At 44.1% G+C, this 144,179-nt stretch overlaps 5 long non-coding RNA genes and 1 pseudogene across 7 annotated transcripts; 4 read left to right on the top strand and 2 right to left on the bottom strand.

Moving 5' to 3' along the window:
* Positions 1 to 23,729: 23,729 nt before the first annotated feature.
* Positions 23,730 to 44,490, top strand: LOC110597519 (uncharacterized). The gene is made up of 5 exons (XR_002483268.3): positions 23,730 to 23,995; positions 24,734 to 24,899; positions 29,391 to 29,567; positions 33,914 to 34,004; positions 41,803 to 44,490. It is a non-coding gene; the product is annotated as an uncharacterized LOC110597519 (long non-coding RNA).
* A 425-nt stretch (positions 44,491 to 44,915) lies between these two features.
* LOC144366618 (uncharacterized) lies at positions 44,916 to 78,098 on the top strand. 2 transcript variants are annotated; one of them, XR_013425702.1, is made up of 2 exons: positions 44,916 to 45,663; positions 77,948 to 78,098. It is a non-coding gene; the product is annotated as an uncharacterized LOC144366618 (long non-coding RNA). The 2 variants fall into 2 exon arrangements; XR_013425703.1 differs by lacking the exon at positions 44,916 to 45,663 and adding an exon at positions 45,674 to 45,898.
* Positions 62,412 to 64,908, top strand: LOC144366617 (uncharacterized). Its single transcript, XR_013425701.1, has 2 exons — positions 62,412 to 63,356; positions 64,673 to 64,908. It is a non-coding gene; the product is annotated as an uncharacterized LOC144366617 (long non-coding RNA).
* LOC101960737 (presenilin-associated rhomboid-like protein, mitochondrial pseudogene) lies at positions 73,779 to 74,785 on the bottom strand (annotated as a pseudogene).
* Positions 78,099 to 112,104: 34,006 nt separating the features above from the next.
* On the bottom strand, positions 112,105 to 113,907 carry LOC144366616 (uncharacterized). Its single transcript, XR_013425698.1, has 2 exons — positions 113,717 to 113,907; positions 112,105 to 113,416 (listed from the first exon to the last, which is right to left on the bottom strand). It is a non-coding gene; the product is annotated as an uncharacterized LOC144366616 (long non-coding RNA).
* A 71-nt stretch (positions 113,908 to 113,978) lies between these two features.
* On the top strand, positions 113,979 to 136,127 carry LOC110597520 (uncharacterized). 2 transcript variants are annotated; one of them, XR_013425700.1, is made up of 4 exons: positions 113,979 to 114,647; positions 130,873 to 130,967; positions 133,643 to 133,974; positions 135,741 to 136,127. It is a non-coding gene; the product is annotated as an uncharacterized LOC110597520 (long non-coding RNA). The 2 variants fall into 2 exon arrangements; XR_002483269.3 differs by having other exon boundaries at positions 133,643 to 136,127.
* Positions 136,128 to 144,179: the final 8,052 nt, after the last annotated feature.

Below are 144,179 nucleotides of genomic sequence, written 5' to 3'. Positions count from 1 at the left end.
TTAAAAGCCCATTGAAATGCCCAACAGGTGGGCTGGTCTTACTAAGGGCTGGACTTGAGTATTGAGTCAACAGCTGTTGCTTTGCAGAGATGCGCCCAGTCCAGTAGCTCTGTGTTCTGTACTGGGCTCCTTAGTCTCCTACCGAGTTCCAGAATCTCTGGTCTCTTTCCTGGGCACATTAGATTGGCTGACAGCTTCTGGGAGTTTGTGAACAAAGGGCTCTTCCTTCTAGCATTTTGGTTCTTCCTTTGTCCCTCAGATGTGCCTGGTGTCCCTGAATCTAGTCTTTTGGTTCAATGGTTCCAATGATGAAGCTGTAGCCTCTGTGGCCCTGGGCATGAGAGGGAAGAGGAAGGGTAGTTATGCCACTGGGGAATAGGAGGGGTCCTAGGGGTCCAATTGCTTTTTACACATATTTCTAATCTGTCCTTCTAGTCTTTATTTTGCTGGACCTCCCACTCCAGAGGTATCTAGCATTTCTGATTTCAGGTTTCTATTCCATTAGGGCTAGACTAGAAAATGGGGCTAGGGTTTGATTCAAGATTAAATGACAGGATTTACTTCATCTCCTCTCTCTCTCCATCTGTACTGATTCCACCCTGCCTAGTGATATGACACATTGCCTTCCTCTTACTTGCAGGCCTAGGTAGGGGTTCCTCACTCTCTCCATAGAATTTCAGGAATCCTTTCCCACATTCAAACAGTGGGAATGTTGTGGATCCAGTGTCTGAGTCAACCCGTGGCCTGGCTCCACTCCCGGTTGTGAGCTGGTGCCTGTGCCCTATAAGGCCTCTCGGGCTGGAGCCTGTCAAATCCCTAGCTCAGGTAGAGCAGAGCAGCAGGGAATTCCCCCTTTTGTGAGTGGGAACGGGCTCTGAGCAGGGAATCTAGTCCTCACTCCTCATCTCAGATGAATAAAGTTTTAGGATAGTCACACAGTAGGACCTGAGGCCTCCAGTCCCCTGCTGCAGTCCCACCCCAGTGCCCAGGAGACTCCTGCTGCAGTCCTGTCACTCATTCATCTCTGCCTCATTCCACCTTTCCCTGCTTTATTGCTGGCTATGGGTGCACACATGCACAAATAAGCACCAACACAAACATATATCTCTAAGCATTTATATCCATTTCTAGATGTTTCTATTGATTCCTTTGTTTGGGATCAGAAGAACAAAGTGTGAACCCCACATACCATCTTCACAGAAAATCTAAATATCATTAAAAGTTAAGTTTATTTTAAGTTCATTAAGAATGAACACAAAAGCAACAAGAAGACACAGAAGCCAGTAACCTATGGGAACCTCTTCCTTTCACTTGGAGAAAACTGGGTAGGATTTGGTTGGGTGTGATATGGATGGATTAATCAGCACATTGCGTATGACCACATCTGTGTCATCTAACACTCATCATAAATCTTAGTTATTTACTGTGGGTCCACATCCCCTCATCAGGAAATCCCAAGACCTTCCTCACATAAGCACCATTTTTATTTATATCCTAAACATAAAAGATGAATGTCTAAAGACCTGGGGTTTCACTCTGCCTCAGATATCTTCTCCAAACTTCCAAGGCAAACAGAATAGCATTTTCCTGTCTCTAGAGTCTTTGAGCAATGTTTGGCCTAGAGGCACACGAGAAGAGGGTTATAAGGTCATTCTCAACAGGCTGGGTGAGACAGAATGGCCTCTTTACTGCACACGGCTCTCCAGCCCTGGATCATTGCCAAAAACACAGAAGTTTCCCAGAAAGACAAACAGTGAGAAGTTCACCAAACACTTGGACTTTAATTTGCTTCTTGAAATGCCAGGCTATTTTCTTTTTCTGGCAGCAATTGTTGCTCCTCCTCTAACCTCACAGACTCTAAATTGTAGTCTTACTATTGGCAACAATTTCCCCTGAACTTCATCAATTCAGTTCCACAAATATTTATTGAAGTATGCCAGGCCATGTCAGGTACAGGGAGGATAATGGTGAACACAGCACCCTTGTGGTCCTTAATGACCTCACTGTCTCATGCCAGCAGTGACAAATAGGGCTTTGCACCCAGGGAGTCAGCACAGGTAGCAAACCTTCATGCTTTGAGCTCTGACATTTGTAGGACAGTCTGCTCATTGTGACACCTGGAACAAGTTGTTTAGCCTTCTTATGCCTCAGTTTCCTTGTCCATATAAAGAGCATGATAATTATATACATGTGTATATGTGTATGTATGTATGAACTATGCATTGCAGAACGATTGCATCTATGCCTATGTGTATATATACATATGGCCTATGTATATGTACATGTATATATATATTCTATATGCATAGAGATTGATAGATTCCTATATATGCATATACATAATTTATCTGTATTGTGCATGCATTCAGATATATGTATATAAATGTATTATTATTCATGCTTGTGCTTGCATGTGGGTACTATAATATGTTAAATATTACAATACAATAAAAAAGTGTATCATTGAAACAGGGAAATAGGAAACACTCCATTAAGTTAATTTCTGTTTTTATGTACATTTTAGCTATGCAACATGAAGGAAAAGCTGAACTGGTCATGCTTGGAACATGGGCTTCTGAGTCAGATAGCCCTACATTCAAAACCTTGCTCAACAACTTATAAACTTGGATAACCTTTTATGCACAGCCCTCTGTCCATTTCATAACCAATGTTCATTAAGTTCTGCTTGTGCTATTATTATTCTTTCTCAATATCTTTGAAACAAAATTTCTCCATCTCAAAAATAAGGATTATAGTATTTATAATGCAAAATTTTTCTTTGTTTTGGGAATTATATCTGTGACTATGTTGTCTGTATCTACTTAAAAATTCTAGCACAGAAAGATCCATCATAGGTAATGAATAATCATTTTAAATATTGTCTTCTCCAACTATTTTTGATGAAAGTGTTCCCTACATGCCAGACTGTGACAGAAGGGGTTAAGTTTTCACACAAAATTTCTACTTTTCTTTTCATAGAAATGAACTAATCTAGGAAAAGATGTTCCCAGCCAGAGAAAACATTTACATGTCCTATTGTAGCAGAGAGGGACCTGACTAGTTCTCACAGTGGAATATAAGAAATATATGTCCAGGTGATTGTAATTTAGATGTGGATGTCAGATTTATACTCTGTTGTTCCTTCTACTGGCTGGAACTGGAGGACTCTGAGATCTTTGGAAGTGGCAGGACCAAAAGATGAAGAGAGCCTGGTTTCCTGAATGACTATATGGAGGGGAGTTGTCTAACAAGCAGGGAGACCCACATCACATCCTTTATTCTATGTTAAGTCAGTAAAATTGGGGGGATTATTTGTTATAGCAGCTAGCATTACCAAACAAATTGAATATACTAAATGCTGAAACTCCCAGGAATGAACCATAGACAGGTTAAATTTAGAACATATCAGAAGCCATTTTAAAGGTCAAGTTATTTGAATATTTAAGATAGAGGGAGAAGAGAACAGAGGAGATGCCATCAAAGAGAAGAGTTTGATCCAGGCCTTGAAAGATATGGACAGGAATCAAAGTTCAGAGAGATACTAAAGGCAGAAAAAGCCAGAGCAAAATGGGGATGGTGTTGAGTAGAGAGTGAATAACTCCTTTAATCTTGCACTTCAGTCTATAAAGGAGAATAGTGAGAATTAAAGTTAGAAGGTAGATAGAATCCAATTTGAGAAGGAACTGAAATGAGAAATACGTGTCTGATTTTATTTTCCCAGCAATGGAGAGCTGATGGTTTTCAAGTAGAGGAGTGATAGACCAGATTCTCAACCAGAGAAGACTCACTTGGAAGTCTTGTGAAAGACGGACTTGAGAAGAGAGGGACACGAATGAGAAGACGAGTCTTCTAATTCTTGAAGAGATGCCCACAGGATTTAGGCTAGAAAGTCTAGCTGGCTAGAAATGAAGCGGAAGAGATGAGTATAAAATGTGTGATGGAGATAGATAACGGATATGTCAATGGACAGGATTTGTGGGCCAAAGAGAAAAAAGCAGAAAATACCATCTCATATTTGTCAAGTTGGGTCATCTGGAGGATAATGGTGACATTAATAAAAGTGAGAAAGGGAGGATGAGCCCAAAGCAGGAAATGGGGGGTGGTCGACTTTCTTTTGGACCTTAGTGTTAGGATATTTGTGTGGGAGAGATGTGGATGTTGATGTTGATCAACAGGTGGTTGTTGGTTTGGGGTTAGTGCTGAGAACAGAACATCAGTCAAACCAGCTACGTTCTTGTGACAGGTGGATTTACAAGGGCCACCTGAACAGGGAGTCCAGAGATTGAGCTAATGGGACTGAAGATACAAAAAACCACCACGGACTTGGGGGTTTAGACAACGGAAATTTATTTTCTTCAGTTCTGGAGGGTCCATGATCCAGGTGCCAGCTTTTATTCCATCGTGAGGGCCACCTTGCTGGCTTGCAGATAGCTGCCTTCTCACCGTGTCCTCCCATGGCGAAGCGGGAGGGAGAGGAAGCCCAGCCCTCTGGGAACCCTTCCCAGAACACCAATCCCATCCCCAGGGGCCAGCCCCCCAAAAGTTGTCTAGCCTCATTCACCTCCTCAGGACCTCATCTCCAAATACCACCATGCCAAGGATTTGGGCTTCAACATGTGACTCCCAGGGGGACAAACGGTCAATCCATAGCACACAAGTACCAAGTCAAGAGAAAATGAAGGAAGATGGAATAGTGAAGATTCTTTCAGATGATAGTCATATTAGAAGAGATGAAAGTGATTGAAGTTGGACATTTTCAGGGTCCCATAATGTGCAGAGAAAGAAACAGGTAGCTGTTTCACACCTCACTGGTCAGTAGGGAGAAGGTTGCATGTGGAAATGCTACTGCTCTTGTCTTTGGAGATGGGAAGTGTTTGTCAAAACAGGAATTGAGTGCTGGTCACGCCTGGTTTAATGTCAACTTTCCATACATTAGAAAAAACAATTTTGAGACTTTCAACACCAGTCATATCCAGTTTACAGAGTTTCTGGCTAGATAATAAAAATAAAACGGTGACTTTTATTTTCTGTTCACCTTTTTTTTCTGTATATTTAGATTTTGTAGTTGGTCTGTGAACTGTTTGAGACTTAGAAGGGTCCCTAGAGATGATCCTAGATTCCTATTTTTCAAACTGTGTTCTTAGGATCCACCAAAGATGGAGAAAGGGGTGCCTCAGAGTTTACCCTGCATAGGAGAGAGATCAGGGTCTGGGAAAAAGTCAACACCCTGGCATCACCCCTACCCCACTCACCCCACTACTCTTTAGCTCGACCACATCCATACTTATCCTGTATTATATGTAGACTTCTGGATAACCATTCATATATGTCTGACTATGTCCAACTCCCCATCTATGTCATGTGAAAAATAATAATCTAGACTAGGGATCTACAAACTTCTGTAAAGGGCCAGATAACATTGAAAACTTTGTAGGTGGTAGGTCTTTGTCAGAATTATTCAAATAGGCCATTGCAGCAAGAAGGTGTAATAAGATAGCATCTGAACAAGCATGGTAGATGTGCTCAAATAAAACTTTATGTATAAAACCATGGGGTGCATTTGCTTGTACACCCCTGATCCCGGGCAGGCCTGTGTAAGTTTGAAAACCATACCACAGGCAGTGACGTCGTTAGAGGTCATCCATTCATTTCCATTTCCCCCTACTCTACCTCATCCATATTTCATCTTTCTCCTAATCTCGTAAGGATTTGTTTTGGTGCTTTGTACCTGCTGTAATATTAATTGCTTGTTTATCTACTTGTGTTATGTGTTCTCTTCTCAAACCAAAAGCTTTGTATTCATTATCTGCTTTAATATTCATGACAATCCTACAATGTGAAAATTATCATTCTTTGTAAAATTATCATCTTACAAAAAAGGAAGTGGAAGTTTACAATCTTGCTGAAGACCATACATTATTAAATAAGGCTCTTTGTAGTTCTTGTCGGTTTAGCCTGCTGACCTTTGAACCATCAAGGACTCCTCTCTTTCTCTTGGACCCTGCAGTCAATCCATTGGAATTCAGGTCAGCCTTCAAAATACTTCCAGGATCCAGTTGTTTCTCATCATCTCACTCACACTGTCTTGGCTGGAACCACTGTCTTCTGTCCTCAGGATGGCTACCATGATCATCAAGCAGGTCTTCCTGCCTCAAGCTGTTGGGCACTTTTCCCACCACTGAGCTGGGGCAAGTCTTTCAAAATGTGAGAGAGATCATGACACTTTGTTGCTAAAACCCATTTGCCAGGCCCTTTTGCAACCCCACCGTCACCTGTGCCAGGGCCATGTGGTCCTACACAATTGGCCCCTCACCACAGTTTTCCTGCTCCTCTCCTTCTCACTCTGCACCTACCGCCCGGGCTTCTGCAATGTTCCTGGACAGGGCAGGCATGGCCCCTCTGGGGACTTGTCTCCAGTCTAGCCATTCCCCTCTCTGCTTGGCTCCTGTCTTCTCCACAGAGCCACAGGGCTCACACGCTTTTGCTTCTGGTCTCTGTTCACATGTGCCTGTCTCAGTAAGCTCCTGCATTCAAAATTCCCCTGCCCTCTACTCCCCTCTCCCACCCCTTACCACCACCCTACCCTACCCTCACTGTTTGCTTGCTTTCTCCCAGGACACTTGACACTCTAACCTACTATATGATTTCTTTGTTATGTTTGTTATGCCCCCTTCCCCCACCCCAGCCAACCACAGTCCTTCAGGCTAGGAGTATTTACTTTGCCTACCTCTGTTTTCCTAGTACCCTGAACTGGGCTGAGCACTTAGTAGACACTGAATATATATGTATTGAATAAGTTCATGAACCTGACTCCCTTATTTTAAGGCTATGTTGAGTTTTTTTATTCTTTTTAATTCTACTTGACAGTAGATTTCATTTAATAGAATCATACAAGGATGGAATATGTCTTATTTTATTTAGGAGCCTGTTCTTGTGGATGTACACCATGGTGAAATTCCTTGTGGTGTGTTCATACATGTACATAGGAAAGTTAGGTCAGATTCACTTTAACTACTAAGTATTATGGCCCAAGAAATGAGAGATTAAAAATGAATAAGTGAAACAAGAGACTCCTCTAATAGTCTGAGAGCTCGCTGGGGGCTGGGTGGGCTCCTCAGCATGTGAGCTGGCCTGGAATAGAGCAGGTGCCTAGTAAGTGCTTGCAGAGTTAAACGGCATCCTGCGGGCACCCATGCTGACATTTGCTAGCCCCGTTACCCCATAAAATGCTTCCCTCCGGTTTTGGCCCATCGTGACCACAATTACTTCTCTTAGCCAAAAAAAGCCCTTTGTCCCTTGGCTGAGGTTCAGACCCTGCTGCTTTCAGCAAGACTGGGCAACAAAAAGGAGCTTCAGAGGGAAGGACAACAGTCACTTTCTTTCTACAGGATTCTTCCCAGGCTGCTTGAGCCTCCCTCCATGTCTCCCATTTTTAAAACCTCTTTACTTTCTTTGCTCTGCAGGATTCTAGCTGGCAGCCCAAAGAGGAGACTCTGGCTGGAAATTATAAGGACAGTGGGGTTTCCTAGGGAAAAGGGGCTCTTTTTTTCCTACATTTTACAAAAGATATTCTAGAGCTCAGATGTTAGGGCAAAATCAGGGAAAATAGCAATTTGATACAGTTCTGTAGCAGCAAACTGGTCTATGGGAAATTAAGTCTGAAGACAAAGCCCTGATGAGCCTAATGCTACCTCACCCACCTCCTATCCTTCAGGTGGAATGTGCACACAGCACAGAATGAGAGTCAGAAGCCTCAGCCATCAGCCCTGCCACTTAGGGGCTGTGTCCCCTTAGGTCAGTTGCTAAGCTTTTCTGAGCGTCACGATATTACCTGTAAGAGGTCAATATGAAATTCTGGCCTTCAGAATGTTGTTAAGAAATAAACAAGATGCTTTGTCACCTTTGTGAAGTCCTTTCTGATTTCTCTTTAACAGTTAATCTTTAGACATGTAATAAAAATTTCAGTACTACACACACATACACACACACACATGCACAGTCTGTATTGAAACTAAGTGTTCTCCAGAGAGACAGAAGTAATGGGGTAGATAAACAGGCAGATAGATAGATAGGAATACAGGTAGATGAGAAGGGAGGTATTAACCGGCTTGGCCCATGCAATCACGGAGGTGGGAAGCCCCCTGATAGGCCATGTGGAAGCTGGACACCTATACATGCTATTTGCATGGGTGAGTGCCATGTCTAACGGTGTCAGAACCAGGGAAGCTGACAGGGTAACTCTCAGATGGAGGCCCAAGGCCCAAGAACCAGGACCACTGGTGCAAGTCCTGGAGTACAAAGGCTAGAGAGGCTGGAGTTCTGATGTGCAAGTGTGGAAGGGGGAGAGTATCCAGCTCCAGCAGAGAGGGGCGGGTGTGCAGGGGGATTTGCTTTTCCTCTGCTTTTTTGTTCTATCTGGGCCTCTAGCCAACTGGATGGTGCCTGTCTACACGGAGGACAGATCTTTCCATTCACTCCACCAACTCACATGCCAATCTATTCCAGAAACACTCTCACTACACCCCAGAAATGCTCTTTACCTGCTATCTAGGTGTCCCTTTGCCCAGACAAGTTGTCACCTGGCATTACCACCTCCCTGACCAGTCAGCTTCTCAGTCTGCTCTTGCACCATGGTTGCAAAGATGTTCCCACCAGAGGAAGCTATGTGGAGGGTGTAGGGGTCTCTGCTTTATTGGCAACTTCTTATCAGTCTAAAGTGACTTAAAAATAAAAAAATTTTAAAAGTTAATAGCTGTTGATTCTTTTCCTTCCATAATACCTTCCAAATGCTGATTCACTAGGCTCAGCACAGCGTTGGCATTCACAAGGGTTTTTTTTTTCTTTTTCTTTTTAGATATACATGATGGTAGAGTATATTTTGACATACCATACATACATGGAGTAAGACTTATTCTAATTAGGATGCCTGAATTTATATATGAACACAGGAAAGTTATGTCCAATCATTCTACTCTTTTTCCTATTCCCATCTTTCCTCCTCTTCTTTAATTCCCCTTTCACAAAGGTTTGTTGATTCTTTCTTCCCAGGCTATTCAAATATGCAACCTCTCTTCTTGGAGATTCTCATTCCATCTCTGAAAATGTTTACAGAAAATTAATTTCTTTGAAAGTCCATTTTATGCCCAGCATTTTAAATAATGTTCTTTTAGTTAATCTCACCAGACATCCCATCAGGCATAAACTATGAGCTCCTATCTGATGGATGAGCAAACTGAGCCTGAAAAAGCTTGATCAATGTGCCTGAGGAGAGCAGAATGGAGGTAGCAGAGAGCAGGGATTTAAAACGGGACTTTGACCATTTCATTCATTCATTCAAAAAAAGTTGGTGGAACAGCCACTATTTGCCAGAAAGTATTCTCAGATTTTGAGAGATGGTTGTGAATAAAACACGTGGCCCCTGCCATTGTGAGGTTTATCCTCTAGTGATAAAACATAGATGATAAAGAGTAACCAGAATTTTTTTTTAAATCAATGAAAGGACAAAAAAGAAGCAAGAGAGGGACATTGAGAGACGGTGAGGACAGGGGCAATCTGCAGAAGGACATAAGAATTCCACGGTTTGAGCAGGGTTGAGGGGGCAGTGGGGGAAGCAGATGTTTGGAGAAAGAACTTTCCAGGTGGAGGAGCAGCCAGGGCAAAGGCCCTCAGACACCAGGCACGTGCCTGGCATGTGTGTGAACAGCCCAGGTGACTGGTTTGGCTGCAGCAGAGCAAACACACAGGGGAGGCAGATCATAGAGGCCCCAGAGGGCAATGCAGGGACTTTGTGAGGACTTTGGTCCCTCTCTGAGTAAGAATGAGGCCACGGCAGGGCTTTGAGCAGAGTGGTGGCAGGAGCTGACTCAGGCCATTACAGGTTCTCTCTGGCTGTTCAGTGGAGACTAGGCTGAAGGGGTCAAGGGTGAAAGCAGGGAGCAGTATTCCAAGAAAGAGACAAAGGTGGCTTGGACATTATGGGCACAGCAGGGGAGATCTTTCCCCTAACTGCATCTCTGTCTACCTGCCTCTCACCCAACCACACCAAATCTCCCGTGAGAGTGTGCAAACCTTCACACGTTTGGATGTTCACGTGCATGGTGACGTTTATCAACATCCCCACCCCAGCCCACTTGACTGAGAGCCCACACCTTCTTACCACAGCTGCCTGCACACCCACCGCAAGCCCAACATAAACATTCAATCTCCCCCCTCCCCCCACCCCCGTTTCTTCTGTTAATGCCTTGGGGCTCAGGCTTACCCTTGGCAGCCCACCAGATTGCCTGCCTCTCCAGGTGGGTTGTCCTGAAGCTCCCAGACACATCTCTCTCCTGATTTGTTTGTGAAGCCAAAGGACTGAACATGCTAGCTGATGCATGAACGGGGGAACAAAGCCCAGCCTCCTCCTACCTATCAAAACCAAGAGGTTGGCAGACTGACCCCCAGTGTCCACATCCGCCAGCTGGGGACAGTCAGCACTTGTCTCAAGGGGTGTCATACTGTCCAAGGAAAGAACACACAAGAAGTTACATGGCAACCAGAGGATTAGGTGGGCCCCAGGGAAGGAAAGGAAGGAGGGAGGGAATAGGCTTGGTGCACACTTCCTGTCAAGTCCTTGTCTCCAGAATCTTAGGAATCCTTACCAGGACTCCATGGGAGGTACTAGTACTCCCTCTTCACAGACTGCCCTGTCTGCCTGCCGCCCCAGCCTCCAAAGCTGAAAGATGCTCCATGTCTGGAGAAGACAATAGATTCCTTGTTTTTTTAAAAAATAAATATAAAACAACAAAAGGAAAACTTGAGTTCTCGGGCCTGGGCGTGACTGAGTCAGTGAGTCTAATCAGTAAAATCCCCAGAGCCTTGGCCAGTGCCTGGTTGTGATGTAGCCAGCCAAGCCAGCATTTCTCACAGGCTTGTTCTGGGCGCTTCCCCTTGGCCCACATAGGGAAGGGATGGGTGAGTGCTTTCCCATGACACCAAAATTCAGCTGAGCAGAAAGGGCACGTGACTTGGGGCTGGAAAGACATCTACAACAACCTGGTGGTGGAATCCATTCGGCTCCTCCAGCCCAGTGTGGCAGGTTGGGGCAAGAGCCCTGCCTAATGATAAAAGAGCTCCTTTTCATTGTGCTTGGTTCAGTATTCTCACACCTCAGCAAGATGCAGGGAGCAGGGGCAGGTGGGTGGAGCCTTGGGTGCAGGAACACACTGGAAGGTGAAGGCAGGATGCCCTGCCCAGCATGTGTGACTCACCTCATTAGAAGGTGATCCGTGGCTGGTATGCATGCTCTCAGCATTTGACATGTTGGGGATTCTCTCATCCAGCATATGTCTTCCCTTGCCAGACTCTGGAAAGGAGGCTGAGGAAACTGGCATCTTAAAAGCCCAAGCCTCCCCAACCCTGCCATGGCATTCAACTGTAGGAACTTTCTGGGAGCTGGTTAGAGGACTGATCTTATATACCAACGTGGCTAGACTATAGTGAAGATTGATACTTAAAGTCAGTTTATTTTAATTACATTCTTCTTAATGTCTGTAGACTGTAAAGTAGAAATTCCGAGGTTCCATCTCTTACACTCTAGTCTGCAACATCACTTCCACCTGAATCTCCAGCCTGTCTGCTCATCCCAGGGAGCTTGTACTTGCTGTTTCCCAGTTGGTGTGAGCCAATGCCTTGAATTACTCTTTCTCTGTCCTTTATACATGCGTTTGTGTCTACGTACAAGTGTGTGTGCATGTGTGTATGTCTGAACTACTGAGATAATTTGGGAACTCCTGAATTCTTTCAAGTTTTTAAATTTCCACCATATTACTCATTTACACATAAGTATGCTAGAATCCTACCTTCAGTAGTCCCCCAATGCCCTTATTTGATCAAGAAGCAGGATGTGGCTACAAAATAGAATCTCATCCAGTGAAGTTAACCTTTGCACTTTCCCAGCAGCCTCTCTCTGAAGCTTTGGCTCCAGGAAACTACTCAAACTACATCTCTGCTTTGCTTCTTGTTCTTCTCCCAGATTCCTGGCTGAGGTGATAGACGGCCTGAGTGATAAATATTTTAGTTACAATTATCTCTGAGAAATCTTATACTAATAATTTGCTCTCTCATCCATCCAACCATCTAACCATCCATCCATCCATCCAACCATCCAACCATCCATCCATCCATCCACTCAACCATCCATCCAACCATCCAACCATCCATCCATCCATCCAACCATCCAACCATCCATCCATCCATCCATCCACCATCCATGCATCCATCCATCCATCCATCCATCCATCCATCCATCCACCATCCATGCATCCATCCATCCATCCATCCACCATTCATCCACCATCCATCCATCCATCCATCCATCCCTATCCATCAATCCAAAATATATCCATCTCCCTCCCTGTACTAGCTTTGGTTCTGGGTGCTACTAGGGAAGGGCGCACAAGAGCACAGAAAACCTTTTGGGGAGTCTGTGGTCAAGAGAGATCTTGCCCTTGAGGATTCTAATCTTCCCTCAGAGTAATCATCATTGTAGATCATAGGTCCATGCTCTGGCCTTTCAGCCTGCAATGATATGATCTGCAGCTTTGTGTCTGACCAGGATTGCCAACTTTGGCTACATGCTCCCTATTTCATCCTAAGAGTTCAGGTTTTTAGAGTTCCCCAGAGAGCTCCCCCTGATGATTTTAGCCACCTCTTCCTCCCACTTCTCCTCCCAGTTGTGTCAGACAGTGGAGGCTGATGTGACCCATCTTCTACTCTAAAACTCAGGCTGTCGAAGTAAGGGCCATATTTTCCTGAGTGGTAGAAGATTTCTTTTTTTCAGGTGTGACCCATTCAAGGACTGACCTCAGCAGTCCTTTAGGCTTTTAAAACCCCTGGGAAGGGACATCTGGATAGCCTCTGGAGCCCCAGCTCCACCCTGGGATCTCACTACTGCTGCTTGGCTCTGGGCCTTGGCTCTTGGTGCGCATAGACCACTAAGGTTCACTTGTCCCTGTGTGTAGTGGTGCAAAACAGCTTTGTTTCATTCACCTTTTTCATTACTTCGACCATAAGATCCAACAAGAACAATTAGAAGAGGAAAAGTTTATTTGGGGCTCCCGGTTTCAGAGGTCTCAGTCCCTAGATGGGTGACTCCATTCTTTGGGGTCCAAGGTGAAAAGGCAGCACCTCATGGCAGAAAAATGTGTCAGAGAAAAGTGGCTCAAGACATGACTTTAAGAAGGAGAGAGAGGAGAGGAGAGGAGAGGAGAGGAGAGGAGAGGAGAGGAGAGGAGAGGAGAGGAGAGGAGGAAGGAGAGAGTGCTCTGCTTAACAAGGACAAAATATAACCCCCAGAGGCATACCTCAGGCACTCACGTGCTCCAGCCACACCCTACCTGCCTGGTTATCACCCAGTCAATCATATCAGGGGATTAATTCACTGGTTAAGTTAGGACTCTCATAACCTAACCATTTCACTTCTAAATTGTATTGCTTTGTCTCTTTACAAATGAGACTGTGGGGGAAACCGAATCCAAACAATCACAGGCTTCCTTGTCCTTATCTTTCCTTCAGGATGTGATTTCATGCCTCCCCCTTGGGAAAGAGATTACATGGAAACCAGAATTAAAACAGTGGGGTAAGTGCCCTGGACCGGCAGCTCCAGGGCTCTGCGCAGCCTCCTGAGGGGAGGGCTGAGGGCTGGGTCAGCTTCAGCAAAGGCTTCCTGGTAGAGGGGCTGTAACCTGAGATCTGAGTGATCCAAAGGGGAGAGACAGGTACTGGAGGGTGGGGAAACACGTTTTGGGGGAGTGAACACCAGGTGTGGCAGCCGGTCATGATACTCAGATAAGGCCCCAAACCTGGAATCAGTTCAGGAGCACTGGGCAGGAGGGAGAAAGGTGAGAGGGAAGGCCAGAAAGGTCAGCTGGGGCTGCTGCTGCAACATTTCCACTACTAGGAAGAGAGGCACCTCAGCCCACTAAGATTTCTTCTCTACTGATAGTGTTTCCTGGTCCCCGGAAGGTGGTTGGTTGGGTAGGTTGGACACATTTCAAATCATCTTCCCTTTTGGAACCCTTACCTAATGAGCCAGTTCTCAAAAATTTGCATTGCAAAATCCTATGGGTAATCAGATTTCACCCCTGAAAAATCTGTACCTGGGAGGAACACAAGGGTGACAAACACACACAAAAGGTGCCCATTGCCTTAGAGTGAGCTGTTGAATGGTGGCTGATTGAGTTTGTGGCTCTATGTTCTATGTTTACTTTTGCTATGTTTTACTACTTTAAAATTCTATTTTAAAATACGTGAATTTAAATTATGTTTCAAAAGCTCTTCCTGACAGAGATCCTGGATCTGATTTCCAGGTTACGGAATGAGAAGCGTCTCCAGGTGGAAATGGTCTTGGGCTGTCCCATTGGTAGAGCCTGTATTAGGGAATGATAAAGCCATGCACCAAGGTCTCAGGAATATAGGTGATTTCTCTGCCAAATGGTGAGGACTATTGTCCTGTATCAGTCTAAAAAAAAAATCAGTTCTTTGTGCATTTATGGCATTTGTTGAGGTGTCTCCTTTGCATTTCAGGAAATGGAAGGAAATTCAGCAACACTTTTGTGATGTGGCTGCAGAATTTCCTGCTGGCTGAGGGTCCCAGAGAGCTGTGTGTCCAGCATAAAATGCCCTTTGTTTTTAAGCATCTGCATCCTCCCTTCAAGCAGGCTGTCAGTGTGGCCATCATGTCCCCCACTCTCACAGTCCATGAATTGAAACACAATTTGGCCTCTTTGTCATTTTCAAACATCAAATCTGCCTAGGGACCAAGTTCCAGCAGCAGCTGTTTTTGCTTTATGTTTCATTTAAATACATTTAATTTTGAGATTCGTATGTGTCCAATGATTTTTTCCCCCTCTGGTAGAGGAGGCTGCAGACACGTATGAAGTACCCTCAATTTCTACAGAGCAGTTCTTTCATTGCCATGGATGATTTTTTTTTTTTTTTTAGGATAAAGTTATATAAGTTAAGATGATCAAGGTCATTCATTATCTTAGTACTGCTACTGAAAACAATAACAATTGGATACCAGATACTGGACATCAAATTCTTACTTTCTGGTAAGCTTTATGTCAAGTGGTTTACATACATTTTTTTTCATCAAGTTTGACCAGATTCTTATGTAGACAGGGAAACTAATGTCCATTCTATGGACGGAGCCCCAGGAGGGTTAAGTGATATGCCCACATTGTCAGGCCTAATGAATAGAGAAGCTGAGAGTTTAATACCACATAATATACATTAAATGTCATGTGTGAGACATTACATTTGTAGATGTAATATTACATATACAGATGTGATAATATAAATACAGATGTAATATTACACATATAACCATCAACCTATAGTGGTTGGTCATGGAGAGTTTGTCATGTCATGTCATGGGGATGAGGATTCTGACCAACTGAATTCATTTTTGTCAAAGTGAAGATGAACAGGCATGGCTTATTTAAACCCCTGCTTCGCCATTGTCGATATTACATATGCAGATGGACTTCAATTTACAAGAGCTCAATTTTATGATGATGCAAAAGCAGAGAACATTCAGTTGAAAGGATACTTGGAGTTTGAATTTGAGATACTCAATACTAGATTAAAAAATTGGTTTTGTGTTAGATGACTTTGCCCCGCTACAGTCTAATGTAAGTGTTGTGAGCACTTTTAAGGTAAGCTAGGCTAAGTTCTGGTATTTAGAAGGTTAATTATATTAAGTACAGGATATTTTCAACTTACAATGGGTGAATCAGGACAACACTCCTTTGTAACCTGAGGCGCACCCACATCTGGTGTATACCTATATACTCCATGACTTTCAAACTTTCGTCTAATTTTCTCCTTACCTCCCTCTTTCTCTGTTCTCCTCCACTTATTCTAACTCTCAGTGTGTTTGTTCCTCCTGATGGTTAAACCTCCCTCACTTTTCTTTCTGATTGCATGCTTTGCTCTGGGAAAATCTCACTGATTATCAGAGTCTTGCAGATTTTCTAAGCCCCAGCTTCCCCATCTCATGTTCCAGAACAGTTGGAGACCTCGTGCCCACAGGTTATTGTGAGGGTTAAAATTAGATATGAAGATGAATGTAGAACATGGGGGAAAAGGAATTCTCATGCCCTGTTGGTGGGAATATAAATTAGTACAACTACTAGGGAATGGGCATGGTGGTTTCCCCAAAAACTAAAAATAGAACTCTCACAGGATCCAGGCATAGACCAAAAGAAATTAAAGTCAGAATATGAAAGATGTCCCTTCATACCCATGTTTATCTTGGCACTATTCACAGTAGCCATGTTATGGAATCAGACTCGATGCCCATCCACAGATGAATGGCTATAGAAACTGCAGTCTAAATCTACACAATGAAATATTATTCAGCCATAAAGAAGAACAGAATCATGTTATTGGCAGGAAAATGGGTGAAACTGAAGATTATCATGCTAAGCAAGATAAATCCAGTTCAGAAAGACAAGTATCTTATGTTTTCTCATATATGTAGACTCTAGAAAGAAAGTAGGGAGCTGGGGAGAGGACATGAAAGTAGAAAAACTACTAGGGTAGGGAAGGAGAAGACAAGGTAGTGTGGAGGTGGGTAAAGGTTATATGTGTGTGGAAGTGTCATAATTAAACTATTAATTCATACAATTATTATGCCTATTAGTTAAATTTTTAAAAGAAGATGTATAAAAAGCACTCTGTTATATCATGCTTATAAAGCACTCTATCATGTTCTGTAGGCTGCAGATTCTCTGGATGAGGACTTATCTTTCAGGACAGCCAGCAAAGTAAGGAAAACAGGAATCCCTCAGAGCCAACTTCAGGGATGTGCAGGAGTGAGAGGAGATCATCCGGGACCAACCAAACCCCAGGAACCTGGGGGAGGAATCTGTTTCCTCCTGCACCCAAATGTCTGCTGTAGCACCTAGGCCTCTGCTTCTGTTTAACCTGCTGTTACTGATGCACCTTTCCCTCCCTGTCTCCAGCCTTGGTACTTGGCTGCTTCATAACTTCTGCAATCTCAGTCTCACGGTCTTCTCTGACTTAGTTAATTCTGATTTTATTTGCACCACTGACTCTCTTTGTAGGTCTCACATTCAAAATGCCCAGGGAGAAGGCTCTGTTTGTGGTAGTGGTGGTGTGCTGGGAAATGTTTAATACTGGCTCTCGGTGGGAAGCTGGGTGAGGTTGGAGGAAGCCCTAATGCTTAGAATGTGCCAATTTCCATGGTACGGAGACTTTCCCTAGGGACGATTTCAGGCATCTGGTATGATGTCACCTGGCTCCCCAAACCCTCAAAATGGAGTAATTGTGTTCACCAAGAAGTGGGAACAAGCTCCAGCAAACCACCATCATTCCTGTCAGCTGCCTCAGCTTTTGGTCTGTCCAGGGGTTAGTAACCTTGAACTTGGTTCCCATTCTGCTCCATTTAGCTGTGGCCAAAATATCGGGGTCATATCTAACTTCTTTCATAGTATCCTGTGGATCTGGGCTGTCTCTAGCATCTAGAATTTGAACAAATTTTGAGAATCTCCCTGATTGCTCTCCTTAATAATATATTAAGGGAGAAAGATAAAGTGAGGATAAATAAATGTAAATTAGGGAGTGAATAATTCCACAGGAGAGGTTCAAAAATGTGAAGTGGGGGTTGAGAGACAGGAACTGTTCCTTCTGGTAGGCCGAACGAGAAGACAGTGGTGCATACACGATTTGGACCCGGGCTACCGGGAAGGCAGGATGTGAAGACAGAAGTAGGAAAGGTGTTCAAAATACGAAGAATAAAAATGTGAAGAAAACATGGGCGGAAGAAGCATGGAAGACACATGGAGTTAGTGGGCATTTCCTTTTACTGAGTGGAAGTTATGTGAAAGGGAGGACAGGATGATCATACAGCAGAGACAGTTGTAGAGGGCTTTGGGTGTCAAGATGAGCTGTCAAATATGCCACACTGCTTTTGTTGTTACCAAATAAAAATATAAATTATAAGAATATTATCTGTGTCTTATTAAATGAGATTTTCCTGAATCTCCTACGTGGTTTCTTGACATTCTCCATTCTTTCAAATAAACTGTGTTATTGTCAGTATTGATTCTTGCATTGAGTGGTTCCCCAAGATGAAGCAGATCATTGATGAGCATAGACTGGGATGAATCTGGATGAATAATCCCTGCCTTCTTGCCAACTCACCAAGTGACCTGGGGCAAGTCATTTCTCTGCCAACCTTGGTCTATCTTCACATTTGTGACCTCATAGAGTGCTTATTTGATAGTTGTTTTCATAACCCTTCCAAGTTTATAATTACATACACTTGACCTCTTCAACCTCACTTCAAATGATATCTTTCATTATTTGAGTACTGGCAAAGATCAAAACACTCCATGCCTTTGGTATTGATAATCTTGCTTTGGGAAAGGGCTCCAAATGGAAGCACTGATAAGATTTATGTGTTGTGGGGGGAAAGAATTTGAATTCTGTTTAACTAATTATCTTATTAAAGAGTGAAGTTCAAGTAGCATGATCTATTTAAACCTTTGTTGTTATCAACATGTGTAACATGTGCTCATTAATGGTTCTGATGAAAGAAATGGGGTTTCTTGCATAGGAAAATAAGAATTAAGGACTATATATGTGCAAACCTCTGTAACAGTCAGTATGCAATGTCATGATAATAATAATGGCTCACGTTCAATGCACATTTATTCTCTGCCAGGTATGGTTCTGAGAGTTTTAAAAGTCATTATCCTACTTAATATTTGTAATAAACATAAAAGCTAAATGCACCATTATATCTTGTAGTGGGTTGAATGATGACTCCTCACAAGAGATGTTCATGTCCTAATCCTTGGAACCTGTGAATATGACCTTATTGGGAAAGTTGTTGCATAAGTAACTAAGGATCTTTGGATGAAGAGATAGCCTGATTCTTGCACTAGGCCTGAAATCTGATGAAAAACATCCCTGTAAAAGACACAGAGGAGAGTAGGAAGTGATATGATGATAGAAGTAGAGACTGAAATGATGCAGCCACAAGTATGGAGGCCCATAGCCACTAGAAAATGGATGAGTGAGGACTAGATTGTCTGCTGCCAACAGTCAGGGCAGCGTGGCCCTTCTGATACCTGGTTATCAGACTTGGACCTATCAGCATTGTGAGAGCATAAATTTCTGATGTTTTAAGCCAACAAGTTTTTGGTCATTGGCTCCTACAGCTATGAGAAACTAAAACATAACTTTTTACTCTTTTACAAGTTTGAGAATGAGGCATGGAAGGGTCATTTAACTTATCTAAGATCTTTCAGTTGGCAAATGAGGATTGCAATAGGCAAATCCAGAGATCCTTAGGATTTTCCTTTAACCCTGAAAGAAAATTGCACCTTTTAACTTCCTCCTTAGAGATATATAGACTACCAGTCACTGGGTATGGTAGGAGCACGTGAGGGGGCATGTCGGGCATGTCACCCAGCTTATCGGTGAGCATCAGGGAAGTAGCAGTAAGAGGAGATGTTAATATTGGACCAAACATTAATGATGAAGTTTTTTTCTAAAGAATAAAGTGAGTAAATCTTTCCCAAACAGAGAGAGCAACCATGGGAGTGAGAGAGAGCAAGACACCTGTAGAGAACTGTAATAGGTAGGCATGGACCAGGAAGATTTTGGAAGAGAATGGAAGATGAGGCTGAAGGTAAAGGTGGAGATGAAGTGGTGGTGGGTCTTAGGTGTCAGGACAGTGATTGTGGATCTCCAGAGGCAGTTGGAGAGACTGGATAACTCGACACCGTCTGATCCCACAATAAGACATGTCTTTTATAGACTCACAGTGCACAGCATCCAGGAGGGTAGACTGAGTGGGTTGAGACCAGATACAGACTGCCCTAGCATGATGATTGGGTTGCAACACTGGTAATGTTGATGGATGGGAGAAAACAGGTTTAGGAGGCATTGTAAGAAGGCACCATGGGAAGGTTCAATGACTAATGGGATATCAAGGTCAAAGAGGAGGAGGTGCATGGGCTGCCTTGCAGGTTTCAACCTGGAGGAACTGGGTTGATGGTAGAGTCATGTTTTGAAATAGGAAATAAGCAAGCAGAGGTGGTGTTGGTGTTGTTAACCGAAAATAAATATTTCACCGATTGCTGAGAATCTTGTATGCTTTTTTTGTCGGAATATGAAAACATCTATATATTAATTACAACTTTGGGATGATAATTCTAGAACACATTGAACCTGTATACAATATACTCTGACACAGATTCCGCTCTAGGCTGGGTGTATACCCACATTTCCTACATGAGGCAGCCAGTGTTAAAGTGATTAAGTAACTGGTCCAGCATCACAGGGTCAAGGTCTCTGACTGGATTCCAGCCTCCTTCTTGCTTCCTCCTGGATATAAATGCAGGATGCTCTTTGAGTCACACCTTCCCATTTGTTAGCTGTCTGACCTTTGGAAATTTGCTTAACCACTCTACACCTTAATTCCAGCAACTGTCAAAAAATGGATAAAATTAATAGTACCTGCTCTCCCTAACTCAAGTAAGAGCCTGTAAGAGAAATCTTTGCAAATGGAAAAGACTTAGAAAAATACGAGTAATTATTTATATGCTGAGTCTGGACTTTCCCTTGGATTACAGTTTTGAGCTGGTCCTTGAGTTTAGCAAGTTTTCTTGTGATTTGCTGATATCCCTTATCCATCTAATGGCATGAATCATCTAGGAGACAGAATTTCAAACATTTGGGATTACTTAAATATTCCTATCCAAATCACTCCCATGTGTTTCCATATGTGCTTCCTCATAGTCCTGAAAAGCCCACTCCACTGATAATGGAATTTTGTTGACCTCATGAACACCAGACCTACATAAATTTGCCTTGTGGAGGTATCCAAAGACATACTTCACGTTCAACACATGAAACTCACACTGGAAGAAAACTTGCAGAACCTCAGCTGAGCAAGACAGATTTGGTTCATCTCAGAATGTCAGTACCTAGGTGAGGATCATGTCTCATCATCCCGCAAACTCTGGGATGTAACACAGCTATGTGCCTTCAATGCAGAAAAAGTGGTATTTGCTTGATAGTTTTTCAGTTTTACAACCATCGGGTGTTATTGGCTCATCCCTAACCTCTGATTCTAAAACTAATATTTTACCTTGAAAAATCTCAGCACAGGAAAAGAAAAGGAACTAGGAAAACAGCCACAGATAAAAGCCACTGACACTTTCAAAGGCACGGGTGTATGGGTGTGCAATATCAAGTAACAGCATCTTGTACTCTGGGTTTAGAAAGTTGTGTGAAGTGGGAGCAGGGCAGAAATGGTGAGAGGACAGTTGTGTAATTAGCAGAAGAAATCTCTTCTCTCAGAGGGAACATACTGTCTCTGTTGCACAACTCTGCAGAAGTCTCTGCAGGGTGATGAAGTCAGTAGGGTATAGGGGGAGGAAAAGTAGCCTGGGAATCAGGTTAAAAATTTTTTTTGTTCTTAATCTCTTAAGCTAGTTGACATTGAATTTTTATTACAAACTTTATTACATAAAGATCCCTGTGATACTACAGTATGTAGGAGATGGATAAAGGAAAGAAAAAATAAAACAACCATAATGCCTCAGAACAGATCATCTCAAGCTTCTGAATACTTCTATGAGGATTTTTAAAGATCAGTTGGCCAGACTTGAGCCAATGACTAGGCCCAGATGCTAGAATCCTCCTCGAATTAGCTTAATTGGTTATTGGTTCAATCATTTTGACAGCCAGGGTCAGGGAGTGGCCAGAATTTCTGATTCACAATAATTTGGTTCCCAGGGAAAAGTCTGGTTCTGTTTTAAAAGGGGGCTCGGCACACAAGGACCACACATGCCCTCCCTATCTTGCTTACCTTGTCACTCCTGGAGATTTCAGGACCTAAGTTGCTTCTGTGGTTCCCACCAGGTGCTCCCTAATCACCATCTCCACCTGGAACCCCACCCGCTGCTCACTGTTTGCATGAAGGGCTCAGCTCCTGTTTCCTCAGCTCATGACCTCCTTGGTGGCTCTTTTCTGTAAAGGCCACTTTCTTTGGGGGCAGCATGGTGCTTTGTAGATCTCCAGTCCAACAGAGCCCCTGGCTTCTGAATGCCACCCTGTCACTTTTGCAGGCCATTCGCCTCCCTTCCTCTGTTTCCATTTCCTTCTCCTTCTCTCTCCCCATCGTCGCCTTAGTTCAGACCTTCATTTCTTCACAGATGGATGATTAAATATTATCTTAAGCTTCTACCTCTGGCCTAATTCACCATTATCTCTCATTTCCTTCAGGCAATCTTCTCAAAAGGTACAAAACTCTGGCCATTTCAACACCCCATTTCACCCAGTAGGGCAGAGTGGAAAGGCAGAGCTGGGTGAGATCAAAACTTGCTATGTGCTGGAGGTTCCTTTTAAAAAGATGACCCCACACTTCAGACCCTTCCAAAAGGTCTGAGGTGGAATATTTTGACAAAGACAAAATGATCTGACAGGTGGGAAGTTGCTGGAACTGAACTCAAGAGGGGAATTGAAGTGGGATAAAAATCTACCAAAATGAATGAAGCAAAGGGAGCCCCAAACCTGGGATGAATTAAAGGAAGGAAACACAAGGATTCATACTAATGGCTATTCCTCTACTGTCTTGAATTGTTTTTGAAGAAAGAGGCGTGACCCTGCCTGTTGGTGTTGTGATGGGCCTGTATTGTGTTGAGGCATCTAAAGAGGCCTACTTATTTATTCACTGTGCAAATATGTACTGAATACCTACTGAAGGCCATGTACTGTGTAGCAGAACAGACTGCCCAGGAGCCTCAGAGGTGATGATTGTTGACATGAGTGGATATGGATGAAAGGAAAGAGATGGATTTTTGAGATTCATATTTCCCCATACTTTCAGCCATGTGCTTTTCTGACTGATAAGTACTCACAATAGGTTTACTGAGTTGAAAACCAGTGCTTGCTGTTGACGTGCGCTCCATGTCTGCACAGGGGCTGGGGAAGGAGTGATTAACGCCTTTATTGAATAAATGATACATCAGGGCCACAGCTACGATCTGTCTTTGTTCTACTTACTGCTGTGTTTTGCCTACCAACTAGAAGCCAACTCTTTTATGTGTTTTTTTCTCTTTTCCCTTCTTAGTTTTTCCTCATTTTTCTTTCTTCAGAGTTCTCATTAACACATTCTAATGAGTATAAATGAGGAATCTATGTCTCAAGAAACTGAACAGGCAAGTGACATCGAGAGAGAGAGAGAGAGAGAGAGAGAGAGAGAGAGAGAGAGAGAGAGAGAGAAGAGAGAAGAGAGAGGGAGAGATAAGAACTATTACTGTGAGTTTTTACATTTCAGGACCATCCCTGAATCTCCTGATGCTTGCCAAACCACAAAAGATAACCCCCTTTGCATGGAAAATATGGTAGGAATGGGAGATAAAAAAGTGTGTGTGTGTGTGTTTAGAGAGAGAGAGAAAAAAAAGGGAATAGATATAGATGAGAATATCAAAATTGATACAAATATAATCTCCCAGGTGCATTTTAAAGACTGTGCCTTTATTTGATTTCTCATTGTTCTTCTCTAGTATGTTTTATACATATGTATATATGTATTATATGTATTTCATTATATATAATATATGTTTATATATAACATATAAAACATATGTTATAAATTATATATGTATATGAAAAAATTTTTTAAAATTTGAGAAACTAAAAGATTGCTGAGAGTCATTCTCAGTCATCCATAGTGAGATCCTGAGCAGGAAGATTACTCTGTGTTAGAATATCTCCCAGTGTCCCAAGAACTCTAACCAGGGGGCATATCTGCCCATCAAGCCCTTGATCATGCCTGGGTGAGTGATCTGGCACAGTGTTCTACCCAGTTCTGTCTCACATACTGCTCTCGTTCCACAGCCATACTCTGAGGTTCCCATGACCTTGATCTCCATCAAGAGTACAGATGGGTCTGTGCCATTCTGCTGTGGTAGGTAGCCAAGTTCCATTTTCTTTTAATCCTCACGTAGCTCTGTGGGATAGCATGGATGTTAATAGGGTGGGTCTGCAGTTTACAGAATCTGTGGCCTCATTTTTAGTATTGACATCAACACACTAAACATACTTTTAGTATCTGTTCAGTGAAAAAGTCATAATGAACAAAATTTCTACCTTAAGTTCACTAACTAATATTGATGTATTAGTCATAGCAAAACAGGGCTGGGGTTGTAGCTCAGTGGTAGAGCACTTGTCTCACATGTGTGAGGCACTGGGTTCCAGCCTCAGCACCACATAAAAATAAATAAAGCCACTGTGTCCATTTGTAAAACATTAGAAAAATGTCTAACATTTATTTGGCACTTACAATACACTGGATATGGAGCCAAACAATTTATATTGATTTTCTTATTTGATGCTTGTGGCAACTTATGGGGTTTTCCCTTTGATTGACTCCATTATACAGGTAGAGAAACTGAGCCCCTCAGGTGGATAAGGGATCAGTGTAGGCCTCTTGGTGTCCTTGGTGACCAGAAATTTCAGTGCTGTGGTCTAGAAAGGACAAAGGAAAAACAATTTCAGAGTACAGGTGAGGCAATCTCCCATAGCCCTCAGGGACAAGTAGGTGAAGTTTCTATCTGATCCTTTTCCTCCCAGGTTGGTGGGCGTGTCCCGGATAAGTGCTTTATTTATGGTCACTCCTGACAGTTGTGTGAACTTCCTCTTCCAGCTATTTGGTGGATAAGACAATCTGGAATATTCTCCCAATGTGGGTATCTACACGTTACAAAACCTCACACCCCACACTGGTATGTGCATTGCTGAGCCCATAAAGACAGGAGGAATGTCGTAAAGACCACAACTTCAAACAAACAAACTGAACTGAAATCAGAGAGGTGAGTAATCATGATGGCAAAGTTATCTTGAGTAAAAGGACAGGGCTAGGTACCTAAAGCTCTGAGGATTATGGTCACATATGATTTGAGAAAATGGACCACTGAAGCAGGAGAGGCTGGATTCAAGATACCCTCAAAAAACAAAAACAAAAACAAAAAAACAAAACAGCAAAAAAGACTCCCAAAGGGCCTGCATGGTCAGTAAAAGCTAGACCAAAGAAAAGAAAATAGCATGCATTTTTCTATTGTGAGTCTGGATTTAATGTAATAATGATAATACTCATCGCCACTGGAATTCGTTACCACCAGTCCCAGTGTTCTCATGTGGATCTAAAGCTACTTCTGCACCATACATGGAGTCAGGGAAAATAAAGTCAAGAAATTAAAGCAATCCTGACTGAGCTCCGTCTGCAGAGCCCAGAAGTAGCATGCATAGATTCTCCCGGGACACCAGCGTCATTGCCTCAAAGCCTGCAGAATGTCCGCAGGTTAATTTCAGCCACAAAAAAACTCCTAAGGAAAACTGCTGACATTCGTGGAAGCTGGCTACAGTTAGTGGCAGACAGCAGAAACAGGCACAGACAGAAACTGACCCTTGAGCTTCTCAGATACTGGGACTCTCTGATACAGAAGATATACTACCAAACAATATCAGGTTTAAAGAAAAAAAAGATAAAACACAAATAGCAGAGAAAAACAGAACACTGATCATGACCAAGCAGATTCAGAAAAAAATAATGTAGAACTTTTAGAGGTCAAAAATACAATTAATTGAAATTAAAACTGGATGGATGGGTTAAAGAAAAAATTCATCACAATGACTTGGCAGCAGTTGATAATAAACAGTTCATAGGCATACATGACTTCCTATGTACACTGTATATAGTACACCAAGCATTGTTCTGAATTTTTTGCTAATACATCATAAGAAAGAGGGAGTGAATTAGAAACTGATACGGAAAAATTACCTTTAGGGAAGCGAAGAGAGAAATATGAATGCAAGCGCTGTGTCTCGTGTTTATTAGTGCAGTATCCTACACACAAGCTTTACAGCCCAGCTGAGCCTCAGTTTCCTCACTAGGAGCACAGAAGAAGTGACTTGGGAAAGCTTATTGCAGGGATATTTCTGGAGTTTAGGTTTCCCAGCATTAAAAGAGTAAAATAATAATTGTGGGAGGGAAAGTGAGAGAGGGGAGAGATTGATTTAATTCGGTCTTAAAATTTTCCACATGCATTCTTTTGAAACATTTTCTTGGCTTTTTAAAAATTCCATTATTATGTAGATTTAGAAATTGTGCATTTTGCACAGTTATGATTCAATACTTCAAAACAGTATTTTATCTGTACCAAATCATAGAAATGACTTGAGAAGACCTTGCCACAAAGATATCACACAACAGGTACTTCCTGTCTGTTGGGTCACAGGCTTTTCATACACAGTGTGCCACAGCAAATTTAGGCATGATTAGAGGCTGATCTAATAACAGTTATTATAAATTCCTTTTCTTTAGGACAACTCTACTGTCTAGTTTTTGCTTGAGTTTAGAATCTCAGAAAAACAATTTCATGCTGGAATACTGTCCACTTAATGATATTGTTCTGATCATTGGAGAGAAAATGAAAATGCAGTTAGTTACACACAGTAGTTGCTTATCATCATTGGTGCTGGTGGATTGCAAACACCAAAAACCAACTCTGGCTTATTTAAGCAGATAATTAACTAAAGGGAAGGTAAAGTGGAAGGACTCACAAAATTGATAGGAAGTCTAAGAAACAGCCTTGAAAAATGGGCAGGGACAAAGGTGGGAAGGCCCAGTCCCATCCCTCAAGAGACCCCCCTTGATTAGTATGACCAGTCTGGTATTTCTGGACACGTATTACCACACCAGTAGATTATCGAATCAGCCTCTTTAACCTTGCTTTTGTGACCCAAAGTCACTCCTTCAAGCTTCAAAGTTCCATGTGATATGCGATTGCCTACCTGGTCATGTGTAGGCCACATGCTGATACCCTTGATACCCAGAGGTAGAGAGATTATCTGACCTCCTTTGGCTTCTCGCAAAACAGAATGTTGACATTCATGTTGACCTCACCAAAGTGGTCACTTTAGTTAAAATAACAGTATATTGTATTCTTGAAAAAAAATGTTAAGAGAATAGATTTTAAGATTTTAATAGATTTCACTATTATCCAAAAGTGACAACGATGTGTGGGATAATGCATATGTTGAAGAGCTTGATTTAGCCATTTCCCAATGCATATATATATTTTAAAACATCATGTTTTTATATGATCAATATGTACAATTTTATCTTCCAATTAAAACAATAAAATTTTAAGCTTGTTAAAAATGTATACAAAGTTCTTTTCATTAAAGAACTTCAAATCCAATTTACCTGAGCCATGATTGCTCACATTTTGATGTACAGGCAGCATAAAAGCAAATACATTTTTATGTGACTTCCTGTAGAAAAATTCATGAGAATTATATCTATTTCAACAAATATTTTTACAACACACTCTTTTCACCTAATAGGATAGATATACAAATTGCTTTTCTAGCACAGAGACTTCATTCTTCTGTGTGTCTGTGGCTTCTTGACCTTCCCAGACCTCTTCCTCCCCCTTCAGGCTGTGAGCTCCTTGACAACAGGCTGATCCGGCACTTAGCTACGGCTTCATACATGGTAGATCCCCAAACTGTGTGTAGGACCTCAGGAGGCCCATATTGTCTGCAGAGGAAATAATAGTTCAATGGATTATGTTGTAATGAATAATAATACCTCGCTGAGGACAAGATCTAGATGCCTGTGAACCAGAGTTTTTCAACTTGGCCTTGGGGGCAGTGTATTGGCAATCTCACTGCCCTCTCTACTGCTGCCATCTGCCCAGTTCTCAGCAGGTCTGCCTGACTCATTCCTGCACTGGTCTTCAGGAGCAGACTCCTTCCCTTCCCTCTGGCTCAGTAAATGGCACAGGTTCATCCTTCTTGTGTTGAGTTGCATTGCTGCTGGCCCTTAAAATTTAATTTCAGAAAGCAAGAGCCCAACGCCAAAGGTGTATTTTATTTTGATACAATTCTGCACACATTTGCTAAAACCTTCTACTGAGTTGCAGTAGGCTCTGATGACGCAGAAGTGATTCAGCCCCTGGTAGCAAATTAGTAAGCCTTTTCTGAGAATCTGCAGCATGCAATAAAAAAAGACAAAACATTCAGGCCATTCCAAAGCAAGTACGATATGGTTCTTGCCCTCTTATAAATTAAATTTTTCTAGAGATAATATGAATAGATTACTGAAAACATCAAAGTAATTTAAAAATTTTTTTTTATTATGCTAAAGTGTAAACACCATGTTAAGAAATCTTGAAGCAGTAACATTTTTTTTTTAATCAGCTTATGCACACACAACTAACTCAAAGCATTTTGGAATAATTGATATATATATATATATGCTAAGAAGAGCTATCTATCAATCAATCAATTTATCCTTCTTTCCTTGCTTTCCTCTATTCGTCTTCACATATGTCATCCATTTATCTGCCTCTCAGCTTACTCACAGATTTGTCTGTGAATCTATGTATCTATATTCCGTCCATTCGTCTCTCTATCTATGTATGTCATTATAAGAGTTTAATTTTCTTTTGGTTTTTCTGGAAACTAGAAGTCAATAAGAGAAGTGGGTGACTTTGGGTGAAGCTGGTATTTGCAAAGAGCTGTGATTGATTACCAAAGTTCACTAGAGATTCCCGGGATGATGAGAGAACAGAATGTGGGAAAGCGGAGAGGGGTGCCATGCCGGTGGCTCCGGGGGAAGTCAAGAGGCCTGATAGGATTAGAGCATGGGTATGAGCACTGAAACAATTCTCCCTTGTAGAAGAATGGAGGGAAGTTAATCATACTTCCATTCTACCCTTTTCCTTTTGGTTGTGGTGCTGGGGATCAAAGACAGAGCCTAATGCATGCTAGGCAAATACTCTACCATGGAGCCACACTCCTATCTCCTCTCATTCCATTTCTGTTGATGTTTCCTAATCCAAATAGGAAATGCCTGCATAGTGTTCAGCTTGTGCCTACACTGTCCTAAGTGCTTCCCATAGATTAAATAAGCTCATCCTCACAATACCCTATGATGTAATATCATGATATACCCAATTATTCCCATTTTACTAAATATGCATAGACTGAGGCACAAACAGGTAAAGTGCTTTAGTCCTAAAACTGGTAAATAGAGATTTCAATTCAAAGCAGCCCAGACATGACGTCCCCCTCACACTATGCTATACTGCTATGCAAAGGAATATGCCACATGCTAGAGATAAGGTGGCCATGAGCATAGTCTCTGTCCTCAAGAGCTTCATCCTTGGGGGCAATATTAAGCAAAAATAACCAGGAAATTAGCATCATTTCCAATTATAAGGAGTAACTAGGAATTGGGAGAGAAATGAAGAATCAGGACAGTTGTACCTGAGCGGGTGACACTTATTCTATAGGCTATGGAATGAGTAGAAGTTATCCAGGAGAAGAGGATGGAGGCCCTAAGGAGAATCCCGTTTCCAGCCTAGGAATCATCCAATGTGTAGTCCTGAGGCAAGAGGGAACCGGCCTCCTTCAATGGACAAGCAGAAAGAAGACTGGTGCCATTCAAAGATGTCAAAGGCATCAAGGAGGTAGGAACCCAATTCTGCAGGGTTTCACATTATCCTAAGAGCAATGGGTGATCTTAAGCACTGACTCGGTATGGCTTGTGTTTAAGAAAACTCACTCCCTCTTGGGAGGCCAGTGTTCTAACAATGGTGCTGAGACAGGGGATGGCTAAGGAGATGGAGAGAGGCAAAATAATTCAAGAGGTGTTTCGGAGGCAGAATCCACATGGGGAGTGAGGAGCTGAGTTTGTGAGAGACTCCCAAATTTCACAACTCTGCAGCAAGCGTGCTAAACTTTTTCAGGAAAATTTCTGAGTAAACGTAGAGTAAATATTCTAGGCTTTGTAGACAATATGGTCTCTTGCAAATGCTCAGCTCTGCTCAGTGAGAAAGGGAAAGCAGACATTGACATTAGTACATCAATGGGCATGGCTGTGTTCCCTTGAATCACCTTTAAACTCAGGAAGCTGGCCAGATTTGGCCTTTGGGCCCTCATGGGCCAACTGTTGGTTTGGAGAGTATAAAGGTCACTAAGATTTGGCACCCTGGAGGAGAATGGGCCATGCAAGTGATTGGTCACATTATTCCACTTCCTCCTCATGGTGACACCACACAGGAGTTGTTATTACTCTCTGTTAGAGACAATAATCATATCTCATATGAATTGACAGCCAATATCACATAGCTAGTAGGTGGAAAAGCCAGCACTTGACCCCAGGGTGTTTTTTTAAATTTCCAAGTCCATGAAAGATCTTCTCACTACTCCCATGTCATTTCCTATTCCTTTTCCCCTGTGACTAACCCCAGTGGTGGCAAAACTTTGTTTTGCAAAGTTTTCTCACTTTTCCTAAGGGGTACTTTTCCATTTTGAGTGATACTTTTAAGGAGCCAGAAAAAAAAAAAAAAAGGACAGTGAGTCTCTAAGTGTACCATTGTGGCTTTTGTTCAGCACAATAGACTTTATATTGCTTTGTCCAGTTTCTATGAAGTGGGACATAGGAGGTTTGTTTTCAAGAAATTAGCATCATATTTTTCTCTTTTTTGCACCCGTCACAATTTTATCTTGGGGATAAACAATGTTATTTTCATTCCCTCCATTCGAGCCCCACATTGAACATTTTCTATTAAAATTTAAATAAGCCACTTCAGAGAAAGATGAAGATGTGAGGCTAAAATGAGCTGATTCACTAGAATTTGTTCCTGAGAATATAACTTATTTGCTCTTATTGCTTATGCAACTGGGTTTCATAATAGAAATTTTAAGTGGGCCAGCATCGTGCCGCTATGATCATTTCATCCAACTTTTACATTTACAATAACCAATTGCAAAGGGAGAAATGAAAGACACAAGGTCCTTCCTCCCCCACCCCTGCCCCATGGAGTCCCAATTATGTTTTCAGGGAATTACTGGAGGCTGACCTTTTTTCAAAGATACATTAGATTTTGATTGTGTGATCATCAGTACACATAAGCAAAAAAATTACTTTGCTGCCAGCTGATTGCTCAAATTTCCCTCTTTTTTTCACTGACTGAAGTAGAAGACAGGTCTTGCCAAGGTAGAGACACATAGGGGTACTGAGAGGGGCTGGGAAGGGGGCAGAGTGCAGGATAGAAGAACAAACACAAAATTGAAAAACTGAGTTTGGGAAAGACCAAAGGACAGAGCCTAACTGACTTCTAAATCAGAAGGTCTAAGTCAGGGGACAAAATATAGAATTTAGGACCAAGTATTGAGACAACTGTGTACATGGTATAGGAGGGGTAGAGTAGTACTAAAGTTATTTTGAGTGATTACAGAGAAGAGCTTTATTCAAGTGTTTTTTTTTTTAATAAATCAATGTTTGAAGAGAGAATGCTTCTTTGGATGAGTAACTTGGGAAATATACCCATCTCCCCATATCACGTTTTGATTTTCATGGTTTCAGTTGCCTGTGGTCAACTGCTGTCTTACAATATCAAATGGAAAATACCAGATATAAATAATTCATGTTTTAAGTTGCATATTGTTCTGAGTTGCATGATTAAATTTTATGCACTTCATCCTGCCCAAGATGTCATCCCTTTGTTCAGTGTATCCATGCTGTATATGCAACCCACTGTTAGTCACTTGGTAGCCATCTTGATATCAGATTGAATGTCGCAGTATCACAGTGTTTGCATTCAAAAACCATTATTTCACTTAATGATGTTCCCCAAGCACAAGATCAGTGATGCTGGGAATTTGAACATGTCAAACAGAAGTCATAAGGTACTCCCTTTAAGTAAAAAGATGAAGCTTACAAACTTAATAAGGAATAAAATATCATATGCTGAGGTTGCTACCAGATATGGCAAGAATGAATCCTATATCCATGAAATTGTGAAGGAAAAAAAAATAAATTCAATCCAGTTTTGTTGTTGTAAAAGTTACAGCCAGGATTCATAGAAAGGCCTTAAACTTGTTATTTATTATAGTTAAAACAAACAAACAAACAATATATAAAGAATTTAATGCTGTCCATTGTTTTGGACATCATTAGGGATCTTGGGTGTGTCTTCTTTGTGAATCAAGATGAGCTACTGTGCATAATTTTTGATGCTTAGAAAGTCAGTGATAGATAATAATAGAAATAATGATAATGATAAAAATAGATACATGGATAATTCCTGACATAGCCTTACCACACTTACCAATACCCAGTGCTCCTTCCCTTCTGGGCATTTTGAAGGAATGGCTCCTTATCATCATTAAGGTCTCTCTTAAAATGTCACCTCCTCAGAGGGCACTTGTATGACTTCTCAACTGGAAAGTGGTTGTTTCTTAAGTAACCTCTGAAGACCAGCACAGGATGTGACACCTAACAAAAGCTCAATAAGTATTTTAAGTGAATTATTCTATGACCAAGTGCTACAGGAGCATAAGATGTACATAAATGTACATAATATATGTAAAATGAGCAGAAAGAGATGCTAATGTGGTAAGGTACAGCAGCAGTCAGAAGTATACATAAAGCCCACAGTCCAAGTCTATATCTTTGGCCAGTGCAGGACTACAAGTTGGGGTTGCTGGATGGCCCAACTGCAGAGGCTACTCTGAGCACCTAAACCTCTGTGTGTGTGTGTGTGTGTGTGTGTGTGTGTGTGTGTGTGTACACTGAGGGGTTATGCAGCCAGGAATCTCTGCAGAATTCACATTTGCATCACAATCTCCCAGTTGACTGCCATCACTTAGGTCCTCTGAAATAGGTTGTGGCAAGAGAACCCTATTCTGTTCTTGACTCTCTACTGCATACTATTTCCATTCGGATTTGGGTAGACAATTTAAACTCAAGGAGCCTGAGACTAGAATCTGCTCTTTCCCTGTGTTTCTCTTTTCGGTAGATGGTGTCACTGTCCTGTCGACGCATCAAACTAAAACTTGTGAGCCCTTTCGGATCTTCCATTCTGTCTCTCTCCAGCATTAAATTGGTCCCCAAATTGTGCATTACTACCCCTTGGCTTGCTACCTTCCTCTATATTTTACTACTGTTGCAGAGAACTTAGCTCCTTGCCCATTTAGTATAATAAAATGGACATTACGTCTTGTCTCCCTCCACCAGACACCATCCCCTTAAATCCATCTCCCTTATTGTATCTAAGATGGCAATCTTATGTGCATAGAACAGGTTCCCTCTCCTGCCTGTAACATTTCAGAGACTTCTGTTATGGGTTCAATTGTGTTCCTCCAAGAAGATATGTTGGGGTATGAACCCTTTAGTATGTCAGGATGTGCCTATTTTGAAGATGGAGTCTTCACAGCAATAATTAAATTAGAATAAGGAGGGCAAGGAGCTAACCTTGTGTGGAGGGCATCCTCAGGAGGGCACTAACCTAGTATGGCTGGTGTGCCTAGACAGTAAGGGAATCTGGATGCAGACTTGTACACTAGGAGAATGCATAAGAGGATGAATGTAGATATTGGGGTAATGCCACCAGACGCTGGGAGAGAGGCATACCAAAGATGTTTCTTCACAGTCCTCAGAAGAAGCACGTGCTGTTTACGCTTTGATCCTGGACTCTGAGTCATCAGGATCTGATTCTGCAGTATTTTCCAGCACCCTTCACCATTCTTCCTTCTAGAGACTCAGAACCTCCACTGGCTCCCTGAGTGTTTCACACATTCCTTTGTTTTCTTGCCACATCCCAACCATATTCTGAGTCAGCAGTTGTCTTATTGGAGAGCCTTCCCGGTGTCCTATCCTCAGAGGGAGTTTCCTCTTTTCCATTCTTCCCTGGAGTCTTGGGCAAGCCTCGATGGAGGCACACATTCCATTGGATCACATTTGTCTTTGTTTCATGACTGTGTCTCCTGGTCTATACTGAGAGGATGATTCTTGCTCCTTTCCCTCCAGGGTCAAGGTGGAGAAATGGGCCTATGAGATCCAATCATACTTGCCAAGATGTTACTAAGGAGTTGTGTATGGACCAGTGGAAAGTTTGGTGGTAAGGACCTGGTCTTGTGTTTACTCTGCTTCTAACTAGCTGTAAGATAGTAGTCAAATTCCCTCCCCTCTCTGGGCCTCTGTCTTCTCATCTGCAAAGTGGAATTGTTGGTTAGATGCTCTCTGGTTAGATACCTTAACACCACCCCAGGAGAATCTTCTTCCAAGGACATTCTTTTGTGGTGTTCTCATAAGAATTCAAACTAAGTTCAGATTCTTTGAAAGAATTTCAGGCAGATTTAGGTCAAAGGGCAAGGTTCCTCATCAAAGGACCCTCTCAAGTCTCCCACATGTCCCCAAGAAGGATGTCACTTCTTTTACTTTCTGGAAAAGCTGACTGTAATCAAAAGCTGCATGGTGACAATTGCTAGGGTTCTAGTTATAATTGAGTTTTAAATTAAATGTCTTTAGGAACACTGATTGTTCAGGACAGGACACTCCTTTTTTGATGGCAGGGATCTCAGGGGCGGTTAAGGGGGAGGCTGCTTGAGAAAATGGAACTGCTTCTAACAAGAGGCCTGCAGAACCTGGATGGGAAGGGGCATCCTTTCCCCCAAAGCAGTAGAACACTCTTATGAAGAGCAGAGGGTGTCTCCACTGTCAGTCCACACAAGCTCCAGGCCCCCTGTGGAGGGAGAGGTCTGAATCGCTGCTGAGTATAATTTTGTGATAGGAGAAGGCAGAACTCTTGGTTTCTGCAGTGGTGCCAACCTTTGTTAGTATCTGACAAATTTTCACATGGGAAATCTCGGCTGCTTTGGTTTTAGTGAAAGCTCCCTTCCCTTCGACACTGTTCCTTGAGAGATCTGTATCTTGACAGCCTGGAGCAGTCAGAGAAACTGTTCCCAGGCTTCGTGAGTAACCAGGCATGGTTCTCTGTGTGCGTATCACAGAGAGACCTTTTTTTTCTTTCCTCCTGAGATGATTAATATGCTATTTTAGTTCATAACTTGCTAACCTGCGTATCCTCCGAGGCTCACAGTGGCCTTCCTGAAAAGTGGGTACCTTTATCTGGAGCCTCATTATCTCTGACATTTGACTTCCACCAAAGCCCATGTGGATTTCACCTAGAAACCTTCTACTCAATGATGGTACTTCCAGATTTAAGGCTTACAATTTGCTGAAGGAAAACTGTGAGTTAAATTTACTTTTGCAAAAGGATATTTGCTGAACTGACTTTAGAGGGGAGAAAATCCTATTAGATTCTGTACTGTTGTAGGTCTGGTAGTGAGCGCCATGGGTTCTTTAAAGGCCCTGGTTTGGATGATAATTTTAGTGGCGTTTCTCTTCAGGTGATATTGCAGCTTTCTATTTGTACCTCCCTTTCACCCCGATAGCCAAGGAAGCTGATGTTCTCGCAGTCATTTGCCAGAGAAGAATATCAGCACTCCTGGAGAGAAAGGATGCTTCCCATGTCATCTAGTGGTAACAGTCCGATTCAGTACCTGGAACTGGATCTTCTACTCCATGCCTATGGACTACTTCACCATGTCTTGGAACTGTTCAGTGTTACTTAGGGGTTAGAAAGTGCTCAGGTTGTCTAGCTGGCTTTGAATTTGTTGACAGGTCATGGGGAAACTGGAAGTCCTCACTATCTTGTATTCACTCAGCTCTGAACAAAAATGGATGAATTCAGAACAAGGGTTTGCATTCCTTCCTAGCATCCAAGCAAAAATAGAGAAGGACAAATCAGAAGCCTTGGCCTCTTTAAATAACAATGAACGACAGGAAAGAACTGGCACCCCAACCTGGTCCTGCGTGGACTCCCCCATACCCGTTCCTCAGTGTCTATGGTGCAGAGAGGTAGAAAATGGCTGGGCAGGAGGGCAGGGGTCTCAAGGTACAGAGGTTTCCCTGGCTTTGGTCTCCTTCCTCTCTGGGCCATTGCACACAAGTCTGCTGGGTCTCAGGGGCAATTTTAGGGACTTAACCATGGGATGTGTTTGGCCAATGGGTGAAAGCAGATCTGACACCAGTGGTGTGTTGAAATAGCCTTGAACTCTGGGCTTTGCTTTCCTGTGCCTCTGTCATCACCAAGCAAGCATGCCCAGGCTGGCTCAGAGTGAGAAGGCACTACAAACTTGCATGGCAAAGAGAGGCGGTATGGGGTCAAGGGAGAACTGAGGCCATCATGGAAATCTATAAGAATTCACCTCTCGTTGCGCCCACCCTTCACACCTCACCATGCTGTCTTTCTTCAGTATCTCAACTGTGGTTCCATTGATGTCAGCTAGGGCTACCACCTGTGCATGAATGAGCCCCTAGATTCTCATGGTGCTCTTTCTTTAAGTGCAGACCAAACATCATCTCTTTCAGAAATATTCAGCACTTCTAAATCCTAACCATGGTGCCCTTCTCTGGGCACCTATGGCAATTAAAAATGTGTTTCTTATAAATATACTATCTCTTGATGTAGTGTCTCCTTTGAGACCTGAAGTGGAGAGGGAATTGAGGGAAGAGGAAGAGAGAGTAATGGGAGCCCCATGTAGTTAGGAATTCACACAGTGGAGCAGTTCCCACCATAGACACTTACAGCCTCCTGAAGCTGGTTCCATAAGAACTTTAGAAAAGGGCCTTCCTTCAAAAAGTCATGGAGCTGAGACCCCAGAGTCTCATCACAGTGGTGGAAGATAGGAGGTACAATCATGGTAGGTGATGGGTGTGACAGTCAAGCCACCGTGTCAATGTCAAAAATTATTAATAACACATAATTGTCTCCCTCATTGGTAACCTGTTTCCCAAGTCCATGTTAAAACTCTCTTTCAACAGATGAGAAAACAGAGACTCAGAAAAGAGAAGTGCTTTCCACGAGATCAACCAGCTCATAAGGAGAAATTCTATAATTTCAACCCAGGCCTGCTTAGCTCAGAGCTCAGGACTTCCGTGCTCTGCCATCTCTAGGCTGTGTGGTACCCTTGTTCTTCCTAGTCATAAACCACCTCTCCTATGTGGGTCACACCCATGGGGCCACACCACTGGGTGGGGTTTCTGGTTAAAAGGCAGTTATAGAGAAGGGTCCTTGGAGAACCTGTCTGAAACCCATGGGCAGACGAGTGTACCTGGTTTCTCAGGTCTTGCTGTCTACTTGCCCCACAAGTCCTAGCATGCCATAGCACTGACTGGTGGAGACACAGGCATTTGTTGGGGAACAAGGAACAGAGATTCTAGTTCTGGTTCGGCTGTGTGATACTAGGCCAAGTCACAGACTTGCCTGGGTCACTTGAATTATGAAATAAGGGGGTTAGAGCACATTCAATACAACAGACAACTACCTGGCAACAGAAGATTACCCACTGGTGCTGCAGAATGGGTCCAAGTGAAGAGAAACTTGAACAGGGGTCAATCCTGCTTCCAAGGAGCACATGGAACAGAGGGGACAAGAACACACCAAGTCTGGGTCCCTTGACACAACTCATGTTGCTGTAAGAACCCTGGCAGAGGTGTAGACATAGTCGGGCATCAAGGAAGGAGAGGCCTCCATGGAAGTCTGGGAGGGAAGGCTCACCCGGGAGGCCCCAAGGACGAGAGCCTCCATGTGTCTGTGGGCTGTGAATGAAGGAATGGACTGAATACATGAGGGGCCACCTATAACCCAGAGAGCCCAGTGTTCACAGGCTGAGCACGGCAACAGGAAAGTAGCTTTATTGTGTCTTCTGTTCTTTATTCTGGGCAAGGAGTCTTGATATCCATGGAAGCATACCATGTTCCTTGGACACACATGCACGTGTGTGCACACACATATGCACACACACACACACAAACAAAAACAAACACACAAATCTGTCTTCATTTTATGGAAGAGGTTTAAAGAATTGCTAACTTTGTTCAGCTGGGAGCCCAATCTTGTCTCTTGGCTCATGCTAGAGGAGCCTCTGAGGATGTCAGAAGGTCGATCCAGAGGTCTCCACAAAGGACCAAGAACCAGACTTCCAAATGTCATAGGGTCCTTGCCCGAGTTTAAAGGGCTTCCTTTATGGCAGACAGTGTGGTGGAGGTAATGGTGGTGCCACCTCAGCCAGCCCTTGGTTGCTGTGCCCGTTAAAGTCTCTGGGCTTACCTCTCTGATAATATCAATTACCTCAGTTGACCTGGGTGCTGTGGTCCAGACCCCTGCTGAGCTCTCACTGGACAGCTAGCAGAATTGCCAGCCCTGCAGGGGAGCCATGCTGGACCCGCAGGCTGAAGAGCCCAACTGCCAACCAGGTGCAACCATGAGACCCTGCAGGAGAGTCCACCAGCTGAGCCTGGTCAACCCACAGGATGGCGAGAGACAGTCATAGATAGTTATTATTCCCATTATTTTGAAGGTGTTTTGTTGCACAGAAATGGAGAATCATAGCAGCATTTTGAGTTGGGTTGAATTTTAATCTCTCCAAGAATTTTTTTCCTAGGATATGGATTTTTGGCTTTAAAACTCAAATTCTTATGTGGGAAAGGTTATTTTTTACTATTACATAACTGGTCACTTCCATTAGATGTTTGCAGTGAGCATTTTTTAATTTCCTGCACATATATTGGCAAGAGGCTCTGTGTAGACAGACATTTGAATAGATTAAGATTTGGCCAGACCATTAGTGTATTTAAAAGCAAGGTGGGGTGACATGGTGGCCAGAGTCAAAGGATATGTAAAGATTCCTGAAAAGCCATGAAAAAAAACACTTAGAAATATCAAGAGTAGATTAGTTGTGGGTTAATGTGCCGTGCAGTGTTCTAACAGGCAAGTCACGCTGCCTTCTCTGATGTTCTCAAATGATAACACTCTGGGCCTGTACAATAATAGGAAGCAAACTTGTATTCTTGAGCTAATTTGCTCTGGATCTGGATATATTATTCTTTTAAACAGCCATGGATTATACCGTCCAATAACTTAATTAAGGTTTGTATATTCTTTATCAAGGTTTTATGATTTTCTGTTTCTGTTTTTTCAGGTTCTGATAATATTTTGATGACTTCATGAAGGAATTTGTAGGTTTAAGTTTTAATGTTCTGGAACATTTTAAACAGTATTAGCACTATTTGAGAGTTCATGAGTGTGTGTGTGGGTGAGAGAGAGAGAGAGAGAGAGCACGTGTGAATGTGTATGGGCAAGGGCATATGTGTAAGTCTGTACGTGTGTGTCTTGTGAAGAAAATGGGCATAAAGAAGAGAGTCAGAGATATTTTCTAGAATTCTGGCTTGCACCGTTGTTGAAACTCTGGAAAAAGGCAAGAATTGGTACAATTCTCAAGGATTTGATTTTTTAAAAAAATGTTGATTTTCAGCCAAGGAGGTGCAGAAGTGTGGCAATGTACTAGTCCAAAGATGATGAGCAGTGTGTGTAGAAGCCATGTTTAAATATTGTACTTGTCGCTGTCATAAAGTCCCACAAAGTAAATGAATAGGGATTTATTGCCACACCGTTCTGGAGGATAGAAGTCCAAAGTCGAAGAATGAAGCCAGTTCTGCGAGGTCAGAGCTCTCTCTGAATGACATCGGTGTACCTTGACTACTTCATGTCTCCAAAAGTGCTTCGGTTTTGAGATATTAGTGTTTAGAATTTCAGCACATGGATTTTAGGTGTGTGTAGAGGGGACACAATTTATCCCATAATAAATATCAAACACTCTGTTCTAAATTAGATTTTACTTTTATCTTGGAGCAGGGCTAATGGAAATTTGAGGGGCTAATGGAAATTTCTAAGTTGCTACCTACCGTATGTTGAGATGATTTTGGATAATCAAAAGTATATGCTGTATACAGGGGACCATATGTTGTATGATTCAAATATATTTATAAAACATTTGCCACAGACAAATCCATACACATAGATTATCAGTTTCTTAGGCCTGGGGTTGGGCTGGGATATGGACCATTGCTAATTTATATGGGATTTCTTTCACTGCTACTGAACACCTCCTACAATTAGGCTGTAGTGATGGACATACAACTACAAGAATATATTAAGAACCATTTAATTGTAACTTTAGGTGGATAAATTGTATGATATACAACTGTATCTTAATACTACTCTTTTAACAACTGATATTCTTAGCTACTGGGTGTAAGGGTGAATGAATCTAGATTTCCATTTCAGCCATAAGATTCTACATTTCTTTATCTCTTTGAGTCTATTTTTACTCATTTACAAAATGAGGAAAAAGGAGTGTGTAAAATAGGTGATACTCTCTACACTTCAACTAAAAGCTTCATCTGAGGTCCCTATTCCACCTTACAGAGCACACGGTTTAGAGTATGGGCTCAGAGCATGTTTGGATTTGAATCCAGTCCTTCCCTTTACTTGTTCTGCAACTTGCTGGGGTCAAGGTTGAAGCCGATAAGATTCTTCTGCAGAGCCTCCTCATGTGGGCATTGCCACGGCAGCTAGGCATCCTGCACCCAAGGAACATTCCCAGGCACAAGCATGCACAGCCATGAGGTCATTAGAGACCCCAATCCCAGACACTGCTCTCCCACATCCAACCTCAGGCAAGTTCTCATATCTCTCTGAGGCTTCATCTCTAAATGGGATACAGAATGGGAATACAACAATACTACTTCCTCACGGGGCTATTGGTAGGATTTAATGTGATAATATCCAAAAGGGCTCAGCAGGCTCCTGGGTGGAACATGGTAAATGGCTGAAAGGCAGTATTATTATTATTAACATTAATTTCCTAGAGTCGAGACTAATGGCTTACTTTACCGAAGTGGGCCAGATGATTCTTTGTCAACAGGAAACAGATCCACGGGGTTGTCTTTTCACATTGATGCTCTACCGGTTACACCTCCTCTGCATTTTTTAATTCTAAATAATGCAGCACAGCAGCATCTGTGTTAGCTCAGAACATATTTTTCTTTGCACTCCTCCTTCAGTCAGTCTGGTAATATCTTTGTGTTATTAAAGATCAACTGACCTCTGTTTCCAAGAGGCATCAAATGCTGTGCAGAATGAGACAAATGAGTGATCATTAAAAGCAACGATGGATGCAAATATATTTAGTTAGCATTTATTGAGGATATACTTTATTCAAAACATCATGCCAAGCACAAAAGGGCATGCAAAGATGAGCGATATTAGAATGATACTTTCATGGATCTCATGGTTTGAGTGGGGGAAATCTCCCACGGATCTGTTCTGTGAGGTGTCAGATATTCTCTGACCTTACTGGGCTGGTGGAAAGCTATGTGTGCAGTGCATCATATCGAGTCCAATAGCAGATGCATGAACCAAGTGCTGAGGATGCCTGGAGAAGGGAATGACTAACTCAGTATGGAGAAGGTCTGTGTGCCACAAGGAGGTGGAAGAGGACATTCCCCACTAAAAGTAGGAAATATACTGAATTTCTCACCATTTGGCAATTAAGTCATGGCCTTCCATGACCTGTATTTCTTATTCAGAGACCAGGGCAGCCCTCACACCTGGCTGGAACTGTTGCTTCTGGAATGATGGAGTAGGATTTGGATATTTGCTAAGAAAAGACAAGAAAAACCCTTAAAGGGGAATGATGAGCCTAGAATCAGGCCAAAGAATGTGTGTGTGTGTGTGTGTGTGTGTGTGTGTGTGTGTTTGCAAATGTTGGGAATTGAGCACACAAGCTGCTTTTTTCCTATATTTTATATGGTATTTTCAACTCAGTATTTTGTATGCATTGATCAGGAAATTACTTTTCTTTTTCCAAAGTATGTGAGCAACACAACAGCATGTAGTTTCAAGCTCACTTCTGACTCATTTGTCTCTCAACAACTGAGTTTTTCATCGTCAGTAACATTAATTATACCTATCATTCACTCTGAAGTGACCTTTACTTCTCTCCCTGCAGCATTCTCTCCACATGGGCTCACACTGGGGTAGCTGGAGACGAGTGATGTCAGTCCCAAGCCATCTCCATGTGGCAACCAGAGCCCTGGAAGCACAGACCTGACTCTTAGGCTCTCCTGTTGCTCTGCCTCCGGCCTTACGTGCCCAAACGGAATTGGGGAACAGTGTCTGCTACCAGGATGCAGAAAAGCAGGTTTTTCTGTTCACCAAGCAATTCTTCATTTCAAAGGGTTGGGGAAAGACTTGCAGGAGAAAACTGGAAGAAGCGAACATTTATTGAAACATCATTGACTGAGTATGGACCTTGGGTCCAAAGACCCAAGTTTGGACTCAGACCTGTCACTACTTGCTGGGTAGCTGGAGCAAATCCCTTCTCTTCTCTAAGTAAAATGAAGATGGTAATAGTTACCTTGCAGCATTGCTGTGTGGGTTGGTGGAGTTCTAGATGTTAAACCTGCATCCCAATTCTCAAAGGCCCAGGAGAAATGATACCTATGTGTTATTTACATCTCCTGCAGGGTGAGGGAAGCCATCATGTAAAGAGAAAGTAGTGTAAAATCCACCCTTGAGAGACCTCAAATCAAGGAACAGCATATATGGTTTTCTGTACACACACACACAGACACATACATACACACACACAAAGAAGACTGCTCAGGTTAGTGCCCATGACACAAAACCCACGTAAGCAAAACCTGCATTTTTATACTAGAGTCATATTCATTGTGGAACACGCTCACTTAGAGACACATGGGAGTCAAGATGCTCCAAGAAATGAAAACAAGGAAATCATGTCCCAGGCCATCTTCATGGATATGTAACCTGTGCAGTTACAAAAGGTCCCACACCCACATTGGCCTTAGCACAATGTCATTGCAATCTAGAAATTCTTACTAATTTTTGAACAAGGGGCCTCTCAATATCATTTTATTCTCCAGGCTCCACAAATTATGTAGTAATCTCTGGTCATATCTTTAAATTATTTCTCTCCTCCTCCTTATCCCCACTTTCTATAGCTGAAGTCACAGAAAATAAAGGCTTTTAGGTCACTGTGGTGGATAAGCTCATGTAAACAGTGTCTTAGTGCACTCTAGGAGACTGGTATAATTGTCCCCATTGGGTGGATGTATAATTTCCTCAAGGTCGCCTGCTTAGTAAGGGGTCAGATCAGGATTGGTATAGTTGTCTACTTTTTCTATTATGTCATGATGAATGAGAAAAGCCTGAAAGGTAATCTGAGCTCAAAAGTAGCATGTAGTGGCAAATGTGTAATAGGAAGACATTTGAACTAAGCTGACGTGCAGAGGTGGGGGGTAGCGGTCACCAACACATAACTTATTTATGGTAAATTTCCCCAGACATATGCTTGCTTCCTGACATGGAATCAGCAGGGTTTTCTTTGCCATTGTGTTCCCAGCCCCAGCCTAATGGTTGGTACCTAGAAAGGGGGCTCAATAAATATCTGTCCAATGAATGATATTCCTATCAAGTTCTCTTCACTCTGCATCAAGTTGGCCCCCTTTCTTGTAGACTTATGCCTTTGCTCCTTATCTTCTTTGAAGGCTTATATTTTTGACTCATGAATGTTCTTTGACAAGCTTGATGATTGATAATATCAGGTAGAAAGCCTTTAGATCTTAACTAATGAACAAACCAAAATTTTGATGACCACTTTTTTGTATAAGACTTTGATGGTTTACTATCCATTTGAATGATGCAGGAAGATTCCAGCTACCATTCGAATTCTCCACCACCTGGCAGTGCTGGAAAAAGCCTGGAGGAAGACTGTGCTTTTCCTGATTCTAACCCAAAGTAGCATTGCTCCCCTGGTTCTGGGAACTAACCAGCTCTCTTGTCATGGTCCACTCATCCCGTACTCTGCCCCTTCCGTCAATGTGTCATGAGTTACTGATTTTTCCTTCTGAATTGCTCAATGCTTAATGCCATCCCTTCTCTCTATGACCCTTCACATCTCCCACTTGGAATTTATGTTTCCTTCCTGGACTAATCCAAGAGCCCTATAGAGTACCTCTCTACCTCCTTCTAAAGTAGTCCCCACCCAGCAGCCAGAGAGGTCTTCCCAACACAGGACTCTGAACTGGATACTCCGCACATTTCTCTTTGCTTGGAGGGCAGGTCCACATCTCTTGAGAGAACAATGGAAGGCATTTACCATTTCACTTCAACTGTCTTCCTAGTTGGTTCCTCTGCATAAACCTATCCTGTAGCCTGACCCAGGCTGGCACTGTGGCTCCCTAAGAAGAAGCAATACAGAGCTCAGCATTCAGTGAGACCGACTCCCGTGGGGAGGATGGAAGGAGCAAACTTCAGTGAGGCAGGATCAACGGTGGCTTCTGCCAAACCCACCGGGAACCCTGGAACAAAATGCTACTGAAGTTGTCCACCCAAAAAGCTAGGGCCTTCATTCCCTCCTCTCAGCCAGTCATGGGGAATGGTTTGTCCTGGAAACAAGGTGACCCTGATGGAGGTGGCACTCGGCAACTGTCCCTCCCGAGGAGTCTGCAGCTGGAGGTGCTTGTCTCATTGCTCCCAGAGGCTAGGGAAGCACGTCGCTCCCTCCCAGGGGTGAAAGGAAAAGTGAGAAAACAAGAGACAGGAGAGCGAGAAATGAAGGACGGAGACCTGGCAGAGATCCACACGAAACTTAAATTGTCAAAACTGACAAACAAAGGCCATCTCTCCACAGAGAGGAGAGAGGAGGTTGAACTTTTGTAGGGTAGGGGTTTGGAATTGTAGCTGTGGTGCTAAGGGATAGGCTTGGATCAGAGCTGGGGAGGGGAATAGCATGGGGTTGGCTTAGGTCCATGGCACATGGGGCTTTCCAGTGCAAAGGGGTCTGTCCTTCTGGGATTGGCTTAGGGTTATGGTACCATGGGGTAGGTCCCTAATGGGGGCAAGGGAGTTCAGGTAAGAGGAAATACAGGAAAGCAGAAACTTATCTCAGAAGATGGCGGTTAACATTTAAGATGGCTGCCCAGATGCTAACTCAAGACCAGCACCTGGGAAGTGCAGTTCCCTGTCTACTTCACTGCACCTCCTTTCTCCCTCTGGACCTTCCCTCTGTTTCTGTGGCTTCATGGGGGAGTGCAGGGAAGGGGGCATTTGCCTTTTCTTCTGTTTGAAATGACCTTGGCCTGCCTCTCTCTTCATTTGTTCTGAATACTTTCAGTTCTTTGTGACTGATGCCAAATGCCAAGGCCTCTTGAAGAGCCCCTCACTCTATGGGATAGTTAGTTTCTACTTCATTCCTTCTGTCCATGCACCTTGCTTACACCCACCACCTCACAAGCTCTGGGCTAGACACAAAGATGCCTAGGACGCATACTTTGCCATGTGATCTCCTGAGGAGACACCGGCTCCCCTGTGCCCTTGCAGCATGGATGCTTTCCTTTATCACAGCATGTACTACCTACCTTATTTATTCACCCACTTGGTCATTCCTATTTTTAAATTTATTTGCCGAGTATGAATTAAGCCTGGCTGTCCATGTGCCCAGTATTCCACTAAGCCCTGCAGATACAATGGTGAATAACTGGGTTTGCCGAAGGATAAATGATAAATGTTAATCAATGGGTCAAACAAGCCTGCATGGTTCTAACCTGGGCAGAGTATGAAGAACTTCACGGAACTGGGAGGTTTTACAAATGGGCCATTTGATCCAGTCGGTATGATTGGGGGAAGAAGTTAGTTGAAATGATCACTTCGAGACAGCTGGGTGAGCCCCTTCAGGAGAGAGTGGCAGCGCTTGCACAAACCCAGCGGCAGCAGAGCAAATGAAGAATCTGTAGATGGAGAGAATTTGGACGGGGCAAGAGCATCGAAGGAAACAGCACAGTAGAGGGTAATGTGTTGTTGCGATTGCAAATGCTCGTGGGATCGTTTATGGGTTGTCATTTATGCTCACAGCAGTGGGAAGACATTAAAAGGTTTTAAGCAGAGTGTCATAATGATTGGGTTAGAAATCCAAAAGTCTGTGCTGCCTGCCTGGTGGAGAATGGGCTGGAGGAGGACGAAGACAGTGTGGGAGATGGGAAGCTGTTTTCAGTTCACTAATGAGAAGAGGACCCAGGACTAAGGTATGGGGGTGGAGAGAAGGATTTACCTAAAGCAATCTGGGGGTAGGGGGAAGACCCAGCAATCCTTGGCTATTTGTTTGTATGTAGCCAGGGATAATGGAAAAAGATGTGTCAAAGCTGACTTTAGATTTTGATGGATACTTACCCTTTTGGATTTAGAATCTGATGAAAATTATAAACCTCTCTCTGGACACAGGTACACAGACACAGACACACAAACTTTTGCCTATCATTTCTGGAGCTTCTGAAGCCCATTCATGACACAGGTTTTTTTTTTTTTTTATGACCAAATCTCGTTTCTTGCTGTGCCTCTATATTCAATTCTAGGAAACAGTACAGAATCTGGCCCACAGTGCATGATTTTTCAAGGAACAAATGAAAGTGAGAGGAGCTGGAAGGTACCTGGAGGCTTGCGATGGTTCATTCTCGACTCTTTCCATCGCAGTGTGGATGTGGGTCTTACTAGAATAGCTAACACTTGCACGTCTGGGAAGCGAGTGCTCATTAGCTTGCAAGGCAGAATGAGGGGGAGAAGTCCACAAACGGACTCATGAGCCTCCAGGTGGTGAAGAGGAATAAATTTCAAAGTATTAAGGCTCCAAAGACCCAAGATTTGTCTGCAGCAGATGTCTCTCCGTCATGCTAAGTACTTTAGACCGAAGAATAAAACCGTCTGCTTTTATTTGATGTGGGGGAGTGCATCATTTAGAGATGAAGACAGTCTGCCTATGGCTGGGTGGAAAAGTTAATGTCTTGCATCTTGTGATTCATTTTTACCTTGTGGAAGAAACAGAAATGGTAATTGTGTTCATAGACAGAGATTTAGAACAGAATCATGCCTTTGCAGATAAGGCATTTCAGGAAACCAATAAAAGATAAGAGGAGAAGAAAGCAGAGGAGGAAGTTTCAGAAAAAGATTTGCTTCAGATGTGTTAACCCTAGACTGGATTGGCGTTTCTTTCTGTACTTTGACCAGGTTTCAGGTTGTGGGGAGACAGAAACCCTACCCAGAGTCAGCCTCAGTAACTGCCTGGCTTAAACCCCACATAAGCAGGAATTCCTAGGCAGGATCCTAGGCAGATGGTCTGTGGTTCCTCCTAAAGCTACTTGAAAGATGCCCCATTACTGAACAGCTCTGATATAAAAATCCTGTGCCGATGGAGCAGTCCATTTCAGGACCAGCATAAAGACTTGAATTTGCATGACAACTCCAATTACTAATCCTTATTTAATGAGTTGGACTTGTATTTATTGGGCATCTACTATGTGCCAGTCCCTACTAAGGACTAGAGATATAAATCCAGTGTTTAGTCTCAATCCTCATTTTACCTGTACTGTCTGCAGTGCTAGATACAGTTTTCCATTTTTTTTTTCCCTTAAAAATGTTTCTCTGTCACAATCCCCATGTTGCTGTCGGCATTATTAGCCTTTGGCTTTGCTGAAACCGTATTCTCTCTTTACGCCCTTCCCACAGGTTATTCATACCCAATTTTCTCCTCTACTTCTCTATCTTCACTTTTGGAGAGCCCCACAATTTTGTCCTAAATCTCCTTTTTTTCTCCATCTCCCTTTCTGTGCTGGTGGTCACCTCTAGTTTCATGTCTTCAAATGCCACATGCTTATTTTGCTAAACTTTATGTTTCCATTGCCAAAGTGAAACCCATATGACCATTGGCTAGCTTCCATCTCCAGGTGGAGATCCCAAATCCTTCTCAAATGCAACGAATGCAGAAGAAAGCTCTAGATCTGCATAACACCTCCATCTGTCTCCAAAATAAAACTTCGTGCACCCGCCAGTCTTTGTGTCTCTGTAAATGACACTGAGTGAGGGTTTCTTCCCTTCCCTTACTGCTCCTTTTCTAAGTCACAACTCTCCTTGTCAACGTCACCTCCCAAACCCCTCCCCAGACTGCCCAAATTGCTCCCCCCTTTGACCAAGCTGCTCATCTCCCAGATCACTGCTCTTTCTCTTCCTTTAGTTGCCTCCTGCTCATCTGTCAGTGGGGTCCATCATGCTTCTATTCTGTGTGCAGTTCAGTGTGGCCAGGAGGTTACCCCAGCTGTGGACTTACAGGACAATGTGTTTACCAGGGTCATCTGTTTATAAAGGGCCTAAGTGGCCCTTCCCTTAAGATCGTGGGGATGAGAGCACAAAGTGATCATCACGTGGTGGGTACCAGGCCCGAGGAACTCACATCCTAATGACATGATGTGATGTGAACATGGCGGCAGACTCTCTCCGCTCCCACCCACGCCCTGCCAGCCCTGCAGCATTCTCGCAGGGCTGCATTCCTGGCCTCAGACGTAACACTTGTTATGCTGCTTCCACATTTGGCTGCATGCAATAATCACACTCTTCAACCGACTCAGTCTCTCCAGGGTGGGGGATGTCCTCACCCTGCACCAAGCAGTTTCTCAGGGTGGCTTAAGGTAGGCCGTTCTTCTGTCTGACTTCTGCAGTTGATCTGAGGCCATTGTCCTCAAAGCATGAACTGGAGTTGGTCTGAATCAGAGAGTGATGATAAATATGCTAATTGGGCCTCTTGCAGATCGGCTGAGCCATGATCATGTTATGATTAACTCGTCCCTCAGATGATAAGGGCTGCGGGTCTGAAGGGCTAGTTGAGGCTGGAAAAATGATGGGTTTAGGTTGGGGAGATGGTGGTTTCCTCTCCCTGTTGCAGCACTTCCTAGCAGAGTGATTTCTGGCATGTCACTCATTCTTTCTAAGCATCCCTGGAAGGGAAACACTGTGCCTTATAGTTATCTCTGTTTAGTGCTGAGATCATCATAGCTGGCCTTAATAGGTATTATATGCAGACAGGAGTGAAGAGCTGAACCCACGCTGCGCCTCTTGAATGACATGGTACAAGGAGGACACCTGCACAGTATCTTGCATGCAGTAGCTACAACTCTCATCCATTCCCTAGGGACATGGGCTTGTTTGTAACTAACTAGTGGGGGCACAGCATAAGAAGACATGAGGTGCAGAGACCCAGAGGTGATAAACATCCAAACTCCATTCCTATTCCACTCCCTGTAGTCTTCAGCCCATTATCCTGAGGGTCACCAAGCTGCTGATGGTCAGCAGAGGCAAATCACAGAGGAGAGGGGTATGGCTGTCAATGCAGCCAGCATGGGGTTTGGGAGGCCACTCAACAAATACCAGGTCCCTGTCAAGAAGCAGAAGTGGCTGTGTCTGGGAATAGCAGCTGAGCAGGGCCGGGGTGGGGGGCAATGTAGGGGATTAAGCTGGGGATTTGGCCTCCTGGGTTTGAATAATGGAATCCAAACTTTATCACTTGAGATATCATTAGGAAAATAGTGACTCTTGCCTAGACTTAATGCTTTTATCTGTGAGCAAATCACAAAGTACATCCCTATCCACTCCCAGCATTCTTGTGAGAATCAAATGAGGTAACAAGGGCATATGTATTGTTCCTCCTTGGACTATATTGTGAATTGTGATGTGGTTCCCAGACCATCAGCAGCAGCCTTACCTGGGAGTCTGTGAGAAATGCAGACTCTCAGGCCCCATCTCAGATATCTTGAATGACAGACTCATTTAAACCACAACACCCAGGTATCAGATAAAGTTTGAGCTGTAAAGACAAACAATTACTAGAGATTTTTAGTTCTCTAAGCACTTTTTTTTTTTATCCTATGGAGCTGCTCAAGGGAAGGAAACGTGACTTATTTCTCTCCTCTGCAGTTAACCCTAATTGATCATAAGTAATGCTGAATGAATAAATACATTGAGATCTTCACCTGCATCGTCTTGCTTCTCAGCCTTGGTCGGAGTTCTTTACCCAGTGGCTTTCTGCTGTCATAGCAGGGGGCATCACAGTGACTGCAGCTGTCTCACACCCAGCTGATGCCAGCCACAGATGCAGGCATTTAGCCTGTGATTAAGGACACAGTAATCCACTTAATGTGGGTTGTGGGAGATATTTGGCAAGAACCAAGGTATTCAAGGGTTGGATTTTAGCTTCCAAAGATAATGTCTTTCCCAATTATTTAAAGCCCTCAGTAACTTGGATCACACCCAGATAGAAATAAGCCTTCTTCAGACAGAATCCTGTAAATGGGGCGCTTGCTCATTTTTACAGCAGAATCTTGACTCTAATATTTACGTCACAAGACAGGGAGGGGCGGTCCAGCCCAGATCCTACTGGAGCTGAGCCCAACCGAACTTACCACCTATAAAGGAGGAATGCTTTTTGCTTACTCGGTTTTACCACCGACTAACTTAATTAAAGAATTATTCTACCCCATCATTCAACAGGTCCTCTAGAGCCTGGCTAAAGCTTACTGCAGGGAGTACAGGAGCAGCCCCCGTTTGCAGCAAATAATTGCCAGATGGTGAGGATGGAATAAGAATCAGGAAATTACAGTGAGATTTGGGGCAGCGCAGAGAATTAAGAGAGCAAGGCAGGCAAATTTGGAGGGGCAAAGGGGTTGGAGAGAGGCCTCCTGCAAGAAGGGACCAGCAGGCTGATACTTGAAGGGTGAATGGGAGGTAAAGCTGAGATGGGAGTGCACAATAGCTAAGGAAGTGGAGCAGTGTATGATTTGGGCAGCTAGAGCCACCATGTGTGGGCATCTGTGGGTATGCGTGTGGAGTGTGTGGAGAGAGGAGGCCCCGAATGTGAGAAGGGTGGGGCCTCACTGGGTACTGCCAGTCCTCCTAAGACATTTGCACTTTATCTCAGGACCAACTGAGGATGTCCCGAAAGGTCAGGTGTTACTGGGGCCTGATGCACTTTCCCAATCTCCTCCCTAGTGCACTAGAGGGTCCCTTCATTGGTGGAAGGAGATTGGTTTGGCAATTCTGCATGGCAACATGACTCTCGTGTTCCCTGGTTGGAGCTGGAGCTGGGCACCTGCTCCTTCCTTTGCATCTGTTAATGCCCATGACAGAAGCATCCTCAGAGCTGATTTATGTGCTTCTTCAAAGAACAGTCCCATTAGCCCTTCATTTCTGTGGATGCCACATCTGTGGCTTCAACCAACCTGGGATCAAAAATATGCAGCAAAAAGAATTGCATCTCTACTGCATGTGGGCAGATTTTATCTTGCCACAGTAGAACAACTATTTACATAGCACTGACATTGTACTAAGTAGTATAAGTAATCTAGGCATGATTAAAATCATGGGAGGATTTCTATAAAAAATATGAAAATACTATGCCATTTTATATAGGAGATTTGAGTGTCCACAGATTTTGGTATCCTGGGGGATCCAGGAACCAATCCCCCATAGATACAAAGGGATGACGTTATTTCCAAACATATTGTGAACTGTCTGCTGCTGGTGGCTCTGCTTCCAGTCCCTCTGAGGGGAGCCTTCTTCCCTGTGGTCTCTTTCCTTGGGCTTGTCCTGGCTGGTGGGCTAAGTGAGGTGCTGCCTGCTTAGCTCCCCAGCTGAAAACAGCTGTCCACTGGGCCTCTCCAGCAGCGTCCCATCGGCTACACATGGCAACAAGTCTGCTCGTTCGTTCCTGTGTGATCACTTTATGCCTGCTAACGCGCAGGCCTTCCTTTAAGCTCTCACTAATCAAAGGCTTTTGAGAGGCCGTGTGGCGTGGTGATCAGGCCACAGGACTGAGGGTCAGATGCCGGCCTGAACTGTGGCCCCTTCCCGCCCTTGTCGTGGGACCTCAGCGAGGCATCTGAATTGGGGCTTCAGCTTCCAGGGCTATGAAACAAGGGCAATGAGAGCTCCTGCCCTGTCCATTGGCAGCGTGGTGCTGGGATCAAACAAGATGGTGCCTGGGAAAGTGCTTTGTGAAGTCCCATAAAAGACAGGGTTTTCATTAGCACTGTGGGCGCTGCTGGGGCTGCTCCTGGCCTCTTAACCCCTTTCTGGCGCAGAGGCAGGTAGGAGCCAGGAGCTGCATATTTCTCTCCTTCCACAGCTAATCACTGCTTCCTGTCTGAGCCTTTCAAATTAGGCTTCATTTTATTCCTACGCTCAGTCACTTAATGGCCAACCCAATTAGAGCCCATTCGCCCAAATGTAAACATTATTTTAATCCATAATTGTGGAGACCAAATAATTCCAAATAATTTTTGGTGACACAGCCCACTTTGAAATGCTTTTTTTTTTTTTTTTTTTCCGGTGGACCTGTGGAAGGCAAACATGCCCAATTTGCTCCCCTTGTATGTATGTAATTATCTGCTGGAGCTTCTTGTTGGCATTTTCTGAAATGTTAATGGAACAAGGCATTAAATTCCAGTTCATTTGAATTCCTGTTGGAAAAAAAAAAGTTTCCCAGGGCATCTTTTAAAATAGGTAGGTAGATAGATAAAGAGGAAGAGCAAGTTACTGTCAGCTCTTCAAATAACTGTCCTCTAGAACTGAAAACACTGGCCTGGTGGCACAAAGGGCAGGTGACAGGTTTAAAGCATTGTCATGAAAGTGGAATTTAGAGATTTTCAAACGCTCAGAGTACTTTATCCTTGAGAAGGATCCTCACCACCCTTCTTCCAGTCTGTGGTACCTGGTGAGAATTCCTTTCCTGGAGACAGCAGACTGTGTTAGGATCCCAGGCGTCACATCTGTGCTGCTTTAAAGATCCTTCAGGAAAGATGGTCATATCCTCCTGCAGCCTCCCTGGGCCTCCTCCCACCACCTACAGATGACGCTTCTTTCTCTTTGCTTCCTAGGAGCACCCATTTTTTTTTTTAACTCATTATCCTCCTTTTATTGGACTTTCTTGGTTTCCTTGTTTGAGAAAAAGATCCCCTCCCCGCAATGTTCCATGAGCTCTCCAAGGACAGGGACCAGGCCTCATTCACTTTGGCACATCTCTGACTATTTCTAGCCAGAAAATCATTAGAGGCAACAGTCTCCCGACGCACCTGTCTGATTTCCCTTTGCCCATCTCTGTTGCAATGGCCAGGGAGTCTGGGATGTGAGTCAGATCATCTTTCCCTGCTCAGCACCTTCTGAAGGCTTTTCCTGTCTCAGAGTCAGTCCAGACTCCTCACCCTAGGAGCCCTTTACCACCCTGACCCCACCAGCTCTGGCCACAGTCCCCTCACAGCTCAGGTTCAGCCACCAGGGAACCACTGTGTCTGTCTGCATGGATCCTACCATCTCACACGACATCAGCCTCCGATGCACTTGCTGTGCTGGGTACTTAATAATTACTCTCTGAATCACCAACAAACCTCACGCTGCCTGTGCCATAGTTGTTATTATCATTCCCTTTTACAGATGAGAAAACTGAGACTTGAAAAAGAAAGAAAATTTGCTCCAGGCCAAAGAGTTACAGGCAGTGAAAGGGCAATAAACAGGCCTTGGGACTCCAGAGCCTGAGGTTTTTGTCAGCCATGTTATGTTGAAGAAGAAGAAGGTGTGTTTTTCTCACCGACAGTGCTTAGGTCCAGCTCAGAAGATGGGATGACACCTGAACTTATAAAAAAGTGTCTTCTGAATGCCCATCCAATGCCGGTGCTCTGAGAAGCTCAAGCAGCACTGTTAGTTGCAGGATCCCAAGAAGGTTGCACTAGACAGGTGCAGTTTTAATTAAATTCTAGAGGATAAAGTGGATAGGCACAGGTGGAGAGAGAAGAAAAGGCTGCTCTGAGCAAGGGAAAAATCACCAGAGCACGTCTGGGAGAAGAGAAGGCCCAGGCATATCTGTGTGTAGGGAAAAGGGAAGGATACTTTAGTCCAAAGCAGAGAATCTCTGGAGTGTTGTGGATGTAGGGAAAGGGATAGAAAGATGAGGCCAGTTCCCAAAGGCTCCCCAAAGCCAGGCTGAGGAGCAGGATGACATCCCAGGGACAGTCTCAAAGATGCTGATGACATTTCAGCAGAGAGGTAGTCTGATTCCAGCGTTCCTTGGGAAAAAAATAATTCAGCGAGGGCTGAACAGGGAAAGGAGGTAAATCTGGAACATCCAGTAAATAAACTTTTGCAACAGTCCTGATACAAGACCAAAGAAGTTGCTGTGCAACCATAAAGCTAAAGACCCGCCCCACAGCATTTCAATCCACCTGCAACTGTAATTTCCTCTTTAATGGCACTGATGATCTTACTGTTATTGGTGTCTGGGGACCACAGAGGCATTTTAGAGAACCCCCCCCTACCCCCACACAGCCATTGGCAATGTGTAGCACTTAGAGAGCTCTTGGCCCTGGCCCTGGCCCTGGCCCTTTAGCCCTGGTAGAATGGGTGACTCGCTGCAGTTTCTGGGTGATTATCACATTTGTCATGCCACGTGACCCGTTCATCTGATCCATCCAACCAAATGGGAGTTTTAGCATAGAGCTATTCTTCCACGATACCAGCATGCCTACCATGTGCCAAGTGCTGTGGGTGACACTGGGGTCACAGCTTGTTCATCTCCACCCTCCTGATGAGACAATCAAGTGAGGTTGCCATTAATCACTGCTTCCGCCTTTGGGAAACTCTGCGTGTGTATTAAATACCTCACTTAAAAGCAAGGCGAGAGACAGGGATGGCTGAGCATCCGGACCAGGTCTATGTGAGTCAGTTCACATAATAGCCCTAGAAGATCCCTCTCAGGGCTGATTCGAACTTCACCTGACCTTTGTGTCTTGCACAGAAACTCAACCTGTTCAAAACAAGCCAGAGGCCTTCATGACCCTTAGCCACAAAAAAAAGGAATTAGAACATTCGATGTGAGGATTCAAATAAAGGAGACCTTAGTCAAAGCACAAAGCAAACACTATGGAGGACTTAATGGAACCCAGTCAAAATCAGAGAAAACTTATTGTTTAGCATTCATTCAATCATTCACTTATTCTGAATTTTAGAATCACCCACTTACTATGTGTTTACCTGACTGTTGAACAAATTTTAAGCTCTTTTTGGGGAGAGAAAGCATCTTGTCTATCACCCTGCTGTCAGGGCTACTATGGAGCATGGTGACTAAATGTCCAGCACAGGACACTCAGTTGAATGAGAGGGGTTGGAAGCCAGCCTCTGTTCTGCTGACTGGAGGAACAGTCAGGATGAACAGGGACTTCTTCCAATTAGGACAAAGGTGCTCTCTGTTTGATCAGCTGTGCAACTGAGAAACTGTATGCACGTTTTTGATTGGTCGTCTTGAAGCGGGAATTTGCTAATGAGCACAAGTGTGCTCTTTGTGCTCGGAGTGGATATATGTATTATGGGACCATCACAATCACATTCGAGCACTGATTTTTTTCTAGGTAACATTTATTGGGCACTGACTGTGTGCAAGGTGTGGTGTTCAGTTGGTTCCAGTAATGCCCCATTACACAAAAATGAAGAGGGCAAAACTCTCCAGTCCTATAGGGAAATAGTCATATGAGTAAGCAACTTCCGTTTAGTCAAAATAAAGACCTGTGCTCAGAGAGAGCCACCTCCTGCAGTCTGGGTAGGGACAGGAGGCTTCCAGGAAGTGATGTCTGGATAGGTTGTGCAGGAGGAGAAGGGTTTGGATGGGAGTAGAAGTGTGGGAATGTCATGGTCCAACCCAAGACCAGAGAAGTGAGTGGACGTGGCAGTGGGGGAATGTCAAGTGATGTAGGCCTGCTAGATAACAGAATTCCTAACTTTTAGTGTGCCTCTTCTCTGGGAAGTCTTCCTGAATGCTTAGTGGGGAGACCTAACCTCTTCCTAGCTGCCTGTTCTCTGCTTCTGTGATGGGATTTGCCACCTGACACTGCAGACGTCTGTAATGTTGCATTTCTGTGATTGGCTGGAGGCTTATCAAGACCAGAGAGTTTTCATCTTCTTCATCTTTGTTTCCTTAGTAGGGCTTGGAATACAGTAGGTGCTGAATGCACGCTCACATCTGGAGAAGGTGACCCTCCCTCCATACCCATTACCTTTAGGAAAACTCTAACATCTTTACATGGTTATTTTTTGCTTAATCATATGAGCATGTTTGCATGTGTGCATACATGTGTATTATGGATATAATGGAAGATTTCACATCAAACTTTTCAGATTTCTTTTAGGGAATGGGATGAGCAGTAATCAGATGGACACTGTTTGAGGACTGTTGTGTATTACTGACCAAGTTGTGTACTACACAATTCTACGGGACCAATCTTTCAGAAAAGTCTGCCCTTCATAATCCCAAGAATAATGACAACAGAGATATCATGAGACTTTAAGTGATTTCTACTTTCTTTTCAGAGTTTTTCTATATTTCTTCTGCCCTGAGTGGATGGGTAAGATTTGTCTACTAAAAATTGTTAAAACTGTCAAAAATTAAAATCATGTACAGTTTGAGAAATACTGAAATGCATAAAGAAGAAAATAAATAACTCACATTTTATCAACCAGAGAAAACTACAATTATCATTTTACCTCATAGTTTGGTTTCTAAATTTCTAATTTTTAAAATAATTTTTGTTCTTTGCATAATTTTGGATAATAGAGTATGAAGAAGAAAATAAGTCATGTCTAACTCAGCACTCAGAGATGAACTGTTAACACTTTGTGCATGTTCTTCCAGACTTTTTTCTATATTATTTACAATCACAGCTCTCATTTGGTGCTTAATTTAAGCCAGGCAATGTGCTAGGTACTTGCCAGACATTATCTCATTTAATTCCCATGTCAGCTTCATCTCACAGAAGAGGCAAACCCAAAGGTTCAAGCACTTAGATGAGCTGCTCATCAAACTTGTTCCCTGGCTCCAAAGCTGCCACTCTTAATGATCGCACTGTACTCCTCAAGGTCCCGTGTATGGTTGTTTGGGCACACACAAAGGTTTGCATCCACACAGACACACCGGCTGTGATTACGCCATATCCTCCATTTTGTCATTTTTTAAACTTTATATCAATATATTAATATAATAACACCCCTTTCCACTGTAGAAACGGGGCAGAATACTTCCCACTGCTTGGCAGTCATTTCTGGATTTTGTGGGACTTTGATGTCATGCAAAAACACTGTGAGAAAATGGTTTGGCAAACTTTTTTTTTTTCCAAGTTAAATTTTAAGTAAATTGATCTTAAATGTTGACTCTTCAGCCTTTGCTCTCAGGCTTTCCAGGCCTCCCGCATGCCCAGGTCTCACGATCTCCCCAAAGGGGCTTCTCTCTGCCCCTTTTCTCATCTACCTCTGCCTCCTCCTCTTGACGGGAGGAGGATAAGCTGGGCACAGTGGCCTCACTTGTCCTCAGAAGCTGTTGGAGGAAGCCCACTGCCCGGTGGCTAGATGCTAGGACACACCTCACACAGTCTCAGCCCCTGGTGCTGCTCACATCGTGTGTGTGATGTGAGCAGCACCAGGGGCTGAGAAGCCATCTTCCAGATCAGAAACCTAATGGGTAGGTTAAGCAATCTGGATAGTAATGGGTCTCTAGCCAGGGTTACAGTGAGAATTGAGGACAGAGAGCGCCCAACTTTCAATGGAAATGAAACTGCTCACATCCAGGTCAGGACAGGTCACGGCAGATGTCTTAGCTCCAATGTGCTAATTCTGTGCACTGTGAATTTCCAAGGGACCCAGGGTCTGTATTGCTTCCCACACTGACTTAACTGAGAACTCACTCGGGTGGGGGTAGCTTTGTCTGGAGTGCTCTGCAGTTCACCGTTTGAGACATGCCAGTCTATGAGTCTTCTGCATCATGTTAATTGGACAACTTAATTTCATAAATAAGTAAGTGATTTCTGACTATTCAAAGCATAGGATCTTCCTAGAAACACAGAATCTGCCTGCCTCCCCATCTCCAGATCCACAGATTCGAAATGTGCTTTTTTTCATGTATTCCAAGGACACACACAGGCACCTCTCTCCAAGACAGATGCAGGACATAAAAGGTGTTAATAAATGGAAGTCACTATCCACATCTTATTCACTCTCACTCCGTGTGCTTCCTGAATGCACTGAAGGTAATGCACAGTGAGTGCAGGAAATAGCAAATGAATTTGAATCTGGTGCTTTCTCTGTCTGGAGGCCAATGGAACGTGGGCTCTGTGGGCAGCGTATTGCAGTGTGGGCTTAACGAGGACCCCAAACAACCGGGAGCCCCAGGTTCCTCCTAGGTCCTTGCTCTTTTCCTTTTTAGGAGAGGGTTCAGTCCCCTCTCATGGCCACAGTTGGAACCTGAGCAACATGCAGCCACATCCCATTAGCTAATAGCGCTGGGCCGCAAGGCCCCTGGAGAGCAGCTTCAGCGGGGACACACACAGCTCAAGTCCCTCTAATGGCCCAGTCAGCTGTCAGGGCTGTAAACACATTTCTTCCCATTCAGTGCCGTTTGGCCCTCTCTGTGACCTCTCACGGCTCGGGACCCTGGCCACGTGGCCCAGATGGCATAATCTGTCAGGCCAAAGCAGGTGACAGTTAGACTTGCTGTTAGGTAATCAGTGACTATAATTAGCCAGGGTGGAAGTGATAATGGGACCAACTGCAGGGCTGGGGGAAGGGAAGGGACGGGCTTGGGGGAAGCTCTGGAGGAGGAGAGGGGCTGGCTTCCTCCCTCCCTTTCACCCTCCCCTTCCCTTTCTCTCGCTCTAACATTATGTTGTCTAGCACGTGGAGTGTGCATGGACTGGGGCTTCATCCTCAATGAGGAAGGTCAGGGCTGAGCACTGGTAATTCAGTAAGTGAGCTGTTTGGCAGCTGACCAAATTTATTTCAGGAGCTCTTTGAGAAGCTTGTGGTTGGGTTTTTATAATTAGTTGGCTACAAGGACCTTGTGGGAGCAAAGATGGGGGAGTGTTCTAGGGGTTTAGACTTGATTCTTGGGGGTCAGACATACTGGCACTCACATCCTGGGCTATCATTCTCCCTGTGCCTCTGATAGCAGTGTATCCAAACCCACTTCCTGGGCACACTGCTGGGGTCAAGTACATACCACCGTCGATACTGCCCCAAAGATACCTGACTGAAACTAGGTGCTTCTGAGAGCATCACTTTCCCCCTTCTTGAGAAGTATGATGCTGTACATGAGATCACTACAACAGAACCAGGCGCCCAAGACATCGCCCAGCACAGGTCTCACTGAGGATAGAAGGAACTGGGTTATGTTCATTAAGGAGGACAACAAGTGAAGTTGGCTTTGTTTGTGAGTTATATCAGGAGGAGAGGGTTTCCTTCCTTTGCTGAATCAAAGTGCAAGAGATGGGAAGGGCAAGCAAGCAGTAAACTCTGAAGCTTGTGTGTGTGCTGCCATGCTAGTCATTGCTAGCCGTCCCAAATACAGTGCACCGTGGGGACTCTCTGGGAACGTTTTGAAAGCTTCTGCACTTTTAGTGAGTTGGAAGTCTAAATGAAAACTTCTGTACTTGTATAATATCCTCCCTGGTCCCCAGAACCATTTATTGAATTCTTTTATTTCTACATGTCTACATGTATGTGTTTGTGTTCATGTATGGATCTATTCATTCCTTAAGAGGAAAGGAGATTTTTTTAAAAAAAACAACAACAACAGCAACACCTATAATGCCAGAAATAATCACTTAGCAATTTGGTAAATGGTACCTTTTTCCAGATCCATTTAGACTCAGATACTCTTTTTATTCAGAATGGGTCATATTTGTTTACTTGGAACATAACTTCCCTCCACTTAGTATGTAAAATTTTATTGTATATCAGTAGATATATTTCTATAACATTTTTTTCTATGATAGTTTATCTACTCAATGTACAAAGAGTTTTTCTCCCAATCTATTTTACTACTACCCTTTTTTAGTTGAGATGATTTATATAGCCTAAAATGTACCCTTTTAAAGTGTAAGTTCAGTGGTTTTTAATGTATTTATGAGTTTGGGCAATTATTACTATTACTTCTAGAACATTTCCATCTCCCTCAAAAGAAATCTCATATCTACCTGCAGTCACTGTGTTTCCCCTGCCCACTGAAGCTCCTCACTAATAGTCACCAGAGTTCTGTTGCGATGCCACAAGTTATTGGCCCAACTCCTCACTTCAATATGTGAGTTGCTTACAACCATCTATGATTTCAGAGGCTACTGTAATGATCAGTCTGTGAAATTCTGATCCAATTAAGTTATACTTTTTATCTATGTCAGAGTTAATACACACATGGCTGTTTTCATCTGAAAAAGAGTGTTACATTTTTAAATGATGTGGTTTGGGGAAAATTTAGAATTGAAACAAATCTCTAAAATTTGCAGAATTTTTAAACATTGTTTGGGGATTTTCCAAGGAAAAGACCCTAAAAGACTTAACAGATAATGAATGTGGTCACTGCAAAATTGCTTTTGCAAATACTGCCTGTGGAGTTTTCCAGACGATGGAAATTATGAAATTATATTGCTCTGCAGTTGCACAGTAGAGGTTAATTCCTGACTCCACCCCTTGAGTGACAGTCATAATTGTGTTCTGTGTGTGAACAGCATGAAGATCAGTTTTGTTCATAGTTTCTAAGATTGATTTGCAAATTTTGATTTGAAAAAAGAGATCCTAGTCTGATATAAAAGCAATCTGGTAATATTTAAGAATCCTGCATGACTTGCATATACAGACCACATTTAAACATTCATTCCAATAACAATAATAATTATTATCGTAATACTTCATGTGAATTAGGAAACTATGAAATAAGGCCCAGGTGTTAATGCTGGGTGTTTTTTGTGCATTATTTCATCAAACAGCCTTGAGAAATCATCTATGGGTCATTTATAAAATTGAGGTCAGAAGTTATATGTGACATAAATGAGAGTCAAGCCATTTGTGGAGTTGATTTGGCACATCTCTTATTTGAAAATGTCTCCCTTCCTAGTGCAGATTCACTCCTACAGGCTCCTCACCCCACCTCAATCTCTATCTGAGGTTCCACATCTGGAAACCAGAGTCCAGACCCCTGTACCTTAGTGAAGAAAAGAGGTCTGAATTTTTATTCGGCTACTTGGCAAGGTAATTGGCCACTTTTGAGCTTTTTTCCTTGTGAGAGAAATATCCATTATTGTTCATTTTGCAGATGTGGAAAACAGAGACAGAACAACAACAACAACAACAAAGCCATGTTCAAGGCCACACAGATCTGAAATGTGTAGAACTTGGGAAAAGAGCATCTTAATCAAAAGAGTCTGGCCACTAGCTGGTGGAGAGCATTGGTCAAGTTCCTTAATTCCTCCGTCTCTGTGTGTTTTCATCTGTAAAATGCAGAAATAACCAGACCTTCCTAAAAATCCTTGCTGTGGCAAGGATTACTGATGCTTATAAAGTGCTCGGAAGAACGCCCGGCACATAGTATGAGCTCAATAAATGTCAACCTTAAAACAAAATAAGAATGGCTATGGTTTGTCAGCTTTGAAAGCTTGTTTTCTTCCTGCTGCTCCCTGATACCTTACAAGGATTGAATTCCTGTTTGGACACCCCCGGCAAGAGCAAGACCTCTAAGACATCCAGAAGCATGGCCTAGGGAGGAAGCACACACACTCACACACAAGCCTAGCTACTTTTAATAGCTGGTAAGAGCCAGAGAAAATCCAATTACAGATGAATCGATCCATTAAAAAGAAAGGGGGAGAATAAAAGAAAGAATGTTGGAGAGACAGAACCAAATTACAGCCGGATAATAGAATTAAGGGTCTGTAGAACAAACTGGGAAAAATAACAAAGGGATCCGGGGTTGGGGGCTCCTTTATGGCTCTCTGATGATTTGATTCTCTGGGCCGTGAGACTCCAGAGTGGGCGGTGTAGGGCCAACGCCCTTAAGAAGTGAGCAGATCAGGAAGAGCCGGAATTGCGTTTGGCAAATCATATTGTACAAAAAAAGCGAACCACCACCGTCACCCCCACGTGTGGTCTCTGGAAAGAGGGTTGTATCTGGGTTAAACAGAGGCTTGCAGCCAAGGATGGGAGCAGAGAGAGCACCCAGGCTTTGGGTCTGCCTTGCTTCGTGGTTTTTCTCTTTCCTAAGAAATTCCTGGGGCTTTCAAAGAAACATCTCACTGTTAAACAGCATTGCTTTCTCGCAGGCAAACACTGAGAACAACACCAGCACTTTTAAGTTTATTTATTTTTCTATTTCGGGGGAGGGGGGAAGAGAGGAAGGTGGGGCTGTTAATCTGGCAACAACCTCTACAGCTGTGCCTATTATTGGTGGGTTCTAGAATAACATCCGTTGCGGTGTATTTATGGAAAGGCCTCCTTAACTAGGCCACATAAAGAGCCAGCGCATCTATAAATAAATTAAGGAGGCTGCGAGGCGCGGGCGGCTGCCCCTCTCCAGGCCCTGCCGCGCAGCTGTCGTCTTTGTGCGCAGCTTCCCTGCTCCATTGTCCGCGCCCGCGCACCCGGGCGGGGGCGGCGCGTGCGCGGCGGGCGCACCTTGGCCAGCGGCGTCTGGGGCTGCGCTCCAGTGGGGAGGCTGTGCTGCTCCGCGGCTGTGGGCTGGCCTTGCTGGGCCCGGAGGTTCCGGCCCCTGACTCGGCCCTCGCAGGTGACCAGCCTGCGGTCACCTCCTGGGAGCCAGCTGCACCAGCCTGAGCTCAGGCCGGGCTGGGCTGACAGATGGTGGTGTTGGGAAGTGCGTGGGGGAGGGCGGGGTGATGGGAGGACAGCGCCACCGAACACAAGAACAACAAAATCACCCTCAATATGTGAGACGGAACAGGCCAAAGGTGGGGGCGGTGGGTGTGTAAGAACCAGGGAAATTTCTCCCCCCAGCCTGGGAGCCCAGGCTTTTCTTTCATCCTTCTGCCAATCTTCGCTCTTGGGGTCAGGCATAGAGGATCCCGAGTTTTAGCAGGTGTTTTGCTGGGTACTCAGAGGGGAGATTTAAAAATAATAAGTAAAATAAAAATCGTAAAATTGGCACCCCTTTCCACTGTAGAAACGGGTCAGAGAACTTCCTGCAGCTTGGCAGGCATTTCTGGATTTTGTGGGACTTCTCTCTTGAAAAGGACTGCACTACTCAAAGCAGGACCCTTGGACCTGCAAGGGCAGTATGTCCTGGTTCTAAAAGTGGATTCTCAGGCCCCAGGACCCACTGAAGCAGAACCTGCCCTTTCACAAGATCCCCTGTGGGTTTCTAGGTACATTCCCTCTGAAAAGCTCTGGCCTGCCGTACTGGAGGTTATTAACTCTGGTTGCACATGAAGATCACCTGGAGTTAGGGGTTGCTCTGTATCCTTGCCAATGATGGTGACGCTCTAAGTCCCAGTGCCTGTGAATATGACCTTATATGGAAGTATGGTCTTTATAGATGATCAAATTCAAATTAAGTCAGGAGGGTGAGCTAAAGTAGCATGACTATGTGCATATCAGAGAGGCAGACAAACATGCAGAGAATGTCATGAGGAGATGAAATCAGAGGTGGCAGTGGTGTATATAGAAGCCATGGAATTTCAGAGGTTGCTAGCTATCACCAGGTGCTAGGAGAGAGGCACAGGTTCTCCCCCAGGACCTTCAGAAGGAACCAACTTGCCAGCACCTTGATCTGGACTTCTAGCTTCCAGAATTCAACAGAAAAACAAAACAAGCAAGCAAAAAATAAACACCGTTGTTGAAGCCACCAGATTGGTAAGATTATGAACTTTATTCTGGCAGCCCTAGCTAACCGAAACACCCAGATATTTCCAAGAACAAGCCAGGTGTCTGAACTTCATCTGAAATGTTTGCCATCAGAGTACATAGGGGTGTGACCCATGGACCTGCATTTTCTACATGTCCCTTGGGCAACTCTGAAGTGATTGGGCATGTGGGATCCAGATCCCATCTACCCCATCATCCAGGGCCCTTACTAAGAGAGAGCATACCAGTCTGCTTGGAAACTACCAGCCAAGGGAACATTACCCTATGGGACAGCTAGATGCATCATGGAAAGTGTTAATTGTTTATAGAAATTTTATTTAAAGATAAAATCCCCTGTGATTTTCTCCATTAGAAAGGAGGACACTGAGGTCGCAAAGTGTTTAGTGACTCACCCAAACCAGTCACTACAGGACTGACTTTGGATCTGAATCCAGGTGGTTGTCAGAATTTATTTGGCTGACCATTTAAAATATCCAGACCGCCCAACAGTTTACAAAAAACATCTCAGTGGTGAAAACAGGCTTCCTTTGGTGCTGGGAGAGGGACAGCCAGAAGGGGGCCATGAGATCGGGGCTCTGGGATTTGCCCTGTGTGTGTGAATGGAACCTAAATGAGCTGGAAGGGGAGGCTAGAGGATAAATTCATTTCTTGTTTAAGTGCCTGCTCCTGACTCTGGAGCCTTAAATAGTCCCAGGCAGGTCTCCCTTGCTCCATGGCTCCTGTGTTCACACCTGTGCAATGGGATAATAGGCTCTGCCCTTCCTATATTAGAGCAGTCTTGAGGGTCTCCAGTGCGATGGCAGATGGGAATATGCCCCAGGGACCAAGTTCAGGGATTACTACTTGACATGAGGAGAGAACTTAAAACTGTTTTCATGAGACGATTTCTCAACCAGGGCAACTCTGGCCACTCCTCCTCCCAACCCACAGCTTTGATTTCTGCTTAATTTCTAGCAAGCTTCCAAGCTTAAGTGGAAGTGGGAAGCATTGGGAGGATTAGGTAGGAAGAGACCAGTCAATCCAGTCCTCTACTCCCCTCCTTCCAGGGCATACCCACAATGGACTGTGTGTCCCCCCTTCCAGTAGAGAGCCCCTGAGCCTCATTTGCTTGGGAGAAGGGCTTTCCATTTCCTTTGTCTCTTAGAAATTTAGATTTCCATTCCTCATCCATCTCATCTATTAAAAGGAAGGATTTGGCTTATTCAGGTTTCAAAATTCCTGATATTGTTTTGATTTCCACTCTGAGTTTTTTTTTTTAATTGATTTCTGTATCCATTCATTCTACTGACTCCCCTTGGAGTTAGCTCTGTTGTAGACGCTGTGGGCGATGGCAGTACGGAAGGGATGGACATGCTTTCCTGTGCTCTGGGAGGTTCCAAGAAATCATGAATGGTGTGACTCTACTTTGCGTACAACCAGAGAAATGAAAAATTGTGCTTCATTTGTGTACTATGAATTGAAATCCGTTCTGCTGTCATGTATAACAAATTAGAAGAAATAAATAATTTTTAAAAAAATTAAATAAAAAAAAAAGAAATGCTATCTAAGAGCTGCACATAGTTCATGGTGATTTTCAAGGCTGTTCTGCTCACAAGTCTCACAGCTGCCTTCTCCCTCCCCTTGCGGTGTGGGGAGTGCTCTTATTCCTGGCCATGTGACCTTGGGCAGTTCACAGCATCTCAATAAATATCAGCCAGTCACTATTCTAAGAGCTTCCTTTATGTCAATTGTTGACAACTGTAGGGTGTAAATATTATTAGTGTCTCTATTTTGGAGATGAGGGAACATAGGCACAGAGAAGTTAGCTTATTTGCCACACATCACAAAACTCATTGCAGAACCAAGAATGAAGTCCAGACACTTTGACTTCTTATTCCAGGTCCATGTTAACCTGTCTCCCTAACTTGTCCCCTGTGTCAACTTTGTGATCTAACATAGCTATTCAGATTAATGCATGGAAGAGGAGGAGTGGGGGAGTAGGGGAGGGGAAGAGGGCAGGAGGAGGAAGGAGAGGAGGGGAGAAGTGGAGAGAAGGGGGAAGAAGAAAAGCAAATTCATTTTTTTGGTAAAGAAATCTGAAATCCTTCATGGGTCTTCCCTTTTCAAAACTGTATACATAGCACAAATTTTCTGTATTAGGACAAAATCAATGGAAGATGTTGAGAAAATGTAAAGGATGAAGTTTTTCCCAATTAAGGGATTTTGGGAAGGAAAACTTTGAATGCCTAGTATATAAGAGTCCCTGTATTGAATATTCTCATATGAGTAACCTACTCTATATGTATTGAGAGAGAAAGAGAGAGAGAGCGCGCGTGTTAGAGTTATATATAGATGATATGATCCCACACAGTTCAGAGGTAGTACTGTCCCAGTTTTATAGATGAAAAAATGAAGGCTCAGAGAGGTGACGGTGACGTGCCTACAAGGTTGGCAAGTGGCAGAGCCTGGGTTTTAAGAAAGATCTGTCTGATTCCAAACTAGCACTCTCCTTACACGTCTCTGGGCTCTCGGGCAGACAGGAATCAGCAGTTCTCTGCAGTTAGAATTCATCTGTTTACCCTTCATCCTTCATTTATCAACGGCTCGTGGAGCAATTTCTGTGTGCTATTTATCTACAGATCATTCAACCAAAACAATCCCACAGTCTTTTCTGTCAGGAGCTGTAGTTTTAAATTATTGTATAATCATATCTTCTCTGAGATACAAGATGTACCCAAGGAATCTTCACTTTAAGGGTAAAGAAATCTGACACCCCAAGGGGAGGAATCACCTCACTTGCCCCCATGGCTCTCTGTGTACAGCCTGAAGGTAGGTTGGCAAAGCCAGAGGAGCCTTTATATCGAACTTCAAGGTCTTGCAGGAGTAGGCAGGTCACAGAAAGAGATATTCCCAGTTCTCCTTGCTGCTTGGGCAGATTGGCTTCTCATTGTTTTGTTCTATGTTAGTAGTTCTAAGACACTGCATACGACAAATCAGAGTGAAGATGATGTGTGTGAAGTTAAATTCAGAAAAAAATGCAAACAATGCAGTAAAGTTCAAGAATGACTAAAATTAAAGCCATTTTCCCCCCTTTCTTTTATAAGAGAGATATGTAAATTCAATTGAATTCCCTGTGCTGTGCTAGGAGTCTTGTGCTGGGTCATTCAATTTAATCCTCCTGACTGCCCCCAGTGAATATATGAATATGAATATATTATTATAAAATAGAGATGCTGTTTTAGCCTATTTTGTGTTGCTATAGTGAAATGTCTGAGGCTGGGTATTTTATATGTAAAAGAGGTTTATTTGGCTCTTGATTCTGGTGACTGAAATATCCAAATAGTGTGGTGTTGGGGTTCTGGTAAGGGCCAGTTGGCTACATCAAAACAGGGTGGGAAAGTAGAAAGAGGATTGCTCATGTGCAGAAAAGACTAAGAATATGGGGTGGCCCTGCTTTATTAAGATCCCACTAACTCACTCCAGAGTACTGGTATTAACCCTGTCAGAACCCGACCCAGTTATCTGCCACTGGTCCCCACTGCCTGAAGTTTTCACCACCTCAACATCCCCCAGTGGAGACCATATGTCCAGCACATGAACCATCCTGGGACGAACCACACCTGAACCCTAGCACCCTGAATTATTTGAGATAATGCAAATAAGAAACCAAGTCCAGTACCAGGCTTGTAGTTGTTGTTCAAGGGTGGGCATCGTGGCTGGTGCTTGAAGTCCAGTTGGTGGTGTGGAATGTAAGTCCCAGAGAGATTCAGCAACTTACCTACGATCACACAGTGAAGGAGTGGTGGAGCAGGGATCCAGCCCAGACCTTTCTGGCCCCAAAAGTCACTCATACACTTCCTACGGCACCTTGGTGCTACCAAGTCATATTTTGCAGGGAGAGGGGGAGAAAGAACAAAGCACAACTTTTTATCTTTTTTTTTTTTTTTTTTTTTTAAAGATCTAAAAGTCTGTTTCCCCAGGACCAACCCTGTCTTTTACCTGTGGGTTTTTTTTAAATCTATCTTTCCACTTCTAGTTATCTAGACTCACTAATAAAAGGCCACCATACAGTCCTTTATGAGGTCCTGGCTCCACTCAAAGCCTTAAAGGTAACCTGTGAGAAACCAGAAGGCACCATGGCCCTGGGCTTCAGGTCTTTCTCAAGCCCAGAGCTAATGAGACTTCCCCTCCGCGGTGACTCACAGCCATCTCCCTCCCTGCCCCTTGGCCAACCAGGCTCATGACTCACCCTGGCTTCTGACCGTCTCAGAAGAACTACAAATCTGAGTTCAACCCTTCCAGGGCGAGAAGCACCACGGTTAACCCCTCTTCCTCCCCGTGGACCAAGGGGAACTCCACGTCCCTGGGGGTTCCCCCATCAGCTGGCAGCTCCATTTTTGCTCCCTTCCCGAGGTCCTTAGTCAAGGGGACATCCCCAGGTCCAATGAGGTCAGGTTGCAAAAGCTTCAAGACCCAGACATTGGGTGAATTCTGGGGTTTTGCAAGAGAATGAGACAGAGGAAGCCAAGTCTTCTGTCAAGCCAGACTTATTAGGGATCCTGGCAGGAGCAGGGGGCCCCTTGGTGCTCTGTCATTGCCTGTGGTTTCAGGGCCAGTTATAATTAGCAAGATGGCTCATCCCCGAGGAAAGTGGAGAATGAGCCTCGGGACTGGTCCCCCTGCCTCCCTTCTGGCCTCCCTCCAGCTTGTCCATCATTATGTCATTCTCAGGCTTAAGATCTTTAATGACTTCCCTTTAACCTCTGTTTAACAAGAGGAAGAATATTTTATAGCTTAACTAAAAAAGAAAAAAAGAGACAACACCTCTCCTCTCCTCCTGTGCCTCAGGCTTTCCCTCTCAACTGTCCCTGGTCCTCTGTGGTTTCGTTCGGCTGCTGTCTCTTCTGACTTGTCAGGCTGGGCTGCGTACCTACCCTGTGCCTCCGTTACATACCTTGGAATTCCTTTGAGACCAGTCCTCACTCACCTCCACCATACTCGAGCTTTGCATTTATTCATCCACCTTTGTAACCACGGTGCCTTGGGTTCCTCAAGGGGCAGAGCCATGTTAGTGGTAGCAACATGGTAGGTGACTGAACCATGTGGCAAGGTGATTGGGAGTTTGCCTGTGCATCATTTTATGCTCTTGGAGATCCACTGGAAATTAGGGAAAGTCATTTCGCTCTCTTCCCGAAGGGTTAACTATTCTGTGCTGCTGAGATCTGAATTTTCTTTTTTCCTAATGAAAGCAATAAATAGCCTTTTGGGGTTTTAGGGAGAAGGAATGGGCAGGGCCTTTCCCTACCCAACACATATATGTTTTTTTTCCCACTTGAATTCACTTGAGTTATAGTCTAAAGTAGAAAGGGGCTTCGTCAACCAACTCAACCCCCTGGTGAATTGATTGGATTTTCAGGGGTGGGTCAATGCGTGGCTAGGGGAATGTTTACTGAGTTGTTTTAGCTGAAAAGTGGGCTTCCAGAGGTTTTCTGGTGGCTTATTAGACCTGCTGTTGAGTGCAGTGGCCTCAGGAGCTCTGGCAAAGGTCCCTGCATCTGAGCTTTTGCAGAGGGGAGCATTTCTGCTGACATTACCATCTACTTTTTGATCCATGACAGCTGAGCAAGTCAGCACCAGGGACTGAAATTGAGAACTAAGGCTCATGTCTCCTCACCATTCCACTTTTTTTTTTTTTAAGAGAGAGAGAGAGAGAGAGAGAGAGAGAGAGAGAGAGAGAGAGAGAGAATGAATATTTTTAATATTTATTTTTTAGTTTTCGGTGGACACAACATCTTTATTTTATTTGCATGTGGTGCTGAGGATCGAACCCAGCGCCCTGCGCATGCCAGGCGAGCACACTACAACTTGAGCCACATCCCCAGCCCACCATCCCACTTTTTGTTTCACCCAACTGAACGAGGGTTCCCATTAAAAAGTGTGCCTAGGTCTGAACTTCCTTAGTAGGCAAGTCTTTCTTGGAGTATTTCTATACACCAAAGAATCCCAGTGAACGAACAAGGCACACCACTAGTCTTGCAAGTGAATCAGAGGGAACGAGGGAGGTTTCCGTGACTTAATATAAAGAGTGTTGGTGTTGGGACTGCAGCTGCATGCCATTCATGGCCCTTCCTTGTGGTGCTCACTTGTATCCCATGCAAAAGACCAGATGGTCACATGATCAGGATGATTCGGTATGTACTGAGGTAGAGGGGATCGCTGAGGGGACAGAAATCTAGCCAGGACTTGGGGAGGTAGGGAAGGTTTCCTGGAGCAGATGGTACTTGAACTGATCCTTAAAGGTGAACATTAATAGAGTCTGTAATTAAAATAAGAAGAGTGTGCCAAACACCAGGAGGCAGGTAGGGAGAGACAGAGAGGCGTGTTAGGAGACGGATGCTCACTGGCAAGTGAAACGTGTGATATTAATGGTGGGAGTTGAGAGTAGAGAGTTAAGACATAGAGCCAGGGTGCTCTGGACTTCATTTCAAGGATGATGGGCAGAAAACAAAGGGTTTTAGAAGGTCAAATTTCTGCTTGAGAAAGATACATTAATGAGTGCAATTAATTATGGAGTTATGACAGATAAACCCTGAATTCATTAATGCCATGCAAGATTATTTCTCAGAGGCATATGTTCTAGTTGGCAACAGAAAGACATCTTCTCCGTGAAGTTACTCAGGGTCCCAGGTTGACACTGGCCTTACCATTTTCAAGACATGCCTTCCAAAGCTGTCTGGTGACCAACGCTGAGCTAGCAGAGCAGGCAAGGGTTCAGAGAAGGGGTGTGCAGAAAGCTTTTAAGGATTAGGCCAGGAGATGGCACATGACCTCCATCTGCACTCCCCTGTCTAGGACTCAGTCGGCCCAGTCACACGACACTGCTAACAGCAAGGGAGCCTGGGCAGTGTGGCGGTAGGAGAAACACATAACTTCCTCTCTATCCTTTATTGTTCTTAGTTGGGAAAGATCCCTGTGGCAAAACATCATTAACAAGAAACAATCAAACAGGGATTTATCGACACACATGTCTCACGAGTCCTTGGTAGATGTGTAAGGAACAGTGAGTGAACTGCAAAGAGGTGGCTTTGAATTCAGGGTTAAATGCCTTTGACCACTGAAACAGCACCCACAACCCAAAACCGAGGGCCTGTGGAAGATCAGCGATGGGGAGACGCCCAGTGCTGTGGTTTGAATGTCCCTGCAGAACTCAAGTTGAAAGTCAATTGGCATTGTCATCCTAATAAGAGGTGAGGACTTTGCGAGATGATGAGGTTATGGGGGATGCCATTTTGGATATGTTGAATTTGCAGTGTTTATGAGAAAAAGGGTCATCGGAGTATGGTCTGGGCTCAGAGAGAAGATAAAGGCCGTGAGCCGATTAGGGAAGATTAACAAGTATGGAGCCAAACAAATATGGTTTCTAGACTAAGAAGGAGAGGGAGAAAAAACCCCTGGAACAAGAGATGGCAAGAAGGGAGAAGAAAAGGTAATTGTCCAAAGGATCCAGACATAGAAGTATTCTGGAGAACATTCCTTATCTTTCTCCAGGATCTTGAGGTCAATGTACACGTGATCGTCCTTGCCAAGTGTCAGGAACCACTTTTTGATGTTGGCAGAGCCACTCTCTGAAGGAACTTGGTGTTTAGTGGGGAAAATGCTTAGGTTGATCATGGATTATTTTTCTCCATATCCAGAGAATTTTTCTTTTCTTTTTAAACAGTTTTGGTTAATGTATATTTTAATTTCACATTATAATTTTACACATTTATGGAGCACAGTGTGGCATTTTGATGCATGTATGCAATACATGTAATGATCTGGTCAGGATAATTGGAATACCTGTCACTTCAGACATACATAATTTCTTTGCACTGGGAACACTGAAAATCCTCCCTGTTAGCTATTTTGAAATGGCCAGTTCAATGTTGCTGGCCCTAGTTACCGTCCTCCTTCTCTTATTCCACTGCACCCTGGTACCCCTCCAGCCTTCTCTGCCCTACACTCTTCTCAGGTTCTGGGAACCACCATTCTATTTTCCTGGAGATCAACTTTAGCTTTCATATCTAAGTGAGAACAAGCAGTATTTGTTTTTATGCCTGAAGTATTTCACTTAACATAATTTCATTCAGGTTGCGGCAAATGACAGAATTTCATTCTTTTTTATGGTTGAATAATATACCATTGTGAGTGTATACCTCATTTTCTTTATTCAGTCACTTACCAATGGACACGTAGGTTGATTCCACATCTTGGTCATTGTGACCAATGCTGCAACAAACACGTGAGTGTAATCATCTCTTTGAAATACGGAGTTCATTTCTTTAAATACATACCCAGTGGTGGGGCAGCTGGATCATAAGGTAGTTCTATTTCTAGTTCTTTTGAGGAATCTTCATGCTTCTTCCAAAATGGTTGAACTAATTTACATTCCCACCAACAGTGTCGGGAGTTCCCTTTTCTTCCCATCCTCTCCAGCATTGTTATTTTTTGTCCTTTTGCAGAATTCCTTTCCTCCCCTGGTGATGGGTGGCCAACAGAGATGTTTCCTTCCATGTGCCAAGAGTTCCACCCCTGCAAGCTCACCGTATTTGATGAGGAGTTTTGCCTTTTCTTCTTGGAACTAACAGGGGAAGGGAAAAGTCTGTCTGTGGAAGTAAGCAGGAGAAGGTGCTACCCAGGAGCTGATAGCCCTTCAGTTGGGAACTGTATTCTTCCTTTCTTTATTTAATGGGAACAATGATACCAGCTCAGTGTTGAGAGTAATCTGCATCAGTGAATGGAAGGTTGTTGATAGTAAATATCCCATGCTTCTAAATAAGAATGTTAGTAATGTGGTGATGATGATGATGAAGAGGATGATAGCAGCTTACAAATAGATCATGCCGTGTTCCTGGATCACTCCAAGTGCTTTACAAATACAATCTCTATTAATCTCATAACAACGCTGTACCCTAGAACTCTCATTACCTAATTCCTTGGAATAGGTGAGAACATTGAGACAGAAGAGACCTTGGGTTTGAAGGTGGGAGGAATTCTGGGTGGCAACATTAGAACTAGCTCTGAACACATCCCTGAGGATGAACAACTCAGGGCATGGAAGACTTGGTAATTAGGAAAGCATCCATCTCCTGCTGAGCAGGGACCTAGAAACAGGGAATGGCTTGGGGTGTTGAGGTGCATGCACTTCCTTGGTGGGAGAAAAATGGAAGATATGTCACTCCTCCACATTTGCCCTGAAGTACAGAGAATACAGGCTTTCATTGAGCTAGGCTCCGGTTTACCTTCTTCTCTTCTTGGCTTCTCAAATCTCCTGGTGATTCCAAGAGGGGCAGAGTGATGAACACTGGGACTGGCCAAAGTCTAAAAGAAGTTTCTTTACTTTCCATCCATCCCATAATATGCATGAGTAGTTTCATGCCTGCCTAGCTTCCATTTTCTTTCTTTGGATTTTTCTTAAAAATAACAACTAGATGTATAAACATATGCAACCACCTAGTATTTTTGATTTTTAATTATTTTTATTTTTATAATAAATTTACTTAATTGGCCACTTGTTTTTTTTCTGTTGCTGAAAACTGAAGAAATTTAACTAGTATGTATCCTCTTCTGCCTTGGTTTTTCCACCTATGAAGTAGGGCTAGTAAAACTCGCCGCTTGCCCTCAGAGGTTGTGCCGATTAAAGCGGTATGTCAGTAAAACATCACTAGATGCTTGGATGAAAGTTGTTGTAGAACTACAAAGTCTTGTCCTTAATCCTGTCTGTACTTCCAAATGTCTTTCCTGACATATCATAAAGCAGCTTTTATCCTGAGAAGAGGTCCCTCCTGCTACTCTCTCTGAGAACAGTCCCAGGATTGCACAACCTGCTAGCTGAGTTCCAGGCCCCCATTCAGATGAAAGTACAGCACTTCAGCCTGAGAAGGACCTGCTCGATACACATTGTGGCCATTGTGCATTATTTAATGATAAGGATGTCAGCTGGGTTCCCTAGGTTGTCTGGTTTCTAGGGTTAAAGCTCACATTCTGACCTCAAATCAAAATAACATGTAAAAAACCCATCAATTTCAGGGCTGGGATTGTGGCTCAGCGGTAGAGCACTCGCCTAGCCTGGGCTCGATTCTCAGCACCACATAAAAATAAAGGCATTGTGTTGTGTCTGTCTACAAAAAAGATTCATTCTCTCTCTCTTAAAAAATAAAAAAACCCATCAATTTCAGAGAGAGAAGAGCTGCATCTTATTAGAGCATTTGACAATTAGAAAAGTATGTATCATGGTTAAAACTATAACACCTTCCAGGTTATAAGGTATTTTATAAACATCTATTATCTTCCTGGGAAAAGGTTTTTATTTTTTTTATACAGATATAAACCTTTATTTCACGTTTTTGTCATGATTCACTTTCTAATTAGACAGGTACTGGGTTTCAGAGTTTAAAATACCAAGAGGCTAGATGCTAGGTGTCTTCCAGGTAGGAGCCCAGACATGGTCTCTCTGGGGTCAGGTGTTCCTGGGGTTTCTAAGCAGCACCGATCAACAAACCACTTTGACTTAGAGCCGCCTCCTTTTTGGGGACTATCAGTTTTCATTTCATGCCAGATTTTCACTTGAGGCTACCTATTCTTCCAAAATAGTTCATGACCATAAATAATATACCATATGCTGAAGAAAACTCCCCTAAGATGGGCTGCATGATCAAAACATTTCCATCTCAGGATGGTTCTGGCTGGATCCATGGCAATAATGGCTTTTAGGGCATTCCCTGTTGTGAGCCCTGGGAGGAAGGTGATGGTGAGCTCTGCTTTCGGGATCTTAGTGCCGACCCCTGTGGGCACAGTCATGATCATACCTGATGCACTGAGAGGAGGTCCGAATGTTTCTGTGGCAACTTGACAGACACTATTGACAAATTTAGAAACAGCTAGATATGCTGCCAGAACTGCTCTTGACTCAGCACATTCTCTGTGCTGGAGGAAAAGCTCCACAAAACATATATTTTCTGCCATGTGAAATAAAGAGAAATGGCCGAATGTGACAGCAATGTTGGAAAACAAAGGGCCTTTGAGGCTGGATTGGTGTGAAGCATCTGATCATCGTCTGCTGTGGAGGACATTTATACAAGGACATTTGTACTTATGATACCTGTCACAGTCCTTTGGCTATCACTTAAGGTATTCTACCACGGGTCAATCCTCTTTGTGGTTTCATGCTATCAAACCAATCAACTTTTATGCCATCAAAATAACAGCGCCCCAGGATTCTCCTTACTAGAGTATCTGGCAATTGTTAACCACATGTGACTCCTGAGTTATTACTTCTAAAGGAACCGATTTTTATTTATAATTTGCAAATATTATCAATGCATACTCATCAGAGAAAATGTGGAAATGTGGAAGTGTAGGAAATACATCAGTATTTAAAAAACTCACTGACCTGCCATGACTGTTCATTACATTTTCACACATTCCATTTTCCTTTGGGTCATAATTATTTCACATTTGTTGATATATTTTTTTCTGTACTTTTTCTTTTTATATTATATTATAACTCTTTCAGTTACCTATTGCCATTCCAACTCTCAGTAGATTACAATAATGACCACACATGATTGCATATGGGTTCAAGGGGTAGCTGAAAAGTTTCTTAGATACTCTGATGACTTGATCATGGGTCTGTCACAAGATGTTCTTGGCTGGCTCTCAGACTGGTTTAGGGGACTACAGAACTCCCACAGATGGCTTCTTAAGTCCAGGGTTGTTCACATGGAGAGAAAGACAGGGTGGGAGGCAGAGAATAGAAATGGTTTCATCCTCACTGCCACCTGTTGCCCATGCAACTTACAAGACCCACATGGATACTAGGGTGGGGAAGTCGATTTTATCTCTGGGTAGGAAGGGGTTTCCAGGTCATTTGCAAAGGTCAGGGATGGAGGAGTAAAGAATTTCAGCTAGTTTTCCCCGTCAATTGAGCACACTGTCAAGTACACTTGGGTGGTTCTCTAGACATTTGCAATGGCCGTATAGTATCACACTGAGTGATTCCATTGTGGTGGTTTGATTGTGTTCCCCAACGTTCCTGTGCTGAGACCCTAACTCCTCAGTGTGCCCTTTTGGGAGTGGACCCTAGTGAAAGGTGTTTGGCGGTGGAGGAGGAGTCCTCATGAGTGGATTGAAGCCTTTCTTGAGTGAGTTTTTGCTCTGGAGAGACCGGCTTAGTTACCCCAAGAGTGGGCTGCTGTAAAGCAAGGGCACCTCGTGTCCTTCCTCATCTGCATGCACGCTGTGACCTGTAGCAGCACAGGTTTCTGGCCATAAATCGAGTAGATTCCAGTGCCAAGATCTTGGCCCTCCCAGCTTTCAGAATCATGAGCCAAAATAAACTTCTTTCCTTATAAATCACCCACTCCTGGCTACTGTGGTAATAACAGAAAATGGATGCAGACACTCATCATAGATAATCTGAAGCATTCCCAATAGGAAGGCATTTAGGTTTTTCTATTTTATTTTTGATGGCTGAATTATATGGGACCATAGAAGTTAGTACTTTAAGGGTTTATAAATATTCCTATTGGTTTATTTTTTGTTGTTGTTGTTTAATTTCTTGCAAAGAATTTTCCAAAAGGCTGACACCAATTTAAGTTCACCTCTGTGGTCTATGGGGACTTATTTCACTGCCCTTCCACTGATATTAAGTACTGAAAAAATAATCTCTGCTGAAACAAATAAAGAACCTCTCCACAAGTCTTGTCAGTGTAGTTGGCATTTTATAAACTGCTGGTACAGAAAGAAAGGAAGGGAACAGAGAGGAGTCCAGCAACGAGGCCAGCCTGCAGTCCACCAAGAGGCCCCTGTCCTGCTGTGTGGCCATCTCAGTTATTCGTGATGCTCCTCAGCGTGGATGCTCTCTGGAGTCACGTGAGGAAATGCACTTTTCCTCTTTTACTTCACTGTGTCCCTAGACGATTGAATCACAGGACTCATTTTCTGCATCAATGTTACAACAACTGTTTTGAGTGGATCATTTTCGGGGAAATGGCGTCATAATAAAACATAGCTGTTCCTCAAGGTAAGAATTTCAGACTCTCTGGTAAGGCAGGGTGACTCAACAAGAGTCCGGACTTCTGATCATTCCTACATCATACAAAACTTCATGAAAAAGAAATGAAACTTGTCAATGAAAATAGCCAGCTTCTCTTTCCTCCCAGTCCTTCTGTTTGCAGAGATGTGTTCATGAGCTTTTAGGCTTTGAGGGACACATTCTTTGCTGAAAACAGCATTGGGTTGTTGTTGTTGTTTTGTGTTTTTTTTTCTCCTCCTAAAATCTCCCTAGCAAAACAAATTCAACCTGGGGGGCTGGCTCTCATCAAGACTTCTCTGCTCCAAGTACGCTCTGCAGAGCAGCGCTGTCAACACCACCTCAGGCCTCCCACAGCAGAACCGAGTCTGCATTTTAACAAGATGTCCTGGTGGCTCCTGTGCACATCACGAGTCTGGAAGCCCTGCAGGGGCCACGTGGGCCATCTAAGGGTTGTGTCTCTTTCTCCTGCTACTTGGTCTTTCTGACGTCTATTTCAGCCTCCACCATACACTGAAAAGAGTTACCTGGGCACATTCTGCTTTCAGTCCTTTCAAACTCTCATCCAAGCAAGGTCACAGCCCCATTCTCCTGGTTCCTTTGCACAGGTTAAACTCACTAGAGAAAATAACGTGACCAAATCAAACAGCAACAGCAACCACCTCACCGAATACGGAGGCAGAGCAGCTCGGCAAAATAAAGGGAAGGATTGAACCAAGCCTGGGAGGCAGAAGCAGACCCTGCTCCTGCGGGAACCCTCGTGCCTGCCTGGGGATCTGAGTCACAAGCCTGGCTCCGTTCCTCACTCTGTCTTGGGGAACTTGCCCAAAGTGGCCTGCACAGTGGTCCAGGGCTCTGTCCTAGGGTCCTCTCTGTCCCGGCATTGGAGCCCGGGAGTTTCCAGCAGAGAGTTTCTCATAGTTCCCCCCATGGCCCTCGTAGGCATGAGAGAATGCTGATTACCCTGTGGCCAAGAACTGGAGGGAGGGATCCTCAAGCCCATGCCTGCTCTGCTCACTTTCCCACGCTATTTTCCCAGATGTGTTCTAACAGGCGTCAATCGAAACCCTGAGCTTTCTTTAAAAGAGACCCTCCCTCAAGCCAACTTTTAGGGAAGTGGCCTGGTTGTGGCAGGCCTCACAAGGCCCTGGGTTTGACAGGCACATGCATCTGCAACATGGGGCCATTCTTAACAGCTGCTGGTCTAAGGGTCATTAAGCATAAAAACTCCTTGGGAGATAGGAAATGAGGGTGGCAAGGGATGGAAGCCACTTGTAGTTAAGAAGCCCTGATTACTGACTGTTCATTGAGTTCTCTTACTAAGAAAGCATTGTCCAGAAGTACTTAAAGGTAAGGATCACAAAGAGACATCCTTCTTGTGCCTCTTATTAGCTGTGTGTGCTTGGAAAAGTTACTGAACCTTCCTGTGCCATAATTTTCTCATCTGTAAAAGGTCTGTCAGAGCCAGAATTGGCTGCAAAGTTTGCAGAACCTACTGCTAAATCACAATGTGGTGTCCTTTTCACAGGTGAAGAATTTCAAGCTGGCGTTTCTGAGCTCAGAGTCCCTCAGACTGGACAGATGGCACCTATGAAGAGAGTCCTCCTTAAAGTGAAGATGGTTGCCGTGCCCAGGAAATGCATTCTAGTTATGAATAAAGCCTCCACAGCTATGCAGTATTGTGGTGTTTAAGCAATGGAAGAACTCAGGCTCTGAACCATGGAAACACTTACCTGCCAGGGCCAGGCAGCTGAGGGCTGAGCGTGACTAGGCCTCCACTGCCAAGAGGCAGATATTCTATAGAGAAGTGCCAGGGGGTGGGGGGGCAACTGTGTCCCTGTCCCACCTGAGGTGAAGGGGGGGGTCAGGGATACATCCGTTCCTGTCTGTCAGAGGTCGGGAAGGAGAGAGTTGCAGGTCCCATTTATGTGACACCTACAGACATTTAATTGGGTCAAAGCCGGGCTGAGAGTGGTGGCCCAGGGTCTGACTGCAGGGAGACCCCAGGAAAGTTTCCAGCTAATGAAGACCAAGTCCCATTTCTCAGGCCTCTGGTTTCCCAAGTCCTCGAGTGACCCCATCATCCTGGCCGTCAACTTCTCCTAAGTCTCTCTAGATCGCTTCATATAGGTGTGCTCACACAGTTGCCAGTGCAAAATCACATGGTCTAGTGGTAGGGTGGATTCAAGGAGGTCAATGACCTTACCTTCTCCATCAAATCTCTGCTCAGCACTTCTTGGCAAGGGCTTTCCGTATAACTCAACCTGCACCTCCAGGCACCCCGTACACCTGGCTCACTATTCCCTTCCACAACTTATTCCTTTCTAACTTTTATCATCCTGTAACTTATCATTTACTTTTTATTCATTTTGCATATTGTCTGTCTCCTTGATTAGAATGTGAACCTCATGAGAGCAGAGCCTTTGCTCTGTTTTACTGTTTAGCTCATAATTAATATTCAATAAGGACTCGTTGCACGAATGAAAGACCTCGACAGGCAAATAGTTAGCTCTGAAGCAGCGTTAAACACCGTGAGTAAGGTGAGAAGTAGTAGTGTTTTGTCCTTCTACAGACACACTGCCACCACAGAACTGAACTCCGCTCCATAGAATAAGACTTTAACCAACTTTGAGAGACTCTTCAAGACTGTACAGGCTTTGAGAGGCTCTAAGAGTCAGGCAGTTTTAGAGGTTTGAGGATCTTCTGGACACCCCTCACAAAACAGGCCAGTGAAGTCATCCTTTGAATGTGACTAAGGTGTGATATCCTTTAAGTTGTGAGATAAAAGAATCAGAAACAGAGATTTTATGCTTAGAGTAGGCCCTGAAGACACCTGTGACATGTAACAGGTCTAGCAACCACTTCATGTGCCCTTGTGCAACTACCAGGCGACAGGTGAAACTCGGAATCCCAGACCAAAATGGCCTCAGCTTATTATATGGCACAGATCCATTTAAAAAAGTGCTGCTAAGTCATTAATCTCCAGGACATATAAGGAACTCAAAAAACTTAACACCAAAAAACCCCTCAAATAACCCATATCAATAAATGGGCAAAGGAACTGAACAAATACTTCACAAAAGATATATAGTCAGTCAACAAATATATGAAAAATGTTCGTATCCCTAGCAATTAGAGAAATGCAAATTAAAACTACATGAGAGACTTACATATGAGATTCCATCTCACTCCAGTTAGAATGGCAATTTTCAAGAATACCAGTAACAATAAATGTTGGTGTTGATGTGGGGGGAAATGGTTACTCATACATTGCTGGTTGGATTGCAAATTGGTGCAACCATTACAGAAAGCAGCATGGAGATTCCTCAGAACACATGGAATAGCATCACCATTTAACACAGTTATCCCACTTCTCAGTATGTACTCAAAGGACTTAAAATTAGCATACTATAGTGATGTGGCCACATCAGTGTTTATAGCTAAATTCCCAATAGCTAAGCTATGGTACCAATCTAGATGCTCCTCAACAGATTATTGGATAAAGGAAATATGGTATATATAAACAGTGGAATATTAATCAGCCATAAAGAAGAATAAAATTATGGCATTTGCTGGTAAATGGATGGAGCTTATCATACTAAGTGAAATAAGCCAGTCTCAAAAAAAACAAAGGCTAAATTTTCTCTCTGACATGCAATTGGTATTACACAATGAAGTGGGGGTTGGAAGAATAGAGGTTCATTAGGTTAGACAAAGGGGAATGAAGGGAAGGGAAGGGGGATGGAAATAGGATAGACAGTAAAGGAATTTGGCATAACTTTCCTACATTCATATATGCATACACAACCAGTGAAACCCCACATCACGTACAATCACAAGAATGGGAAATTACACTCCATGTATGCATAATACACTCACTGTCATGTACATCTAAAAAGAACAAATAAAAAAATTTAGAAAACAAAACAAGTAACCAAGTGGCTGCTTATTGAGGACCCACTTTAACTAATGAAACTTTTTTTTATTATTTTTTAATTAACTTAAGGAGGAAAATAGATACCTCTTCACCCTGGGTGGTATCTTCTGTCCATGTGGCCAGCATGGAGGCAGGTGGATACATCTGGGCTACACCATCAGGGAAACCTGTCTTGGTGGGTGTTGGGGACAACAAATCAAGTCAAGATGGCGCCTGGCAGTTTGCCAGGAGGAGTGGTTTGTGAAGCAACACTACTGAGCCATTTAGATGGTGGGATTCCTTATTGGCTGATTGCTGTATCTAGATGATGCTAATTGAGTCAAGCTGTGTGTAATCAGTAAGGTATATATACCTCTGCTCTTTTGCAATAAGGCAGCTCCTGCTACCTTGGGTGCCCACTACCTTGAGTTCCCACTCAGTTTCCACTGAGTTTCTCCGCAATAAAGCAGTTCCCGCTTCAACCTTCAAGTTGAAGTTGCTTGTCACCTCCCAGTTATTTTGCTTGTCACCTCCCAGTTATTTTGCCCAGCCGGACTGCGGCAGGTGGGAGAGCATTTCAACATCCCTGGTGTCCACCATCCCGGCTGGCAGGTTGACAGAGGGTGGGTGGCTTTGTAGATCAGGGACTTGCTCTGGCCTTCCCTTCCTTACCTGCACTTGAAGAATCTGGTAGCTATGAGGTCACTTGCAAGCAGTGAGAGTTCCCAGTAGACTGTGCCTTGGGAGGATGAATGTCCCGCTCACTGGACGCTCACTGTATGCCAGGCCCCCTGGGTAGTGGATGATCCCACTAACCCTGAACCATCCGGAGGTGCTGCTGCCGCCCTGGTGCACAGACTGCAGACTGAGGCGCAGAAGAGCTCAATGGCTTTGCCAAAGCCACGGGTCTCATGAGGGAAGGTACAGGGTTCACCTGGGGTCTCATGAGGGAAGGTACAGGGTTCATCCGGGGATTCTGACCCTGAATTAATTTGCTAGTGCTTCCATCAAAGAACACTGCAGACTTGGTGGTTTAAGCAATGGAAATGTGTTTTCTCACCAGTTCTGGGGGCTGGAAGTCCAAGACAAAGGGCCTGGCAGGATGGGTTGTCCATGAAGCCTCTTGCAGGAGGCCACAGTCTCGCTGTCTCTTGAGGTGGTTGTACACCCTGGGGAGCTTGGTGTGCGCAAATCTCTTGTGAGGAAACCAGTCAGATTAGCTTAGCATCCACCGGGAGAGCATCATTTTACTTTAGTTACCCCTTAAAGTCTCTATTTTCAAATAGAGTCTATTTCCTGTTGTGCCTTCAGATGGCAGAAGGAGAGACAGAATCTTTCTCTTCTTATAACCTTCTCGCAGGCCTATCAAGTTGGAGTCCCACCCTTAGGACCTCTTTACCTTAACAGCATCCTAAAGGCACTGTCCCCAGATATGCTCACAATCGGGGCAGGGTTTCAATATATGGATTTTGGGAGAACACAGTTTAACTTGTAATAGACCCTCAAAGCTAAGTCCTAACAAGTCTACAAGCTAGAGGGCTGAGAGCCAGGCACTCCACGAGTCTCACTGATGTCCACTCTCCTTTGGTAAAGGGGCAGTCAGACTTCCTCAGATGCATAGGCAGAAGCAAAAGGGCCTGTTCTTCCTTGGTTCCCTAAGGCCAGTGTGCTGGGGAAGGATGATTAGTGAGCTCTTCCTGTGGAAGCTAACTCTTGAGCAAGTTGCCCAAGCTCTCAGGCACTCTCCTTCCTCACTTGTGAAATAAGTCATAATGATAGTGCCCAGCTAACTGGGGATATTGTGAGAATTAAATGAGATACTGTAATCGAGTACCTGGAACATGGTAAGCCCTTAATAAACTTTAGATGCTATTAAGGAAGTGGTATTTTCTTTTCCATTAGATGCCTCTTTTCAAAGAGGCTTTAGAATGTTATTAAACATCTTAGTTTCCTATAAAAGCATTTTTCAAATCTTTTGCTCTTGTTACTCTAGAGCCTAGAGATCCTCTGCTCGGAATGAGTTCCAGAATCATCTATGTTTGGAAATATATCATTTCTTTCTCTTGGTAAATTAAATGTTCAATAAAAATCTTATTAAACTTGGTCTCACGTTTTAAGTGCTTTGATAATAAAGTTTATTTTTCACACAACAATGACTAATATTCTTTGGAATATACTTTGGTAATGGCATCTTATTTAAGTTCTCGTTTATACCCTTATATAAAGTTTCTAGATCATATTGCATATGTCTGTTGCTATACACCATAGCAGTGTACACAGTGTCACCCAATCAGTTCATCGGCTTCTGTATTTTAATTCACCAAGACCCTGATGTGAGATGACCCCATCTTCAGGGAGAAATGGCTGTCATGGGGGGAGCATTGGATCAAAAGTTTCTGCACTTCACTGACCTTATTTATAACTTCAGTGTGACAAATTAGGGAGCCCTGAATTATTTCTACTTCTCAATTCTATGAAATCCTAAAACAGTGGCATTAAGGTGGGTGAAGTGTCGTGATATTAGTAGGCAAAACAGAGGAAGAAGGTGTAACTTACGGAAATCAGTGACCACTAACCAAATAAGAGCAAGGGAAGGCTATTTGTTCTGAGCACGCTCTGACCAGCCGCATCACTCCTGAGACTCAAGGCAAACAGAGGTATGGGGAAGCTTTCAGAGGGGGAGGAGGGGTGGGCATGGGGCTTCCACTGTGCCCTAGCTGGAGGTGTTGGCCAGGGGAACCTGAAGGTGGCCTATGTTGAAGCAGGGCACCCTGTGTAATTGAGGTGCCTATTTGGTTTTCTCTAGCGGTTTCTAAGTTGGAAGTAGAAACAAAAATTAGGGAACCTGATAGTTACTCATCAAGTCCTGGCCATTGTGGGCAATTATTTGAATTCCTGGATCAACTGCTAGAGATACCTGAATACTGCTGAACCTGCTTCCTGTTAGGCTGAGTATGGATGGCAGGCTGGGTGTCACTCCTGGATGAGTGACTGTCCATCATGGGTTCCTGGGCTGCTGCAGCTGGAGGGTCCAGGTGCTGTTTCAGTGTGTGGTTTGGCCCTCGTCTGTTTGCATATCCAGTCTCTTAACTCTCTTTAGCTCTTGGGTAAAACTCTCAGTTCAACTCAATCCAAACATCCCAGTTGAAAGGGATGAATCTGGATCACTGTGTGAGTTTCTGGTAAACACGACAACGCATGAAACTGGATCTTTCCAGAATTTGTTTCCTATAGTTCATCTTGCTGCAAAACATTTATTGAATCCAATTGTCAGCCTTTTCCAATAATGGGAAGGCATCCTCTTGAACATCAGAAGGACAGACAAGACAGAACTCTGCACTTTCAATGGCTCCTGTGGTGACTAGTGGAAGGGTCACAGTTTAGCTCCCTGTGCTGGCTCTTCCCAGGGAGTCACTTAAGACTGGCTTGGGCTTCACATACACTTCTCAGAAATTTTGGAACTATTCTTAGGATCTCTATTTATTTTATTTCATCTTTTAATAAAAAGAGAAAGAAGTCCCTGTCCAGTGGTCCATGAGCTCTGGCCTGTTTCCTGCCAGGAACCTCTCTCTCTGTGACTAGTGGGGAGAGGCTGGGGTCCCTGGCATCTCCACACAGTAGCTGTGGAGGAAAAAACAAAAGAGCATGTCAGGTTGGACAAAGAGGAAGAAGGAGGAGTCTCAGAGTCTGCGTCCCTGGTCCCCAGGAGACCCAGACCTGGTGTTTTGCTCTGGCTCTTAAGCCATGGTGCCTCCCAAGTGCCCTCTCCCTGGGTGTCCTGCTCTCTTTTCCAGGCCAGCCTGGCCTGGGAGCAGTCAAAGGCTCTCAGCTGACCCCAGAGCTGAGCCCTTGGAAGAAAGTCTAGGCCTCATTTTCCTTACTGTGTCCATTCCCGTCCAGTTCGATTCTCAACCCTTGGTTCAAGATCAGGCTGAACTGCCCCTCAGAGAAAGTATGGTGCAGTTATCAGACACGTGGGAGCGGTGCATAATAATAGCCCTTAAAAATACCCATGGCAAAACATGAAGTGAAGACGCTGAATATGAATACAGATAAATAGCAAGTCTTTACTACTTAAAGCAAGTGAATAATAATAATTAAAAAAAAAAACAGTAAATTATGCATTGAAACACAGAGTCAGAAAGCAGATGCCCCCAAGTTGACTGGTGACCTCGAGGGACGGGAATTCTGGGTTATGTATTCTTTCTTTATGGCTTACTGCACTTTCCAATTTTCCTGTTACAAAAGCATATATGGTTGTAAAATCCAATTAAAGATGCTTTGTCCCAACACTGCTTTGGTACATTTTGTTCAGAAGAAACATGTATACCTTTGTGTCCCTGCGTCATCTTAGGAATAGATGGAAGGAAGATCACTACAGATGGGATTTAAACCGGACCATCCCAGTCACTGGAAATAGGTAGAAGACTGAGGGCAATTGACATGGAGGGTCTTGAATTGTTCTGCTAACTGCTTCCCTTCTCTCTTTACTTTGCAGGCCAAGACTTTTTTTCCTTGCTTTAAATGTTTTGGTTTTGAAGCTTTTAAGAATCATCGTTGTTCTAACTTTTAATATACTTAATTTTCAAAACATGAAATTTGAAGTAGAAATAAAAACCCTGGATGTATTTGAAAACCGCTGATACCTTCTTTTCATATAGGACAAATTCATTGCATCTCATATTATTTTTATTGTGTCTATAAATCGACTGGAACAATAAAAACCCAGAAGCCTGAACATCAGGAAGAAAAGGAGACTTGGGCACAAGTTGGTGGTGACTCTTTGAAACGCATATTTGGTCCAAGCCACAAAAGTGCGGAACGTGGCATCTTTTCCTGCTTTGTAATGAAGGGGAAAACAGTGTCCTCTTTAATGGGCAGTCAGTGACTCGATAATGCTGCTGCCTAGGTCTTCTTGGGGCAGAGATGATTCTTGTTCTGGTTGCTATTTGTTCTTCCTTCCTGCTGGGCCATGCTCAAAAATGGGAGACATCAGGACATACTTTTTTTTTTGCATTTGCCACCTGACTTATTTATTTATTTATTTTTGCATCTGCATCCAGCTTGTTTTTCCCAGGGGGTCTCCCATAGCAACCTTGGCTTCTCTCTGGCAGCCATGAGAACCTGCTCAGGACTCATTCCATCCCTTGCCTGACTTTCTCAGTATCAGACCCGTCACCATTATGTTCTGAGCAGTCAACATGGAGCCTGGGCTTCAAAACACTCCTGAAAAGAATAAGTAAAATCAAGTGAAATAATAATGGAGGGTGCTTGCTATGTTTCAAGTGCTGCTTTAAGGACCTAACTTATATGAATTCCTATTATCCTCATGAATCACTTGAGACACTTCTATTATCACTGCTGATGTGCGAATGAGGTGGAGGTGCAGTGGGGCTTGCAGACTTGGCCTTCAGATCAGCAGAGGTTCAAGGCTGTGCCTCTCCTAGGGCCTCTCCCTAGGCTCCTCGGAGTGGGATGGTGGGGACCACCCAGACCTCACGGAGGGCAGAAGGAGAATGCTTGGCCAAGGCCATGTGACTACACAGTGACTTTCTCTCTGCAATGATACCCAGACTACCTCTCAATCCTCAGGCCATTGGTGTATCAGGGGGCTTCTTATCCACCCAGACCCTTGTCCACCAAGCCAGGCTGACCCACCTGCACACCTGTCATTGAGCTCAGAGAAGCAGCGGCTGGCCTTCTGGAGCACTGTGGGCATTTGTCTCAAACCCTATGGCTTCTTTCCCCCTCTGGTCTCTTTCCCTGTATTTTTCCTGTCCCCTGAGTCTCTGGGCTTTAATTCTAGCTGTAGGTCCTCCCCTTTCCGTTTTTGCAGTGGCCCTTGACTTCCCTGCGTTCAGCCAGCGCCCAGCCTGGACTCTGCTCCACCAGCAGCTTCTGGAAGATCTCCTGCCTCGTCATCCAGCCCCAGCGCCCAGTGCTGGTGTGGCCTCTAAGGCAGGGGCGGGGTTGCCCCTGGGGTCTATCACATGGCTCTGCAGATAAATTGTGTGACAGGCTGTATGTCTCTTGTTCCAGAGGGGCAGTGGGACAGGGTGGCTGTAAAGCTTTCATGATCAGATTTCAGATTGAGGCTTACTGTGGCTTATCTCCCCAGCCTCGCCTGTCAGCTCTCTCTGTGGTCACCCAGCTCCCACCTGCCCTTGCCTCAGGGCCATTGCACCCCCACACCCACTCCCCAGGAAACTTTCTCACCCCCATCTGACTCCTGCTCACTCTTTGGGCCTCAGTGTGGATGTCACTTCCCTGGGGAAGCTGACATTGCTAACCCCCACCCCCAGCCTGATCACCTAGGCACCTCCGTCCGTCACCGTCATGGCCAATGTTCACAGAGTGCTCGACCTACATGCGTGCATCTCAGAGATTTATGAGAACACGCTCCATTGATCGCGCACAACAGTCCTGGGCACACGCTATTTTTATCTCCGTTTTGCAGAGGAGGACCTCTGGCACAGGAGAGTTGCGTGTCCTGGCTGTGCTGCACGTTTCTTAGTGGTATAGCCAGGTTCTGAACCCAGGCTGGCTGGCTCCGGAGCCACATGGTCCAGCTGCTCTCGACTGCCTCTGGGTATGGAATTTGTCACACTGCCGTGCAGTCTGGATACTTCTGTTTTATGCATAGCTGGATTCTAGCATTAAGCTCAAATCCTAGCAAGAATGAAGCTCAATTAATGCCTTTGGTGGAATGAATGCCTAAATTCTAGTTATCGAGGTCTCACAGATTTGAATAATGCATTCCTGACTCTTGGTCTCGTGAGATCAAGTTTGAATAAAAACAAGGATGGCAATCGACTGGTGTCAGGGCTGGGAGCTCCGGTGTGACTTCTCTGTGAGTCATGCTGAGCCGATGCGGAGGACTCATTCCAGCCCCCACACTGAGTACAGCTGGAGATTGAGGCCAGAGCATTTAGGTGACTTGTCCAAGGTCACACATGGAGCATGTGACCAACAGGATGCCAGGTGGGCAGGTTTCCAGGGCTGTGTCCTTTCTCTGCACCTGGTCAAACAGAAACCATGGTCACATGAGGACTCTCAGTCAAAACACAAGTTAACACTGGTTTGATCACAACTCCAAACAGCGTGAGGGGACTCGCGGCCTCAGTGCTCCCTGGGTCTGTGTGACCCACAGAAAGCACAGGGATCTGAGAGGGAGGCCAGAGGCAGCTGAGTGTGGAAAGCCTTGGGGTCTTATGCCAACAGAGGGGACTTTCTTGCCGTGTGACTCCCCATGGCTTGCCTGTGGCTTGCTTCTCTGGTCCCCAGAACATGCGCCTGATCTGGAGGCGCCTTCCAGCTCTGAAGTTGAAACGTTCTTTCTCCGGGTGGCCTGTGCTCTGAGCTGTGTTGGTTCTTGCCACTCTGCCTTCCCCCGGGACACACTCTGCTGTCTCTTCCCACCCCCATCCCTCACCAGAATCTTCTCAGGTGGAGGGGAGCCCGACCCTCAGCTTGTAGGTGCAGAGGAAGGGCAGTATCTTGGGGACGAATCCAGAGGCTTCTCTTGACTTCTCCAGAGCCTGGAAAGAGTGACTTCGCGTCTCTAAGTGTTCAGCTTGAAGAGTAGAGTGACTGATGCCTGCAGGATAAAAGTTACCATGACGATAAAGTAGAACGAAGTGTGTGAGGTCCTTGGCAGGACTCTGAGGTTGATCGGACGTCAGCAACATTTTCTCTGTAAAAGTCCAGACAGTTAATATTTTCTGCTTTGGGGAATATGTTCTCTCAGCTTCGCGGCTGCAGGGCAAACTCCATCGCAGACAACATGTAAACAAACAGATGTTCCTGCGCGCCAATAAAACTTTATTCATAGAAGCGAGCGGCAGGCGAGAGTTCATCCCTCACCCCTGGCTGCGCTTCGCAGGCCTCTGTAGCAGATTGATATGCATGTGGCTCTTTCTGTTTCTACTTAGACGGACGTTAGGCTGTCTGTCCTGTGTATGTCTTTCTGTCCCGTCCCTCCTTGTCTGTCTCATTCTTCCTTCTGCGAATGGATGTGTGCATTGATTTCTCTTCGTCCAGGGGTCTAAGTTCAAGTGAGCTGCCATAGGTGAGGAGCCCTCCCTCCCCATTCCTGGCCCAGGAGCCACATCCCAGAGACCCAGGTGCTGTGTCCAGGGGCCTTGCGTCAGGGGAGATGACAGCCTTCCTCAGGACCCTGGGAGGCACAGGCAGGGAGGGGCTTGGTCGTCTGGAGAGACACTGTGTTCTGATGCCAGTGAACATCTGCAGGTGGCCCGTGGTCACTGGCCAGCACCGGGCCTGGTGTGTGGCCCCACTGCCGAGGGTTCCTCCTCCTGCAGGTCAGGCTGTGGCCTCTGCTGACAGCAGGGCCATTGTTCCTGCCATTGTGTGGCCGCAGGGTGTTGGGCAGGGTTGGAAGCAGAAACTTATATCACAAGCTCAATTAAAAAAACAGAAAGATAAAGGAGAGAGGACCAGGGTGCCCGCCACAGGCCTGTGCCAGTTTAGATGCCGAAGTGACCTGCTGAGCCGAGGCTTTTGGATCAAGGGTGACGTTTTCTGTGAGTTGCTCTGGGTTTGGAATGGGACGCATTCTTTGAGATGCTGGTAACTGGAACATGTGGAGGTTTAGTAACACCTCTGCTAACCTCAGTGTCCTGGCCAGAGGCCAGGAGGAAAAATACTCTTGATGTCCACTGAGACTCCAACTGGTCTCTGCTGTCCCCAGCCTCCAGAACCACGAGCTAAATAAACCTCTGTTCTATATAAAGTTCCCAGTTTTTACTATTTAGTTATAGCAACAGAAAATGGATGCAGTCGGTGGGTTTACAAATTTTGGTATTACTTTCTCACTTGTGAAATAAGGAAATGACATCCAATTCCTGGGGTCATTAAGAGGATGAGATGGGATCATGGATGTAAAGCGTCCATTGTCAGGCCTATCACATAGTAGGTCCTCAGTGAGGGCTGGTGACTCTGTAGGTCCCTTCACTGTAGATTTATTAGACAGATTGGGCAGAGCTAATTGTCAAGAGTCCTGGACTGCACCTTCCACCTTTGCTGTGTGACTTGGGCTGGTTACTGCCCCTCTCTGGCTATCCTTAGTCTTAAGATTCACTCTTTCTGCTCTAGTGTCTCAGGGGAGAGGTCATCACAAAGCCTGTCTTGCAGAGATTTGCCTTTAGCACCAGCCCAGCTGTAGATGGTAGAGATCATAGGTAAGGAGTTCCAGGTGCATATACATGAAGCTTGGAAAGCTAGCATCCCCCCACTATACAACCCACTAAATTTTACTCTGAAAAAAAGTATTCTTCCGCACTTGGCGGCCCCCAGACTCAGCACCATGAGCTTCAGCATCACCACCACCACAGGAGCAGTAACGCCTGTTACACACGTTACACACCTGATTCACTGGACCTTCACAGGTTCGACAATGGCACAGGTGCAACATCATCCCTGAATCGCGTATTTGGCAGAAGGGCATGGAGACCTCACCTGGCCAACAACACACAGCTAAGTAGAAACGGGCTTTGATCACGATGGGTGTGGGCACTTAGCTGGCAAATGGTGTAAACAGATGAAGCCACAGACTGCAGGACCCTGGGTGGAGGAGCTGGGTGAGTAGTGGTGGGTACACTGCATTCATTGGGGTCCATCCCAGGCCTGCTGGAGCCCAACACACATTATATAACCTCTCTAGGCCACAGCTGCCCCAGCTGGTTTGGGGCCTGAAAGGGTCCAGCGTGAGAGCGGCCTCCAGGAAGACCTGGAAGAGGGCAGGCCTTCCACTTCCTCCTGAGCCCGCGAAGCCATCAGCAGTGGGCTGGTGCCTGAAGAGGCAGGCACGCGTGCTCCAGCAGAGCAGAGGCAGAGAGCCAGAGGCCCAGGAGGAGCCTCCACAGAGCTTGGCTCTGTGATAGAAGAAAAAACTACACTTTTTTAAGTGACTTGAACCTTTTTTGGGTGCTTTGTCCACTCCAACCCTTTGGAAAGGTCCTAGGTTAACCTCTTCAGGACTCTCTGGAGAAGAAAAACAAGGAGGGATTGCATGTGACGTCCAGGAAATGCCCCGGCTGTAGCCCCTAGGACAGCTCACCAAGCCTTCGACATTGTGCTCAGCACAGTGCTGCCACCTCACACAGGAGCAGAGCGGGAGCCCACCATGAGTCCACGTCCCCCAGCAGGCAGGGGCTGTGGCAGGGCTGGCTCTGAACCCGCCTCTTTCTGACTCCAGCCTCATCCTGACCTGCTCTGCTTTCTTCCTTTCGTGTCACAGGGGAGGTGCTGTGTGACTGCCACTGTCACCTCTGCTCCCTCCTGCTCCCTGACGGCACCCATAAGAAGTTCTGCTGTTCCCAGGCTTTCCGAGGTCTTGATCATCTTTGCGGAGGGAAGCTTTGTGTCTGCCAGGATTTCCCTTCGCAGCGTCCCCCGTCCATTAGCACTCCGTTCCCGCGTCCCTGGCCTAGGAAAGCTTTTTATGTTTTCTGTGGACGACTCGGTGGCTTCTGGCCTGATCTTCCCGAATTCATCCTCCCTGTTCCTGCTGCGTCCCCTTCATCAGCCTTCAGCAGCTCCCCACTGTCCCCGAAGGTGCCTGGCATGTGTGGCCAGCTCTGGCTGGCTCTGGCCCGTTGCTCCCTGGGCCCTGGCCCACTGCCTCCCTCTCACCATCCAAGCTTCCTCCAGTTTTGGAGGCTCCTCACCCTGTCTCTGCCTTCCCTTCTCACCTGCCTCTCCCTCTCTCTCAAGCCCTCTGTCCTCAGTGACATCCATTTCCTCACTTGCTATCCTCTCGATCTAACCACTTCTTCCCCAGGAGACTCTCAGAGGCCAAGTCAGCTGCCCCTGTTCTGTGGACACCATCGTCCAACAACACATCACTCTGTGCTGCGGCTATTTATGAGTTTCCCTCTTCCCTGTGAGCTCTGCCAGGGCAGATGCCAGGCCTGGGGCAGAGCTCCTGGTGACCACCACATAGATGGATGAACGAGTGGCTGCGGTGGATTGCCCACAGTCCTGGAGAGCTATGTGTGGAGCCTTGGGACTCCACATTCCCATTCCAAACAGTCTCTCAGAGTCACCTTGTCCTTGTCCCTGTTGCCTTGCATGCTTATTTTCTCCCCAAATCATTTTCCTTGATATTCCTACAATAGGCCGTGTCAAAGAACACAGGGAATGAGTCTCGTGCTCTTATTTGCACCTTCCAAATATTTGTGGTCTCTTACACGCCTTGTATTTTGTCTGTGAGCCAAGTTATACATTTTAGCTCCTTTAGTTTTTCTCGCTTAAACAAATCTCTCCATATTCCCGTTGGACGCCTTCCAGTTTTTATAGTTTTTGTTTTTCCCCTCCTTAACTATCTTAAGTACTTTTTTTTTTTTTTAATACCCTTACATTTAAAAGCACTGGCTTAAACATGCAGTTCAGTTTAGGTTCAAAGGCAATTACTGAACTTGTGTCTGGGAAAGACAGATGAGCTAGGCAGAGCTCCAGGGTTCACGGAGCTGTCAGCCTCTGCCTCTGAATTCTTCATGCACCTGTGCTGGAGGGGAAGGTGTTGGGATAGTTCTTCACAGTGGATGTTAAGCAGGAGTCAAGCAGCTTGTCCCAGCCCAGGATACTGGGAACTCCCTTAGAATCATCCTGCTCTTTTCACGAAGCCTGGCTTCCTGGCCACCTACTTCTCAGAGGGAACAGACATGGACTTGTACATGTGGTCTGGGCTTAGGTTATAAAGTTGTGGATTTTGAGTTAGGAAGTCCTGAGTTTGAATGCTTATTATATTTATTGTTAACTTTATATTTTGGGAGCAGGATTTGTCAAGCCCTCTGTTTCCATATGTAGTGGAAGTGAATGGTATCTGGGTTGCAGAGCTCTTGCAAGAACATCATGGTGGGACAAAGCAAATGTTTTTTTGTGCAAGGTCTCAGCAGCCACATTCCCTCCCAAATCAAGGAGTGGCATCTTAGGCATGATCTACCTCCTGCAGCTGCACTGTGCCCCTGCCAGTGGCCATGCAAGGGAGATTCCATCTCACATCTTGGTTACCCCACGGCTTCACAAAGGCTTAGATGGGGTCAGCCATTGTCTCACACAGCTGGTGTGGGTGTAGCCACAATGAGGAATATGGGAAAGAGTTTTGTATTTGGCCAAATATGAAGGATGCAGTTAGATGTGTTGTATCTTCTTTATAAAATATCTTGGTTTTGTCGGCCAGAGGAAAGCCAAACAAGAAGTTGCCACTTCCAGCAGTGTGCCCAGCCTTGCCTCCACCTAGGCACTCAGCCATCGGACTGGTTTTACTGAGTCCTCTTTGTGACAAACACTGCAGCAGTGAGTAACTGATGTAGCTCCCACTGGACACGTGTGTGTGAGCATGTACACTGATCTGTAGATGACTTTGTGTGTCAAACACTGATAAAAAAATCAGAGGAGTTATGGAACAGGGAGCAAAGAGGGGTTGCTGACCTCACATAGGGGACAAGAGAAGGTGACCTTGGGAAGGAATCCAATAAAGAAATTTCTGTTTTCTATAGTTCAGTTCAAGGGAATCAGCCTGGTTCTTGGATGCATGATGGTACTGCAGGCAGTTAACTTTTGATTGCTGTCTCCCAGGAACCTCAGGGATGAGATAAGGAGGGAGAGAGGCAGCTACTGTCACCTGGGGGAACTCAGTGCAGTGACATGTACCAACCATATAGAAGGCTTTCTGTGCTTTGCCTTCTGAGTTTCCAACTTGCCTTTGCCTCATCTATTTATGAAGTTTGGGATGAAGTCAACAGGTTTACAAAAATCCCGAATCCCTATCAGAGATGCTAAACTAAATAGGTCCGATTTTATTTCACTTTTGTTCTCTTTTTTAAAAAAAAATTTAATTGCATCCTGCAGTGATGGGGGGTAGTATTGTGGCTCATTCTTCACCAAATCCTCCCCCGGATACCCATAAGCTTCTTGTCTTGTCTTTTTACCCTCATTATGCATTAACTCAGAATTCTGAGTACGCTCCTCTAGGTCTCTACATCTTTCAAGAGTAGCCCAGGAAGTACCCTATGCCCTCTTCTCATTGCTGTCAATACTTCCTTTCAACAAGGAAGCATGCAGTTCTAGGAGGTGAACAAGGGCAGAGAAAGCACATTTTGGTCAAGAGAAACTGAATCCTGATTGGCTCTTTGGCTGTAGATGACTTAATTTTCCAGGGATTTATTTAAAAGCTGGAGACTTCAGTGAACATACTGGGGCTGATTCAGGTCCACAAGAGGCAGCCACCAAGGCAGAATTTAACATTTGACATTTTATTAGAGGGGATGCCAGTGAGAAAGGAAGTCGGTGGGAATCTGGGAGGGTGGGCAGGGCGTTCCAAGGCAATACAAGTCTGAGCTCGGGGAAGAGAAAAGCAAGAGGAAGTGGGTGGAAGAATTCCAGACTGCTGTTTAGTCTAAGGAAGGATGGCAAGGCCTTTGAACGTCCTCAAGCCTATATTGAGGACTTCACAACAAAGACATCCTGGAGCTCTGGGTTTCCCAGGCCCCGGGGACTCTGGGGTCTCCTTGCTCTTACTCGTTATGGAGGACTGTGGCTTCTATGTGAATGTGATGGATTCCAGGGGCACGGTGGCTTTCCCTGTCTGTACCATGGGCAGCTGACTCCATTGCTTTGGCCTGAGGTGCGGTAGAGCATGATGGCAGCCAGGAAACAGAGGAGAAAGGGCCAGGGGTGAGATAGAGTCCTCAAGGACTGACTCCCTCCAACGGACTCCCTTCTCCTACAGTTTCCACTACCTCCCAATAGTCCATTCAAATTAGGAATCCATCAATGGATGAACCCATTGATGAGGTCAGAGCGTTCCTGAGCCAATGACTGCCCGAGAGCCCCACACTAAAATAGTGCTGCACTGGAGAGGAGCAAACAGTGTCTCAACACACAGGCGATAGGAGGAGGACATTCCAGATCTAAACCAGAGCAGGGGACCACTGGGGACCACTGGAAACACACTTGTGCAGATTTATCCCACAGAGCCTAAGAGCTGGTGTATTTATCTGTCAAGTTCCTTCTCTCAGGGGCTGGAAGAAGGCTGCTGTGCTCCTCCTGGTTCCCTTGTGACCCCTAAGTCTGTCCAAACGGCCTCAGGAGTGCTGTGCGTATTCTGTGGCCAGAGAATACCCTCCCTTAGCATGTGCTGAACCATCTTCAGGTGACCTTGAGGACAGTGTGGGACCGTGGGAGAGGTTCCAGTGGCACCTATTACACAGAGCTTTCTACCTCACCCTTGGATCAAGTCTGAACCTCTAACACATGAAATCACAGTTCAGGTAATCCTGAAAGCTCTGGCTAAGTACTACAGAAATGCCACGAGGCACAGAGAACAAACACCTGGCAAAGACGGGTAGTTCTGGGGTCAATAGAGACACAAGCACTAGCTAACATTTATTAAACTTTACGACGGGACAAGTGCTGAGCCAAGCACTCTAGATGTTTTAACACAACCGCTCTATAAAACAGGTGCTATTTTCCTCTCACCTCACAGGAAGAGAAACTTCTAGAGAGTTTACACAATTTGCTCAACAAGTTCACACTTATTGCATAGCTAACAAGAAGGGGCGCTGGCTTGTGAACCCTAGTATTCTGTCTGTAGGACTCTCCGTCGAAGATGGAGCTTGGAGTGTTATGGAAACACGGTCCGTTCTTCTCCTCTAGGGCTGCCAGAATGAAGAATTGCAATCTGGGTGACTTAAGCCAGAAATTTATTGTCTCACAGTCCTGGAGGCCAGGGGTCTGAAATCAAGGTGTTTGCAGGACCAAGCTCCCTCTGCAGGCTCTGGGGAAGATTCTTCCCCAGCCTCTTTTTTATTTCCTGGTGGTGGCTACCCACTTGTGGACTGCAGATGCGTTACCCCAAAGTCTTCCCCTGCCTTCACAAGGGATTCTCCTGTGTCTCCTCCTCTCTCCTCATAGGAGCTCCACTTACACTGGACTAAGGACACACCCCAATGACCTCATGCTAACATGATTACATCTTCACACCCTATTTCCAAATAAGGTCACATGCACAGGTACCAGCGATTAAAACTCGGACAAATCATTTTGCAGGAAACAAGCTAACCTACAACGGACCAGAACTGGACCTGCACTTCACAGGACCAGAAGCGGGGAAGCTGAGATAAGTAGGACGTGGTTCTGCTTTGGAGTCGATCATCATCTAAGGGGTCACTGGAGAGATTAAAAAAAAATGAGCAGATAAAGGGAACATAGTGCAATCTGCACTAGACCAGTTTCCTTTACAAAGTGCATCTTTCCCAGTAGTCTGTTTGGCTTTCTTAATTTTCACATTTATCCTTACCTCTGGTATGAGTCCTTGATTCCTGAAGCTGGTTATACATTAGTGAGGTGAAGTTTGATTTTCAGTGGTGGCGACTGTTACTTTTAGACAAGGGAGGTTTCTTCTTCTGGGCCTTCAGCTTTCTCATCTATGAAAGATTCAGCTGGACACATTGGTGAATCTTAACTCTGACAATCACTGCGATCACCTGGAGAGAATTTAAAGGCTACTGAGGCCTGAGCCCACCTCTAGACATCCTAGTGCAGGTCTTGGTTGGGGCCTGGGTGGGTGTGTGTGTGTGTGTGTGTGTGTGTGTGTGTATGTGTATTTATTTATTTGTACCAGGGGTTGAGCCCAGGGACACTTAAACGATGAGCTAAATCTCAGCCCTTTTTTATTTTTTGAGACAGGGTCTCATTCAATTCCTGATGCTACCCTGGAACTTGCAACCCTGCCTCAGCCTCCCAGGTCGCTGGGATTGCAGGGTGCGCCACTGCATCCGGATGGGCAGTAATGTTTTTAAAGACCTTTTTAGATTGCTCTGTTATGAAGCCAGACTAAGGACTATGGGGCATAAAGTTTTGGGAGCTCACCTGCTCTGTTATACTTGGGTTCTAATTAGTCCGACACGCCCATTCTCAGGCTACAGGTACTGTGGACCGCATGTTTGTCTCCCCCACAGTCGGCACTGATTCTCTACGTGTTGTCCTGCGGAAACGGAGTCTTTGGGAGGAGATTAGGTCAGGAAGACAGAGCCTCATGGCTGGGTTGGATGTACGAGAAGACACCTGAGAGAGCCTCTTCTGCTCTCAAACCACAGAGGAAGCAACTAGGAAGAGAGCCCTCATGAGAACCTGGCCTTGCTGGCACCCTGATATTGGTCTTCCAACTGCAAGAACTGTGAGGAGTGAATATTGGTCACTGAAGCCACCTCATCCATGTAGTTTGTTGACTGGGCATATGGCTTTCATCAGGAACCCAGTGCTGCTTCTTCCTGTGCTTGAACACCCAGAAGGCAGACCCCCAAGGCATCGCTAAAGATGGTCACCAAAATGCTGGCTTATGGGGAGCTGCCACCAGGTCTAGGGAGCAGATCCAGGGGCGCTAGCAGTTGTGAATTAGGGATTAATTGCTTCCTGGCAGAGCCAGCCCTTTGATGGGTGGCTCAGACACTATAAAGATTACTTGGGTAAACATGCTTCCTGCTTTGCTGGGATTTGAAATCCAGTGGGTAGGGGCGCTTGGGGAAAATAACCTGGTCGGTGGCCAGAAATTGGAGCACTTATGGTAGGTGGACGGCCAAAAAAGTCTTGGAAAGCTTTAATGTTTTTTAAAAAATCATCTTGTCTTTGTTATGGCTCTAGGCCAGATTGTTCTTAAGTTAAATTTCCCTCTCCTTGCTTCCATTGTGACCTTGGAGACTTTCCTTAACTTCTCCGAGTCTCAGCTTTTGCATCTGGTAAGTTAGTAGAACAGGAGAACTTACATCACTGGGCCATTGCGATACATGTCAGATGGCATGTAACGATGCTTGGAAAGTGCTTAGGAGGGCACCTGGCAGGTAGACACACCTTGTCAATGTTTGTTGTTATTGAGTTGTTTTTCTAGTTATTATTGCCTCATGATCTTACAGCTGATTAGGACAGAAACTAAAGAGCATTGACACAAAATATGTGTCAGATGTCAAACTAAGCAATGACGGATGTAGGCCCTCATCTAATATTTATAACAGGCACACAGGGTAGGTATCAATCCCTCCACTTGATAGAGAGGAAATTGAGGCCCAGAGAGATTAAATAGTCTACCAAAGTTTGCACAGTGGTGCGTGGGTGGAGACTGACTCCTATCACGCTCCTTCCTTCTGTAGTATATATATATTTGGTGAAAATGGGTTAACAGGAACAAAGGAAATGTGAAGCGGGAGAGATTTCATAAAGGAGCAGCCTAGGGTGTCATGTGTGTGTGCACGCACATGTGTGTCTGCTAACAGCTGTCCCCATCAGAGGGTTTAATTATAAACATCTTAGTGAGATTTCAGAGTCTACACCTTGGGTGTTAGGAGCTGGAAGGAGCAGCACTGCATAATAAGAGGTGGAGATGACACTTGGAAGTGTGTTTATCACTCCACCATCCTCCAGGGGCCTCTCATGGGCTACAAGAGACATGCCTTGATTACCCAGCGATCAGTGCACCTCTCTCTTTGTTCTGGCTCTAACTCAGGCTGTTCTCAAGTTAAGAACTCTGGCTTTTTCATTCTCTCTACCTGGACTTGAATGCTGCCATCATCTTCTTTTCACAGTGAGCTTGGAGTTGTTACTGAACTTCTCTAAGTCTCAGTTTCTGATAAATGGGTAGAACAGGGGAACTTACATTGTTGGATTGTTGTGATATGATATGCTCATAGGGCCCTTCCCCTAATTGAATTCAAACACCCAATAGGAATTTCTTGGAAGACGACAAAAATTGGCCTGGCAGGATTGGGGATAGACTCTAAAGCAGCATGTTCATGAATTTATCTATTTCTTATTGATGCTAGTTTACTTTACTCACGTATATGGTCCACCTTATAAGCCTTAAGAAGGCCAAAGGCAGCCCCCTTTCCTCTTTTATTTATTTAATTAAAATATTTTTTTCTCTAATAAGTTAATCAGAATTATCTCATGGTTTCTATCTGCAAACATGGCCTCTCAACTTGCTGGGAAAGAGCACCTGGAAATTCTTGGTGTGTTCTGCCCACATTGGAATCCTCGGAGCCTATGAGTGAGTTAGATTATATGCCAAAGGGGACCCAGGTTGCAAGAGGAACTCAGTGTGCAAGTCAGCTGACGGTGAGAGGGGAAGGGAGTCCTGGGTTATCCAGATGGGTCCCATCCAGACGAGAGGATCCACGGAGTGAAAGAGGCTGCAGAAATTAGGGAGCCATTAAGATGGCATCAGGAGGGGGACTGACCTCTAACCTATGGGAGAGTAAAATAAAATGATAAATTGGTGCTGTTTAAAGGTACCAAGTTTGGGATAATTTGTCATAGCAACAATTAGAAACGACCTAACCGGCATTCACAGGGAGGTGGGAGGATAGGAAGATGGCCAGTGAGCTTGAGCTCAGGAGGGGACAGTGTGAAGGTGACCTGTGTGGCCTGTTTCAGCACAGGGAAGGCCAGTTTAAACAGGAAATGAGGTAAATAATAGGTTCTTAAATGAAAGGAGAGTAAACATTTGGGGAATCACTTGGGGAAGCTGGAGAGCTTGGGTTTTAGAACCGAGTGATCTGGTTTGCAAACCTGACTCCAGCGCTTGAGCTCTGTGATCTTGGGTGCCCGTTTCCTTATCTAGAAAGTACCACCTTCTCACTGTCAGATTAAGATGTCCAGCATCCCCTTGATTAGCTGTAAATTTAGGTCTTTGCTTACTAAGCAATTTTGCTGAGGATTTACAACAACTGAAAGGGGTACTCAGAACAAGAACAAAAACTGAAGACCAACATCTTCAAAGGCTACATGCCACCAAGCCCTTCACAGTTGTGTTTCTCTCAACCAAGCCATCAAGCACTCTTTTTTTAAAAAAAATATTTATTTATTTATGCATCTTCAGTTTTAGGTGGACACATTATTTTGTTTTCATGTGGTGCCGAGGATCTAACCCAGTGCCTCATGCACGCTAGGCGGGCACTCTACCACTGAGCCACAACCCCAGCCCCTCAAGCATTTTTAATAAATGAATGAATCTACATTGACTGTCAATGCAATGCCATTAGCAAAAGCTTCAAATTTAGGGAGTAAAATTTCAGTAGGAAGGCAAGATACCGTTGAACCAAGAAGTATCAGGGTTCCGTCTAAGGACTGGGATATTCTTTGCAAGGATAGACATCTAAATAAGCCTCTGTTTCTCCCTTACACATTTCAGGTCTTCTCCTCCATCAACTCACCACCAAATCCCTGAGTAGTACATCTCCCCTGGGCCCACGCTCAGCAATGATGGTGACGTGCGAGGAGGGATGGTCAACGTGGCCTGCACGTCCACACTGCCTCTGCGCCGGCATCCCCGGGCCTGAATTCACTGCCTGTCCACCTCTGCCCACAAATCTGCTCCTCCCATGCTCCTCACCTAGGTGAGTGGTATCACACTTTGCCCATCCTGTTGTCTAAGCCTGAGCCCCAAGGTACCCGTTCCTGGGGAGGCCACCTCCTCCGCCTCTTCCCTTCCTGTCCATTTCCTGCTCAAATGCCCATGGCTTTTTAACACTTTTCCTAGAAGAAGACATGTTGCCATAGTGTCTTTAGTTTCACCCCAGCCACAGCATGGCCTTTCTAAGCTAGTAGTGTCACCATGTTGATTCCTTGCTTAAAATCTTTCACCAGCTTTCTGCTGCTGCTGAGTGCTAGGGACTGCATTATGTCCCCCTAAAATCCATACATTGAAGTCTTAACCTCCAAAGTGACTGTATTTGGAGACAAGGCCTTCAGGAGGAAGTCAAGTCATAAGGGTGGGGCCCCATCTGATAGGATTAGCGGCCTATAAGAAGAGATGCCAAAAAGCCCACTCTGCCATGCCAGCACACTGTGTGAAGGTGGCTGCCTACAAGCCAGGCAGGCCTCTCTGCCCAGAAACTAAGCTTGTTGGACTTGATCAGGGACTTTTAGACTCCAGGACTATAAGAAAGTGACTTTTTGTCGTTTAAGCAACCCAACCTGTGGCACTTTATTACGGCAGCCAAGGAGACTAATGCATTGAGATAAAGCCCTGGATGGAAGGCTCTTTTCTTCTATTCCCACCCACCTGGAAGGTTCCCCTGTGCTTTTCCCACTCATCACTGAGGTTCTGGAATGCTCTTTGTGGCCATGTCTTTCCCTTTGCAGGGAATAGCCTGGCTGGCGTGCTTATGTCTTTCATGATATCCCTTAGTACACGTTGAAATTCTATCTTGTGCTCTTAGTACTCGGCATGAGCCTGCTTCACCACAACAGAATACAGCCATTTCTTATCCTATGTCTCCCAGTTGACAAACTGAGAAGGATAGAGGGGGATTCTGTCTTACTCATGGCTACAGTGTGGACCTTAAATGTTCCCCAAAGTCTCATGTGTTAGAGGTTTAGATCTTGGTGCTACTGGGAGGAGGTGGGGCCCAGTGCCAGGTCATAGGTCATTGGGGGCATAGCCTTCAAGGTGATAGTAGGGCCTCAGCCTCTTCCTTTTCCTCTCTTTTGCTTCCCCACCATGAGGTTTTACTCCACCCTTACTCCCTGCCATGATGTTCTATCGTCTCAACAGAGGCCCAAAGCCACAGAGTCAACTGATCGTAGGCTGGAACCTCTGAAACCATAAGCCAAAATAAACCTTTATTCTTCATAAGTTGATTATCTCAGGCATTTGTTACAGCAACAGAAAGCTAACTAACACAGTCATTTTTGTTACATCCATAGAATTCAATACAAATCCTGGCACCTTCTATGTTTTGCAGAAGTGTCTTTGAATGGATGAGTCAGTGAATGAATGGAGAAAGAGGCAAATATTCCCCCTTTTTTTTTGTATAAATCCCAATCCCTCATATGACCTGATACCTCTGAAGTCTTATTTAATTCCACTTCGTCTTGGCACCAGTCATAGGAGCTGCCAGTTGATTTCATTCTGCCCGTCTTAAAGACATTGTCCATTCCCTTCCCTCCACCTGGACTGGGCCCACTGCTCTAGCCAATCATAACCCATGACTAGTATCCATCTTTCAACTAGTGGCTAAATGATTGCTCTGGAAGGTTTTCTTGACCCAAGACAAGATCACCTCCCTTATCTTTCATGCACATAGCACCTTCTGTTTGCTTCCAAATTCTTACTCCAGAGCACTGTGGTGTAGGCCTGTGATGGTAGAATTAAAGTTGAGCTTTGTGACTAGGCAATGAGGTCTCGGAGAGCAGGGTGGTTTTGTTTGTTTGCTTGTTTGTTTTGTTTTCAGCTCCCTCTCTGCAGGGCTTAGAACAGTGCCTAGCACACGGCACAAACTCACAACACTGTCAGGTGGCAGATAATTGATGGCTGTGGATTTGAGCCATTTTTTTCTCTACATCATTGCACTCACTTGAAGTCATCTAATAACACATCAGCACAGATAGGCCCCATCTCCCAGCGGCTTTGCCTTTTCGTTGCTTGGTTTTTGTCCACACTGGAACAAAGGCTGCTATTCAGGCCGGGTACACCAGGCTTGAAGGTGAGGGTCACCGGTGTTGCTCCAGCTCCTTGCAGGTCCCATAGGTGAGGGAGCACTGGACAGCTCCTTCACCAAGGAGACTTGTAAAAAGCTGGAGCTTGTGCCTAGGCCTCTCTGTAGGCAGAATTGAGCCATGGAGGGGGAGCAGGTGGGAAGAGCAATATTGCATGGGTGGGAAATTTTGAACCCATTGGGTTTGGCAGTGAGAGCCTTGATTCTGAGCTTTGATGTATTTGGTTCAAAACCTGACTCCATCCTGACTGGCTTTGTGAGCCCAGGTATACCCATTACTTTCTTGGTGCCTTAGTTTCTCATCTAGCCATGGTTAGCCTTGGTACCCACTCAGCAGGTTTCTAGGGGAAGGAATTGAATGGGTTAAAATATGTAAAGGGCTTAACATCCTGGGAGGGAGGATGCATCTGGAAAGGCTGTCCTACCAGTGGTCGACACTCTTGGTGGTTTTGGTCTGTTATGGTGTGGAGGTGAGGGGTCCCCCAAAAGATCCTGTTAATGCAGGGATATTCAGAAGTGCAATGATTGAATTGTGAGGGCTGTCACCTAGTAACTCCATCCTAGTTTCAAGGACTGCCGGGTGGCAGCTGTAGGCAGATGGGGTGTGGCTGGAAGAGGTGGATCATGGGGATATGCCCTGGAAGAGTGCATCTGCCCTGTGACGATGACAACTTCAGCAACAACTTCTTCTCCTCCTCCTCCCCCTCCTCCTCCCCCTCCTCCTCCTCCTCCTCCTCCTCCTCCTCCTCCTCCTTCTCCTTCTCCTTCTTCCTCCCCTTCTTCTTCCCCACCTTCTCCTCCTTCCCCCTTTCCTCCTCCTCCTTCTCTTCCTCTTCTTCCTCCTCTGTCCTCTTCCTCCTCTTGGGCCCAGAATGATGGATCAGCTATCTGTGGGCTGAAAACCTCTGAACTGTGAGCCCAGAGCCCACATAAACCTTTCCTTCTTTAAGTTGTTCTTAGAGAACAGGACTTTTAGTTACAATGACACAAATCTGACTAAAACATGTACATCTAGAGAAGCATGCATTACCAGGCCTCCTTCCTGGAAGACAGAAATAACTAGGCCATTTGGAGAGTTAGAAAGTGAAACAGCCATGCTCAGGAACTTCTCTTCCTCATAGAGACTGTAAGGGGGAAGCTCGTACCCTAGTCAGCTCCTGTGGAATCAGGTTCACCCTGGCTCACAGTTGCTGTGACAGGCGAAATCTTGTGGCCAGTTCAGTACCAGAGATGCAAATGCCTCTGGACACAAGGCAGGTCTTCTCATATCAGCTCAGCGGCACACCTTGACACAGCCTGCCTGATTCCCCTCACCACTGGTTTGGAACTTAATCAGGGTGACTATTTATTGGATCCTCTTTTTTTTGGGGGGGGGGAGTACAGGGACTGGAGGTTTAACCCAGGGGTGTTTAACCACTGAGACACATCCACAGCTCTTTTTATCTTTTGAGACAGGCTTTTCCTAAGTTGTTTAGGGCCTTGCTAAGTTACTGAGGTAGGCTTTGAACTCATGATACTCCTGCCTCAGCCTCCCAAATCACTGGGATTACAGGCATGTGCCACCATACCCAGATTTTGGGTCCTTTTACAGGCTTCAACAAGATCACATTTAAGTTGAGTATAAATGCATAAGAACTAATTGCAGGAGTCTTACTCTCCCACGAAGAGAAAATTCATGCTGAGAATTGGAAAGAACTAAACAAGAAGTTAGTGTCCTTTGGGATGGTCAGTATGAAGAGCACACCAGTGTCTCCTATAAGATTATGAGTGTGACATTCCTAAATATCAGAATCCCTAAATTCTTGGAGCCACAGGATGCAAATGTTGATACTCAGGAAGTTTTGTGACAGCTGTTTCCATCTATGATAGAGTTATTATTAGCTCAGACCCCCAGCAGTGAGTCTGAAGAACAACATGAAGGAAACGTGCACAGAACCCAAAAGTGGGGCACAGAGCATAAGACACCTCTTGGGGTCCAGAGTACTTAGATGAGAAAAGAGACACGTGGAGACCACAGGGCCAGGCAAACACATCAGCCATTCACAGGCAGAGGAGCAAGCGTGGGTGGGATTTGTCTAGCATCGCGTGGGCCCAGCTAACTAAGCCAATTGTTTAAGTAAACCAAACTAGGAGAACATGCACAGCAAGACTTGGAGTGTGATCCTGAGGCAAGGAAGAGCCGTGGCAGGGCAGATTTGCACGGCAGCGTGAGGATACCGAAGGTCACCGCAGACCTTGGTCAGGGCTAATGGCAGACCCATGCAGTCTGCACCAGAACAGAGACTCCGTTCTGCCACACCTGGCTGAATATTTCTGGGTGGCAATCAGAAGAAAATGGTAGACTACAATGTAGCTATTTAGTACTGCAGGGGTGACTGTTTTTGCTTCAGTCAGTTGTTCGGTGAAAAAGCATTTTATATTCCATTCCCGACAATGCAGCAAGTTCCAACGATTCTTAAGTGAAGCCGGGCTGTTCATGTTAAAGGGCCCACCAGGTGTAGGGCTCTAGAGCTGAGAAGGCCACACTCAGCTTTAGTCAGGCAGCTGGTAGGCACTGTGGACAGAATCACTATGCTGATCGTGCTGGTGGATACTTTTTCACAGTGTCTTCTTTTAATCCATGGATAATTGTATTTCTAAGTATATAAGTTAAGATTCTCATCACAGAACATGCACTTGACCCAATGTTCAAATTTCACTGGAAAATAATACCTCAGCAGGGCTATTGGTGGTGCTGGAAAAAGAAGAATACAGGGAATGGACAGGTAACCCCTCCTCTCCTCCCTCCTTCCTCTCTTCCCCCTGCCTCCTTTTCTTGCCTCCCTCCTCCCCTCCCCAGTCTTTCCCTCCCTCCTGTTGAGACACAGTGTAGGTAGGATATCTGGGAAAGCAACTCAGAAAACAGTTTCGTAGGCCAATGTTCATTAAAGAGTTCCTTGGAATAAAGACCTGTGGAAGGTAGAAGGAGGAATAGGACTGGGCGGGTGGAAAGCTGAGCTGTGATACAGGCCTGAGAGCCTTGTCCAACCCCAGAGACCCTGGAGCTAGAGTAAGACACAAGGGTTGTCCTGAGTTAGGCTAAAATGGCTGGGAGTTTTTTATAATCTCCTATTAATTCATCACTGGATATGGGCCTGGTGGGGAGGGGCATGACCTTGATCGACCTTGGGGCATCTCTGTAGCTGAAGGAATTCCTGAAAGGGCTGACAGCTGCAGACTTCTGCCCTTGGCACTCCCAGGCTGGGATAAGGACCCAGGTGGTGAAGGGGCACATCACAGGCCACCAGAGGGCCCCAGTGAAATATCCGCGGGAGACTGATCCAACATTGTGAAGCAAGACAGATGGGAAGGACGGGAGGGAGAGTCCTAGGAGTCAAGGGGTGCCACTGCAGGGGTTGCACAAATCTAGGACTCAAGTATGAAGGTGAGAACAGAAAGGGTGATCAGCAGAACAACCCTGCACAAACGATCCAGACCACAAGGGCACGGAGACTGGACCCTGAACCTGCATCTCCAGTGCATCTTTCAGCCTAGCTTTGTGGATTCTCCCAGAATTGCTAAAACCAGCAGCTACAGTATTCCTTTACATATTTCCTTTTTTATCTTTTGCTCTTCTCTGTTTGCTCTAGAGGTAGCTTGGTAGGATTAATATTGGTCTAATTAATTCAAATTGGCTTTCACTGGTTTTAATGTTTGATTCTAGTTAAGTCTTTTAACCTTTCTGAACCCCAGCTTCCCTATCAGTAAAATGGGTACAATGCCACCTGCTCTTCTCTTCTGTTATACTATTAAGAAGGATGTCATAAAGTTGTAAAATGCTGAATGGATGCAAAAACCACTGAGCACTGTGCCTCATACATATTAGATTTTCAACAAAGTCGGTTTTCTTCTCATGAAAAAATAGACTAGATTAAACATTCCAGACTGTTCCATGGGACCCAATTTGAATAAGAGTCAAATTGGGAGAACAGTCTTTGCCAAGCTTTCATGTGCAAAACGTTCATATTAAAAATGCTTCTGGTTTTGAGGTACAGTAAATGCAGGCAACATTCATCTTTCTGCTCAGACTTCGCATGTTGAAATTGCCTGGAGCAAAATTTCATGGCTGAGAGCTCTAGAAAATGGCATTCTAAGTTTGAAGTTCTGCATGAACCTTTACATTGCAGCCCTATTTAAAGGAACATCTTAAGTCTACCATGAAGCGGCATTTGGGCTGATGTTCTTTGGAGGAGAAAAGAAAACACGTAGCAGGGTTTATGTGGCTTTGTTTCGGAGCCTTCCACCTGAACACAGCAACTAGAAATGGTCTCTGATAGACAGTGTAATAGGAAGATGAAGTGTCCCCAGGACTCTGTACTGTGCAGGTCCCTGTACACCCAGGTGGTGGGCCCACAGCAGGAAGCTCTTTCTGCAGACAGTCCCAGTCCTCTGGGGACATCTGCATGGATTCACACCTCCCTCCCACACACCAGGTAGAAGGAGCTGTGGTCTGGTCCTAATCCGTTAGACTACTGGAGCAGGGGGCCTGGGCTCTGTCCATTTCCATGGGCTTAAATACAAACGTCTCGGATCTGAAAAAATAGCAGCTTCGAAGAGAAAAAAAAAAGAATATGGTAACTTAGAAAAATAAATGGTAAGTTAAATTTTTATGGAATTTTACATTACATCAACTGGTCGACTGCATCTCAATACACATGCACACACATGTCTCTCATATATAGGAAACAAAGCTTCAACACAAGACGAAAGTCAGTAGTTCATAGTAGAACCAAATTCAGAATTATTTTTACAACTCTAACCACTTTGACAAATGAAGCAATGATAGTTAACATGGGATGTAGATACTTTCATTTTAACAGAAGGGGCCTCTGAAAACATCAGTGACCAGATCCTCCAAAGGTTTCAGAATGCACCTTGCTGTGGCAGCCCCTGAGGACGTTCTTCCTCGGGAAAGGCCCCAAGGAAGGTAAAGTAAGAAATGCATGTGGAGTATGAAGGGACTTGGTGACAGGTCACATTTCACAGGCAAGGAGGGTTCCGGAACCAGTCCAGTTTGTCCATGTACCTGGCAACAGGGTGGCACTCTGGCCTAATGGAATGCAGCTCCGCGCTCAGGCCAGAGGCACTTGTGCCAACTCTCAGATTCATAAGAGATGCAACTGAGCAAGTGCAGAGTGATTTAATCGCCTCCCAACTGTTTTGTGATTTTCTTTTGTAAAGAAACTAATTGTCTCAGACTCAATTGAGGGCAAAAAGAGCAGAGACCGATGGGACAGGTGAGTGGAAAAACAGGTAGCACAGAATCAACATGGAACACATCCACCGAGCCACCGGCCAGGGCTGGCTCCAGCGACGCGGACGGGATTTTACTTAACCTGCTACAGCAGCGTCAGGGCAAGGGGTTTTCGTTAATCCTCCCTGCCCTTTCCCCTAGCTCAGGCAGGAAATGGAATTCCAATTCCGTGGAGCAGGATGTCACAGTCCCAATTTGTTTTTCTTAGAATCGGAGAAATCTTGACATATTAAGTTTGTCTGGATAGGATTTTGGAAGGAAGCTTCACTTTTAATCAAAAGGCTCAGAGGACGTGTTTACTTCTGGGGATGATTGTTCTCTGCACACAGCAGAAGTCATCTGTTCCTCCTGGGAGTTGATTCTGTTCCTCCAAACGTCAGTTACCCTAGCCAAACTAAAACCAGACCTGTGTGTGGTGGAACCAGGCCCAGAGTTTAATCCCTGCACGGCCCAATTATAAAACTCGCTCCACATACATTCCAGGATTCTTATTTTTCTACATATGCTCATTTATATATCCTTTCTAGTTCTCATATAATAAAGGATTGAAAATAACATCGAGGGCTTGGCTACGTGGCTACATTTCTATCATTTACTTTCTATCTCATTCTTACAAATAAGGTTGTATTGGCCCATTTGGAATTGAGAAAGTGAAGTGCAGGAATGTTAAGAGAGCCACCAGAGGTTGCAGAGCTGCCAGGGGCAGAGCTGAGATTCCAAACTTGGATTCCCAGGCACTTACTCTTTCTCAAGGCACAGAATATTTCTTTTAACTGTTCTCATTTTCTCTCCTTTCTTCCCTGATGTTGGGTTAAAATGAGTCAGGTTGCCCTCTCCTCTGTGATTCCATTAGAACCCATGAATTGGAACAAGGCACAGGTGTCTGGGGAGGCTGAGGCATCTGAGAGCATCCCATCCTCCTCTCTGCCCCAGCAGAAAGAAGTCCATGGCCCTCTGACCCTGTCCCCAAACCTCCCTGCCTCCTCTCTCCTAGACAGACTGCAGACCCCAGCTCCCCACGTGAACAGCAGCTGCACGCCTCCTGCCTCCTCCCCTCCTGATCCCTTGCCAGAGCTCCTTCCTGGCCTTTCTCTGCTCAGCTAGTTTCACCATATTCCCCAACTCCATGAAGATGCAGGTGCACAATCCTTCACTGGAGATGCTAGGTCCCCAAATCCCTGAAAACTGAGTTTTGCCTCTAAATTTTGACACCTAAATTCAACTGGCAATAAAGCTATCTGCAACTGAGAAGATAACTTTTTGTAATATTTTTCCATCTTTTTTTTTTATTTTTATTTTTTTATTTTTTATTTATTTATTTATTTATTTTTTTATTGTTGGTCGTTCAAAACATTACACAGTTCTTAATACATCATCTTTCACAGTTTGATTCAAGCGGGTTATGAACTCCCAACTTTACCCCGTATACAGATTGCTGTATCACATCAGTTACCCTTCCATTGATTGACATATTGCCTTTCTAGTGTCTGATGTATTCTGCTGTCTGTCCTATTCTCTACTATCCCCCCTCCCCTCCCCTCCCCTCCCCTTTTCTCTCTCTACCCCTTCTACTGTAAATCATTTCTTCCATTTGTATTATCTTGTCACCCCTCCTTTCCTCTTATATATCATTTTGTATAACCCTGAGGATCGCCTTCCATTTCCATGCGATTTCCCTTCTCACTCCCTTTCCCTCCCACCTCTCATCCCTGTTTAATGTAAATCTTCTTCTCAAGCTCTTCGTCCCTACCCTGTCCTTGTTTACTCCCCTTATATCAAAGGGGTCATTTGGTATTTGTTTTTTGACGATTGACTAGCTTCACTTAAATATTTAGAAATTATTTTATTAGTGTTTATATAATATACAGTGATACATGATTGCCTAAGTCTGGTTTACAAAATCAGTTTATTTCCATACTTGGTTGAATGGTATATATATATATATACATATGTATATATATACATATGTATATATATATATATATATATATACATATACTTACAGAAAGATGTTCTATACAGTATATAGATACAAACAGGAAAAAGTGTCACCACTGCTTCTACTAAATCATGATAAATTTTTGTTCATAAGCATGTTTCAGAAAGCAGGAATGTATTTGATTCCTTGGTGCTGTCCGAAGCCTCCGAGGAATGGGACTATCATACATGGGCCATGTTATTTAATTGAGATGAAAGGAAAACCTGCATTGTGAAACAAAAACAGCTCCAAGATTCCACATAAGACTGTGGACTTCTATTATGTCTTATTTAACCTAGCCCCAATTGATGGACGGTTTAATGGTTTCCAACCTTTCTTCTTACAAACAATGCTACCATGAATATCTTGATGCACGTGTGATTCCACACACATGTGGATTACCTGCAGGGTAAATTCTTCACAGAGGAATTCCATGGGCCCAGTGCTTTGAGAGTTAGCACTCTGATCACATGGCTCTTCTGTGCTCATCAGCTTTGCTGAAGCATACCAATTTTCTCTGTCTGCTTTTCATGTATAATCAACCCTCAGGTATTCAATGCTTCATTAGCTGAAAGTCTCCATCAGCCAGGGCCATGTTCTCCTGGCTTGATGACACTGGCTGACTGTAGAAGCTATAAGAGAATAATGGCAGGAAGAGCCGGTGGCACTGAGCCTTCTATGACTGTAAGGAGGATGTGACTGCAGCCTTGTTCTTGGAAAATAGACAGCTCAGGTATTACCAGATGACATTTCATGATGAAATGATGTCACTGGTCTTTTAGTCAATATGCCAGACTCTAGGCAGTGATAATACTGTGAATTCTGAGGTTTATCTGAAGCAAAATTATCATACCACTGACTGTTTCAGCAACTACAAGTTTACTCTGGTGAACTGAAATCATTTGATCAGGATATAAGTCCTTGACTGGACCACAATGCCTTTCCAGTATCTGGAAAGGACCTGGGCACACATCCTGGCTTTGCTGTGCAAATCTAAGCAATTCACTTGATCTTCCAGAGATTTGGTTTCCTCACTGTTTAATTAAAATAAATATTATCCTGCATGTCATCATTAGTAGTCATATTGCTTTAAAATCAGTTGAATGTATTTAACGTTTCTATTCTATACGTGGTTTCTACTCCACCAGGTGCAGAGTAGTAACTCATTAAAGAACTGGGCTTTAATGTTGTGGTCCTGAGCCAAAAAGATTCCAGATGCTTTTTGGTTTTTAAAAATCTTGTAATAAAACAGTTATACCCACTATGCTAGATCTGTTCAGAAGATTTATTTGAACAAGCTTTGGTATGAATGAGTAAGTTTTGAAGAGGGAAAGTACTAGAAGACCAAAGAGATAAACTATGCCAACCAGTTTGTTCTGATCTCCTATGACAGGCATTGTGTGCCCTTGTCTGAGGGGATCAGGCGTGGTTAGATTTATTCTCAGAATGGATGTACCTTCATGTAGGACAGGGTTTGGGTGTGACCCCAGTATGCAGTCTCCCAGAGGAGCAGAGCCAAGGATGCCCTTTCAGGCAAGCCATGTCTGGTCATCTCTTTATCCTGATGTGGGGGTAATTGAAGGTGTCCTCTAAACCCCCCACACAATTATATCTACCTATAAATTTTAAATACATGAATGCAAAGCAGGGATTACTCCCTCTATCACCATGTTTTTCACAATGCTAGGAATGAAACAAAATTTACATTAAATGACTTGCTTTCCATGCTCAATTCCCAACTCATCCAGTTTGTGATTCGTCAAAGTATAAAGCATTTCTATTCCTTGCACATGCCTACAGGTTCTTTGCACTGCCATTAAAGGGAGACAATATTTGTAAGGTCATTGGAACCAGGTGCTTTGGAGAATAGAGGCGAAGGCTGCCCTCAGTGGAGCTGCGCTGACGGGGTTTGAGGTCACCTTTGCTAATTCTTCAGGTTGTGGCTTTGGGCAAGTTATGGAAACTCTGCACCTCCTTCTACTCCTCTGTACCATGAGAATGCGGTGATTGAAATCAGCCCTGAGGGGCTGTTATGAACAAAATAAAACAAAACAGAGGAAAACACCCAATCACATGAAGTGTTTACAAGAGTGCCTCCCACGTGAGGGACATTCAGTAAATGTCAGACAGTACTGCTCATTCCCCACATGACTGCTTCCTCTGTGTCAGGCCCTGTGCCAGACAGTGGGCCACGAGGGTGGCGGCAGCATCAGGGTCTGTAATTGGACCCAGAGCGAAAATCCCTCTCCCCTGCTACGGTTTTGAAGCTACGGAGAAATAGCCAAGGGAATCAGCAAATGGAGAGCAAAACGCTGGGCTAATTATTGGTAAAGCCTGTGCAGAGGCACATTTCTTAGAGGGAGATTGTAAATGGTCCCCAACTCCCTGTCTAGGTCTTGGTGTAGCCCACCCTGCCAAGGTCCAAGTGCTCAGGCCAGACCCTCTGGAAAGTGGACGTGGTAACCTTTCTTTCCTTTGTACTCCAGCCTTGCTGATGTCCTCAGGAATCCCCTTGCTCATCAACCTCAGGACAGTGACACACTCTTCCCTCAGCCAGGATACTCTCCCCATCTGTCCCCTACCAGACAACCTCCTAGACACCTGATTCTGGCCTTCATAGACCTTTCCCTTCACATTGGCCCTTTTATGTTCACCCCATGGCTATCTGTGTCTTCTCCCACATCAGAAGGAAAAGCTCCCTAAGATGATGGAGCCTGTGTGGTTTGCTGTACCATGCCTAAGCCCTGGGTCCACATGCGGCGGTGTCCAAAAACCATGTAGAAAACTATTAAGTTTCTTTCAAGGGGTCTCCTAAGGACCAAAGGATTCAGTGTATCCAAAAGGCTATTATGAACAACAACACCCTGTGTTGGTGAGGATGTGAAGAAGTTGGCATCCTTGCACACCATTGGTGGAAATGTAAAATGGTACCACTGCTAGGGAAACAGAATAGAAGTTTCTCAAAAACTACTGCATGATCCAGTGATTGTGCTTCTGGGTATTTATTCAGAACAACTGAAATCAGGATCCCTTCAAGAACTATCAGCCAAGATCAGCTGGCTATTCATAATAGCCAAGGTGTGCAGACAACCTAAGAGTCTGTTGCCAGATGAATGGATAAAGCTAACATGGTCTGTACACACAATAAGATATTATTTAACTTAGAAAAATAATGAAATTATACCACATATGACAACATGAATGAATCTTGAAGACACGTGAAATAAATGTAAATGTCAGAAATACTGCATGATTCTTCTTTGAGATATCCTTGAAGATTTCACTCCTCTTACTGGTGCAGGTGGGGAAGATGAGACAGACCAAGTCCTCAGGGCTTAAGGTCCAGAAAAGGGAGTCTAGTAGGTGCTTAGAAAGCACCAAGTAGCATCAAAAGATGCCTTAACTTTGTGACGAATTTTTATAACCATGGTTCAGGTTTTCTTCAGGATGAGTTCATAAATGAATTGGAAGGAAAGAAAGCTATCATCAATTGAGTGCTCACAATTTTTCATGCAACGACCTAGAAACTTTCTGTGTCTCACCTGCTCAGGGTCAGAGAGGCAGTGATTGGGCGTGATCCACATCTGACTACAGGCCCAAGGGGAGAGGATGGGATTCCCTGGGACAAAACATCCATCCTGGGACTCTGCATTTGTATACAGTCTTTCCTGGTAATTCTTGCAATTCACATTTGTTTGTTGCTTCTACTGTGTTTGACTTTATTGGTCTTATCTTATTGTAGTAAGGATGGAAAAACAACCTGTCGGCAAGATGAGGCTTACTGACATCACCGCCACCGAGTGGGGAGCTAGAGCTGGAGCTGGACTCCTCTGTGGCCGGACCTGCTCCCTCTGTGCTAAACCTGCACACGGAGGGGGCTGTTTTGGGGGACATGGCTCAGCTTGGCATCTCAGTGGGGAAGGGGCTCCTTGGTGGGTCCATTGTTTCCCAGTATAGAAGAGTTATCACAAATGTGTAGCAGGGGTCATACCATGTCCCCCCACACAGAGAAAGTCTAGCAGTACTAGATCATGACACTTAGATTTTTGTTCATAATTTCTTTTTTTCCCCCCTCATATTTTCCATTGTTTTTTGTCAGAAAAGAATGGAAACTTTTTTAAGAATTGTGAAGAAAACTGCCTACCAGGAAAAACAGACTGATGGCTGTGTGTGCTAAAGAGATAAGGACATGGGGCTGGGGATGTGGCTCAAGCGGTAGCGTGCTCGCCTGGCGTGCGTGCGGCCCGGGTTCGATCCTCAGCACCACATACAAACAACGATGTTGTGTCCGCCAATAACTAAAAATAAATAAATAAATATTAAAAAAAAATTCTCTCTCTCCCTCTATCACTCTTTCTTTAAAAAAAAAAAGAGATAAGGACACACATATACACACACACACACACACACACACACACACACACACACCCCTACTGGAGGGAGTCCCTGATACTGCTCCCTTAATCTCCCTAAACCGGTGGTGCTTAGCAGAGCTTACCAGCTCCCTGGGAGAACCCCATGAAGCTCAGGGACCTCCCCACCCCGCCCTGCAGCTGTGCTGGCCCTGCAGCTGTGCACAGCACGACGACTCGGCTTGCCTTTTCGCTGGGCTGTATGTCCTGTCGGCCTGCCTCTGGGTCTCTCCTCTGTCCTCAGTGTTCTTTTGGACTGTCCCCTCCTAGTTCCTGGATTTTTGTTCCCTCCCCTGTGCTCATGGGGACAGGGAACTGAGGGAAGAGCAGAGGTCTGGGGATCAGACATGCTGCCTGCAGAGTTTGCCACTGCCACTTCCTGGCTCTGTGACCTTGACCTTTTGTTTTCTCTTCAAGTTATCACTTGAAGCTCTGATTTCCCTAGGGACTAAATGAGCTCCGACATCACAGTGCCTGCCAGGGGACGGTGGTAGTCCTTCAGTCTTGCATCCTCTGTCTGTAACTGAAGGTGTGAGATCAACTGATCTCTGGAGCTTTCCAGGTCACAGCTCTGACTCTTACCTGCCAGACCCCCGGAGCTCTCCACTGTCTTGCTCTCCTCCTACTGCACCTCTGCCCCTTCCATGTGCCTGAGCCAAGCTCCAGGCTTTGAGGACCACCCCAGAGGGTGCAGAAAATGCTTTCTGAGCAGCAAGACTGCAAAGACTCACAGTGAGGAAAGATGGAGGATTCTAAAGCAGGAAGTTTTCATTTCCTGAGGGAGAAGAAGTCCTTCTGAATCATCCTGCTGGGACCTGAGGTGACCTTTCAGGGGTGGAGCTGAGCAGAACAGGCCTCAGGGGCATCTGAGAGAACTGAACACCCTGCCCGTTCTCCAATCCACTCTCTGGTCCGCTGGACTATTTTCAGCTTGGAAGTCAGGTTCCATTAGCATCACCGAGGAGTCCTCTGGGTCTCCCTTATGACTGTGCAAGAAATGAGCGTCTCCCAGGAAGGCAGGGCAGTGAGATGAAAAGCAAGTCAGCTTCAGAGCCAGGGGCACCGGGGCTCCTTCCAGGCCCAGCTCTGCCACTTACCTGCTCTGGGACTCTGCCAGGTGACTGAGCCTTCGTAATCCTTTTTTTTTTTTCCCTAACTTGCACATTTGAGAATAATTGTAGATATTTTTTATGGTGGCTTTGAATATTACATGAATCACTGGCACCAACTCACGTTCGTGATAACCATGCAGAGTAGAAAAATAGGTTTTGCATAACTTGGCATGATTTTGGCTGCATTCAAAATGAAACCCTTTGCAAACAAGAGAAAGTGGTATGGTGTGGTGGTTATGTGCAAGTCTACTGACTGCTTTCAAATCCTACTTCTACCATTTACTAACTGTGCCTCGGGTGAGTTTCTTACCCATTCTGTGTCTCATTTTTATCAGAGGGGAAATGAATGGAGTTTATGGGTGGGTAGAAAAATAGGTCTATTAATCAGTGATGTGTGCTGATGAATATGGTGAGGTGGGAGTGTGTGCATGGGTGGGTACCGCTGTGCAAAGGGTAGGAGAGATGATTGACAGGTCAACTGATGGATGTATGGACTGATCAATGGATAAGTAGATGCCTAGTCTAAGTGGCCTTCCTGGTTGGACAACAAGGGAAAGGATAAAATGCCTGTACTTAGGAAGTGAAAATGAACAAATTAATGTAGAATGACACCTGACATTCTGTTTTTTATGAGACTTGTATAACAATAATGGTTTCTGAGCTTATCGTCCCCAGCAATGCCGAGTCTGGGTCAGCCTTGGTGAAACCTCATGGCTTTCTCTTCAAGATTAGGAAAGAGCTGACTGTGCAGCTCAAAGCACCAGGCTTCCCGCAACAAAACCCAGAGCAGAAAGAAATGTTTTTTTTTTTTTTTTCTCTTCAATTGGCTGCTGCTTTTCATCCCCAGAAATCCTCAACTTTCTCTTCTTTCTCACAGACCAGAACTGGTCCCTGGCCAATGTGATGAGATTCTGCGACACAGGCCCACTGTGATTTGCCCTCTGGGGTTGGGTGAATTGCTTCTGAAATCAAATCACAATACTGTTGGCAAGGAAGAGGGCGGTGCCTGCTTGAGAGGCACCTGGCCATGTTGGATGCATCTTTGAGAAACAATGTCACAGGGGTCTAAGGCGACTAGCTATGGTCACAAGGCCTAGAGGGTCAGATTCTCTGAAGCCCCTGTTGCTTTGTTCATTCCACATGTTGCTTCCTTGTTGACTGGAAAGAACAGAAACATCAGAGTATTACTTGGGGATTCAGGGATTATGGGCCCCTCCTTTGAGAGTGAATGCGATATTTTAGGAGGGAAGTTGAAACCTGGGACTAGAATTAAGTTGGAATTTCTAGGTCGTTCCTTTAATCAGCAGGCCTCTTCTTCATTTATCCATCCATCTATTCACCCATTCATCCATCTGTCTGTCCATCACCCATCCATCATCCAGCCAGCCATCCGTCCATCCATCTCTCCCTTCCTTTTCTTCACCTATTTGTTAATCTATTTTTCTGTCCTTTTGTCTATACATCCTTCTAAATATGAACCCACTCAGCCTAGCCTCCGTCTCCCATTTACCTTACCCAGTTTACACCTCTACCCATCCACACACTCACTCATCTATTCCTGTTTCTACTGTTCATTGTCTGGGCATTTTCTTTCCCCTCCCCTCCCTCCCTCCCTCCCTCCTCCCCTTCCTGTGACTCACCTACTCAGTCCTTTCCCCTGCCTGGTCGTGCTAGGTGTTGGGTAGTGCAACAGTGGAAAGGCCTATTCTTGTCCTTTAAGAAGTTCACATTCTATTTGAAGAGCAGGCAGCTCGGACACAGCGTATGCAGTGCCAACAGGTCCCTTAATCTGAGCCTGCAATGCTCCCGTGTAAGTGGCCTTCATGGTTGGACAACAAGGGAAGTCCGCCTGGCTCTGCCCAGAGACCCGCAGGCTGTGTGGATGGCTCAGTGCCCAGGCTTAGGCCCCTCAGAGCTCCCGGTCCCGATGCAGATGCTCCGTCACCCAGCCCAGTGTCTTTGGAATGAGCAAACACTCTTGCAGTTATTCAGATGTTTTAAAACACCAAGTACGTTTGGCAAAGTGTTCTCCTTTGAATATTTAAAATCATGTTTTATTTAAGGGAAATGACTTTCATAAGTTTCTGACCTATTTGAGCTTTATATCATCGTAATATTCTTTAAGAGCCAATTCGTGTCCAATAAGGCTTTTCACCTTGTTTAATGACTATTTAAAATTCTCTTTTCTTGCAATCAAAACTGTATAAGCCAATGTGAATGCCAAGGGGTTCAAGTTCGGTTCAGAGTGCTCGAATCATGAATTCGGAGAGAATTTTAAGTTGCTGAAATGAGTCCTGCTCATCTGTATCCAACTCTGAGTCCCCAGTGGGTAGCCCTCTGTGAACTCAGCATGGACTTCATCTGCAGTTGAAGGGCTGGACTCTTCACCAAACACTTAAAAACGATTTAGGCCAGTCTTGCCTTATACATATCAGTCTGTCCCATGCAGAGAAACTGGGCTTATGTTTCTAATTCTGAGCCCCCAAAAGGAAGGCTGGAAGCCCGACTGTGCTAGTCTTCATGATGCCGCCTTCAACTTGAAGGACAGGGACTGTTCTCCTCCAGTGCCTAGCCATGTGTCTGGAGGTATTAGTGAATGTTCATTGAATAAATGAATAGCTCACTTCATACTCAAACCTGGTTTCCTTGAGTTCATGTGTCCTGATTACCATCTATAAGTGAAACCATTTTTGTATGAGAGCAATTTATAACCTTTTTTTCCCCCCTAACCTAATCTTTGATAAAACTCAGGCTCAGAGAGGTTAAATAAATTGAACAAAGTTGCACAGCTAGGAAATGGCAGAGAAGGCTGTTGGGACCTCTGAACTCATTTCTTTCTGTATCCTTCTTGTTCCATAAACTCCTATGAAGATATGCCCAGGACTCCCTCCTAGGCAGGCAGAGATTTAACATGAGCATGTCACTTCTTTTAATCCCTTCTTTGCAGTGTAGGAATTGAAGCCTCTGAAATGTTTTTTTTTTTTTAATTGAAACAAAAACCTGTGATAATCAAATGAAAATGTGCAAGGGCCATTTTGACTCCGAGTTTAGAAGTCGGTTCATTCATTTTCCGTCTTCAGTGAGTTTGCCAGAGGGCAGTGAGGAAAGTGCAGGTGGAGCAAGCTGGTCACCTCTAGGTCAGGAAAGGAAAGGAAGAGGAGCCCCACATCCCATAATCCCTCAAGGGCACGTCCTCAGTGCCTAGGGGCCTCCCATAAGGCCCCACCATCTCCCAGTAGCACCGCAGGTGGGGGCCAGGCCTTGGATGCACGGACCTTAGGGGGACACTCCCCTCTCTGTTCCCTTCCTTTCTTTCTTCCCCTGTTTCCTGTTTTGTTTTGTTGAATGTCACATCAAGTCCCTGCAGGTCCTGGCGTCTGATGGAGTGCTGCGAGGGACTTGATGTGACCGGGTGCGTGATATTGGCTGGAGGGCTGGCTCACCCTCTGAGCAGAGTGGAGCCCTCGTAATTCCAGACAGTGGGAGAGGAAAAGAAGAGGTTCCAGGGGAGAGCCAGGCATTGGGGTTCCTCAGTCCCACCCAGGTGAGGCCCAGGTGTGTGACCTGCTCTTCCTGCCACCCCTCCTCAACCCTGCACTCTGTCCCCTGCGTATTTCTGCATACTCCTGTCCCAGACCTGGCCTTTCTGCTGCTTTCTTCAACCAGGGTGAGGATAGCCCAACAGTTTCCCCAGTGGTTTATTGTCCAGACTCTGGACAAGTTCTCCCTTGTCCTCATCTACTTTGTGTTGCTGTAACAAAATACCTGACACTGGGTGACATAAAAAGGAAGGAGGTTTACTTGGCTCAGGATTCTGACCCAGTGTCTGAGACCTGCATCAAGTCATGGTGGAGATGCAAAAAGGAACTAGCAGTGTGAGGAAAGGAAACAAGAGAGCAAAGGAGAGGAGAGCCTCCCTCTTTTAAAACAACCTACTCTTATAGGGACCAACCCAAACCTTTGAGAAAAACATCAATTCCTCCAAAGATGGTGCCTGCATGATCTAACCGCTTCTAAAGGCCCCAGCGCCTCGACACCATTACACTGGGGACCAAGGTTCTACCATATGAGCTAGGGGCTGGGCACTGAAATCATACACAAACAGCAGCAGTAATCCACACTTTCTTTTTCTTTCTTTTTAAAAATTTTTTATTTGTTCTACTTAGTCGTGCATGATGGCAGAATGCATTTTAATTCATTATTCACAAATGGAATGCAACATTTCAATTCTCTGGTTGTACACAGTGTAGAGACGCACAATTTGTGCAATCGAACATGGACTTAGGGCAATAATGTCCATCTCATTCCACCGTCCTTCCTAGGCTCATGACCCCTCCCCACCCTCTCCTTTGCCCAATCCAAAGTTCCTCCATTCTCACCATGTCCCACCCATCATAGATCAGCATCTACTAATCAGAAAAAAGCATTCAGACTTAATTTTTCGGGGGATTGCCTTACTTCACTTAGCATAATGTTCTCTACTCCATCCATTTACCTGAAAATGCTGAGTAATAATCTCTTTTAATGCTGAGTAATATTCCATTGTGTAGATATGCCATAGTTTCTTTAGCCATTGGTCTATTGATGGGCATCCAGGTTGGTTCCACAGTTCAGCTATGGTGAATTGAGCTACTGTGAACATTGGTGTGGCTGTGTCACTATAGTATGCTGATTTTAAGTCCTTTGGGTATATGCCAAGAAGTGGGATAACTGGGTCAAATGGTGGTTCCATCCCAAGTTTTCTGAGGAATCTCCATACTGCTTTCCAAAGTGGTTGCACCAATTTGCAGTCCCACCAGCAATGTATGAGTGTACCTTTTCCCCACATCCTCTCCAACAATTATTATTGCTTGTATTCTTGATAGCTGCCATTCTGACTGGGGTGAGATGAAATCTTAGAATAGTTTTGATTTGCATTTCTCTAATTACTAAAGATGTTGTACACTTTTTCATATATTTGTTGATCACTTGTATATCTTCTTCTGAGAAGTGTCTAATCTGTTCCTTAGCCCACTTTCTGATTAGGTTGTTGTTTCTTTTTTTTTTTTTTTTTGGTATTAAGGTTTTTGACTTCTTTATATATCTTGGAGAAAATACTTTATTTGATGTATGTGTGGTAAAAATTTGTGATTAAAAAATTGGCTCCCATTCATCTTTCTTTGCTTCAATGATTGTCTCTTTTGCTGAAAAGAAGCTTTTTAGTTTGAATCCATCCCATTTATGGATTCTTGATTGTATTTCTTGTACTTTAGGACTCTTGTTACAGAAGATGGGACTAATCTGACATGATGAAGATTTGGGCCTATTTTTTCTTCCATTAGGTACAGGGTCTCTGGTCTAATTCCTAGGTCCTTGATCCACTTTGAGTTGAGTTTTGTGCATGGTAAGAGAGAGGAGTTTAATTTCATTTTGTTTCCCAACGATTTCCAGTTTCCCCAGCACCATTTGTTGAAGAGGCTATCCTTTCTCCAAAGTATGTTTTTGGTGCTTTTTGTCTAGTATGAGATAACTGTGTTTATGTGGGTTTGTCTCTGTCCTCTACCCTGTCCCATTGGTCTACATGTCTGTTTTTGTTACTGTAGCTCTGTGGTGTAGTTTAAGGTCTGGTATTGTGATGTTTTCTGTTTCACTTTTCTTACTAAGGATTGCTTTGGCTATTCTGGTTCTCTTATTTTCCCAAAGAAATTTCATGATTGCTTTTTGAAACTCTATGAAAAATGTCATTGTGATTTTAATAGGAATTGCATTAAACCTGTATAACAGTTTTGGTAGTATGGCCATTTTGACAATATTAACTTCGTTTATCCAAGAACACAGAAGATCTTTCCATCTTCTAAGGTCTTGTTCAATTTCCTTCTTTTGTGTTCTGTAGTTTTTGTTGTAGAGTTCTTCCCAAGTATTTTATATTTTTTGAGGCTATTTTGAATGAGGTAGTTTGTCTAACTTCCCTTTCAGTGGATTCATCACTTATAGAAATGCATTTGATTTATGGGTTTTGATTTTATATCCTGCTATTTTGCTGAATTCATTTATTAGCTCTAGAAGTTTTCTGGTGGGATTTTTTGAATCTTGATATAGAATCATGTCATCAGCAAATAGTGATAGCTTGAGTTCTTCTTTCCCTAGGCGTATCCCTTTAATTTCTTTTGTCTGTCTGATTGCTCTGGCTAGAATTTTAAGGACTATGTTGAATAGAAGTGGAGAAAGAGGGCATCCCTGTCTTGTTCCAGCTTTTAGAGGGAATGCTTCCAATTTTTCGATGTTTAGAATGATGCTGGCCTTGGGCTTAGCATAGAGAGCTTTTACAATGTTGAATTATGGTTCTACTCTTCCTATTTTTCTAGAGTTTTGAACATAAAGAGGTGCTGTATTTTATTGAATGCTTTTTTCAGCATCTATTGAGATAATCATGTGATTCTTGTCTTTAAGTCTATTGATGTGATGTATTACATTATTGATTTCTATAGATTGAACCAACCTTGCATCCCTGGGTTGAACCCCACTGTATCATGATGCACTATCTTTTTAATATGCTTTTTATGTAATTTCCCAGGATTTTATTGAGAATTTTTGTCTATGTCCCTCAGGGATATTGGTCTGAAGTTTTCTTTCCTTGATGGGTCTCTGCCTGGTTTTAGTATCAGGGTGATGATACTAGCCTCATAGAATAAGTTTGGAAGGGTTCCCTCTTTTTCTATTTCTTCAATAAATTTGAGGAGGATTGGTATTAGGTCTCCTTGGAAGGTCTTGTAGCACTTGGCTGATAATCGTCTGGTCCTGGGTTTTTCTTGGTTAGTAGGCTTTTGTTGGCATCTTCTATTTCCTTGCTTGAAATTGATCTTTTTAAATTGTGTATGTCCTCCTGATTCAGTTTGGGTAAATAATATATTTCTAGAATTTTGTCAATGTCATTGAGATTTTATTTTTTATTGGAGTATAAGTTTTCAAAATAATTTCTAATTATCTTCTGTATTTCATTAGTGTCTGTTGAGATATTTCCTTTTTCATTACATATTTTAGTAATTTGGGTTTTTTTCTTTCCTTATCTTTGTTAGAGTAGCTAAGAGTTTATCAATTTCATGTATTTTTTTCAAAGAACTAACTTTTCCTTTTGTCAATATCTTTGATTTCAGCTCTGATTTTAATTATTTCCTGTCTTCTACTACTTATGATGTTGATTTGTTCTTCTTTTTCTAGGGCTTTGAGATGTAATGTTATATCATTTATTTGTTGACTTATTATTCTTTTGATGAATGAGCTCACTGCAAAGAACTTTCTATCCATGGAAGGTTTTAATTTTTTCATCAAATCTGAAGCTTAATTTTGCTGCATATAAGATTCTTGGTTAGTATCCATTTTCTTTCAGAGCTTGTTATATGCTGTTCCAGGATTTCCTAGCTTTGAGGGCCTGCGTTGAGAAATCTCCTGAGATACATACTGATTTCCCCCTATATGTAATCTCAAACTTTCCTCTTGCAGCTTTTGAAATCCTATCCTTATTCTGTATGCTAGGCATTTTCATTATAATATGGCTTGGTGTGGATCTCTTGTAACTTTGTACATTTGTTGTCCTGTATGCCTCTTGTATTTGATTTTTCAATTAGTTCTAAATGTTTGGGAAATTTTCTGATATTATTTCATTGCAGAGATTGTGCATTTCTTTGGTTTGTATCTCTGTGCCTTCCTGTATTCTGATAATTCATAGATTTGGTCTTTTCATGTTGTCCCATAATTCTTGGAGGACCTGATCATGGTTTTTCACCATTTTCGCTGTGTGGCCAAATTTATTTTCACGATTATATATTTTGTCTTCATTGCCTTAGGTTCTGTCTTTTAAGTGGTCTACTCTGTTGCTGATGCTTTCTATTAAATTTTTTATTTGGTTTATTGTTTCAAGGATTTATTTCAAGGATTTCTGTTTTTTTTTTTTAAATCAGAGCCTCTATCTCTTTCTTGAAATAATCTTTTGCTACCTGTAGTTCCTCTCTTATCTCTTTGTTAGAGTGGTCAACTGTTGCCTGTATTTGCTCTCTTATTTCATTATTTGCTTTGCAGAACATTTTAATTATGTACATTCTGAGCTCCTTCTCTGACATTTTACCTACTGTGCTGTCAAAGGAATCTATTATGGTATCAGCTTGGTTTGTTTCAGGCATTTTCTTCCCTGGTTTCTTCATATTGTCTGTATGTCTTCCTTTCTGGCAGTGTGGATTTGAGGGTCGCTCTGCTCCTACCACTCACAGTTGGGGTCATCTGCTGCTCCTCCTCCTGTGCAGCAGGTGGTATGCTGGGCTTTCTAAATCAGACTCTGCGCTCACCAGTGGATTCTGACATACACAGGTTGATTCGTGGGTGAATACACATTTGGGAGTACTGGTCTTCCTGTATAATGTTAAGCAAATTATTTGACTCCCGCCCCCCCCCCATCAATCTCAGTTCACTCATATGTAAAATGGGGAACAGAACTTTCCTCTTAGGAACATTTGAAGTTATAAATATTAAAGGTTTAGTTCAGGAGCACAGAGCAAGTATGAAAATACCACTTGTGACTCTTGTTATTTAATTTGCACAACAAGTACGAGCTTCTGCATGCTGATGCATGGGTTTCAAGGCACTGTTTTCTTAGTTGGTCCCCACACTACCTTGTGAAGCAGTTGGGGACACGGAGCTGGTATGTATGTATATATGTATGTATGTGTATTTATTCATTCATTCACTTATCTTTTGAGATGGGAGGTTTTGCTGTGTTGCTCAGACTGGCCTTAAACTCATGATCCTCCTCCTTCCACCTCCTGGGTAGCCAGAAGTGCATACTTACACCACTGCACTGGCTCAAAGATAGTATGTAAAGCCCAGCACTAATGCTCCAGTTTCAGAGGGAAGCAGGGCACAGATTCGTGCACAGTTTCCTTTATTATCCTCAGGCAGAGACATTTTCATGGTGGAGAAGGGACAGGAGGAAATAAGTCTGCCTGACTCATGTTTTTAGCCAACAAACTTTGAAGGACCTTCCATACAGAGAGCTCATCAAGATGCCAGATGTGAGGAAATATTTGGGTATGGCTTTTTCAAATATAAGCCCTAGATCTTGACGTTTAGTAGGCATTCTTATATCCATTTTATAGATAAGGCAACTCAAAAGCAGAATTTTGGTGATATTTTTTCAAAGACTGCTTCCTTGTACACAGTACCACTGAAAGCAGAAAAATAACCTTGAACTCTAAATATTGTTACTGAGCAATGGAAGGAGGTTGGGTAGACTCCAGGATGGGGCATTTCTGGAACCGTGCTACACGACCCCTCCCATTAGTGACAGTTCTGTAGTCTTGGCCACCCTAAAAAAATGGAATTATGATAGTATAATCTAGTGGGAAGAACAAGGGAAATTTAACAACCCTGGGCTCAAATCTGGGTTAGATGGGAATGTGAGTTCACATTCCCAAGGCTATTTCCTCCTTTGTGTAATGAGGATCTTCATACCAGGGGCAGAGACTGTGTTGGTTTTTTTTTGAATGTACATTCTCTTCTTTCTGCTTAAGAATAGAACCTCACTCCCCAGAATACAGATTACATTTTCCACTGACTCTTATAGCCACTGACTAAGTATTAGCCAGTGATATGCATATCAAAGTGTCATATAGGTCCCCTGTGTGTGTTTTTTTTTAAAACTATTGGATCATACCCATCATCTCTTTCTGATGGATGAAATGCAGTCATAATGGCTGGAGCAACAACAGTCATTTTGGACCCTAAAGACATCTCAAGAACAAAGACATCCAGAGTGCTATATACTTACAAGAATAACTGCCCTTCACCAAAGTTTTATGGGGGTTCATTCCAGGGGGGCTTTGGCTCTTTAAAACTTTTTGGAGCTAGGTCTACCTATTAGCTTGTTTTTTGTCTTGGAACTTACAGTGAAACTTTTGTCTTAAGTCGCTTACCTTTTGAGTCGGCCTTACTTTTAGCCAAACCTCATCTTGATTAACAATATATTTCTCTTAGGGTCAAGGGAGTATTAAGCATCTTTTGTCCAACGTTCCTGACACATGGTAGATACCAAGTACTGTTGGTATTATAATGTCACCTGGCACTGTTCATTTTACATTTTCAGCAAGTTATTAAACATTATGTTAAAATAAATTCATGTCCCAGGAAACACCATGGCTGGAAAAGTACTCTCAGGTTATTCTTCATGGAGAGACTGGAGGATGGTCAGCAGCCTCAGTCAGCACAAGTCCCACCTGGAGCCAAGGCTGGGCCTGCCGTGGACCAGCTTCTAGAACTGCTCTGCGTTGGAGATGGCTGCTCTCTTCTCCCTCACCCATTTGGCCAGATGTAGGAGCAGAGGCCAGGGGTGCAGGCCCTATGCACTCCATCATGCTCTGGCTCCATGGCCATATGGGTAACTGACTACCCAGGTCAGCCTGGAAAAGAAAAATTGGGGAATGAGAAATCACGGTGGAGACAAATGAATCAGAAGGTGGAGGTGGCATTCATTTAAGTCAATTTTCTGAACCTTCAGATGGGGCCTGTTTTTCTGCATCATCCCAGTTAGATCACAGATTCTAATATAGGCTGAGCACCCCTGTTATCCAGTCCACTTGGCCCCAGAGGTGCTTCAGAATGGGAGATTTTTTGGATTTGGAAATATTGCACATACATATGAAATAGGGTCCCAATCTAAACAAGAAATCCATGTACGTTTTATTAGCAACTTACATATGGAGCCTAAAGGGAATTCTATGCAATATTTTTAGTGCTCCTGTGTTTTTTTTTTACTCTTTTTAAATTTTTTTTTTTAAATAAATGACAGTGGAATGCATGACAATTCTTGTTGCACATATAGAGCACAATTTTCCATATCTCTGGTTGTATATGAAGTATGTTCACACCAGTTTGTGTCTTCATACGTGTACTTTGGTGCACCTGTGTTCTCATGAGGTCAGCTGTGAAATTGCCTACTTGTGGTGTCCCGGCAGCACTCAAAAACTTTCAGATTTGGGAGGATCTGGGAACTGGGAGTTTTGGATTAGGGATGTGAGTTGTACCTCAGGATGAAGGTACACAAAATTCATTATTAAGATCCCACTCTAACCTTTCCTACTGATGAAGAAGTTTGGGAGATTGGTGGTATTTATCAAACAGCCACCTGCGTCAAGGATTTTACATGTAAGTGAATCCATAATCCAGTCCTCCTAGCACCCTGTAAAGCAAATATTGATTGTTCCCAATTGGATTGGAAGAGTGAAAGCCGGCAGTGGAGAGTTTCACCCCAGGGCACAGAGTCGGGAAATGTCAGACTTGGGATTCACCCCAAGTTCTGACTCCACGTCTTATGCTGTTTAAAAACAAAGTCTTTTCAACACCTGGGGAAGGAAACCATATTTTAAGAAAACCAACCCCATTCTCCCCTGTGCAAGCCTGACTTTTTGCCTCCCTGTGACTAATATGGAAAAGCATCAGCATTTCGATCCCCTCCTACCCCTGGAGGCACTGGCTCTGCCCTCTGTGGGAGCCCCAATAAGTCCTGAGTCCTCAGCCCAGCACCCACCCGGGATTAAATGTTCTTCTGGGAGGTGACTAGGCTGGCCTTCAGGACCTGAGTCCTGCCACCATCCCACCCTGGCTTTACTAGAGCACCAGGACCCTCCACAGTGGGCCACCTGCCTGCTGCGGGCGGGAAAGCTCAAGCAGGTGGTGGATCGCCCTCGTGATGTCAAGTGAGCAAAGCAGGGCCAGGCCACCACTTCCAAGGACTTTGGGAGCAAATGACTGGCTTACCATATTTTTTCCCAAAGGACAGCTCATACCTGGTCACTTCTGAAGGACTGTGCCTCAGCCTGTGCCTGAAGACTGAGCAACTGAATTCCCATGAGGGAGTCATCCTAAAACGTGGGCTACAGCACTCACCCCCTGATCACACCCTTGGGCATAAAACTTGCTTCACCTTCCATCAAGAAGTGCCGGCTCCCCGCCCCATCCCAGCTGACCTGGTGATGTGCTTTGGCCAATGAATGGGCAGAAGTCATGGAGTGCCAGTTCCAAGCCCTTGCTCACTCTTGGGGCTTTTCCCAGTCCCGATGTAAACATGCCAGGGCTAGCCCATGGGGATGAGGAAACTGTGGGGAGAGACAAACCATTGTAACCCAATGTCATCCCAAACCAGCACTCCCAGCCCACAGCTCCACTGTAGACTCCAGGGCTCTGTGAAGCTGTTCTTGTTTTAAACCTGAGCTTACACATTCATTAAAACATTGCAGGGGTAAAATGTGTAATAATAATAAAGATCATATAAAATCAGTCAGTGAACTTGGGGGTGAATGATCGTGGATCAGCAGCTGATACAGACATGGCGCTGGGAAGGGTCTCACGGTAGGCTATGCTTGCTAAGCTCTGCTGAGTGGCGGGTCCTTGCACACTGTTCCTCATTTCATCTTTACAGCCCGAAACTTCCTTTTATTGAGTATTTCTTGGTGTTAGGTACTGAACTTCATATACACGTTAGAATATAATCCCTGTACTCACCATATGAGATATGTCTTATCATTTCCACCCTGTAGGTAAAGAAATTGAGTCTCAGAGTTTAGGTGAATTGACTGAGCTCATAGTTACTAGCTGAAATGTGGCTCTCAGTTCTGCCCTATTGTCATACCTATGTTTTCTACTCCTGGGCTTCTACTTCCCTGTAGCTTTCTAAAGGGACACTTTTATATCTTATTTTCAGAGAAGGACTCAAGTTCTGGGGACATTAAATAATTTGCCTAAGAATGCTCAATTAATAAATGAAAGAATTGAGTTTTCAACCTCGGACTCCCTGACTCCAAAACCCAAATTCACTGACATTCCTTATTAAGAAGTATGTCCTAAATGGAGAAGAACATGTTTGTATCCACGTTATTTCTTTGTTTGAGAAACATGCTCTGTTCTGTTTGAATGTTTTAAAAGCCCATGTTTTGCAAACCCCAAGTTGTAACAGAAAGCAGGTTGTAGAGGAACTGGTGAGAGTTATTGCCCAGAAAAACCAGCTGGGAAGCATTTCAGTGTCAATCTTATTATTGCTTTTAAATTAACAGTGACTTCAAAACCCTTTGAAGTAGCTGGCAGGGAATGCTTAGATCGGGAAAAACAATCACTACGGGGTATTCTCAGCAGGCATGTGCTTTAAAATGTTCCTTCTCTTATGCCTTGGCACCAGGAAAGTTGGAGAGGAGGTGGAAGGATCTTAGCAGGAAGCTCCTAGCTGACGTGGGTTGCCAGGAAGACCCAATTAGCCTGTTCCTCGCAGTAGCAAAAGCCCAGGCAGAAGGAATGAATTATTTGTGTCAGTGGCTGGAGCTGCTGACAACTTCAGAGACCACCCGTGTGGTCTTTCCATGTCAAGCTGACTGTGGGCCCTGTGAGGCTCTGACACTAGGGGTCTGATGGATTCCAACTTGAGAGTGGAACTAAGTTAAACTTCATAGTGGTTCATAACACCTGACAAAGTGTCAAGACATTCCTGAGTCCCATCCTGAACTTCTGTCTAAATACCTGCACTGGACAATGTCTAGGACTCTGTTTGGAGAATACTTTTATTTAAAACTGTTGACATGTCCTGGAACTTCTTTCTCTTCCAATAGAGCTTACCCTTCTGTCTCTCCATCCATCCACTCATATACCCATCCATCCAGCCATCCAGCCAGCCAGTTGGCCAGCCAGCCTGGGATACCATCCCACTAGGTACTTGATGTTACCAGACACAGGTGCCACTGATCCTCAGGAAGTCAAGGTATGCTCTTCCACATGATGTTGAAGTCTTGTGAAGAGTACAGAGGGCACCAGTGAGTACACCAAGAATGTGCAGGGGGTGCCAACCCAGCAGGGATGTCATGATAATGTTGGAAAATAATCTGATATTTTTGCACAAATACACACTGATAATTAATATGAAAAAATCACCACCTGTTTGAACTTCCTTATGTATGATTATGCTTTAGGGGTGTTTTTATATTGAATTACTTCTTAAGAGGAATTGTCATTTTATGGAAGGCTCGGGGCCTCAAAAAGTCACACTTTGTCCTTGTACACAGGAAAAAGAAAATATTTATCTGTGTGCTCTGATAAGGAATGCTTGTGAGCCTTGAAATGAGAAGTATATGCAGGTATATGTATATGCGTGTATTTTCTGCACTAGTGTGTGTGTGTGTGTGTGTGTGTGTGTGTGTGTGTGTGTGTGTGGTCAAGGAATCACAGTGGAGAAAAAAACTACTCATTCACTATTGTCTGCTCTCCGAAGACCTAGGCCATGCTTCATTTCTAGATTCTGCTTTATTTAACCATCTGTATCCACTCAGCTGGTGCTGTAGGTCCTGCCCCTCCCACATCCTGTTGGCAGCCTGACAGACAGGGTGGCCAATGGTGTCCTACTGCAAGCATTTGTCTGCCTGAGAGGATGTTCTGCATCAGAGGCAGAAAAACCAGAAGTGCATGTCCTAGAGGTGCCCAGCTGGGACTGAGCCCTGCAGCATGAAGACAGTCTCTTGACCTCCCTCCCTGCCCAATCTCTCTTGCCCACTCAAGTTGCCCTGGATTGCCTCCCCGTAACCCTCTTGAGCAGCTGTTGTGGTCTCACAGTTTACTTTTAGAGGATTACACCCATTCCCCTCAGTGCAGGGCGGGGTCCAGAACAAAGCCTGGAACAGTGTTGGATTTAATATTAAGCAAATGAATGAATGAATGAATAAATGGAGGTGACTGATAGTCATATTCTCTGAGTGTTTTTATTCATCCCAAATGCATCTCCAAACAAATGGCATTCTGAAGAAGAAAAAGAAAACCTGTTTGAAGAGTACCTGCGGGGAATGGGGACACCGGGCCAAAGATGAGGCCAAGCTGTGTGACAGCCTCTCCCCTTCGCTAACCTGGACCGGCCTCCCCACCCTGCCCTCAAAGACACAGATAAAAGCCTGCCTGCCTTCATGACACTTTTGATCAGATTCACAGGCTTCATGGAGAATGAATTCTGCAGATAAAGACTAAGGAGACCTGACAAGTCCTGCACAGGTCTTAGAAAAGTATTGACCTCCATTTATTGATTTATCCAATTTAAACAATTAATTTATTTGTAGATGCACATTCACTCAGTAATTTACTTACCCATGAATTTGGCCACTCTGTAATTGGCTTACCCCCTCCCTCTTTGGCTGACTCTTGTGCAGAGAGACTGGTCCTTAAGTTCATGATCCCTGGAGACAGAATGCCTGGGTTGGTGTCCTGGGCTCATTACTTAACCTCCCTGTGCCTCACTTTCCTCCTATATGAAATGGGGATAAAGTTACCCCCTTGCTGAGAAGGTTATGCGTACTACTGTGCATGCAAGAGCTCAGGACAACGCCCGCCCTTATCATTATAACAACAGTAGTGACCCTTATCCTGTGTCTTTGAATCCACCAGTCTGTGCTGGAGATTGTTCATGCCTTCATTTTCTGTTTCACTTCTTTTCGTATTTCTAGTTTTCCTCTCTACAACAGAAGGCCACATCAACATGGGGGTGCTTGGTGTTCAACTTTCAAATTGATACTGAAATTTTTAATTCTCACACATCTCTATTCTGACTATTTCCCCAAATAGGATGAACTCCTAATTTGGCAGCATGGGTCCTATGTGCCATTTCAATTTCCTTTGGGAGCTGCTCACCCGGGGGGCTCCAAGCCCTGCTTTAGCTTCGTGGTCTCCCTAATCCAAGCTGTGCTTAGACTCCTGACCTGCAGAATCTGTTAGAAAATGAATATTTATTGCAATAAGCTGCTTAGTTTGGGGTGATTTTTATGCAACAACAGGTAACTAATACACCAGTACCCTGAAATTTTGCTTTCTTCTGTCTTAGTGGTATAGCCTCGATAAGTATATGGTCTATGTTTCAACTTCTAGCAGGCAATAGGCTGGCCAATGATATTGCCACTGTATAGCATGGGACACCAGCTTTCTTGCCTGCAACATCCTACTGAATATCTGCCTCTAGCATCTTATTTCATAGTGGCACAATTTAGATTATATGTCTTGTAGTATCTCTCCTATAGGAAGTAAATATTAGGTCCAGTTGCATCTAACAGAAACTTTTAGTTGAGTGGGATGGACATGCAAGAAAGAAGCTTGTTTTAGTGTCCTATGAAGAAAGTATGGCAGGGGATAGCTTGGAACTGCTCCAGGGGCTCTACATTTATCAGTGTCATGTCTCCTTTCTACTCCTAGAGCATGGAACTCATCCTCAGCACCACTTCATGGCCCAGAATGGTTGCTGTGGGTGCATCTGTCACATGCCCATTCCAAGCCCCAGGATAAAGCAGGTAAGCAGGTCCTCTGCACTGAGTTGACACCCTAATGACTCTTGCCCCAGGTGTTTTCCATGGGTAATTATGTAACAGACAAAGGGTATTTAAAAAACAGGAGGCCGTGTAAGCCACCTCCTCCAATGTTTCCCAAACCTATTTTCATTCTACCTTCATGTTTTTTGCTATATATGATGCCATTTATCCTAGTGATTGCTTTATAATCCTGTAGTGAATTGGATAGTGAAAAGGCATTTCTTTACATTTTTATACCATCTCTACTAGCTTTATAAAATGTGTTCTTAAGTGAAGTTACTTTTTAAAACTTAAATAACTATATCTAAAGTTAAATATTGTTACCTTCAATTAGAAAACAATGCTTTCCATGAAAGGGATGGAAAAATAAATAAAATTAAATAAAAATTATAAAATCCATGTTGCCAAAAATGACAGGACTTCATTCCTTCTTATGGATGAATAGCATTTCATCGTGCACCACAGTTTCTTCTTGATACTTTGGTTGTTTCTATGCTTTAGATTTTATGAACAGTATTGCAAAAACCAAGGAGAGCAGAAGTCTCTTTGACACACTGATTTCATTTCTGTTGGATTTACATGGCATCTAAAACTGTTAATCACTCAGGAAGTTGAGATTGGTGGTTACCAAAGCCTGGGGAGATTAGGGGAGAGAGAGGTGGGGAAATGTCCATCAGAGGAGACTGTGTTACAGCTAGAGAGGAGCAAGAAGTTGTGGTGAGCTATTGCACACTAAGGAGATTTTATATAACAGAAACATGATGTACATTTCAAAAGAGTAGAGAAAATGATTTGGAAAGTTTTAACATAGAGAAATGATGAGAGTTTGGGGAAACAGATATGTTTAACTTGGTTTAAACATTACACGATATATGCATATATAAAAACAACACGTTTTATGCCTGTATGCCTATCACTTTAAAATAAACATAATTAGAAGCTGTTTAAAAGACCTGTTTATAATCGGGTACCAAATCTTGATGACCTTTATAGACTGGATGTATGTAACTTGCTTTTGATCCTTATAGGGGCTCATGCAGAGAGTTTGCCTTGAGTCTCAGAGGAGCCTTTGAACTAGGATTTCAGGGAAATGATGGAATTGTTAAGACTGTGGGTACTCTTGAAAATGTACTAAGTACATTTCGCATTGCATTTGGGGGCCAGAGGCAAAATGTTATGGTTTAGATATTAGTTGTTCCCCAAAAGCTCATGTGTGAGATAGTACAAGAAAGTTTATAAGTGAAATGATTGGATTGTAAATTTTAACCTAATCAGTGCATTAGTCACCTGATAAGCATTAACTGAGTGATAACTATAGGCAGGTAGGGTGTGGCTGGGGGTGGTGGGTCATTGGGATGTGCCCTTTGGGTTTATATTTTTTTTCCTGGTGAGAAGAGAATCTCTCTCTGTTTCCTGGTGCTATGTCCTGAGCCTCTTTCCTGCACCACATTCTTTCTCCATGATGTCATGCAGCACCTTGGTCCCAGAGCGATGGAGTCAGCTGTCTATGGATTCAGACCTCTGAAATATGGATTCAGACCTCTGAAACCATAAGCCCTGAATAAACTTTTCCTCTGCTTATTAAAAAAAGCTACTTCAAAATTGTACATAGACCCTGTATCAGCCAAACCTTAGAGACAGTCGCTGTCCTGCTCTCCTCTCTGTTCAAAATGAAGATGGCATGCTTCACATTGGAGCAATGTCCTGGATGACCCAGAAGGATGTCAAGGAGAAATTTTCCAGGCATGGTGAGGAGAAAGAATTGCAAGTTTGAGGCCAGCCTCAGCAACTTACTGAGGCCTTGTCTCAAAATTAAAATAAAATGAAATAAAATTAAATTAAAAAAATGACTGGGGATGTAGTTCACTGGTAAAGCACTCCCTGGGTTTAGTCCCTAGGACAGAAAAAAAAAGTGTAACTTTTTTGTTACCTATTAAATATAATTTAATGTCTTAAGTTGTCCACCAGCTAAATTTTCTTAATTCACTAGAGATCTGCAGTGTGCACTTGGGATACTCTGGGACATTCTTTTGACCCACGAGGTAACCAGTTTTCCAGAGGCCCCATAACATCTTCTGGTTGCCCTTGGTTCTTTGTAACGTTTGCAAAGAATTCATTACCTGACCCTACCGTCAATTGTTTGGATCTATATCCACCTATTAGACTGTGAGCTCTCAGGCTGAACTTGATTAATCCTGGTTCCTAGGCAAGTTGGTGCCTGCCCAGAACCAATGCATGTAGTGGACTGAGGTAAACGAGAGTTGCAAGGATGTAGAGTTTGGGTGCAGAGTTGGAGCCAAGACTGGTATTTTCTGGGTCTTCCTTCATGTTGCTTTCCAAGTCAGGGCTCTAGAGAAAGAGGCCAGTTTAGTTCCAAGTGCAGAGAGCAAAGGGATTTAAAATAAAATTCTGCATTTTATTTTTTAAAACAAAATTACTTGTGCTCTTTTTTTTAATAATAAAAGACTGTGTCTATAATAGGAGAAAAATAAGCAATGATTCAAAATGGAACCTCTGGGAAGTTATTTGGATGACGATGACAGTCCTAATGAGAATAGCTGTCACTGATTGGGCATTGTCTGTAGAGCAAGCATGCTCCTAAGTAGCAGGATTTTCTCATGAGCTAGACATCATCACTATTCTCACTTTCTTCACAGGAAACTGAGGTTCCCACAAGAAATGACAGCCAGTGAGTGATGTCCGCATGAGACTTGTGTGCCTATCCAGGTCCTCTTGGCCTCCTCTGGCTGTCGTTCCAGGGGCTGCCTTAACACCCAGCTCAGCATGAGTTCCACAAACCTCAGGCAGATGTGACCTGAGAGCACCTCGTCCAGCACCCCTCACAGCCTGACCTGTTGCCTCCCGTCCTGGGCTTCCCTGTGACCTCAACTCCACAGTGTCTGTTGCCACTTGTGCATGCCCAGGCCATAAGAACTGGAGGATTAATGCTCCACTGTGCAAAACTTTCATCAGTGGGAGACAGATCCAGGTGACTGATTCTTTCCCATTTCTTTCCCTGGATGGACTGGGCAGAGATGCATTTAAAATACTTTCTTCAAGGACAGTTTCAATTAGTTGCACCTTGAGGAAGACAAATTGATAATACATTTTTAAAATTGATACATAATAATTGTGTATATTTATGGGGCAGAGTGTTATTTCAATACACATGTACAATGTGTAACAAAGTAGGGACATTAGCAGATATATGACCTCAAATCTGTAAACCTGTGTATTGGGAACATTCAGGATCATTTCTTGTAGCTATTTTGAAGATACAATACATTATTTTTTACTATAGTTACTCTATAGTGTTGTAGAACACCAGAGTTTTCTTTTATCTAGCTACATTTTTGTACTCATTAACCAACCTCTCTCTACTACCATCCTACTCTTACCAAACTTTGATGACTACTATTCTCTCCTTCTATGAGATCAATCTTAGTATCCACATATAAGCAAGAATATGAGGTATTTGTCTTTCTGCGCCTAGGATATTTTGTCTTCCAATTCCATCTTTTTTTTTTTTTTTGCAAGTGACAAGCTTCTGTTTTTTTTGTGGATGAATAATATCCATTGCATAGATGAAGCAAATTTCCTTTATCTATTCACACATCAATGAGCACCTCGGTGGGTCCCATGTCTTGGGTATTGTGAACAGTGCCCAGTAAGCAAGGCTGATATAATTTCCTTTGGATATGTACCTATAAATGGGATAGCTGCAACATACGGTAGTTTTACTTTTAGTGTTTTGAGGATATGTATGGAAGTCAAGAGTGAAAAACAATGATAATAATAGCCTAGTTAAAAATGAGCTCAGTCACACTGATCATCAGGGAAATGCAAACCAAACCGCAATGAGATGTCATCTCATCCTCATCAGAATGGATATAATCAAAAATATAAAAATAACACATGTTGGAAAGAATGCAGAGAAAGGGGAATTCATTTACTGTCAGTGGGAATGTAAATTAGTTTAGATTTTATAGGACACATATAATACACCTTTTATCAGATCCCATTCCTTTACTATTTCTCCCTCCTTTTTTCCCACTCTGGCTCTGAGAGATACTTAATAGAACCATCATATGGGTCTTTACCTTGGGCCTGCTTTCCAGGCTCTGGCAGCCCAGGCCTATCTGATCACAGCAAGACACACGACACATGTTCTCACTCATATTAAGACACCAAAAATGAATTTTTTAAAAGTAGAGGGTAAAACAGTAGTCATGAGAGGCTAGAAAGGATGCAGGGAGCAAGTATAAAGGTAATTTGGATAAAATGGATATCAAAATACAGTTAGATAGGAGGAATTAGTTCTCGTGTTCTATAGTATCACAGGAGAGCAACGACAGTTTATGAACTTATTGTATAAAGGGCTAAAAGAGGTGGTTCTTAGACCCCCAATACAAAGAGAGAATAAAAATGTTTAAGGAGATGTAATCACTAATTACCCTGATTTGATCATTACACATTATATACACGTATCAAATCATCACAGTCAATAAATATGTAAACATGTATAATTATTAATTGCATACATGTGTACACACACACACACACACACACACACACACACACTTAGGGTGGTCTTTCCCCCAGGTGTGATACCCACAATACCCACAGCCTTTCGCTGCCTTGGAGATCTGTCCCTTCCCATTCCCATTCCCTACCTCACATGCTGGTTTTGAGTTCTGTTAATGAGCCAGCCATACTCAGGGCTCTCCTTCAAAGGTACTTGTTCTCTCTCTTCAGGATGCTCTGCTGCTACCTTGTTATGGTTTGGATATGGAAAAGCTCACCTGTGAGACAATGAAAGAAGGTTCAAGAGAAGAAATGATGTGGTTATAAGAACCTTAACCCAATCAGTGAATTAATCCCCTCATGAGATTAACTGAGTGGAAACTGCAGGCGGGTAGCGTGTGGCTGGAGGAGGTGGACATTGAGGGGTGTGCCTTTGTATCTTGTATCTGGAGGGTGGAGTCTTTCTCTGCTTTCTGATAGTCATGTGAGCTGCTTCCCTCCACCACACTCTTCTGCCATGATGTTCACCTTCACCTCAAACCCCAAGGAATGGGGCTGGCTGTTTGTGACATGAAGCCTCTGAAACTGTGAGTCCCCAAATAAATTCCTTCTCAAAAATTGTTCTGGTCAGGTCTTTCAGTCATAGCAGCAAAACGTTGACTAAAGCCTGCCTCTTCCTCTCTACCCCTTTCCTGCTTCTTTTCATGACTAACTCCTACTCATCTTTCAGAATTCAGTCCCCCTTCTCCAAGGCCCCCTCTTCCCATGGTCCCCAGAGGTATTAGGGCTTGATTTCCTGTACTTGACTCTGCTGTGCCTGCTCCACTATCTGCTCCCTGTGACATTGGGGTGGTGCCCACTGACATTGGTGTTGCCTGGGGTACTGGGTTCGTTGTGTCTGTTCAGCAAATCATTGAAGAAGAGGATAGAGATACCAATCAAGCCAAGGTTTACTGAAAAAGTGACAGAGATACAAAGACAGACTTCCCCAAAGAGAAGGGGTCCCAGAGCTGGGAAGCCTGTGGGGGAGTTTTGACCTGTTCTTTTTATGGTATCTGGAATTTCCCCCTCCCATCTCCTCCTCTATCCACGGGCTCCTAATAATTGATGGGTGCCCCCTTTGTCCATGCATCTGTTTTAGTTTTTCTATTGGATCACCCACTTAGGAGCGTGAGTAGAGAAGTGTCTGTCTGATTGAGTTCCTCCACTTAAGCACTTTCATCAAGCAGCAAGGTGACCTATCAGAAGACCCTTGCCCCGCTCTGTTGTTCTGGCCCTCCCCAGACTGCCTCACTTGCCATCTTGACCTGGTTGCCTAAGCCCTTCTATATCTCCTCTCAACACCCTTGACCATGATGTGAGCTGGGGTCTGGCTGCAGTCCCTGCTAAACCTAAGTGACTCAGGTCCAGTCCTTCTTGATGCCCACTGCCATAGCCTTCTCAACAAGTCAATCCCCAGCTCTGACCTTCAGTTCCCTAATCTGTAAAGAGCTTTGATATAGGGTTCTTTTAGGGATCAAATGACATAAAATGTATTTTGAATTTAGTGAAAAATCAATAAATGTTAGTTATTCTCATTAACAATAGAATGATTTATTATTTTTTAAATGAGTAGATAGAAAAGGAATGAGGCAGAGATGTTAGACTAATCGTCACCTAGACGTGAATATAAGTTGAGTGAATACCTCCAACATTTAGAGACTTCTGGGGCTCTCTGCAGGCCCCACAAACTAAGTCAGTCTACACCCAATTTTATTGGGCACCCACCATATAATAGGCAAAGCACACAGGGTGCCTGTCCTCAGTGCATTGCTGTCCAGCAAAGCTATGATGCAAAAATCTGTGATCTTTTTCCATGACCACATTCTCTTCCATCTTGAGGATAAATGCATTTATTTCTTCAACAATATATTTTTATGAACACAGTATAATCCCAGCCCTGTCCAGATGATGGAAATATAGCAATAAATTTACACCTGATTTTTTTTTTGGTACTGAGGATTGAACTCAGAGGCCCTTGACCACTGAGCCACATCCCCAGCTCTATTTGCATTTTATTTAGAGACAAGGTGTCACTGAGTTGCTTAGTGCCTCACTTTTGCTGAGGCTGGCTTTGAAATCGAGATCCTCCTGTCTCAGCCTCCCTAGCTGCTGGGATACAGGCATGAGCCATACCTGATCTTTTGAAGTTTACTCGCCCTGGGAAAGATAGATCAATATCCACAAAGAAACAAATAGCCAGGAGGGAGGAAAAGTGAATCTTTAACCCACGGACAAAGGATTTGAGGAAGAGAGGACAAACCAATGCGAGGCATGGAGGTGTGAGAGAACACAGTGCTGTTTTGACCTGGAGTCTACCAGCCAGGTGACACAGCCAGGTGACAGCATAGAGTCCAGAGGAGAGACATGGTCAAAGCTCAAGGAACAGGCTGGGAACAGAATGAATGCCAAAGATTGTCCGAGAATGAGGATGCTTTTCCATCACAGAATCGAACTGTACAGCACAGGACTGAAGAGGAGATGGCCCTGGAGGGACTGGACCCAAAGTTAGGAAGTCACTCTGACTTTCTGTCTTATATCTCAGCCTCCCTCAGAGTGTTGGCATTTTCCTTTCTTATTGCAAAGATGGAATGAGGAATTCCTGAGCTGGGAGGAACATAATCGTGAATAAATCCGGTACCATTTCACTCCATCCTGATGAGTTGAAATGAAGAGGAACACATTGGCTAAAATGAATAAATAAACAAATAAACACCCGCAAGCTTTGTTTGGGTTAGTGGTTTTCCTAGATCACCAATCCCCCCGACCAGAAAATGGGGACATCTGATAAGCTCAACCTGGGTTGCAATCCACTTGCATCTGGTGAAGGCAGGATTTAACGAAGAAAAGGGGATGAAAGAAAACCATACAACCTAGACCCAGACCCAATGACATCCCCGGGGCCTGGGACGCCACACTGAGGAGCTGGGGTTGGATCTGAGGGAGGCAGAATGTGTGGTTAGAAGGGGTACGCCAGGTGCTGGGTGGAGAGGGGGCTGAGTGGGCGGGTGGGTAGGAAGCTGGAGACCCCTGCAATTCTAATGCCACAGTCCAGGGAAGGCTTAGAAGGGGAGTGGTGGGAATGTGGGTGGAGAAGGGAAGAACAAAGGACTGCTGTTCCCTTCCAGGTCCCAGTGGGAAGCAGACGGAAAGCACTGACCAGGGCCTTGGCCTCTGTTGATGAGGTCTTCAACAAGTCATTCCAGCTCAGCCATGGGCCGCCATGACTTTCTAAGTGCCAGATTCGGGGCAAGGTGCCATTCAGGTGAAAATAGTTCAATGGAACAAATCTTTATTGGACTCCTATGATGTGTCATGTCCCAGGTATTTGTATTGAACAAGATGAACATAACAAGTCTCTTTCCCTCACCCCAAGTCTGAATGATTGTCCTGTTTTTGTAGAGCACATGCTTGACCTCCAACCCTCCTCTCCTCCATCTTTCCCGTGGGGCCGTCAGGTAGCGGGAAAGCCTGCTTGTCTCCATTTGCGAATGTTGTGGGAGCAGGGAGGAGAGAATCATGCGCTGGATGAATAGGGATAGCCCCCTTCAGGTCTGTCCATTCCAATCTCCTAAACCCACAGGTCTTGGATCTTTTCCCTGCCCCAGGAGCTCAGGGACTCCCCAAGGTCACAGTGGGCATGTGGAGCAGCAGGCTCTCTGAGCAGTGTGCACCGATGTTTGTGGTGTGAATATTCTCAGCATGGCAGATTTCTAACTGTCAGCCTGATGCCACTGAGTGCAAGCAGGGAAGAGAGGTGTGTGCACATGGGGCTCTCTTGGGCTGAGAGTTCAGTGGCCTCATCAGCCAGGCCACAGCCTGGGCCTGGTGACAGGGTAGAAATCCATCTTCTTGCAGTCTGGTCTGCAGGGCCTGTTTATGGGTTGAATTGTGTCCCCTACAAAAGATATGTTGAAGTCCTAAAATCAAGTCTCTCAGGAGGTTATAATATGTGTACATGGGGTCGTCCTTAGATGTAGTTGCTTAAGATGAAGTCATAGTCTTTATAAGGTATCTTTAAAGATGGAGGATCGATGCATTTACAGTCCGCACAATCCCTATAGCTACCAGAGGCTGGAAGACTCAAGAATTCAGGAATTCAAGAATCCCTAGAAGCTTTAGAGGGAGCCTGGCCCTTGCTAACAACTTAATTTCAAACTTATAACCTCCAGATGTGTTAGAAAATACATTTGCTAAGTCACTGAGTTTGTGGTACTGTGTTATAACCACCGTAGGAAACTAGTGGTCTCTGTGCTTTCTTACTTCCTCACTGCCTGGCTTGAAATACGACTGCCCTCGGGCAGAAGCCCATTATGCTTGTGTTATGATTCCAGGGCTCTCATTTCATGCTTTCCCCATTTGGATTAGGTTACAAGAATCTCGTGCACTGAGCTAAGCCACGGGAGAGGAGAGCCCACTGCTTTACAGACCTAAGCGTTGTCAGGTTAGTTGAATGCGTACTAAGTAAAGGTGCTGTACACAATGTTTGTCGTGTCTTGCCACATTTACTGTACTCTTCACAACGCCTATGACTAAGCATAATTCCTCTCAGTTTCCAAATGGGGAAAAAGAAGCTCAGTGAAACTTGCCCGAGGTCACAGAGCTGGTTGGGGACAGCAGGGAGGCCAGCTCAGGTGCTATGAGTCTCAGGCTCCACATAACAACTCAGCGCTCCACCCTGTGGCCAGCTCGCCAGAGCCCTGATGGGCACATGCACTTCCAGAGTTGCTCCATCTGGGCCAGCACAGAAAGTGGGAACTGAGGAAAGGGAGAAAGATGGGGAGTGGTTATGAAAACCACTCAACTCAATAAGTAACCCCTGATCCCCTTGGTAAGCATGTCCCCATCTGGTGGTTGTCACTTCCATTATGAAGGCATTATAATATTGCAGCACTAATTTCTTATGTGTGTAAAGCCTGAGCAACTGTGGTAGATTTCTCCTCTACTGGTTCTTTTCGCTCCACAGGCTCAGGCCAGGAAGATCTGGGTTCGAATTCCAACCCTGAACTTACCAGCAATGAGATGCTTAGTCATCCATGCGTGTTGCTTTACTTCCCCATTTACAGCCTCCTTGGTGACATGGAGTGGGTCCTACTCATGGTGAGATGACAGGGAGAAATGGCGACTCTCCACAGCTCTGCGTCTTAATGAGAAGTTTCCCTCCATATTCGTGACCTGTTCCATGGGTTTCCTCCATATTGCTCTCCTCAGAATGAAAGCTGATTGGTGGAGGATTCATGCTAGGAGACATGTGAGGAGCAAATAGACTGAAAGTTCCCAGTATGTGCCTCAGTTTCTCCTTTGCCTTCCCTGGACCAATGCTATGTCACTGCATTTGCCATCTCTCCCAAGGGTTCACTGTGTTCTTCAAAAGACATGTTGAATTTCTAACCTCTGCATCTGTGAATGTGACCTTATTTTGAAGTGTGGTCAAAATAAGATTTAAACAAGTTAAGATGAGGTCATTAAGGCAGGTCCTTATATTCAACAAGACTGATACTTTTCTAAGGAGAGATAAATAGCATGAGAAGATAGAAGCACATAGGGTAGAAGGTCCTTTGATTATGGAAACAGAGATTAAAGTGCTTCAGCTTCAGGCCAAGGAATGCCTTTGTGAACCAGGAGCTGGAAGACACAAGGAAAATGCCTCTCCTAGAGACTCAGGAAGAGAAAGTGGCCCTGCCAACATCTTGATTTCAGACTTCTAGACTGCAGAACTGTGAGAGAATGAGTATCTTCCATATTAAGTCACTAGTATGTAATATTTTGTTATAGCATCCCTAGGAAACTAATACTGCCAAACAAGGTGCATAGAGCATCTTGTGTTTGTGAAGGAGTGAGCAAATGAGTAAATGAGGGCCTCTGTGAGTAGTGCTCTGAACCAGAGTAGGCCTCTTGAAGAACAAGGTGGTAGCTTTCTGTGATCATATTTCTTTTTTGAAGTAAATGAGGGTGAGTGAGGGACTATGTAAAAGAAAGAGCTGAAACAGGTGAGGGAATCAATTTATATTGAGCACTGACTGCATTTTCCCCTGCACAGGGAACATTGCCAGTGTCTCATTTAATCCTCACGTGCTGCAAGAAGGGTTTTCTTATACTGTTTTTCCAGATGAGGAAGAGATTGTATAGTCAGCTCAAGGGTCATGGGGAGCCAGTGGCTGAGCAATTCCAAACAGAGGTACGCCTAGTCCCAGTGCCTTCCCTTCTCCACTCCCATGACCTTTCTACTTACTTACTACTTACAGAAGAGCTGTGCATTGGGAAGGAAATCAGCTGTGCAATGGGTAAAATTTCAAGTAGAGGTGTCTTGATGGAGGTGTGTATTGCCGAGAGCTAAAGAATGGCTGAGATGGAAACTGAAGTTTCCCCACCTGGGCTACAATGCTCCCCATATGCACTGATTAGCTGGGTGCCCTAGCTTTGTTGCTCTCCATCTCTCTGCCTCAGCTTCCCAGGTCGCCATGTGTCAATAACAGTAACAGGGATGGGGTCGGTAAAGCTGTAGTGAAACTTAAATGAGCATTACATAAAAGCACTGAAAACAGAGACTTTCATATGGTGAACACAAAATAAGTCTTGTTGCTGTTATTATTTTTTTTTATTACATAAAATGTGACTTGCGCCAGGACTTTCTCCCAGCTCCTGCAAGAATGCCTGACTCCCGTGTGTCTCTCTCAGGATGCCTGACTTGCGCTCTGCCACTGTGACTTCCAAAATTTCGGTCACTGGAATATTGTGTTTTTAATTAGACAACCGGTTACCGTGTTGGTGAATGGCAGCTTCCATGAAGATTTTGGGTGTTGTGGAGTGACTTCAGTAATGTTTCACAGCCATTAATAACAAGAACATGAACAGGAAGGCAAGCACTAACATGTTGTTTGCAGCCATGACTTCTAGCACTAACTCAAAAAATGTCTTGCTGGCCCTAAATGTTTGTATCTCTCATTCCTGGGCCTTTAATGGGTGCTGGGATGTTCTTCCCCCAAAAGAACTGTTCATCTTTGGGAAACTCCCCAAATTCTGAATATTTACCCTGGGGTGTCATTATACAATGATGTAAATGGGGAAATTCACTTAAACCCTGTGGTTGAACTGCCCTTGACATGTTCCTGATGTACTCTGGGGCATCTCAGGGTGCTTCATCTATTCCTAGATTCTAGCAATTACTTCTAGAACCCTCACCTGACCAGCTAACTATATTCCTTTACTCTCCTAGGAAATACTTATCAGAAAGAAAGGTTAAATCTACTAGATAGAACTAGTCTAGGTCTGGTGATTTTGCCTCAAACACTGTGTATAGAACCTGAGTTATTATAAGGGAACAAGTATTTTTTTTTTCTGGAGGAGTAGCTGCCTTTTTGGTTCTGGAAAAGGTCCAAGGACCCTTGTCTATGTTTCTTTCTTTTAGGACTGTCAGATCTAGGGGTTACTAAATCCATACACGATGTTCTATTATTTAAATGGTTAAAAAATGCAGACTATACCAAATTTGCTGGATGTGGAAAGTGGAAAGGAGATTCTCCACTGGACATGCTATGTTTAGTAGCTGGACACATATGTGAGGCTCTGATAAAAAACATAGAAATAAGAATTGTAATGGCATTCTCTAGAGAAGCAGAATCCGTAGGATATGCACATTTATTATGAAGAATTGATTCATGTGGTTATGGAGGCTGAGAAATTCCAAGATCTGCCATCTGCTAATAGACTTTGAGGAAAGTAGGTGATGTAATTCAGTCTAAGTCTGAGGCCTGAGAGACAGGGATACTGATGGTATAGATCCTTGTTCAAGGGCAGAAGATGGCCAATGTCTCTTCTCAAGCAGGCAGTAAGAGAGACAATGATGAATTCCTTCTCTCACTCTCTCTTTGCCTTTTTTCTCCCCTCTGTAGACTCTCAACATAATGGACAGTTTTACCCACATTAAGGAAGTCAAGCTACTTTGGGGAGCCTTCCTACTCAATTGCTAATCGTATTCAGAATCACCTATAAATTGTGTTTAATCTGGGCACCCCATAACTCAGTCAAGTTAGCACATGAAAGTTAAATATCTCAAGAATAAAAAAAAAGAGAAGCTTCTCTCCAATGCAAAATATCCATAAAAATGTAATGGTCCCCAAACAAATTCATTTTTAAAAATCTGCAGATTTTAAGATACAAATAACATACAATAGCTAGAAAGTAGATAAATAAAATAAAATAGGTATTATTATACATATAATGAACCTATGCAAATAGGTTAGAAAGAAGACACACACACACAAAACCCATACTCACATCTGACACAAATGAGAACATTCTATAAACACTGTTCTGTGTCTTTTGCTCCTTTAAATTTAACATATATTGTGAATATTTTCACATTGAAACATATGATCCCACTTATATCATACTAGAATATGCTTTCTAATATTTCATAGTATTTAATTATGTAAATGTACATGATTTACAAACACATTACCTATTAATGAACTTGTAGGTTATTTTCAGCTTGGAGTATTTTAATTTTGTATTTCTTTCCTAAACAATACTGCGGTAAATATCTTTGGCCTTATTTTGTCGAGTGTTATCTGTAGGTATTTACAGAAAAAAAATCCTTGGAGTGAAATTTTGGAGTTAAAGGATATTTTA

This window comes from Ictidomys tridecemlineatus, chromosome 9, assembly GCF_052094955.1.
Source record: "Ictidomys tridecemlineatus isolate mIctTri1 chromosome 9, mIctTri1.hap1, whole genome shotgun sequence".
Taxonomy (NCBI): domain Eukaryota; kingdom Metazoa; phylum Chordata; class Mammalia; order Rodentia; family Sciuridae; genus Ictidomys; species Ictidomys tridecemlineatus.
This window is presented reverse-complemented; position numbering and strand designations above follow the sequence as displayed.